This window comes from Parasteatoda tepidariorum, chromosome 5 (genome assembly GCF_982258835.1).
Source record: "Parasteatoda tepidariorum strain Cologne lab strain chromosome 5, Ptep-v5.0, whole genome shotgun sequence".
Taxonomy (NCBI): domain Eukaryota; kingdom Metazoa; phylum Arthropoda; class Arachnida; order Araneae; family Theridiidae; genus Parasteatoda; species Parasteatoda tepidariorum.
The window spans coordinates 87,871,889-88,006,722 of NC_141759.1; the positions used below are offsets into that span (position 1 = coordinate 87,871,889).

Consider the following 134,834-nt stretch of genomic DNA (forward strand, 5'->3'; position numbering starts at 1 on the left):
TTTTTTGAAGTTGAATTTCTAATTTTATTTTACTTTTTTTTAAAAAAACTAAAAAGTCAATTTTTAATATATATCGATAAATGCAGTCCTCGCAGTTCAACCAGTCACTGAAGATAGATGTTTTGTAAATTTTTTTTCTTCTTAAAATTTGAAAATTGTTTTTTTTTCTTTCTGGAAAAATGAAAGATTCATGATTAAAATAATTATATTTCTCAGAAATCGAACATCAAAATCTCTATATCTATAAACATATTGCATTTATTTTTTATTTCTCTACAAGGGCTTGACCATCACAAAACCGGAAGTTTTATTGAGACAATGTTGTCAAGATGTTTCAATTTATTTACATTGATACTATAAATAGCGATTTAAAAATGTTAAAAAAAAAAATTAAGTAAAGGCATATGTTTGTCAATGCCTAATGCTGATTAATGAAAACTATACTGAGCAAAAGCTAATTTTAAGATATGTAAAAAGATATGCAAAAATCGAACATCAAAATCTCTATATCTATAAACATAGTGCATTTATTTTTTATTTCTCTACAAGGGCTTGACCATCACAAAACCGGAAGTTTTATTGAGACAATGTTGTCAAGATGTTTCAATTTATTTACATTGATACTATAAATAGCGATTTAAAAATGTTAAAAAAAAAAAAATTAAGTAAAGGCATATGTTTGTCAATGCCTAATGCTGATTAATGAAAACTATACTGCGCAAAAGCTAATTTTAAGATATGTAAAAAGATATGCAAAAATCAAATATCAAAATCTATAAACATAGTGCATTTATTTTTTATTTCTCTACAAGGGCTTGATTATCACAAAACCGTTAACTTTTATTGAGACAATGTTGTCAAGATGTTTCAATTTATTTATATTGATACGATAACATAGCGATTTAAAAATGAAAAAAAAAAAAAACTAAAACTTTTAAATAAAGACATGCGTTTGTCAATGCCTAATGCTGATTAATAGAAACTATACTGAGCAAAAATTAATAATAAAATATGCAAAAAACAGTATTCATAACATAGTATCACCTTCTGTTAAAATCCTAAAGATAAGAAATAATATTTAAAGAGCAAAGAGAAAATTTGAAAATTACTTTGTATCTTAAGAACCTTCTTTCATAAATTTCTACAAAATGATTCAAAATGTGCTTATGCAACATGGAAGTGTGCACCATTGTTGCCAATTTACTATAACTCACATTAACTCAAGGTGCCCATTTTAGACCCTTGTCCACACTGTCCCCTCTCTCCCCTAGTTTTTTCTCATTTAAGAAACCCAAAGGAAGCTATGTATTAAGTGACATTTGTTAATAAAACACATTCCGTCAATTACCAAAAAAAATTTATAAATAAATTTTTACATAAATGTATAAATTTTACTTAAATTTTTATATAAATTTATAAATTTTTATATAAATTTATAAATTTTTATTTAAATTTTCATATAAATTCATAAATTTTTATTTAAATTTTTATATAAATTTATAAATTTTATTTAAATTTTTACATAAATTTATGAATTTTTATTAAAATTTTTATAAATTTTTATTAAAATTTTTTATATAAAATTATTAAAAATTTTTTATATAAATTTATGAATTTTTATATAAATATATAAATTTATAAATAAATTTAATAAATTCTTTAAATGAATTTTAATGTTTAAATAAAGTTAATAAACAGTTTCATAAAATTTTAAGTAAATTTTTTTGATGCCGTTTATCAACAGATAATTTTATTTTAAAAAAAGCTTATAACTTTAATCCGAAACACTTACGGGACGCGAAGTGACAAAACATACCGTAGATTATAAACTAGGTGATTGCAAGTGGAATTGGCGATGGATTATGCGTAAATGTGGTGGGAGAACGAAATTACATTAACCTAAACAGTGAAATTCGATATTTTTTTTCTCCTCCTCGTCTAGCCATGATGAATAAAAATAACTCATTAATTCATTTTAGTAGAGAATTAAAAAAGAAAATAACCTTTTTATTCTCAGGATCACGTTACAAATAAACTGTATTTATATTTTATTAAGCGCAATAATTTATATTTTATAAAACGATCTAGTTTTTTGATATAGCAGATTTAATTTTTTAATTTTTTTTTACAAGAATTGTGCTTGTGGGGAAATAGAAATAATATATTAATGAACCAATCACAAAAAATAACGTAACATTTTAATACCATGTTTTATTGGAACGCTATTTTGAAGAATTAATTCTATTTAACTTTTATTGTAAGAAAACATAACCTGTTTTAATTTAGTGATTTTCTCTGTTAAATCAATCTTGATAAAAGAATAATGTAAACTTTTTTATGAACATTTTTTTAGAAATTAACAAAGACATATCATTTATTATTAAAAAAAATTGGAGTATTCAAAAATGTTATCACGCTTTGAAGTAAAAATTTCTTGCGAATGAAAAAATCGATAGTTTTAAAATTTCAAAGTAATCGGAAATTTGCTAGTGAAAAAGAAATATGTGAAATAATTTCAAGAAGGGAAAAATGTACAAATGAAGGGATTTTTCTTCGATGACCTATATCGCGTTTGTTTTATTACTAGAAGCATTTATTGTAAAAAAGTATTTATTAAATAACTTTTTTTTCCATGGGATGAGATCTTAAACTTCGTGAAAAATTGATTCAATTCCTTAATATATATAAAAGTCCGTAAATACTTCATTTATTATGGAGGTCATAGATACCTTGATACTCTTTCAGTATAAGAATAATAAATGTAATTAATAGAAAATGCACAATTTTAAAAATATATTTTATTTACATATATTGTGTACAGGTTATTCTGCAACGATCATACGTAGCATAAATTTATAGATTCCTAAATACTGTCATATGAATTAGGTAAATAAAAACATAATTAAAAAAATAACAGAATTAAAAAATAACAGAATTAAAAAAATTTTCAACCTTTAATTAAAAACTTCCTGTTGTCAAGTATTAATAATAATTATAATTTTTAACAACTTTTTTAAACAAAAATTTTTAATTCTCAAACTTAATACTATCCTTCATATGAAAATATCCGAAAATTTGTAAAAGGTCAGATGTATATACTGAGTTTAAATAAATTATATGTTATAGAACTCACATTTAGGACTTAGATCAATTTATTATCAGTTCATAAGAGTGTTTTTTAATAAATAAAGTAGTGATTGTTTGATTTATAATTGTAAGTCCTGAGTGTTTAATGTTAAGTTATGTTTCCTTTGAAATAATTTTTGAACTATGCAAAGCAGGGCGACATTCATTTCAACTTAAAATATATCAACTTAACTTTCAATAACTATAGATAAATGAGAAACAAAAATTAGATAAAAACTTTAAATGAAATACTTTTAGAAAAATACCTTCTAAATAAATTTAAATAAAACGCAATCACTTCGCCTGAGTGATTTTGTAAAGAATTCTAAACTTTTTAATTTTACAAATTAGGTGAAAAGTAAATATTTTACAATAGTGGTAGGGAATTAAGGAAATTCTAAATTAAATGAACATTAAAACATTGAGTGCAAAAAATTTTCAATTCACTTAAAAGTTCACTGGAAAGTTCCCAAGATATGGTGAAATGCGCAAAAAGTAAAGTTAACACTAAGGGGTCCTAACATTGCATTGCTTTCCTGACCAAACTATTGGGATAATATTTCCAGATTGCGGCAACCCCGAAAAATTGGGGATCAAAAATCCGAATACGCAGGAAAAAAATTTCTCAAATTTCTCAAAGTTTTAGTGTCTGATTTCCGAACTTAAAATATATTGTCTGCTATAATTAAACGGCATATTTGAATTCACCCTCTCGATCCATTAAGATTAAGTCCTAGAACGTAAACATCTGATCATTAGATCAAAAGTTAGTTCTAGATTTTTGTTTACTGTTCACTGTACACTAAAACGTGATTTTTTTTCTTTTGAAATTTCGATTTTAATGCCATTACTTCAATCTCCTTCGGGTTGTGCTTACTTTATAAATTTAATCTCAACTATATTTTTCTCTTCACTTTTAAACTGTAAAGACTTTTTCTCTATTTGTAAATTATGAAAAAAATTATTAATCTGATTGCGTAAACAGTTAATTCATTAAAATTGGACATTCTCAATTAATTCCTTTCAATAGTCATTTATATTATTAATAATAATTATTTACACAAAATTATAATGAAGGAAAGTTTGATTAGAAATTTAAAAGTTTTTGCTGCTATAATTAGGGAATTTCTATCGGCAAAATTGAAGTATTTTTTTTTCCGGAGCAAAATGCATTTTTATTTAAACGGGAACAATACTGACTTAATATTTATACGATAAAAGACTCTCTAATCACTAACACCGATGACAGAAGAAATTTTCAATTTTTTCTTTTCCACAAAAAGTTTAAAACTTAAATTGTTGTTCTTTCATTATAAAGCAATCGTATAATATTCTCGTATCATGTAAAACTTTATAACGAAGTTACTAATCTACCGTTTTGCAGTTATAAAATGAAATAATTATTAAATTATACTTGCATTTTAAAATGTAATACTCAATTGTTCAATGAATTTTACGATTATTGTTATAAAACTGCGTATAATGAACATTTCAATTAAAATAATTAGTACAAAATAGCTGCTAAAAATTCTCTTAAACATTTATAAATATTATACATTTATAAATTTCAGATTTTCGCATTATTGCTAGATAATCTCTATGTCGAAAAATATTTAAAGAATTTCATAACAACAGAAAATTAAATAAAATTTAAAGAAAAATTGTAAATGGCTATCGAGCAGAACCATTAAGTTTAATTAATGAATATAGAATTGGAAACTAAGTCTCTGCTGAACAATAAAAAAAATGTTTTTTAATCTTTTAAGTAAATAAACTTTATTATAATAATCATTTCATTATTAAGGATTAAAGGTTATTGTGAAATTATTAATTCTAATTAGTGTATGAGTAGGAAAAGAATTTCACTACTCGAAATACATTTAATGAAAGTTATGAAACTATAGAATATGTAATAATGTGTAATTTTTCTATCTTAGTTCTATTACAACCTTTTAAAAAACGCTAATAAACACAATTTAGTCAACAGATACAAACGATTATGTCGGCGCTATAACAAAAAAAAACTTTATATTTTATTTGATGCAGAAGAATCAAATAAGACCCGCTTAATTAAAATGTCGCACGCATATTTAACTTGTTGAATGTTATGCGATACCGAAAACAAAACAAAAACATAAGCACACAGCTGTTTGTCGATTTGCGAGAACGCTCCTTTAACGCCAATAGAAATTTTCGCCAACCCTTTGCTATCTACGGTATGTTTTGTCAATTAGCTTACGGGACATAAAACTTATGAAAAAAAAATCGACAACGCAATCAGCTATAGGAGTTTTAAATTCAAGAATGTTTACTTACCACGCAGTATAACAGCTGAGGAAGCATAAACAGAAACTTGTAGAGTTAAAATAACTAACTCCGATATTTGTATTTATTTCAAGTAATTCAAATGTAAGGTTTATATGATTCATAAATTATCTATTATTAAATAATTAAACAGTCCTTCTTCGTTTGCATTATTTCGATAATGCAAATGAAGATGGATTTTTCCATTGAACAATACCATATCATTTACTTAATTGCGCAAATTAGAATACTCTGGATTTCTCGAGGTCGTTTTTTGATATGTTAATAACATTCAAATTTACAAAAGAACTGATTTTCATGAAAAAGATTCGTGCAAAAGATTATTACATTTAGCCTAACTGTTTCGTTTGTCACTATAATAAATTATTGGCATGACATTTAAATAAGTAGATATTTTTCAAACATGTATTTAGAGCCGGAATACACTGGCTGGTAGTACATAGTCACTCATCAGATGTGGCAATAAAACAGAAATAAGTTTTGCTATACCATAAATAAGCAACGTTAAATTACTGTAATCTAGGTAAGCTTGTCAAATGTTGCTACAAACTATGTCTGACGCAAACAAAGGAAATAAAGGAGAAAAGTCGCGTGACCTAATACATTTGCGTGAAAATTTTCATTAAACTATACACATGCAAAGTAGATAGTGACTAATAATTTTGAAATACTTATTTTTAATATTGGAATTATATATCTAATAATTAGTGTTTAGAAACTGAATTTAGTAGCCGTTAAGATAGATTAAGGTTCCATAGCGTTAATCTTTCCTTTTGTGATTTTGTTTTTTGTTTACCTGACATACATAAATATTTGTTAATTAAACTACAGGAAAAGTCATTTTCAAATACGTAGAATTTCAATAATAGCGATTTTTGGTAATGATATATTTTTTTTGCGTCTTTGAAAGCAATTTACAGAGAACAATTTTAAAAAGACCACGTTCTATTGATTTTCTTCTAAAGCATGCGTGCAGATGAAATAAATTGCAATTTATGTTATTTTTTTTTAAATCTCTCTTTATAAAATAGATTATTAGTTTTCTTTTCTTAATGGAGTTTCGCTCTTCTTGAATTTCAACTATGCCTTTGGCAGGAAAGTGCATGTTTAAAAAACATGCTAATCTCCTGTCAATAAATTATAATGGTATTATAATGGTAATGTCAATAATATTAAAATTCTTTGAAGTAACAAATTACAGTAGTGATGAAAAGTTCGCTAATTTTGTTTCGAAAATACATTTTCAGCGCGAAGCACTAAAATTGGGACAGATCACGAGTCAGGTTTTGTTGTTGCTGGCTTATAAAACTGCACGCCAAAGTCTTTTAGGCAAACAAGAAGGTAATGACATTTTGATAGTTTTTTTAATACTCATATCAAGATTCGATTTCTTAAAAACTTTGCATAATTTTATTTTTTGTAAACTATTAGATTGAATCCTAAAATATAAAAATAATCTAAAAATGCAGCAGAACATAGAAATTAAGCTTAATTAATATAATAATTACTAATAAGTAATGTAATAAAGTTTAAGTAGTATAATAAAGTTTAATTATTATAATAATTTATAATAATTCATATAATAATAGAATAATTAATATACAATTAATATAATAATACAATAATTAATAATAAGTAATGTAATAAAGTTTGAGTAATATAATAAAGTTTAATTATTATCATAATTTAAAATAATTCATATAATAATACAATAATTAATATATAATTAACATACAATTAATATAATAATACAATAATTAATATGAAATTAATATACAATTAATATAATAATACAATAATTAATATGAAATTAATATACAATTAATATAATAAAGCTGAATAGAAATAATAAATATTAATAAGTAACATAATAATTAGGTTAAATCAATATAATAACTTATAATAAGTAACATAATAATTAGGTTAAATCAGTATAATAACTTATAATAAGTAATACATTAATTAAAGTCAATTAAGATAATAATTATTAATAAATTAATTAATTTTAATTTTCAGAAAAATATAATCAGTTTGATTTAAAGTTGGGGAAAGTTTACAAAACAGGAAATGAAATAATTTCCTTAAAATAAAACTAAATGACCGAAATAATGATTTAAGAAGTAAAACCCTATTTATTAATTAAAAATGCATAATTTAAATTATATTTGCATGCATAAGAGTTAAAAATTAAGGGAGTGACAAAAAATGTACCAAAAAATAATTAATTAATTAATTATTTTGAATTGTAATGAGAATACTTAGAACATATATTAAGCATCAGAACATATTGAGTGGAATAATTTATACTTTGAACGGTGGTAAGATCTCTCCTTTCAAATAATATGTAAACAGATCAAATATGTAAATTAAGTTCAATTAAGGTTATAATTTATATGTTAAAATGTGATGAGGATGCTTTTCTTATAGGACAGCATATTTGGTTTGATTTAAATGGTCAAATGAAAATTTTATACGGTAAGAAGCCAGGGCACAAAAGTAAACTTATTGAATTTTTTAAGGCTACACGGTACCCTTTTTTAAAAAATTTTTTTAAGGCCTGTAATATTAAAAGTAATAATAGATTTTCATTTGTATTATATTATTAAACTGATTTTCAAAAAGAAAAGGGAAATCGACAAACCACAATTTAAAAAATTTAAATTTTTTTAAAAAATTCAAGATTTTTTTAAATTTTTATAACTTTTTTAATTTTCAAAATTTTTCAGTTATTTTAAATAATATAAATATCTTAGATTATTAGGAACAAAAGTTAGTATGGATTTGATGCTCTGATACTTAGTTGAATCTTAATTATTTTTATCGTTACTAAACACGTGGAAAACCCGAAAATTCTAAAAACTCCAACTTCAAATTTTTATTAAAAAAAATGTATACATCTCACACTTAAATCCATACTAACTTTTGGTCTGTATATACATAAAAGTTTCTACAAAAAATTTCAAGGCTTTATCTTTAAAGGGAAAAAAGCCTTAGGGAATCGAAAACAGTGGCATCAACAAAAAAGAAAGTCTGAGAAAATGACATTTAAAGTAAAGAGAACCATAAAACCAAAACTAAAAATGCTTGTACAGTCCTACTTTCTTAATATATTATAAACAAACTTATTGCTGGTCCAAAAACACTAATTTACTTGAATATTAATAGTATTATATTTTTTCACATTTAAAATTTATATGTAAATTTATATGTATCGGCTAAAATACACGTAACATTGGTTTAGACAAACAAAGCAATAGGATTAAAGAAATAGCTAGCATCATTATATAAATATTCAGTCAATCAAGTATAACAAATATTCTGTTACGAATGTATTTATAAATTAAAAAATATTAGTCTTAAAAAAGACTTTTTATAAATAAAAATTTCGTAAAAACACAACTTTAGAACGCATCCATCAAACACCGAACATAAATAAACAACAATGCTTCTAGAAGTGAAAGTGAAATTTGATAACTTTTGGAGAAAGTGAAAATTAATAATCATCGAAATAAAATAAGTCTTTTTTTGAAAAAAAAAGTTTTAAAATTAGATTTAAAAGAAAACGAAACTAACCACGCCCCCTCGCTTGTCAAATTGTGAGTCTGACACAACTCGGAAAAATCCTAATATCTCTAAAACTAATTAGATCTCAGATGCAAAATTTTTCAACTTGCTTCCCAACCACATTAGCCACCCAAAAATGCAAAAATATTTTTTTGCATATTTTTGCGAATTTTAGGGTACTGTGTAGCCTTAAATTGAAGTTAAAATAGTAAGTAAGTTAAATTGAATAAAGTGATAATCTATACTTAAAAATGAGATTAGACTGTTTCTTTCAGAGAAAAAAAAGTATCTGATTTGATTTAAATCGTCAGTAGCAAAAACTTTATTATTGTAAGGAAGCGCAACAGTATTAATGACTTGATGGCCTGTGTGTACGAGCGCCGTATTTAGCCGGCATCCCAGTGGAGACGAGCGAGTACGAGCGTCGCATTTAGCTTGCATCCACGTGACGAACTGTGTGTACATGCGCCGTATATATCCAGCGTCAGCATGGTACCGTTTGATAATCAGCCTAATCTGCTTCAAACTGTTAATGGCTAATTTTCAACTGTAAATTGTCACCATAAAAGTAGTGATATAATTGCGTTTGAACTAGGTGTAGACAGTCTGATTTTAGCGAGCATTTTAGTTTTTTTTTTAAGAAATGCATTCGCATGATTTTTGATTTACAACTTGATATTTACATTATTTTATTATTGTGTTTTAGTAGATACGAATTTCTTGTTCCTCTATAATAATTTTTAATATTTAAAATAGATAGTCTACAAATGTTTATTTATTTAAAAAAAATTAAGGCGAGCTTATCTTTAAGAAAGGTGAAGATTGAAAGAAATTTATCAATATTTGTTTATGTAGAAATATATCAGTGTATGTTTATTAAAATACGTTTTTGTGTCTGCTTTAGTAAATTAAAATATCGTCTGCTCTAATTAATTAGTATATTTTAGGTCACTCCCTCGAGCCATTAAGATTGAGGTAAGATCCGATTATTACATCAAAAGTTATTCAGAGTGGTCCGTTTTTTTGGCACACGTTTCGTATTTCTTTGATAACTTCAACTTCTCACAAACTAATATTTCTCTAACTTTGTTTCCTTGGAAGCCAGAAGAGACCAGGATGTATTTAAAGAACACCAAAGCAACTGAAAAAGAGTTATTTGGAAAATATGTAAGATCTGTTTTAAAAACTTCCCTAATTACAAGCATTCCTGAAATCATTAATTCAAAATCATGCCGAAATACGACACTGAAGATACTTGTGCTTTTTTTCAAGCTTATCGGGTTTTTATATCAAGCTGGAAGTTTTATGCTGTATTATTGGACTTTTCCCACAGTTGTTCACGTAGAAAATAGCTATCCTTTGAATATTGTTAAGCATGCAATTACTTTATGCAGTAATAATCTGTAAGTAATCAATTTTAACTTAATTTATTTGAGTATACCAACAGAGTTGCAGACTGCTCCGAAAAAAGCAAAACAAATTATTTTAAAAAACAATCGAGAACTACAAACTAAAATTTGCCGATTTTCAGTTAATTTTGTCAATTTTTTAAAATGTTCGACATGGCAAAACTGTAATAAAGTGGCATATCTCATAATCTTTTGAATTATTTAGAAATAGCGTTGAATAAAATATCGAATAGTTGAGTAAATATCCTATAAATCGAATTCATTAAACGAAGAATCGTACATTAAAAGACTAACACTTCAAAATATTTATCTGCTGATCGGAGACAGTTGGCAACTCTGTTCCAGTATATAGCGTTCTTAGCACATAACTACTTCTAATTTGAGAATTCCAACAGAGTTACAGACTGCTCCGAAAAAAGCAAAACAAATTATTTTAAGAAACAATCGAGAGCTGCAAACTAAAATTTTCAGATTTTCAGTTAATTTTGTCAGTTTCTTTAAAATGTTTGACATTTAGAAATAGCGTTGAGTAAAATATCGAATAGTTGAGTAAATATCCTATAATTCGAATTCATTAAACCAAGAATCATACATTAAAAGACTAACACTTCAAAATATTTATCTGCTGATCGGAGCAAGTTGGCAACTCTGTTCAAGTATATAGCGTCCTTAGCACATAATGACTGTTAATTCACGTAAACGTAATTAAATCGCAACTTCGGTATATTTTGAAAGAACACCATCTATCTTTATTTACTAACGACTACTACACAAAAGTGTTGCCATGCAGAGACAACTAAGTTCTTTTATTTAATCTCGTACTGGCGTGCAACAATGGCATTTTGTCAGTTTCCGAACAACAAAAAATTGATGTTATCTGGAATGATCCATCTTTTTTCGATACATTATTGAATAATTGACAAATAAATATATAAATGCTCTGCGTGTATTTGAATGTCTTTTTTTTATACAATTTGAAATGTGCTAGACTAAGGGCCTACTGGTCACGAAAATTTTCATGACTTTATACCAAATTCAATATTATTAAGCTGAATAATTTTTAGGACAACATTTCTTCAAGCACAGCAGTTCGTTCGTTGTAGTGGCACTGGGCGTTTTCCCATTCATCCTGAAATTAGACTAAGAAACATACATGACAAAAATAAAGTTTGGGGTGCAAAATGGTGTTCGTGAGAGAGAAAAAAATGGCACTTTGCCATTATTAGGTAATAACAAAAAATAAAAAAGTACATGAAAAAAGGTAAAATTGAAGTACAATGAGAAAATAAACACTAATGAATATTTACAGTTTGGGAATAAATACAAACGGGGGGCGAGTTAAAGGAATGTGAGGAAATGTGTGAGTAAGTGTGGCTCTATTAAAATAGAGACCGGGAAGTCCTGATAATTATCACTCGTGCCGGATTAGCTTATCTCTGATCAGACCCCGAGAGGTCATCTCTTCAACGAAGGAAGTCCTGATAATTATCACTCGTGCCGGATTAGCTTATCTCTGATCAGACCCCGAGAGGTCATCTCTTCAACGAAACTTGGTATTGAAAAAGTAAGATAATTTAAAAAAAGAAAAAAAGAATGGTAAAAAACAGATGAATTGCAAGAGATTTTTGTTTGAGTTGATAGATAGTCTGAGCACGACTATAGTCATTACCTCCTACATCAGAAAGCCTCCACACGGTCTTTTATAAGTAGTCCGCGCAGACTATTTAAAGAGTGAACCAGTTGTGCGCATGAATCCACATTAGTTTTTAAAAGTAATTGAGAGAAATTTATCATATATATTTAAAAATTGCATCTGTAGTGGTTGACAAGTAAATAAGACAAACCATTCATATTCAAAAATTAAACAAATTTTTAGCCATATATTTGCTACCACTATCTTATTTTTACTAGATTTTACATAAATGCTACGCTCGTAAACTTGTTTACCTTCATAGTGGTCTGATCGGAGTACCTACAAAAAATCGTGAGGAGGTTTTCAGTTATAGGAGAGGCGTTGCTACAGCACAGATGAAAGCGTTCTTCGTTTGATAATAATTTTGTTTCAAATTAATTTGTGCATCACTAAATATAAATTTCGCAAAAGTTTTATCGAAACGCAGTTTTGTTCCCAACAATCTTGTGGTAAGTCTTTTAAGGAGATGCTGAAATTTACAGAAATTCAGCAATTATTAGTAATTAATTTTCAACCACTTAATTGAATATTTTGGGGTAGCGGAGGTTAAGTATCAGCACAATCGAATACAATAATATATATATATATATATATATATATATATATATATATATATATATATATATATATATATATATATATATATATATATATATATATATATATGGGTCATTCTCACAAAAACAGTCATTTCCATGTCCCCAGTATATTTTATGTTTGTTTTACAGCTTACGAAAAAAAAAAAATTCAGGGAAAGTGTCCTTCAGAATGCAAGCTAACAAAAGAATAAAAATAAAATTATCAATTTTTATTTTTTATTTATTTTAGGTAATTGAAATATACCAATATGTCATTCCCTCACTTGTCCCCACTGCTGATTTAAAAAAAGAAAAAAATTGTTTCTGAAATAAATTTTTTTTTTTTTTTACAAATTCGTGTTTCTTATTTCAGAATACTGAAATATAGAATTCAGAAAATCAATTTTAAGTTTAATTTCTGATAAAAATATTAACACAGCACTATTTTAAACTTTGTCCCCAGTGTTTCGCGTCATTCCCTCACTACAATGTTCTTGTCACCTGCAATCTTCTTAGAATAAAAATATTTTAATAAAAACTTCAGAAGTTAACAACTGGCATCATAGAACAAAATTGCAGTATGTTTCCATCTTCAACTTAAAGAAGCTTTGCTGTGGAATAAATTTGAATGAATCAAACCAGGTAAAATTTTTTACATTTGTCATTCCCTCATGTCATTTTTTGGAGCAAAATAAAATACAACTTCATCGAGAAAGTGGATAATTATATGTTGCTTTCTTGTATGAATATAATTGTATGTGATTAACTTCAGAAATTAATTAGGCCTAACTGTTATTTTTAAATTTTATTGAATTCGTCATTCCCTCACTAGTGTATAAAGTGAGGGAATGACGCTGAAGTGAGGGAATGATTCAAGATGAGTATATTATCAAATATTTTTTTGTTCAATCGTGCCAGTCAATTTTATTTCCCAATCCTGTAAAAACTATTAAATATATAAGACTAAATTATAATAAATATTAGACATACTTAGTATGTTATCATTTTCAAACTTTAGGTAGATGTAACTTAGATAAAAACATGTATTAAAATAAAATATCATTCCCTCACTATTAGTGTCATTCACTCACTTTTTAAATAGTGAAAATAATTAATTTACTTACTAATTAATTTGAAAAATAAATTAAAAATTAGTAAATTAATTTATTAAATTAATTTATTTATTTATTAAATTAATTAATTAATTATTAATTATTATAAATTAATTAATTACAAATTAATTATTTAAAAAATTAATTAATTTAAATATTAAGTATAATTTATAGGATATATACTTTCTTTATAATGCCATTACATATTTCTATTAATATAAAAAGTTTCAGAGCTTTTTATTCACTTTACTTTTTTGGGATTTTATGAACTGAAAAATGACAGTTTTCGTGAGAATGACATATATATATATATATATATATATATATATATATATATATATATATATATTTATATATATATATATATATATATATATATATATATATATATATATATATATATATATATATATATATATATATATATATATATATATAACGTCGTTGCCGAGTGGAAGGATTAAAACAGGTCATAGGTCGGGAAGGAGGGTACAAAATTTATTTATTAATTATTAGACAAGAGCAGTCATGAGAATGAGTAAAAGTGCACATGAAAAGTTGCACTCCTTGGTTATATGTTAGGGAAAATCTTGCAAAGTAAAATCCGTAGTCCCGTAATGTCTTAATTTAGGGACAGAGGGAACTCTTAGTAGCTGCTATTGGCTTATGAAATAGATCGAACGTTTCCCACACAAAGCAAAGGGAAAAATGTCCTGCTCTTAATTAAATGCATACTTGAGCCAAAAATAGATTTAAGAACAGGATGTGGCTTTTAAAAGTGTGAGAAAGTATTTCGTTTAGAATAATTAATTAGGATGAAGTTTTATAAAAGTAACTAACATAAAAAGATTAATTGAAGCTTTTTATGTTACATCCCCCTTCACCAAAATTGTTTAATTAGAATCCAAAAATTTTGAAATTATCCATTTGCAAAATCTTCCCTATGGTAGAAGTACAAATAAAATAACCAAATTTGTAATGGTAACAATATACAAAAGTAAAATGAATTATAAAACATTTACGTATGTTCTCATGCTAAAAATTTTAACACAATCAAAAATCTGTAGTAGCATTATCAGCAAATTTAAAATTTTCAACAGGTTTTTTTTTTTTTTTTTTTTTTTTGACTTAGCAGTTTTTTTAATTTCAAAAGTATTTTGTTTAAAGATCACATTACAGTTTTTTCACTATAAGAAGTATTTTTTATAATAACAAAATTTAAGTTAACTCTTCAATCATAATAAAAAAATTTATAAACATCTTTTAAAAATGTTGAAAGTAAAACACAAAATACAAAAAGCAGTTTTATAGGAAAAATTTCAATCTGAAATTAGACTTGAGTATTGTTTACCTTGTTTGAAAATAAAATAAAATAAAATTTTAAAAAAATGACGCAGTGGTTGTTATTCTGAAGTCCAAGATTTCAGTATTGTCTTCATTTCACTTTATTTATTATTTACCTTACATATTTATCTCTTTAATAGCTAAATATCCGAAAAAAAAATTTCTTTTTTTCTTTATGTCCAAAATTTGCTTTCTGTAACATATTTTCTTTTCCTTTTCTCTTTTATTTTTCGTTTCTTTCTATTTCCTCTATATTTATTTATACTTTTTCTTTATTGGTATTTTTATTGCAATTATTAACCCGGATTTCAGGAAATATGTAAAGACAAATTGCTTTTATAATCAGAAAAGGTGATCAGTCTTCTCAGATTTTGCATTACAACCTGTTTAACACAATCGTTAATTAAAATCCAAAACAAACTTTCAAATTCAATATGGTATTAAGGTAAATCAGTTTTTAATTTTTGACTGATCTAGCTATTTTCCTTATTTTTAATCTGAAGTGCAAGTTTGGTTAATTTGCAAATTACCTTTTTTTTTTTTTTTTTTTTTCATTTCTATCTTTCTTTCTATTTTCTTTGACATAAATATTTTTTTTTTCTTTTCAAAATTTTAGTTTGGATATTTTTTAAAGTAATTTTTGTGCAGAGATCTTAATTGATAATTTAATTTGTCACAATTGTTAGGGAATTCAAATATTTTTATTTCTATTTTAAACGTGTTTTTGAAGTGTATTTGGTTACTGAATTTTTAAAATTTGTGTTTGATCATTTTCCTATCTGTATGCTGGAATTAAAGTTCAGAAATAAAGAAACGATTTGTTTATGGAAATTACTGAGCTAGAACAGAGCTATGAACTAATTACTAACGTTGGACTAAAGCATTATTGTTTGGTTACTCTTCAATTCAAATTCTTACAACAAGTATTTTATTCATTTTTCCAAACTATTTGTATTAGTTTTAACATTTCTTGATTTAATCTTTGCCACACCGTAATTGCATTCATATATTAAAATTGAATTTCAATAATTATTGCAGTTGCATTACGAAGAGAAAAAAATTTAAATGGCATTTTCATCTTAATCCTAAACACTACAGTAAAACAAAAACATAAATTCAACTAATCAATAAATCATAGAAGCTGTTACACATAAAACAATAAATTTGAAAATGATTTCTCGAAACATTTCCTATGACAATCAATTCACTAAAAATAAAAATTTCAAGAAAAAAAATTTTCAACAGTAAATACGATTAATATATCAAAAGTAGTTTCACTTAGAAACATCAAATATGGGAAAAAATTAAAATCATAATCATTTAAGAAATTGTTTTATGAGAATTGTAAAAAAAAATTTAACTCAAAGGATACGTGAAAAAGTTCGAATTAGTCCAAGATATTTTGAAAACCACAACATCAAACATGAGAGTGCGTTGAAATTCCGTGAACACAATTCCAAAACCAAAGACGTGAGCTGCTAGGAAAAAAATTTGTTTCTTCGTTAAGATGAATTGTAAATTAACACTGAATGGAGAAATTGAAGCTTATTTATCTTTGAGTTCTGAGTAGGTGGGAATGTCGAACATCTAAGGAGACCATCGTAAACCATTCCGGGGTGTGAAAACAATTCATCGACGATAAAATCCAGCTCAGCACTTAAGAGTGGCAAAATCAACGCTTTCTCAAAGGGATAGGGTTTCAATAAAAACATTTTAATTATCAGGAGATCGATGCAGTTTTTCTTTTTAGTCCAAGGAAAGAAATTGAAGTTCAGCTTTCCAGTAGTCTCAGGAACGTAGACAAAATATGCAGCATAGACATGGAAAACGGATGATCGTTTTGTTCCACTGTGCGTTGGTATCATTTATAATAAACAAAAAGTTTTGAAGAGTTTATTTTTTTGATGAAGATACTGGGTGAATTAATTATTGCCATAAGTTGAAGAAGAATTTGACTGCTTATTTACCGAATGTCCATTTGAAACAATGTTTTGAAGTTATTCCATATTTTTGATGTACCCACTTCCGAAAATGATTTATTTAATTTCAAATGAGATATTTAATATCTTTAATGTACCGTACGAACTGTACCCCTTCCCGACCGTTCAATCCTGGCGACTTATAACGTTGTTGCCGAGTGGAAGGATTAAAACAGGTCATAGGTCGGGAAGGAGGGTACAAAATTTATTTATTAATTATTAGACAAGAGCAGTCATGAGAATGAGTAAAAGTGCACATGAAAAGTTGCACTCCTTGGTTATATGTTAGGGAAAATCTTGCAAAGTAAAATCCGTAATATGTCTTAACTTAGGGACAGAGGGAACTCTTAGTAGTTGCTATTGGCTTATGAAATAGATCGAACGTTTCCCACACAAAGCAAAGGGAAAAATGTCCTGCTCTTAATTAAATGCATACTTGAGCCAAAAATAGATTTAAGAACAGGATGTGGCTTTTAAAAGTGTGAGAAAGTATTTCGTTTAGAATAATTAATTAGGATGAAGTTTTATAAAAGTAACTAACATAAAAAGATTAATTGAAGCTTTTTATGTTATATATATATATATATATATATATATATATATATATATATATATATATATATATATATATATATATATATATATATATATATATATATATATATATATATATATATATATATATATATATATATATATATATAAAAGAAAAACAATTAAAACATAAATTTTTTTTTCAAAAATTAAAAAAATTTAAAGAGCCAAAAAAATTTTTTAACTAAACAATATAATCTCGCCGTCAGTTTACACGATTATATCCGAAAATTAGAATGTTTCTTATTATTGTAGCCAAAACACTATATAATCTGGCGAACTAGTTACGAAAACATTTTTGAATCACTTTTGCAAGATATTGGTTAATAAATAGACGTCTGATATAGCTACTTGTTTTATATGTTATTTTTAGTGTTTTATTTTGAATTTTAGTTTCAATTTGTATTTTCTTGCATTATTGTGTTATTATCTAGATTATTTTATTTTCGTACCAAATTATTTTATTTCGTCTCGTTTTTGTGCTCTTCACACTATTGATATAGTTTGCTTTGACATCATTTATACTTTATTAGAAAGCACTTTATTTTGCGTATATAATCGTATGAGCTTACAACGGAATTATGCTTTTATTATTTTGTTTTCTGCCCTTTTTAAATTTTTTAATTCTTAAATTTTTAAAAAATTATTTTCTGTACTTATTTTCTCTTTCTTTTTCTTCAATTTTGTTTTTTGCATTTTACAAAATATTTTCTTCTAAAACATTATTTTAGCTTTAGGCGACAAATATATTGCAATAAGAATAAGAGTGAGTGTGAATTCCATGAATAGGATGAATCATTTTGCCTAAAATATCCGAGGTATTGTGGAAAAGAAGCAAAAATATTCACTGGTGTACATATGCATGATATAATTCTTTCTGATTTTTGTTAAAATTTTGTGCTATTTCTAAAATATTTATTTAAACCATAGTATCTGAAACACATTTGGCCCACCACTCACTTATTACCTATGAATATACTGCTGTTAAAGAGAAACAGTAAACAGTGCGCATGCGTTGCTACGGCGACCACTGCTGTTTGATAATTTTTTAAAATTCCTTTTTTTTTCTTTTTACATTTTATTGTGCATTGATTTGGTGAGTTTATTTTTGGGATATGGGACCATATAAATCCTATAAAATACTGCTCGCGTTGCAAAAAAGAATAAAAGAATTTCATACTTTGAACGATATTCTTTTTCTTGTTTTATTTAAGAATCAATAAGTTCTAATCTACAGTAATTAAAATTTATTCTTATGCAACTTATTCTTACTTAGAATATCCTTCAACTTAGAGAATTTTCTCGAAATGTCTGCGCAGTGAATTGATAGTGAAATGTTTAGAGCAAACAGTACTTGATATATTAGATCTTAAGAACGTCAGCATTAAAATATTTGCTCTTTAAAACATACATGTTAACTAATTATACGCGTATTGGAGGGCAAAATAATCCTAATTTCTTACACTGGCAGTGGGACAAAAACTGTCTCAGTTGTTTTTAACACTAATAAAAACCACTAAATAAGTAACAGTTTTTATCTCTTGACAAGGTTTTAAATCAATTACTTTCTATTTTGAAAAAAAATGAAGATAAAGTGCGGACGAGCATACGATGACCAAAATTGTCTGAGCTTTCTTTGACTGAATTTTTTTCATTGCAAGTTACTTCTGTTCACAGGGTTAAAATGTTCATGCTTAATTGTCTTTGCCTACCACTAGAATAAAAATTTTCTGAAAGTATTGAAATTCTGTTGAAGATCTTATGTTGTGTCATAAATAATCAAAAAATAAACTGGCTATATAGCCTAACATGAAGGGTGCCACATACTCCTGAAATTGTAAAAGGAGATAATTGATTAAAAAACAGAAATCTCTCAAAAGAGAAAATCTCGCAACAAGTTCAAACATATTTTTTCCAGTTTACTTTTGAAGGTTTTTTTCCCACTTTTTATTTTCGCTTATTGTTATTTTCATTTCAAATATATATAATTTAAAACATAAGGTTGCAGTTGAGTTATTATATAGAATAGATAAAAATGAATTTAGTTTCTACTACCTCTTACTTTTTTAGGCGTTAGTGGCAGTCCTACTCATATTGAAGACCATAGCTGGCTATTTCCCCTCGGAAGATTTTATAATTAAAGTGCAAAAAGAACTTATGTTTTATTTAATTTTTTAAAATTTCAGTCTTGGATTATTAGAAATATTCTTAAATAATTTTAGCCACAAATGAAACCAATTTTACACAAAATGAACTAATTTAACCAATTTACACAAAATGAACCACTTCGACCAATTTTACATGAAATGGACCACTTCAACCAATTTTACGCTAAGTGAAATGCGAAACATTTCTGGTAAATACTTGTAGCGTATCTACCACTACAAACACTGCAATTTTTATGGTATATAAGACACGCTAACTCTACTCTTTGTCGAACCATAATGTTGCTCATCACAAAATGTTTTTATACAATGTTTTAATCAATTTTCATGATATATGGTTGTATGGGATATTGGCAACGCCTCCTACAACTGAAAGCCTCCACACGGTTTTTTATTGGTAGTTCGATCAGACCACTGTGAAGGATATCCACTTTCCGAACGAGTCACTTAATACAAAATCTAGTTAAAATAAGAAAGTGGTAGCAAATATATGACTAAAAATTTGTTTTATTTATGAATATTATTGGTTTGCCTTATTCACTTGTCAACAGATTCAATTCTCAAATTTATGAGATAAATTTCTCTCAATTACTTTTATAAAAGGTTTTGGGTTCATGCGCACAACTGGTTCATTTTTTAAATAGTCTGCGCGGACTACTTATAAAAGACCGTGTGGAGGCTTTTTGATGTAGGAGGTGATGATATGGGCCGCTGCGCGGCCCAGGTGCCCCGTTTTTGGATAATAAAAGCTAAGCAAACTCTTTGTCGCGGTCTGTCGGAGTTTAAGAGAAAAAGTTTGATGCGTGATTTGAGATGATGAAGCCGAAATCGTGAAGGAAGTTGGATCCAAATCGACGTAAAAGCACGCTGCTCTTATGTGTAAGTTGAATCGTCATTGATATTCACTGTAATTTGTGTTGATGACTTTGTGATGAGTATTGATGACGTGTGTTTATGCCACGTTTACAAACAATTGAAACTGTAAATATATCTCCGATTTTTCACTTACGGTCTCATTTCTTTATGGTGCTTCTGTGTACGTCACCGTTTCAGGAAAGCATTTCCGACCCCACATTGCTATATGATTTTGAGTCGTCAGGATGCCCCCTACCCCTTTTATAAGTTCTGAAACGCTTAACTGGGACACCCTGTAATTTTTTTGAAAACTTTTAGATGGTAATTAAAATTTTGGGGGAGAAGGGATATAACATAAAAAGCCTTAACCAATATTTTTATGTTATTTCTTTATCTAAATTCTCCTTCTTAATTTATTATTCAAAATTAAACGCTTTCTCCCACTTTATTAGTGACATCCTAATTTTTATTCTATTTTTGGATTAAAGCATGAATGAGTAAAATATGAAAGTTTGGATTAAAACATGAATTAGCATTTTGAATTGTTCCCTTTACTAACAGCCAGAACTATATTATTCCCTCGACCTATTTTATGGACCAATTGTAAATTACTAACGTTTCCCTTTTCGCATGTGACTTGAAAGTTCATTATTTGTAAGATTTTCCCTAGATTTTGAGAGAGAAGTACTTCAAATTTTGGATTATTCGATTTCTTGCTCTCATACAATAATTTCTTAGTAAAAACTCTTATTTTGCTTCGACATGCCCATTAATTTCTCCTCTGCCACGCTGCTATATATTTCTCCTACGTAGCACCATAAATTCGGGTTTTTCTCTATCTATTAGCAACACTATAGTTATTATTCATTTTGTTAGAATGTCTTAAGTAGTAATTTAAGAACTGTTAAAAAATTGCTAATGTTTATTTAGATTCAATGTGTTAGGTTGTCTTAAGTAATAATTTATGGTAGGTATTTTATTTACGTCGCACAAGAACTGCACAGTGGGTAATAATGGTCTGGGAAACATCACTGAAGATGATCCGAAAATAAGCCATTACAAGGCTACTTTCTCAATTTAAACATCGAACTGAAGGGGAAGGATATTTTCTCCAGATACCTGTACCCGCGGTACTGGACTGCGATCGATCACAGGACTTTTGATTCCACAGATTTTACGAGCACGTACATGTACTTAGTGGAGTCAAGGATCGAGCCCCTGTCCGGAGTCCGATTCTCTAACCACTGGGCTACCACGGCCCAGTTATAATTTAAGATGTGTTGAATGGTTTGTCATGCGTTAAGTATTTCAGAACAATTTTGTATATTCATTGAAATAAAAACTTAGTTATGAAGTAACTATTTAGATGTATTTTTGATCCTTTCTAAAATGGCTGTATAAATTTTAAATATAAACGGTGTTATATGGCCGCATAGTGTCATAGCAATTATTAGTGATGAAGCTTGCCTTTTTAGAGCAATAATATATATATATATATATATATATATATTGCGATACTGAAGTTATGGTTTGAGAGGTGCTTGAGGAATTAGTAGAGCACATAAGGGAGCATTACAATTAGTTCTCTATCCTATCTCATGGCAGAGATGGAAGTAATTTCAATACTTCAGTTGCCTACTTTGCTTAAATGTTCCAAAGTCATATTTATGGTGATTTAAAAACAACAATCATGGTGCCAAAATCACGGGCATTTCTTAAAAAATAGTTAAAATGAAATCTAAGTACTTTCGTGCAGGCAACAGTTAGATGGTGAAAAAATTTGGTTAATGCATCGCTTAAAACCAATAAAGGTGTCAGGATTGGAGGAGGGGTGCCCTGCATATGGCTTGGTCACCATTAAAATTTATAAGTTGTATAGATAATTTTGAAAGGTGACCAAGCTGGTGGTCAATAAAGATTTCCTTCTTATGAGGCAACAACATGATGCATTGTTAATATTTTTATGTAAATGAAAACAATAATATGAACTTAACATAAAAATGCAAAAGAGAAATGGTGGCAAAATTTCCTCGAGCTATTAAAAATGAACAAGGTTGCTCTTTATACTTAAAACAAAAAACGCCGATAGTATTTGTGTTTGGTAGGGGATAGGAAGCAAGGTATATGTCACTACAAGAACTATTATATTTATGCATAACCACTTTTTGCATATTTATAGGACATGATTGTCTTGATATTCGATTACCATTCTTACCAAATGTTGCCTACCCTCTGTGTGACAAAACAAACGAGCCTATGAACAAATATCACCTGTGTTATATCAAAAACTTTTCAATGCTATTGTTGCCACTGTTTAAATTTCCTTGCACAAGGCCCCAACCGTTGGAAATAAAAATATTTATGTAGAATTTTTTAATTTTGCTAGCAATTAAAAAGCCAATGATCGATTGTCAGGCATTGTATATTAGTAATCAAAATCATTACAAATCATGCTTATTAAATCACGATTAAAAAGTTTAAGTGCAAAATTTACTATTGCTTTAAGTACTAAAGAAAATATGTTTAAAGCAGAGAAAATTGTGTTTATGCGTCTGTGTGTATAAATATATTGTGCATATAAATTAACTTCGGATATATGAATTTTAAAATTGTGCAATAAGTTAAGTGCTGTTATCTATACACGATCTATATATAAAATTAATATATAAAATTATCTATATATAAAATTAAAATATTTAAAAAAAAACTTCGTTTAAAGAATTTTTTAAACCAAATGAATCAGGGTTCCCACTTTTTTATCAAAGCAAAAATTAAGCACTTTTAAGGACTTTTATCAAAAAAATTAAGGACTTTTTTTGTAGAAATTAAGGACCTTAAAAATTATTATTTATCATCAAATAAAACATCATAGATTAATAATAATAGATTAAAAAAATGGAATAGCTTTTCTTGAACTCAGTCATCCTTTAAAAAATTAAAAAAAAAAAAAACTAAATAAAGAAATCTTTAATACAAATAATCTGTATTTAATTAAGATTAAATTGCATTTAATCACTTCACATAGCTTTTAAGAATATAAAGAAAAACTCAAAGAATTTTGATTAAACATTAAATTTTCTATTTTAAAAATAGAAAGAAATTGTGTAAACAGATAGAAATATATAAATTAAGATGGTTAATAATAAATTAATAAAAATATTATTTTGAGTGACTGATACTAAACCAAGACAAAAAGAAACTAACAAATATAAGTTTATTGAGGTTAAGACAATTATCTTAAACCAAGTAAAACCTAATTATAATAAGCTAAAGAAATATTAAAATCACAAAATATAAAAAATTTAATGATTAAAATCAGAATATATTCAGTACCTAACAATCAGGAAAAAAGAAATAAATAAACTACAGGAAACACTTATTAATTAAAATTAAGAATTAAGAAACAGAAATGATAGTTAAAATAAGTGCTAACATAAATATTGAAACACAGGACAAGGCAGGATGTAATGATCAATTGAAATAAAAATGAAAAAATTCCATATCTAAAAATTGAAAATGAAATGAAATAATTCATTAAGTACAAAATTTATTGTGAATGAAGGGAAAGAAACATCAAAACATAGTGGAATCAGAAACATCATTCATAAAAAAGATGGAATTAGAATTTATCCAATTAAAAAGTATTGTGTCTTGTATAGATATTAAAGGAGCTAAAATAATCGACGATAAAAAAAAAATTTCGTAATAAATTATTGTCTGAAATTATAAAACAATAATTTGTAATGAAAATTAGATGCAAATATGGTTTATATATATATATATATATATATATATATATTACTTATTATAAAATAGGGAATAATGAATAGTGATTTGGTCGAATAGTCAAATATCTGGCCAAATAAAACGGCCCCCTACACAGTGATCAAACAACATTAAAAAAAAAATCCTCAAGAATTTTTATTGTTTATGTAAAATTTTATATCGTGATTGATCGTCAGTCAGACATCGCGATGTATCGCAATTTAACATATGTTTGAAATTAATCAATGAGAGATCTTTAAAGCAATCAAAAATAAATTTATAACAAAAGAAAATGTTAATTCTAAAAAAAATTGATTCTATAACATCAATAGCATTGTTTAATTTTTTCAATTAAAATAAAGATTTAAGACTTTTAGACTTAAGACTGTCTTAAGGATTGACTTGCGTTAAAGTAAAAACAAACACAAGCTTTATTTTAATTTTTTTTGAAATTAAAAACGACTTAGATTTTTTAAAAATAATAATAAAACTGTTACAAAATATTTTACATACATTACAAATTTAAAAAAAAAGAAAATGTCCACTTAAATAAAACATTTTTTAAATTATTTGTTGAAAAAAAAATTTGATTTTGAAACATTGTTAGGCTTTTGTTAATTACTTATTTAAAATAATAAAGTTGTATTGACTAATGGTCAAATGGTTTAAATGTAAGTTTTTTTTATTTATTTATTATTATTTTCCTTTCTGAAAAAAAGAAAAAGTCCACTTAAATAAAACATTTTTTAAATTATTTGCTGAAAAAAAAATTTGATTTTGAAACATTGTTAGGCTTTTGTTAATTACTTATTTAAAATAATAAAGTTGTATTGACTAATGGTCAAATGGTTTAAATGTAAGTTTTTTTTATTCATTTATTATTATTTTCCTTTCTGAAAATGAAATAGACTAAAGATTTAAATGTTTAAAAATAATACTCACTATCTGACAAATTATTAACGAACATGTATTGAAGGAATTTTTAAAAAAATATAGATATATATTCTATATTTAAGAGCACTATTGCTAAATTATTGAAAAGCGTTAAAACATTGCTTAACTTTTTATTTATTTTAAAAAAATTTAGTCATTTTAACTAACAACCAAATTAAAAAAAAAAAAAAAAAAAGAAAGAAAGAACACAAACTCTGTTTCAATTTCCTCAAAAATAAAAGCAAATTAATTAAATGTAGTCTTTGTTCTAATTTTTTAAAACTAAAAGCGACTGAAGATTTATTGGTTTAAAAGCTAATCAAATTATTATACTTAAAAAACTAAACTCAATGGCGCGACAGCCCATAGAGGGCCAAGGCCTACTATGCCCATCTTAGTTTTCTTAACCTTGGGCTCTGAGGTGCAACGTGAATTAAATATATTTTTTAAAAAAAATTACTTTTTATGACAAAATATAAATTACTTAAATACAAAATATATAAAATATTAAATTGTATCACTTTTAAAAAAACCAATAAAGAATCTTTTTTTTTTTTTTAATTCATGATTTCGTTTCAGTAATATACTAAGTTCAAAACGAAAATTTAAGATAACTGCGATTGAGCAACGATCGCCAAGTAACAGTAGGTCTGCTGAAAATAATTGACAACGTTAAATCCAAACAGAAAAAAAGTGACGAAATAATGCGCAACGATCGCTAAGTAGCAGAAGTGTCACTGAAAATAATTTACTTGAAACGTTATATTAAGTTGAAATAAAACGTACAGCGAAAGCAAGATAAGTCCCGCTGAAAATAATCTTTAAGAAACGTAAAATCCCAAGGTCAAAAATGGCGCATAAGGAAACTATGCATCGCGTTCTATATTTCAACGCTGACCCTCACTCGTCGTTATTCCATATCACGAAACGAACATCATCTTCGTAGCTAAAAATGTAATCAACATCTTCGCAGCGAGATGAAATCAAAATAGTCTTCGTCAGTGCGTTGATAGCGTTAGCATAGGCTAGAGCCCCTGAATTAGACAGGCCGACTTATCATCTATATTTGGAGCAAAGAGCTAACATAAGCACTATACTAACATAACGTTAACTTGCGATCTTGTTTGCTCCAATATTGCTTGATAGGTCAGCTCTGATAGTATAGGAGCCTTAGCATAGGCAAGAATCCTCGCACGTTAAATTGTGAGCGTCTTAAATCAGATTCCTGATGCATCACCTAAAATAAAAGTAATTATATCGGCCTGCCGATATGTGCATTACGTCGATAATTCGCGATACATCAATTAGGCAAGAATCCTCGCACGTTAAACCGCGAGCGTCTTAAATCAGATTCCTGATGCATCATCTAAGATAAAAGAAATTATATCGGCCTGCCGATATGTGCATTACGTCGATAATTCGCGATACATCGATTAGGCAAGAATCCTCGCACGTTAAATCGCGAGCGTCTTAAATCAGATTCCTGATGCATCACCTAAAATAAAAGTAATTATATCAGCCTGCCGATATCTGCATTACGTCGATAATTCGCAATACATCGATTAGGCAAGAATCCTCGCACGTTAAACCGCAAGCGTCTTAAATCAGATTCCTGATGCATCACCTAAGATAAAAGTAATTATATCGGCCTGCCGATGTGTACATTAAGTCGATAATTCTCGATACATCGATTTAAAAATGTCTAAGAGTAGCGCTCTTTAAAATTGCCGCATCATTTTAAAAAATAATGTCAAAGCCAAACGAAATAAAAACAAAAAATCGTTCTCAATTTTTACAAGAAAAATTTAACGTTGAAAATTACACTTTAAGTGCTTCCCATCGCCGGATTTTTAGAAAAAATGACGAAAAAGAAGCTCTTTAAAATATGCTAACAAAATAAATAAAAAAAACACAATTAATCAAAAAAGCAAAAGAGAAACAGAAAATTTTCCTAAATTTTTAAGACAAAACTTGCAACGTAGAAAATCAATTTTCTATTTTACTGGTTATCTAATTATCTGTATAACTTTAAAAGAAAAAGTGGAGATAAAATATATCAGAAACGCTGTTAAAATGCCGCGCTATAAAATAAAAAAAAAACAGCAAAAGTGAAAACAGAAAGTAAACATTTCACTCTTTAAAAAAAAAAAAAGTGTCGATGAGAAAACGACGAAAATGACTTTCCTGATTAAAATTATACTTTGCCGCATATTCGTAATATCCCTAATATTAAAAAAATGGAGTCATTTATAAAATTCAATTTCAGAAGAAAATCTGATACAATGAAAAAAATCCACTTTGCCTTGCGATCATCACTAGATGCTGATCCATTCCTTATATTTTTCATCAAGTGTCCATAAATTATAAAAAACACACTTTCCTGGCATTTCTAACATTTCACATTTGAATGAAGTATCAAAGCTACCACGTGTGCTATCAGAAGAATGACTTTCTCGAACCTATGGATGTAGAAGTTCAATGCAGGTCTTCAGCTGATAAAGTACCTCTAAGTACTGTCTAAAAATAAGTCAAGACCTCTACCCACCTGCAGTATCACGCTCCCCTCTCCTTACACTAAATTTTTTTCTTTCAGAGTGATCCAGAAAGAAATATTTTAATGAAAAAATTAATAAAAGAAAAAAAAAAACAATAAGGACGTGTTTTCTTCCACTTGCTTGTAACCCCTACCCTCACACGCATTCAAAATATTCTACCCTCAATGCAGGGTCTCATTCTAGGCGAAAGGCGTACTTTTTAATTGTGGATATTTTCCCAAGATAAAAAAATTATTCCAACCAACTAGCTATACTAGAAATTAAGGACTTTTAAGGAACTTGAATCAAAATTAAGAACTTTTAAGGGCCCTTAATTTTCAAAATGAAAACTAAGCAGTTTTTAAGGACTTTTAAGGACCGTGGGAACCCTGTGAATGCAGTTAGGTTGTAAATTTCTTGCAGTGATAGAATAATTAAAAAAAAGTTTGGATGGTAGCTCTTGAATCAACTTTGATCATCTATAGCTAATACAAAAAGATCAGACAAATAAAGTAGCATCGACAAATTTTACTGTCGGTTGAAGTGCATATGTTTTTGCTGATTTTGCTGCTTTTTTAGAGGTGATGTTATGTATACAGTCTCACAATTAAATAATCAGACATACATTTAAATAAAAAATTAAAAGTTTATTCGCTACGTACTTTTTACAAATAAAAATTTTATTTACCAAGACAATGTTGAGGAACTTATAAAAAATATATCCTTTTCTTTCTCAAAGACATGAGTGCCAAATATGAGTGACTGAAGTTATTTTTTGACCAATAACCACTGTATAGCGCTGTTTACTAGAATTTACAGAAATTTAAAACTCTATGATTTCAAAATTTATCTTCTCATCAGTAATCAAAATTTATCTTCTCATCAGTAATCAAAATATTAAGTATTGTAATATATAAGTTATATATTACAATACTTAATTATTTTTTCTGAAAAGAATATTTTTTCTCATTCTTTTGTAGTTTACTTTTTACAGCAAACAAAACAAAAAATAACAGCTAACCATGTATATCTTCTCATACCAAATCCTGAAAAATACAGTATACTTACTTTTCCTTAAAACTATCCATATCTCTATAAATTTCCCTTTTTAAAAAATAATATTAATGTAACTTTCATCAGCAATTCAAAATATCAACGAAAAAAAAGGAAAAGAAAAGGTGCTATGCTAGCATAGCACCAGCATAAAATGCTATGCATAAAATGCTATGCTAGCTCCAGATGATTCAGCAATACAAAGTTTATTTGCACGAGCAAAGATTTTGTAGTTCAGTCAATCCTATTGTTTTAATGCAGTGTGACACCATCTTTTAGTCATTTTGCTAAGATCATGAAAAATAAAAATGCTTTTACTAAAAAGTTATTTTCATTTTAAATCAAAAATGTTTGTTATGCGTTTTTTAAGAAAAAAAAAATGTGAATTTTTAAAAAAAAATTAATTTAAAAAACAAATTAAAGGTATTAAGTAAGGTTTGGAATTCAGTTCACTGAATTTTTCTAAAGACAGATTTCAGTCCTCAGTGCTGAAAAGTGGCACCCATGCTCAAAGATGGTCATTTTTTTTCATACACATAAAACGAGACAATTTTCACGATTAATCACTACAACAAGTGTTAATAATTTACTAAAATACAAGACAGACTTTACAATTTATACACAAACACATGCGGTATCCGTTTTAATGATCCCAAATGTGATTAGAGGTAGTTTTCATGTACGAAACAAATACACAGGTAAAAAACATTGCATGTGATAGTTATAGATAACTGTTATAAAAAATACACTTATCTTTTCACAAAAGTAGGAAAATACTTTGCAATTAATACACAAGACAGTTTCCACAACAAGAAACTTATACACAAATATAAAATTTTTCAGAGGCATATTAACGAGCACATTGTATTCAATAACAACGTCATAGGGAAATAATGTTATCGAAGAATTTTATCTTTTCTCTTATGAGAAAATTTTATCACAAACATAAGTTTTCTGTTTAATACACAAATATGAAATTTGTCCATTGTAATGTTAATTCTATTGATATCTTTTTTTTCCAAAATTGGGGGAAAACTTTTTTTACAGATAGTAATTGAAGATAATTTTCAAATTTAAATATAGCTACATCAAAAAACTGTTGGACATTGACAATTTTGGGAACCTCTATGAAAAATGTTTTTCTTTTAATCACAGAAATAAAAAAAAAATATTTGGCAGATAAAATATGAGAAAATTTTCACAATTAGATAATATAAAATTTTAACAAATATAAATTTTTCTGTGGCTACGTTCATATAAAAAAGTTTTTTCTAACTATTACTGGAGATAAATAGTAAAATATACAAAAAATTGTAAATATAATGTATTAAGTATAATATATATGGCTAATAATACATAATAGATGTAATATATATATGATAAAAATATTTAATATAATATAAATTGACAATTTTCACATTCTACACGGATAGAAGAAGACACTTCTAGGCGGATATAAGAAAATCATCTCAGGCACTGTATTGATAATAATTAAACTGAAATTATTTTTCCACATTGATGGAATTTTTTTGTAATACAAGAGATGATTTACAAAGTTATAAACATGTAAAAAAAATATCTGTAACAATGCTGAATGACCTTCATGTATTGTATAACTTCAGGTATATTTTTTTCTTTTTCACAAAAGTAATAAAATAGTTTACAGATGATGCATGGAACAGTTATCTCTATCACATTTTAAATATTTACACACAAATACAAAAAAAAAAAAATGATATGTCAGTGTTAGTGATCTCACAAAAAATATTAATACTTTTTTTTGAGAGAGAGGAAACAAAATTTTTTTTCCCTTACATAATAGCTCTTACACAGAAAGGCAAAATAAGACTATGACAGTGTTGATGAAAATAACTTAATTTTTTTATGCGTAGGTGAAAGACTTTTTCACAAGTAACACATGAGGTAGTCTTCACATTGAAACACACATGCACTTAGGAGTAGTTACAGGCAATGTTGAATAATAAATTTAATCACACTGCAAACAGTTTTGCCTTTTTTTAATCACAGAAGTATATTTTTAGCTGACCATAACTTATTTGGACAGTTTTTACAGTTACATGGACGGACAAATAATTTTCAGCAGGCAGTGTTCAAGGTTGGGCTATAAAAAATATTTAATTTCTGCTACAGGTAATCCCAAAGCCAGGTTAAATAATTTTCCAAATTAAATGTATTTAAAAATTTTCTCAGAGTTGAAGGCTCAGGATGTTCTGAGGGTGGAGCAGTACATTCCCACCATCCTTCTTGATATCCTTCACGAACATGATCCAACAACACTTTACGTCGCCTTTCACAGTATCTAGTAACAAGAGACACATAATAAACACAACACATACTAAAACAATTCAAAACATACTAAATTCACATAAAAATATGTTAATGTATTCATAACAAGTAATTAAATATTTTTCTGTATCCAGGGAAGTGAAGAATATATACAATACAAAACAACAATTGTATACAAGTTATTGCATACAAGTTATTGTTTACAAGGTATTCACCATTACCACACAACATTCAGTTGATATTTTATTTATAGGAAAATATATATTTTAACCCTTTTGTAAAATGAATTAGTTTGGCTAACTAAGCAATTAATTAAAATAAAAATCATGAGCTGACTGAAACATATTTAAGTTAACCTAATATTTACATTCAAATTTTATAGAATCAAAGCGAAAAAAAAAAAAGTGTCAGCAAAAGATTAGACTCACCAAAACATTTTTATTTTTAATTGAAAAATATAAATTACTCAATTGCAAAAAATATTTTTAATAGTAGACTCATCATCAAGGTTAGTGCATATTTTTTCACAAGTTTAAGTTAGAAATTTATAGTTGAATAAATTCATTTTAATTTTAAAACACAAATTAAAAATTATTTAATTGTAGTTAGTATTAATAATAGTACATACATTATACATGTTATGTTAGTATGAATTTCTTCTCATAAGTAACTGTTAAACAATAATAGAGGAATAAATTCATTTTAATTTTAAAATACACCATATAAGTTTTGTCAAGTGCAATTATTAAAGGTAGAAAGTTTATTAATAGAAAAGTCATAAAAATAATATGTACTATTTTTTATAGATTTATGTTATTAGATATAAATATAAAGTATACTTTTACATTACTTAGTAGTTAAACAAATAATTTAAAATATGAACGATTACTCTTTTTGAATTTTATTTAAAATGTGATCCCATGCAGCATGAAGGGGCAAATAAACGTTAAAAATACGTTCGTTCGGTATAAGGTTTTGGACTTAACGTTAAAATTACGTCAATTTCACGTGATGATTTTCACCATTTCTTCATTCGTTAAAACGTATGCGTTAAAATGACGGTATTTTAACGCTATCAATTTTCCCTTTAAATATTTCGTTAAAAATGAGTACTAAAAATACGTTATATTAACGTGTACATTTTACCCATTTTTTTACCGATTTTTAAAAACGTTTTATTAACGAAAAAGTTACGCTTTGTTGCATAGTTATGTTTACGTTAATTTTTTGGGATTATAAACGTAAATTCAATGGTAAAAATGTTTCTAAAAAAGAATGTGAGTGCCCAAGAAGGATATTATTTTACGTCTCTCTTAAATTTGAATAAACTGAACAGTGTAGATTTTTATTACAATTTGTATTCTATTTTTAAATACTTATAATTATTTTTGTTTATTTAAACTGGAGATAAATATTTGTTTGTTGATAATATTGAGTCTGCTCATTGTCAATAACTGACAAGGAAACTATGAGTTTTAATTCTTATGAAACTAAACTAAGATGAAATTAAAGAATTTCCAAAATACTGAATAAAGTAAAAATTTGTTACAACTTGTCATGTAACGAACATAATAACGTAAAAACACATGATTTAAATCTTCTTTGTCAGGTACAAGAGTCGTGGTGTAGTGGTTAGAGCGTTCGCCTCAAAGGTACGTTGTTGTAGGTTCGGTCCTACTCGGAACTTCGGTGGAATGTTGAGTTCCGGATCTTGCAATTTTTTTATTCAAAGATCATAAATTAAAAGACTATATATTTTTTTAATTATGTAAAAATTAATTCTCTTTTTTTTATATTGAAATTATCGCTCTCCATATGAGTTTTTAAAAAATAATTATAATAAATTACAAAGAAATTTATCTACTTTTAAATTCCATGTTCTTATTGCAATGAAAGAAGCATTTACTTTATTTTAAAATAATGATTTAATGTTTTTTTGTATCGCCTAAAAAATGTATCAATCTTGTTTCTTTAAAGTAGTATATATATTCATTACTGAAAGAGAAAAAAAGCATACGTATCAAAAGACAGATAAAAAGGAATTCTCATAATTAGTTTTCGTAATAAAATTTAGTGTAGGAAGTTTTAAAATATTTGTTTTTATTAAAAAACGTTTTACAACACAACAACATTTTTACAAATTTATTGAATTTTGCTTTGAATCTTGAATTTTATAATCTAGAAATTATTTAAATATAAAATCTCAATTGCAATGAGTAAATTATTTATGAAAATCATATATAGTAAAAAATAATATAAATTTATAAAATATAAAAAATAATATAAAATAGCATAAAATATAAATAATAATTGTAAGTTTTGTTGTAATGTCAGAAAATTTTTTTTTTTATCGGAGCAAGTAATGATAATTCTTTATTTCTTCGCAGAATATTATTTATGAGTGAGTTTTTGTGTATGTGAAATTAAAGTACTTTTAAAAATAGTTTGAGCGTTAGTTCGGTTTCTTTTTCCTAACTGTCAGTTTTAGTTTGCATTGAATAGCCTGTTTTTTTTGTTGTTTTTTTTTCCATATCGGGCAATAATGTTACATAACAGGGAATTTACCTATGGACACAATGCTTGGAGGGTTTTAAATAGTTAATGCAGTTAAATAAATTGTTTTTTAATTATTTAGATCCTATAAAGAAAAAAGAAAAAAATTTAAGTTAGGGAAAGAGAAAGTTCCTCAAAAATTTTAGTTGAGACCTAAATTTTGCAATGCTAATACATAGACCCTAAAAAAACAAACCCACCTTTAAAAAAAAAAAAAAAAGAAAAGGATTTAAATATTTGTCTTTTTGCATTTTGACATTAGTGCGACAATTTTTTTCTATGTTCTTTGACCAAGATTTTTTCGTTTAAACTTAGTTCCGACTTAATAGGGGTTTTAAGGGCCATTCTAGTCCTTGACGGGGGCGGTGCTCGATTCTCGACACCACCGAGTACATGCGATATATGTGCTATTAAAATCTGTGGAATCGAGAGGCCTGTGGTCGGTCGCATTGCTGTGCCAAATGTACAGGGATCTGGAGAAAATTTCCTACCCCTTCAGATTTAAGTCTAAATGGATGATAAGCCTAATGTACAGCTCTAGAGCGACGCAACTAAAACTCCTACCTTCATTAGTTCGTTGACAAATTATCTGTTTACACTGTGTTATCTGGGAATACAATTTCAACAAAATCTTTTAAATATATACATACATTGCTTTTAAAAGGAAGGCAAATATCAGCAAGCGAAAAAACAGATTCATAAAAATTTCCTTTTTTTATATCTAAAACACTGAAGAGGGGAAACGGAACGTTCAACGAAAATGGATCCTTCCAGCTAAAATTAAATATAAAATTTTTAATATATTATATGAAAATAACTTGATCCACGGGGAATGTTAACAACTCAACGCCCTTTTTTACCCTTTTTGTTATAATAAAGTTTTCAAATCCATTATATTACCTCTTTTTTTTCTTTTTTTCAATTGAAATCGTGATTTAAAATGTGCTTTTTATTTAAATGTGTATTTTTTTATGTAATAAATATTTTAGGAATTTTTTCAAACTATTATTTTTAACACGGTCATCACCAACAACTAAAAATGATACCTAAATCATGAGACCATGCATTTATGCATGCCAATTAATGTATGTAAAATCTTTACCCACGCAGGCGAGAAAAACAAAAAATAAGCACGAAATTTGAGAAATAATGTGTAATCACGATATAATAATTAAAATTAACCAGAGATAAATAAATGTACATGTTGATCCCATATTATGTTATTCGATAAAACTTTTATATTGGTGGATGTAGTTAGATTAAATCTTTTTGATTTGATGGAAGACCTAACGTAGAATGTATTCTACAATATCTTTCTTACTCTCATTTCAGATGAAATAGAAATCCTACAATTTATGGTTCATTGATCAGCCTATCTGATGCACAAAAAAATCAATGTACATTGTTAGTTTTACAGTTTTAAAATATAACATAGTTAATGTCTCATTTAGTTAAATTACTATAGTACGATCCTCTAACTATCAAATCTTCGATTGGAAATGAAGTTACTGGTTAGAGGAAGCAAAAAAGTGTAAAGTTTTAGAATGAATAATCACGTATTTTAAATAATCTTGTATGTCTTCCGGAGCAGTTATCTTAATTTATAATATTTATTCATGTTTTTCTTTTATAATAAATTATTGTTATAAAAATTTTACATTTCCAGAGCATAAAACAGCAATTTTTATGAATTCATAAAAATTATAAAAAGCATTAAAATTGGGGTTTTTTATGTACAAGCTATTCAAATAATATTATACTAGTTAAAATAAAATACTATTATATCTCTGAAATGATAATAACACTACATAACAAATAGTAATACTTTTTTAAAAATGTAAAATAGTAATAATTTTTTAAAAATGCTCGACAGTTTTATTTAACTTTATTAAAAATATTATATGAAAATTATTCTACAATGTAGCATTTTATTCCAGGTTTAATTAGAATAATAATAAGAAAAATAAGATGAAAAATCAAAAATAGACGAGAAATAAATTGATTCACAATATAGATTCAAAAGTAATGTTCCACATTGCTTCCAGTTATTTGAGTTTTTGTTTTACAAATGCATTAAATGATACTGAGTTTCAACTTTTCACTCCTTTTCCGTGGGCACAATTTCTACACAAGGACTGCTACCCCTACACTAGACAACGCTTATTTACATTTGTTGCACGCGTGATATAGCTATTCTATAGTGTATTTACATACGCCGAATTCAATGGTAAGTTCTTTTATTCCTTACTTTAATTATTACTATTTAGAATGTTAATTCATTATAATGCTTCACTATCAAAGAAAGTAAATTATTGTAGTTAATTCTGCTTGAAATAAACACAAATATTCTAAGCCTATCATTTGCGAAGTTTAACAAACTATGACAAAACGTAACGATTTTGGAAAAAAGCAAGAGAATTTGTTGATTCTCATTTACTGAGCATAAAATGTAAAGAGATGAAATACAGACCCTTATATACGATTGTTATGCAGTTGAGATATTTTTAATAAAATCATGAATATTTTAAAATTATTCTGATGGCACCTAAGCTTAATGAAGGAATATTAATCTGAAATAAGTTAAACTAGTTGCGATCTTATGTAAAGAAAATTTCCGTTTTAAAGCTTTAATTATCAAAATTATTAAATTAATGCTGCATTATTTTATTCACCTGGCAAATTTTGTTGCTATAATAAATAACAATTAACCAAAAGTAACAATTATAAGCATTATTCTGAAGATAATACTTAAATGTTATTAATCATGGTTGACTTCACACACAAAAATATGAGTAGAGGGGATATTTTCCATCTGTGATTTGTTGTACTGTACCTACTATTGTGGATTTCAAACTTGCATACATTTAAAAAAGAAAACATGTAGAGGTTTGCCAGGGGGTAGTGGCTACAAGATATACCCTTAGTTTCTACCCATGTTTTGTTTTCAGTGTGATGATAGCCACTGGAAGTTACCAAGACTTGTTGATTATTCTGCCACAGGTGATGATAAACAAATTTTCCAGAGTAGAAAAGAATTTTAGCTAGATTTATAATGTAAATTTTTCAGTTTCACTAATTTTAGGGGATATTTCCGTATCTTAATCTGTCGCACAAACTACTATAGCCAAGCTACCAAATAGATATAAACTTGAAGTTTAAAAAAAAACAAAAAAAAACATAAATGTTTGCCAGATGGTTACAAGTTATATCTTTCGAGTTGGTCCCTTTCTGTGATTTTTTTTCTTTCTTTCAGTTTCTCCGATACCAGAAGTTGCCAACACGTGCCGATTATTCTGCCGTTGTTCATTTATCCCCTGATTTAATGAATCAAATAAAAGGGGATGTTTCCCTATTTGAACTAGTTTGTGCCAACTAAAAATGTTGAAGCAAAAAAATAAAAATAAGATTTTGTACTTTGCAAAAATTTAAAAAGAAGTATGTAGTAGAAGTTTTCCTGAGGGTTGCTACAACTTATATTCTTTGAGTTATTCCCATTCTGAGATATTTAATTTTTCGTGGATCGCTGGAAGTTTATGAATATTTAGCCATAGGTAACAACATAGAAATACTCATTAAACTTTTAATCCCCTATTAGGGTTACTTCTGTATTGTGAGCAGTTATGCCAACTGCTAACTTTTTAAAAGAATATGTAAAGGTGTGCAAAATGTAGCTACGAGTTATACTCTTCAAGTTGATCTCCGTCCGTTAATTTTTTTTAGTTCCTCCTGGTTGCTGCATGGAAGTTGCTTAGAAGATATAGTGATTATTCACCGGCAGATCATGATACGGGCATTTTTATTTCTGTTTTGCCTACTCAGTACGAGATGGTATTTTTATTAGCAAATAAGACGAGACAAGTTTTATGTGTGAAACAGTCCTGTCATATTGTTATTAATTTGAGCTGTCTTATCTACTTACCTACTATTGTCTTATAAAGTATAAAAACTATTAGTTGTTGCATTTTTAAAACAGTTGAGTAGTAGCAGTTGTGATTCATGGCAGTTTCTTTTAACTTTACCTTTTTAAAGAACCGAGGGTTAAACACGCTTGATTGGTATAAATTTTACAAGAGTATAGCAGATGGTTCTTTAGCCAAAATGTCGTGGAAGTATCGTCTTAACAAGCTATTGCAAGAGAAAATCTCACATGGACAAAATAGTCTTTTGACTATTTATTTTGCAACATGATATCTTTAAAAAAAAATAATAAAAAATCACCCAGTTGAACATTTACTGGAAATTTTTCTTCTTATTTTTGAAACAGTATTTGAAATTTATCAGCTAACACGATAAGGAAAATAATTGCACTAATTTTCAATATTAAATTATCTTTAGAATTATTCTTATTCAAGCTTTTATTTAAATTTACATTGCTGTTTAAAACTTTTTTAATTCTTTTATAGTTACTGTATTCTAAAAACATGCCTAGGCAGGGGTCTGTCTAGGCCGAATTTACTACCGTTTAGCGGTACCTTCACAAAATCAACTTTAGGAAAAACAGTTTCACCAAATACTTTTTCTTATAATTTTATTTTCGTATTCCTTAAGAAACGATAAATCCATATTTTTGTGTTGATTTTTTAATATAGTTTTTAATTTTTCACAAATTATATCTAAATTTTCACAAAATAGGTACCTCTCAGAAAAACGTAGACAGACCCCTTGTAGGTGAAAAAGTTCAATTGAAATTTTTATTGCTAGATTTTTCTTTTAAACAATTTTTGTCTTGGTTTTTACTTAGCTTTTTACATTTCTAAAAAACTTTGTTTTTATTAAGTGTATGACACAGTAATTAAGAAAGTTTCTAATGACTTTATTCTTATCTGGAAAATATGATAATTGGAAAGCTGAGATGTAAAGCTTTAAAATTTTATTTTGAGAATTAAAATAGATTTTTCTGTTTTACATTTGTATATAATCTTTTGTTTTTGTTAGTAACACAGCATTTTAATAACATATTTCTAATAGATTATATTTTAGTTAATGTTGCTTTATGGATACTGCTTTGCAGAAAATATTATTCTTAGCGTAGAAGCTTTGTTGTAACAATTATGATATTTTTTTTCTTTCTATTTTACTTTATAACTTTAGTTTTTTTATAAGTATTTCTTGTTTAATTTTTTGTATTCCCTTTAGCCCATTCCACTAATATAGATAAGCATGGAGTAATTTCCAATTATAAATAAGCTTATTTATTCGTAAAAAATATTTATTAATGAATTTTTTTTTAAAAAAAATATTGCTATAGAAATATATTCTGCATTTCACCATTTTTTTAGCTAACATTCTGCCAAACCATTACTCCTTACCTCGCTAGTTCTGAATAATAAATATGCCCGTATAAACAAAACAAAATATGTTTGAATAATTTCTATGTTTTTAAACATATTAACTGAATGAATTTTCTTTTTCATAATCTATTGATGTACTTCTGAGGAAGGTCTTTGGAAAGGATCTGACTTTGAGTATGAAGCTCCATCAAGTCTCATTTGAAGGTTCCTGAATTAAGTATGTCTAAAGAAATAACTGTATTTGAATTGTTTCCTTTTTTCTTGTACTTAAAAATGGGTAAAAAAAATTTCTTGAAATTATAAACATGAACAAATCAACTGTTAAAAATTATTTCAAATAACTTTTACTGATATTAAAAATAGTAATTAAAAATTGTTTACATAGGCTGCCCATGCTTCAATAACAACAAATAAAAGTACTCAAAAACTTGTCTCTTAAAATGAATTATCATATATTGTAAATATATTTTACATGTACTGTAGAATCCTAATGATTTGATGCACAATCATCAGCATTTGCACTATATTTATAATAAAAGTTTCTGGTGTAAGATTCACCGTTAGTATCAAGTAGAATGGTAAACTGTTACTGTTTTTACCTCCACTATATTTGCTGTTCCAATGTTTTATTTCACTGGCACTTAAAAAATATGTGCTTTATCTGCATTAAATTAGTCTTTTTATTCATAGTCTTTGATAAGTTTAAACAAATTCTGAAACTTCTATTTTGCTTTTATGAATTCTCCAGCGATCATACATGATGAATCATTTAAAGGCTGAGGCTACTCAAACCAAACATTCAAATGAATTATAAAAGGAATTAACAACATCAATTGGAAATTCTCGGGGAATTAAGATTTATACAAATTGCTTAGTATTTCAAATCTCCGTGGCAGAATCGCAACGGCACGGCGACATTGTTGCAGAATTTTACATAGTTCTTGCATAGAGATTTTCATAGCTGCCAACCCTTCTGCATTTTGCAGAAGCTATCCGCATATTTACTTATTTTAGCTATTTTTTTCTGCTTTTACGCTCAGAAGATAAGATCTTCTGCATTTTACCCGGTCGCCCGATAGCTAGTATTTTGTTTAAGTCAGACTGTATTGACTATACCCCACAGCAATGCTGAATGCGAAAGGTTGTTTTCTGTGGTAAAAAAACTAGGACTCAATTCTGCTCATCAATGTCTGATGAGCAGTCTGCTCGAAAAACTTTTAATAATTAAGTCTAAAGAAGAAATACATTGTTTTGAAAGAATTTTTAGTTAAAGCAAAAGGTGCTACTAAAGGATCTTTGCAAAAAAAAATTTTTTTTGATGTAATTCTTTCTCCATAATTTCCATTGAGTTTATATATAGTGCATACTATTATAGTGTAATTAAACTAATTTTAATGTGTCTTAAAATTTTATATATTTCCCTTTAATCAAGAATTAATAAATGAATATAGTACCTTCAAGTAGCTGGTCAAAATTTTTAAAAAATTTTTTTACCTTTTCTTGTTTTAAAAAAAAGGGGAGTATTTTTTTAAAAATAAATTTATTAGTAATTAGTATGCAGTTGCGAACCTTCTGCATTTTTCTTGTCTATCATCAGCATTTTTATAACTAGAGGTTTGCAGCTATGGATTTTTCTCTTGAAAAGAAGAAAATATTACATTTCCTTTTTACAGAAATATTTGAACATGCAATATTTGAATCATGCATTTTGATAATCAGTTTTTGGCACACTCAATTTTCACTGATATCATAAATCGACGTAACGTTTCGATGATATTTTCGGCAGTTATTGATACTGATTTTCATTTGGTTCTTAACCATCTTGATATATTTAAACAATATGGAAAACTCGAATCGTGCATTTGAGTATCTATTTTTTTAAGGCTATCTATTTATTTTTTTGAAATTCTATCTAATTTTTGGAAGTTATAGATGTTGATTTCTCCTTAGTTTTTAAATCTAATATTTTTTATACGATATTATTTATTACAACCTAATTTCAAAGTGTAACACGCTTTTGAGCAGTCCAATTTACATAATTACATCATATATTTTTTTTGGGGGGGGGGGGAGGCAATTACTACTATGGATTTCATGATATTCAATATTTTTTTATTGTTATGATTATTTGCAAAATGTGAAGAAGCAAATAAAGTGTGTGTTTTCCCACCAACAAAATATGAGAATATCACCCATAATATTAAAAAGAAATATTTCATGCTAAATTAAGAAAATCAGTATTATTTTTTTTTTTGTTAACACAGAGTATTTGCCATTTTAAATTAGCAACATGTGTTTGTTTGTATTAAATGTATTTTGCAATTAGATATTAGTGCTGGAGAGTTTAGTCGCAGATAGCTCAAAAACATTCTGCCACAAGATTTCAAATTATCCTTGTTTCAATTTTTAAAAAAGCCAATTGTATATATGTTTATATTTATTTATTTATTTGTGTACTTCTGCAGTTTTCTACAATTCCGCATATGAGAAATTGAACTTTCAATATTGTTAACTTTAATCAATGATTTTATATCTATGACTATACCTATGATATTTTCTATTTATATGACATATCTGTCTATGATACTTTATTTTTATAAAGTATCATAGTATCACATTATGGGTGATATTCTCATATTTTGTTGGTGGGAAAACACACACTTTATTTGCTTCTTCGCATTTTGTAAATAATCATCACAATAAAAAAATATTAATAATCACTTTTATTTTTATAAAGTTTTTTTTTTCAATAACTTCTGCACTATATTATAATGCTTACATTAAATGAAAAAATTTTTGATTTCATACTGTTTGAAAACATCTTTTATCTAAATATCTTATTTTTACCAAGTGAATGTTTTTGTGTTTATTATTTGGTGTTAAAGTATTAATGATTAAAATGTTTTAAAACACGATTCATTGTGTATATCAAGGTTGCAAAAAATGCTTACTTTTTTCTAAAAGAGTTAGCCTGACTAGTCTTCATTAATTTATTATAATTTCTTGCATTTTACTGTATACATTTAGCATACTTATGTTCAAACTTTTTATTTTAACAAAAACTATTAAGTAAAATTTATGTTAAATGTCTAATATTGCAGAAAACTTATATATCTCGTAAGTTAAGTAGTTCATGCAATGGTAATTATCACTACTACAAACTATATGAATTACAGTTTGACAAAAAAATATATATTTGTTTTCACATCTTTAAATAAGTTAAAACTTTTTTTGATATATCTGCTCTATACTTGTTCAAAAAAATTTTTAATTTAATTTTTTTGCAAGGGTGTGGAAAGTTGGTAATTTTGTTTTGCTCATATATATATATGCAGCATTAAGAACGATAATTTCTAATTAGTTCCAAGAATAAAATTATTATTTTGTTAAACAATTTTAAGTTTAAAGCTGTTCCTCCGAATTGTTTCTATAGTCCAAAATTGCTATACTGCATTACTCCAAACATTCTGTCATGTTGCTACAATTAACTAACACCATTGTGTTCCTTTCATTTTATCACATTTTTCGAAGAAATATTTATTAAAATATTTCTCCAAAAACTGTGTTTTGTGTGTAAATTTTTTTTTTAAATTTTTTTATCCTGTCCTTTTAAAGTGGTTTAAACAAATAAGGTATTTACTGCCCCCAAGCAACCTGATAGTAACACACTAGGGTCAAGGAACACAGAACCTATTTTTCCCACCCTGGAAGCTAATGCCCCACCATTACTAAGAATTCCGTTGTGGAAATGAATTTCTAAATCTCCAAACAGCTTTCTAATGTATTTTGGAGTAAAGTGTTAAGTTTTAGCAGTGATTTTCCAGAAATTAAAGAACTTTTAAATTAACCATTTTTTGTTTAAAAAAGCTTTAACAGAGGCAATTGTAAAATGTAATTCTTCACTTGAACTAAATAATATATAGTTTAATAAATTACTGAATTTGTTAAAATTACTCCTTTTGTATATTAAAGATACTGTTTGTGTTAAAAGGCATAGTATTTTTACTGTTTTAATAAATGAGAAATTAAAAATTACATAACTGAAACTAATGGAATTGTGTTTCTGAACTACAAAGTTCTTGCAAAATATTCCGAAGAGGAATGAAAATTGCAGCTAAGGAGCAAGAAAAAAATGAGAGAGGAAAATAAAATTCTGATGATAAGTAAATAAACAGAAAGTCGTGGCAAGTACTGTGGTTATGAGAAAAAGTCATTTCAAATAGGGGTGTTTTGTGAATAGTTTTGTCTTGATTTTAGATCAGCGGGGGTAAACCAATTGACACCTTTATTTCTCCATTGTTCCCCCATTAGAAATGTGCCCTTACTTGTTACCATAGCAGCCGACAACACCAGACTAAAAGCCTGGAGGAGTTCTCCTCCGAGCCACACAAAAATTAATTTTTTGTTTTGTTTATAACTTCCTGTTGGCTTCAATGTAAGATTTAGCTAGGATAAAAAATAAAAAAAATTGTTAAATACTATTCTAATTCAGATTTGTGCTGTATATGTATGTAATTTTGTCGTGTAATATGTGAGTAAAATTTGTAAAATAGATTTTCTTATATCTAAATATTTGGATGTACTCAATCGATATATATTTAGTAGAAATTCCATGAAAATAATAAACAGTTTTAATTTTTTTTTTTTTTTACATTTTATTTAACTCTGTATTTTATCTAGTCAGTATTGCTTCGTTTTAGAAATCTACTGTTGGTTGAAACATTTTAATATTATTGTCCGGCATATTTTTTTTTCATATGCTAAAATAGTTATTTGTTTTCCAGGTACATTGCAGTGAAGAGGTGATACTAACAGCAGGGTGGAAGAAGTTATGAATAGATATATTTCAGATCTGTGGCGATGTGTTATAATTGTAAATCTGTATATTGTATGATAGTTGTAAAATAAATAAAACTTAATAAATCTTATTTGATTTAATGTTTTTTTCTGTATTTAAAATTATTAAGTTAACTGCTCATCTGGATTAAAAATTGTAATTTTTACGAACATACGACTTAGAAAAATTTTAATTTTTGTAAGTAAACAAATCAAATGGTAAATTTGGTTAATATATATATTTTTTTACTTCATGTGTGTGTTAAAGTAAATTTTAGTTAAATTTTTCAAGCTAAAAACTAAAAAATAAAATAATGAACCCAAAAGCATTCCAGAAGAGTAGATAATTTCAAGCAAGCAATTTGGAAACATGGATTTAAGGAGAGCAGTAGACTTCTTAATTATTAATTTGAACTAAAAAAAAAATATTTTTTCCATAGGGGTTTGGAAAATCATGTAAGTATTGAGTAATTTTTTCTCCTACCAATTCTTTATATTACAAACTTTTAGGCATGAAAAATTTTAAAAATTCCTGAGAGACATGAAACTTCGTAAATAAACTAGTATGTTGCTGTGAAGAGGTAGTAAGATTTGCATTCCTTATTCGTTGAGTTATAATTTGAATTGTAAAAATTTACAAAAAGTATGAGATTAAAAACAAAAAGCTTTTTCTAGGATTCTTAAAAAAAAGCATTAATATCGGCTGTTTTGCGTTATTTTAGTTTTAGTTTGATAAGAATTAAAAGTTTAAATGCTATATTTTTTAGTGCAGCGTAAACATTAAAATACGGAATGGTTTCTTCCCTTCTTAGTTAAAAAAATTAAAATTACGTTAAAATTGAAATTAATTTAGTTAAATTTACACGAAAAGTTTATTAATTCACCTAACTCAAAATAAGGGTTAAAAATATTGATAATAATACGTAAATTGTACGGATTAAATCCGTTTGTATTTTGGTTAAAATAACGTTAAATGTGCGTTATTTTAATAAAAATAAGCGTTAAAAACACGTAAATATTCATGGTGAAAAAGACGGATCTTATAAAACTGAAAATTCACGTTAAAAACTTAGTTAAAATAGCGTAAAAAATACGATAAAAAAGAAACAAACTTCGTTAAATTAACGTCAAAGATTGGTATCAAAATTCACCATAGTCAAACTAGAGGCAAAAAAGCGTCAATTTTGCGTTAAAAATAACCCAAATTTTAACGTTTATTTAACGGATTCGAGACTACCACTTGAAACGTAAATAAAACGTTCGGTGGAAACGTTTTTTTGCTTTTAACCTTGTGGCATTATAACGTTATTTTCACGTAATTAATACTTATCTCTGCTGCATGGGATATATCAAAGCACATTTTAGGTTGTAAACTGTTCAATGACAATCTTTCATATTTTATGTGAAATTTGAAGGCAAGTATGAAGATTTATGAAAGGGAAAAAAATTAAAAGTAAACGTCAAGACAATTTTCATGTAAGGAACTATGTCCTAAACAATATTTCCTGCAATATTTTCTTGCACTTAAATAAAATGTAGTCAGTTTTTTTAAAAATAGAATATTTTTTAAGTAGTTTTAAAATTTAGCAATTTCAGTATCATAAAAAAATATTTTTCCCTAAAATGGAAAAAAAAAAAGTTTTAAAAAAGAAAGTGAAATGAAATTTTATTTTAATTTTTTTTATCTTAATTTTTTACTATTTATGTTTTAAGTTAAATAAAGCTTTGCTTTAAGTTTTGACACTCAAACAATGGCTTATTTTAATTTTTCATGTCAAAAAACTTTTGAAAGACACACTGAAAAACAATGTTTAAAAATATATCGTGTTTGTCTCGAACTTTTTGCACAATGTCTAAGACATTTTCTTTTGTTACATCTCTTTCCAAGTATTTAGACAACAACTCTGTTGCTCTCTCCAAATCTGTTTGGTTGTGCTGACAGGGAAAAAAAGTGCAATTTAGAATTCTCTTATAATTTAAGAGAAATTGACTTGTATACAAGCATTTTGGTAGCATTAAAATAAAAAATAAACACATCAGATTTGAAAAAACTAAGAATAAAAATATTATTATTATTAAACCTTTTACAAGTGTTTTTTTTTTCAAATAAGGATTTTTTGATAACAATTCAAAGAGATTTTCAGCAAATTAAGTCAGATGGTTTTTGGTATAGAATGTGAATAAATCAGTACAATAAAAATTCAATACCAAAAAAACAAAAACAAATTCCAAGCAAGCTTTACCTATATTTTTTTCTATAGGCAAGGTTAGGTACAGGTTTCACAGGGCAAAATGATTTGTGCCACTTCCTCAAACAGCAAAAAGTCTTTCTTTCACATTTCGTAGAATTTATGCATACCTGTCATTCAAAAGTTTAGTTTTTATATAAATATATCCAAATTCTCAGCAATTTCCTTTTAAAAAAATTAATAAAATTTTTTTTAAAGCAATTTTGACTGGGTGCTCAGCTGATTTGGACCCTGGGACAATCGTCCCTGTCTTTCTTCCCTCGAGTAAGGTTGTTTGTAAATTTATAACTTATCTGAGAAAAAAAGACTTGACTACTATTTTCCTTCTATTGTTAATGCTATGAAAACTAAAATAGAATTTCAAAAAACTGATAAAATAAAACTTATTTTTGAATATTTTTTGCAATATGTAGCTTTCCATATGAAGATGTCAAACATATAAAAACCTCAATTTTGAATTTTCTGTCGCTTACGTCGATTTTTCAATTGCACAGCAGCAGACACCTATGCAAAAATTGCTGTCTAAGTAAACACTTAAACAAAATAAGCTAGCCTACACAATTTTTTTACATTATTACAAAAGTTCTTTCCAATTAATTTACAGCTAGAAGGTGAGAGGCTGCAGATTGATCAATGGAAAGTAACAGATCGTGTGACACAACTTGCAGTAAAACAAAAAAAATCTACTAATCCAATAAAATAAAATGTATGAATCCAGATAAATGCATGAATTTAGTGAAATAAAAATCCAGTATCAGGTTTTATGAAGTAAATCTGTAGCACAACTTCATAAATCAAAAGCTGCCTACAACTCAAGACAATTGTAAAAATAAGGCTTGCCCAAATATATGTATAACGAAATCTGAATTAGTAAATTTAAGGTCAATAAGGCTAAAAGGTAAAAATAAGAATTGCCCAAATAACGAAATCTGAATTAGTAAATTTAAGGTCGATAAAAATTAGACATAAGTGTACATTGTGCAAACTTCATTTTTAACAAACAAACATTTTCAGGGTTCTCATTCAATTTCTGGAAAAAAATTTCTTGACTTTTCCAAGTAAATCAGGAAAATTTCAATAAAAAATTTTATCTCATTTTTTATTTATTTGGTATCAGCTTTTTAATCTCTATGTTAGCAACCTATACATATGTGAACAAAGGTTATTTGATGCACACAAAAATTATGCTTAAAAAAATGTAATTAAACAGAAACAAATTAAGCAGTTAAAATTAAATTCTAACTAACTCAATAAATACAATCAGTTTAACTAAACCACACCAGTTAAATTATTTTACTGTTTATTTTTAATACAAATAGTCTTATCCAAAGATATATATAGCAAAATTTGAATTCACGATCATAAGATAGATACGAATTACACACAAAGATGTATGTTGCTTAAATTTAGGCTAAAACAAATGAAATAAAATACTTAAAATGGAAGATGGAATAGAATCTAAGTTAAAATATCCAAATAACTAAACAGAAAAATTAATACAGATTAAATTAATTTGAAAATCAGTACAATTCACTATGTTCATTTATTTCAAGTTGCACAGTTTTAGGAAGAAAAAAAAAAGATTACGCTGCGTATGCAGATCAGATTATTACGTCAAATATATTGCCGAGTATCCTACAACAATTCTATTTTATTCTGAAAGGATCATTCAGGAATTCTTTCAAATATCTTTTGCAGACAAATTTCTGCATTACTGCAGAGTTTTTTTGCAAACAAATTACTGTGCTATCCCTACAGAAATGGTTCTTTCTGGAAGGTAGGTACTTTATTTGCTTTGCACTAGAGCTGCAGAATGGGCTATTGGAGATGGTCTGGGAAACATCCCAAAGGATGATCCAAAGACATGTCATCACAGTTTTGATCTTCACCAGAGGGAACGACATGCCCACTTTGGTAGCTCGCCGACCTACATGTGAAGTAGAGCACTTTACGAACAGTTTAATAAGGATCGATACCGCACATCCTTGCAGTTTGTGATGTTCTACTGGGAAACTTCTACTTCTCTTCCTATAACCTTAACTTGTGTTTCAGTGGCTATGTTATCTATGTGCTATGCTACAGCAGACCCTGTCTCACCAGAACTTAATTTTTAAAAAAATCTGAGATGAAAAATAATCTGCAAATGCTATAACAAAATCACTTTTATGTTCTTGCTGACTGTGCAATGATAACAGCCAACATGACATATGAATAACTATAATAATAATTAATAAAATAAATCTTTTTATAGTTGTTTTTCAATGTGACATTGAAGCCTGAATGTTTTTTTTTGTGCTACTTTTACTCTCTCTATGCAATATGTGACATGTTTATGTTACATTTTCATCCTGCTGATACCTTTTACCACCCTTTTAAATTTGTTGGTCAGATTTTTGCTTAAAATATTATTGCTTCAATTTATTAAGGTTATTAATGCTCACAACATTTTGAAATTTTTACATGATTTGTCCCAACATTAAGTATTTTAGCACATTGGTTCAGAATGAACAATTAAGAAAAAAAAAGCTGAATTTCAGAATACCTTAAAAATAGTACAAATGTACAAAATATAACAATTTTAAAAACAACAAGGAAAGGTGTTAAAAGTATAATAAAAAAGAAAACTTACTTCAAATATAGCAAATTGATTACTTTTATTGGAGAAATGTGCAAAGACATAAGTGAACATGAGCGTTTGACGACACATGCACAATACATCTACAGCTGTTTTAAGAAACTTTACCTCTATCCAAGACAACTGCTGTCGCATCATTTCCTCCATTTTAACTTTAGTCCAAGTATAAAGCTGAAAAGACAGAAATAGCATGAAATAAAAAGGCAATATTAAAGAAAACATTAAAAATAAAAAAGAAATATATAAATACCAAGTGTTCAAATTTTAAGCTTTGCTCATGGTTAAGATAACGTTCATAGTAGAACTGACATCTTTGAAGAGCAACATTAGCCTTTTTTTCAGCGGTATTACCTATTTTGTTTTTTTGCTTATCATAACGATTACACGAGTGCCTAAACAGTAAAAAATACATTTTAAAATATATATAAATAAATGCAATTGGAAAGAGAAAATTATATAAAAAAAAGGAAAGTAACTACAGTCAGTGCTAAAATAGCTAAAAGCCTAAATTTAAAACAAATATAAAAAAAATAATGTATACAGTCGGACCTATACTCAACGAAGTTGCTAAATTAATGAAAATAAGTTCGTTATATGGAAAATTCGTTAAATAGAAAATCATCTTTTGAAATACATTAACGACACAAAACAGGTTTCAAATTCACAAACACTAGACATAATTAAAATAGCAATGGATACATCTTTATATTGTAAAGTAGTATCTACTATTTATTTCATAAATCTTAATCACAAAAGAAATCTGCATGGAAAGCAAGAATAAAGCAAAACATCATCTAGTGTTACACAATCATGCTATAAAAATTTTCAACTAAAAAAAGCCAAGTTTACGCATAAAATTATAGCTGCATTTATTATCAAGAAATTTTAAATAATACATTACCACATGCTTTCTATAGTTTAATTGCTATTGATAAAATCCGTTAATTTTCGTTTATGTTAGAGTTTTTCGTTTGAAATGCGAAAAAAAAGTCAAAGTGATTTGACTGCTTTCTCTAAAAGTTAAGTGGCTTTGAAATTCAATTCCAGGTTATTTCCCCCATAAAATGCCTTAACAAGTTTAAAATGTTCTGAAATATTTTGGGAAATATGGAAAGCGGATCTCAAAGAAAAGTTCGTTGAATAGAAAATTCACCTCGATATTTGGAAGTTATTTTACGAAGAAATTTCCAAAATGTTCTTGGCTCCTTGAAAACATTTGCAAAATGGAAGTTCGTTATATAGAAGTCTGACTGAATATAATTCTTCAACGGTTTTGAACAAATAAAAAAACAAAAATTTCTTAGCTAAAAATCTTAGGTTCAGAAATTAAAGCAAAAAATTCAAAAATAATTACTAAAAACAAAATAATTTTTTTTTAAAATTCTATTTCCATTTGAAACTCACACAGTTAATATGTAGCAAAGCTCATTTAAATTGGCACTCAAGCTAGAAGGAAAACAAAAATGTCATTTAAAAAAACAATTTTTTTTCTTCAAAAATATTTTTATCATGAAAACACAGTGAATTCTTGACAAAATCAAGACTCCAGGCTAAACTAACAAAATTGAGAAGAGTTTTTAACTATAAATTAATAAATAAGTTGTTTTATTCAATATTTCTTTTAAAGGTAACAATGTAAAAATATGAAAGATCAATATCAAAAACATCAGTAAAAAATAAGAATTGTAATTAAATTTATTGCATGGACATTAAATTGCTTATAGCAAACCCTGGCAATATAAATTAAAAAAAAAGTATGTAGGATTGCTCCAACAAACTTTGAAATGCACTCTATAACAAAAAAATCGATGCACCAAGAAGGAGCTGTCCGATTTAAACGAAAATTGGTGGATAGGAAGACAATGTACAGAATAGTAAATGATTAAAATTTCAGAACAATTGAATAATTTATTGCAGAGTTACAGTAACAAGTTCAATAAGGTGTTGACCCGCCTCTAGCTTGGATACAAGCTGCCACACGGCGTGGCATAGACCTATAAAGCTCTCGGATGGTCTTGTGCGGTATTTCCTGCCAAATTCAATCCAATTGTCGAACGTGGTCATCAACATTCCGTGCCAGATGCAATCGCCTTCCCATCATATCCTTGACATGCTCAATGGGAGAGAGATCTGGTAGGCCAAGGAAGAGTTTGACAAGCTTGCAGACAGTTCATAACAACACATGCCGTATGTGGTCTGGCATTGTCCCGCTGAAAAACCAGCCCAGGGCTCTGCAAAAGGAACGGTAGCAAAACAGGTCCTAGGATGTCGTCGACGCACCGCTGTGTAGTAAGTGTACCTCTAATGACGACCAAAGGGGTCCGACTGTCAAAGGAAATGGCACCCCAGACCATAATGCCTTGTTGAGGGCCGGTGTGGCGTGCAATAGTGAAGGCAGGATCCCCCCTCTGCGCCTCCAAACAGGTCTTCGATGATCGTCAGGACACAGTTGGAAGCGGGATTCGTCGCTAAAGACTATACGTCCCCAGTCGGCTTCATTCCAGCCATATCTGTTCAAAACATTCATGCATACAAAATTTCAAAGCAATCGGATGATTGCTTCTTGATGCGTCAATTTTTTTGTTATAGAGTATAGTTTAAAAAAAAATTTTGAAAAAAAGAAGAAAAAAATTTAATAATTCAAAGACAAATAAAAGCTGAACGGAAAAATAATAACACTTGACAAAAATAAACTAGTTGAGGATACTTTTGAACAACAAAAAAAATAAAATTGCCCAACTGCAAAGTGTTCTTTCCCTTCTTTTTTGATGAAATTCTATACTAGATAAAGAAATTTATACCCAAATTGAGTCGTCAAATACATAGAGCATTGCCCCAACAGCCCATTGTGGGCTAAGAGATTTTAGAGAATAAGGTACAGCAGTTTCGTGATCAGTGGCAAGATAATGGTTAGCCAGGTAGCAAAATTTACAGAGTGAATCTGCAACATTATCTTCCTAAATCCAATGAGACTATATGTTGTTAATGAGACTATATGTTGTAATTATACAATGAGACTATATGTTGTGTAACCTGATCAGGACAGAGAAAAGGAGAAACACGGGTGACAAAGAACTCTAATAAAGATAATTAAATTTTCCTTGAAAAAAAGAGAATTAGTATTTAATGCAATGTTACATTTGAACATGCAATGTATAAGATATTAGAAAATAAGTCATTTATTTATTCTGCTAAAAAAGGAGCTTAGCTTACCAAGACAATTCAACTTTCCAATATTTAAGGCAAAGCCAACAGAAACGATGTTGGCAGTTCTTATTGTTGCAAATAACATAGTTGCAGCCACCATTTTTTTGAATAGATGCATTACATTTTGGACATTCCTGCAAAAATCAAACTCGTATAAAAATTGTATATTTCAGAAGCCTGTTTCTTAACAGGTCGCTTTTTTTTAAAAAATAAGAAAAAGTAAAGCATTCAAAACTTTTAGATAAAATTTTATACAAATGAAAAGAAGAAGAAAATTATTTTAAATACTAAAAAGGTAATGACCTTAAATACACTACACATCAATATTTTGTTGTTGTAATAATATTTAGTTATATCATATCGGTGAATATTAAAATTTAAAAGCTTTAAACAAAACATTACTATTTTTTGACCTTCTAGTAAGTTTTCAAAATTTGAAAAAAAAAACGAATTTTGAATTGCACAAAATTAGTTAACCTTTGTATTCCTATTAATCCAAGTGAGTGATGCTACATCTTTGTCACGCTCTGTCTTCCATCTTTGCAATAAATTACAACTAACGGGATGCCAACGTTCTCCACAAGCAAAACTAGAAATGAATTAACAATAAATAAGACATAACTCTACAAAATGGGTTAAACATTAAAGATACTTATAACCAAGTCAAAGGACCAAGTCAAGGTGATTTTATTGGCTGTTCGGATTGAATCACTATCCCCAGATCGCCAACCAGTGGTGTGAACAGCGCCTTATTGTCAAAGTTTTAATGTACTCAAGTTTAGTAATAATTTAAAATCTATCTGGCACTGATTAAATCACACAAACCACCGTAAATATGAGTTTTAATTATTTACATTTTACATAACTGTGTGAATAAAATCGTAATAGCAATAAGTAAACATTATTAAAGCTTTAATTATTATTTACAAAGAGAGAAAATGCATATATTAGAAAGTCAATAAAATAAACTGTTACCAAAGAGTGTGCAGACATTCACAAGTCACAGGCTGAACATCCACATGTTGCACGGCAATAGCAAAGTTACAACCTGGCTGTGGGCACCATCTTAACAGTTTATTACACTAAAAATTTAAAACAAAATGAATTCATTGTGCTAATAAACAAATTGTAATGTTAATAAATAAATTCCTGCTGATTTATTCTTTTATAAAACAATATCCAGCAGCTCCCTCTCCTATCATCCACGTTTTACGTTATTGATTCCATTATATTTATTCTACTTCGATGTTTTTATTTCCATGAACTTGATTAGGAGAAAATTAAAGAATAATTTAAATCATTGAATATTTAACGGAAGCTTTAAAGGTGATAAGTTCTAAAACAAACAGCAAGGAGGCATAATGTAAACTAAAAGCATAAAGCATAATGTACCATAAAATATTTTTTGGACGAAATGTTTACTAGTTATCTGAAAAAACTAAAGAATGTCATGCAGAGGCAAAAACTAAAAATTTTGCTATTTATCGACCAATGTCCAGCTCACCCACTGGTTACTAATTTTTTGGAAAATGTAAAAGTTCACTTTTTCCTGCAAACTGCACAAGTGATCTTCAGTCATTAGATTTGGCCGTGATAAGGAATCTAAAATTGCAGTATGGAGAGTAGTTAGTTGAACTCACTATTCGAAGCATTGCAGAGCCTAATCCCAAGGAAATAAGTGTTCTCCAAACAATGAATATGATTTCGTTGGCATGGTCTCAGGTAACAAAGACAACAATAAAGCTCAGCGTCAATCCTCACATCAAACAACCGTAAATAATTTTTTCTGTAAACGTAACGTGAAATGATCAAAGTGGGGAAAAAAAAACAAACAAATTTGGAGTACTCAAAAAAAAAAAAGAAACATTAATAGATAAATAAAATAAATGTAACATACATTCAAATTGCTTACTGTATTTTTTCTTCTTTTTTATGGTTATTTGTTTGTTTTGCTTTGTCTAATTTAGAAATTTATGTAAATCAACAGGTTTAAGATTAAAATTAACTTAAAACAGAGTTAGTTACGAGTTTTGAAAGAAAAAATCGATTATACGACGCTATCGTTTATGCGACGTTTTTCAGTGGTCCCTTCAGCGTCATATAAACGATGCTCCACCGTATATATTTTGGACATTAACACAACACTGACTTTACTATAACATATGAATATGTACCATAAAATATTTTTTAAACAAAACAGTCTTGTACTTACATAACAGTTTGATCATCAACAAGAATATCACAACCATGAGCGGGACAACTAACTATCTAAAAAATTATAAAAAGTTTTTACAATTTTAAAAATAACAAAAAAGAAAAATATTAAAATTTAATTCCATTATTTGTTTTACAAAAACTTAAACCACTTTAAACTATTAATCAAATAACATTTAAATGAAAGCAATTATATCAATAAAACATATATCTAAAGGACATAACATATGTCTACAGGACATTTTGGAACAACACCCAATTTCAGTCAAATTTTTATTGCAAAAAACTATTTTTTATACATATTATTATATTATATTATTATGTAATAAATAATTCAAGTTTATGATGAAGTATCAAGAGAATATGTCTAAAGAAATCATTCATTCTCCATACCTGAAATCAGTGGTTTGTATGATTTAATTAGGCTTGAATAAATCCCATTTTTACATATTTCTCATTTTAATTTCTACTGTAGATCTAAAAAGCTTGTTAATGGTTAGAACAATTGTCATTAGGAGCCTGCTACATTAACAGTAAAAAATGTTTTAAGTGGAAAAAAAAATCAATTATATTTTAAGTATGTTTTAAAATAATTTAACATCAAAGCTTCAAAACATTTTTTTATATCACTAGAGGGCTCCGCCCCCTGCTCGCTGACGCTCGCCAACCCCCGGAGAATTGCTTCGCAATTCTTGCTTGGTTTGCTTCGCAAAACCAAGAATGCTTTGATTTCATATATTTCAATATTAAACTGAATATTAACTGTTATCATCGAAAAGAATTAATTTTCTTAAATGCAGAATAAGCAGTGTGTCAATATCAATGTCACTTTTTTTCGTTGACTACAGTTCCTTCTATGTCCTATTTGTTCTCTAAATGAGCCAAAATTGTCAGAAATTAACATCAATGTGCAGGTATAATCTTAATATGAAACTTGTTTAAAAAAAATGATAATCACAATAATACAGACTTTGTCCCAAAGAAATGAATATATTTTTAACACATTTAATTCAATATATATATATATATATATATATATGCAAACACTATAATATTTTTCAATAAGCAATATTGTTAAGAACAGGGTAATTTTTAAAAAAATATTTTAATAATATTCAGCAAAATAACTATAAATGAAAACATTAATTTTGCGGAATTAAAATAAACAATGCACCAATAGCATTTTCTTTACGCTAAATACATTTATAAATTTGACATTATATATATATGTTATAATATTTCTCTATATACAATATTGTTAATGACAGGATCATCTTTAATAAATATTAAGGTTCGCATAAGTCTAATTTTATTATTTCAGAGAATAGTTTAACTTTTATAAAAAAAGGTGGCAACATTCAGAGATGTAAATAGAACGCTTCGCAAACGCATATATTTCACTGTTATTATTTTTCATTAAATACTTTTATAAAATATCTCTTCGCTTATTTACTGTATTGCATATTAATTAAATTCCTTGTCATTCAACTTTATCTTAAACAAATCGAATTAAGATTTAAAACCAGATTAAACTTACGAATTAACGTTTTAGAAAACAAATAATCAGATTAATCAATATATCAATACGAAATAAGTTGAGATGTTGTAAAACTGAAGAATGAAATTCTAACTATTTTGTGATTGGTTGCATCTCTGAAAAAGAAAATTCAGACTTGTAAATCGCTTTTTTAAGCTTGCCGTTTTCAGACATGTGATTGGCTGTTGTGAACGGCGGTTATTCTTCATTATTAACTGCAAAATCGTGCTTTAAAACTAAAATAAATAAAAATTTAAAATTATGTAAAAGATTTGAATGCCCTAAATGTCTTCCCTGAAAGATTCTGAATGAATTGATTCCTTAATCTTAGATTTTCATCACGTAGTTAAAAAGTTTTTCAGGGGACAAAATTAACTGCAAAAACTTTTTTTTAGAATAGAGAGAAAAATAAAGAAAAAAAAAAGCATCTCATTCAGAAATTTATTTCTGAGCTTCATTTTAACACATCTTAAAATAACAATAATAAATAACACAGAAATTATTTATAATAAACATTTTTTATTAACTAAAGTTTAAAGAAATATTAAAATTTGAATTTTTTACCTGACTCATTCCTTGATCCATAATCTGGTTTGTAAGGTATTCACTCCAACATTCTGTGCAAAACCGATGACCACAAGCTATGTCAGTCATCATCTATAAATTTAAAACATTTTCCATACTTAATAATAAAAAAAAAGATCAAGATATTCAAATGCTGTAAAGCAAATTTAAAATTATAGATAAATGACAGCAAAAACTATTTTTAATAAAATTAATACATTAATGAAGATTAACAAAAATCTAAACTTGAAAGATTTAAAATTCTCAACAGCTTTCCTTTATTAGAGAATCTTTCTTTTGAAATTCGTTTGTTTCTCATTCACATTGGTTAATCTGTGTTTTATGCTTTTCTAGTCATTTACACTAGAAAAATAAAAATGTTTAAGCAGTTATTGTGAAGTAACAAAACACAGTGATTAATATTATTCATAACTGACATGGTCAGACCTGAAAACAGACCAAGAAAAAACACCAAATCCATAACTTGCCTGGCTCAGCATCTTAGTCTATAAAATACCTCTCTAAACATTTCTTCAAATGCACATTAGAAATCCTAAATATGTATTTATAATTTTTGAAAAAAATATTTTTCACAAAAAAGTACTCAAACTTTAAATTAAAAACAAAACAAAAAATCATCTAATATTCTTGCTTTCATAATCTTGAAAAGCAAAAGAGTTTTAAAAATTGTGTTGCTCTTGCCTTAGCATTTAGATTAAAATTTTAATTTTTTATTATGCACAGTGAAAGGGATGAACTTTTTTTTTAAAACATAAATAAGCAACACACAAAGGTAATAAAAAAGAATAATCTTACTTTTTTACCAAAAAGACAAAGAAACTAGCCTTCATGGAGGACTTTTTGATGCACCAAACAGGCATTTGAGTTACACGGGAAGGAAAACTTCCCACACTTAGCCCAATGGCAAGGGGATTTTAACCCTTTGATTCATCTACCACTGGAAACATTTTATTCCAGCACAATGAAAGTGTATTATTTTTCAATTTTCAGAATAATCAATATGCACAGCACAATTTCTAAGAAAATAATAATAATCATTTTAAAGATCAGGGTATAATATATTACTTACAGTGGAAGCCATATTCATCATACATATTTCACATTCAAATGTTTGCAGTTTTAATCGGGAATCCTAAATTTTTAATAACAGAAACAGCAAATTATAAGATAAGCTTAAACAATGTGATTTTCAATAATTTAAAAATACACATATTATAATTATTTTTAACAAAAGCAATTTCAAATGAACAAAAATTTATTTATCTTTTGCTGACAGCTGTTATTCAGTTATTTTGTTTAGACTCTGTTATTCTGGTAAACCTATTGAATGAGAATAAAAGGCTTTAACACCAGAAGCAGGGTATACAAAAGGTTAATAAGTTTCAAAATTCCAGTCTTTGAAGATTTTTTTCCTTCAAAAGAAATGTCATGAAGAAAACATAATCCATTCAGCTTTTTGTGCAAAAAAGGACAATTTCAAACAAAATTTAAAAAAAAAAAAAAAAAAAAAAAAAAAAAAAAAAAAAAAAAAAAAAAAAATGCAAATTTTTTGATTTCTATTATGTTAGACAATATGATCCAATTTAATATGCTTCCTTTTTCTTGTTCCAGCTTTTTTATTTTATTTTTTCTTGAGCAAATCAGGCACTTAAAATAAGATCTTAAAAGGAAAGGAATATTATCCAGCCTGCTATATTAGAAATGATATATTTAAATGAAATAAACAGAGTAAAATATTTAACATATTATATAGTGTATATCATTTTCTTATTAACCATACTCTCAAAATTGTTATTTAGTAAAAATATATTTTTTATTGGGTTGATAGTATTATAATTTTTTTTTCCTTAGTTCATTTTACTTAATCTAAAAAAGACATACTACACAGTTTATTGCATCAAAAATGACAAATTCAAATGAAATTACTCACAAATTTCAAGTTTAACAAAGCCTGCAATCAGAACACATTAAATAGGGTTATGTATGAGACAAAAATCTAAACTTTCATTAATAAGTTATATTTAGTAATTGCATTTGAGGCAAAATAAATCATGCAAGTCTTGATGAATTTTACTGTTACAAGTTAATATAAGGGGCCGTTCAAAAAGTACGTACATCCCGAAGGGGGGGGATTTGCTATTATGTACGGTTTTGTACGATGGGGAGGGGGGGAGGTATTATACAAAGTACGTACTTTATAAACATACACCAAATTTAAATTTGACTTTATCCTACACACTCCTTAAGTAAATATTTAATTTTATTTAAAACATAATTATTTTAATTTTTATGAAAAAGGGGGGTAGACTAATAAAATGTACGTACTCTAAGGGGGGGGGGAGTAAGACCTTATGTACGGTAATGTACGAAGGGGGGGGGAGGGGTTTGAAATTTCTCCATTTTTGTGTACGTACTTTTTGAACGGCCCCTAAGACTCCATTTAAAAAAAAAAGAAAAAAAAAAAAAAAAAAAAAACTGGTGACACATGACTCAAATACATAGGCCGTTGTTTCAGTAGCAATGTTTGGGGTTTTGTATAATTTATTACAGTAGTAATTGGTTTACACATTCACCAAGAAATTCACTATGATAAACACATACCCTAATATGAGAATGGTAGCTTAAGCGGAAAAATAATGAGGAAAAAAAAACATCATTTACCACATTTTAATCGAAAAAATACACTTCATATGCTAATATAAATTTTCTATTGAAAAATAACAAATCAAAAATCTCCCCCCAAAAGTTTGATATTGCTTTTGCAGTCAGAAAAATCAGAACAATAATTTTTACATTTAATTTTATAAGAAAAGATATGTTTAAGAAATTGAGGTGAAGTGATTTTTGACTCAAAGCAGGTCTCAATTAGCTATAATATAAGACAAAAATCTAAATTTGTATTGCTCTGTTAAATCTGTTTAATATGTGTCAGAATAAACCAATACAGTAAAGCAACCCAGCAAAAACATAAGTTCTGGCCATCTTCGAAATTACTGACGGTACTGATTGAAAAGTGAAGGTGCAAATTACTGTCAGCTGGGTTGATTGCTGGGCCACCCTATGAACTTTTGCCAACATTGTAGGAAGTGTTGGGCCTGTACATTACAAACAGCCGCATCCCGTCAGTCTGAATCTACCCAATGGGCCACCAAGTTAAAGTTGTCTGCTGCCGCCAGTGAAGCGGTCGAGCGAGTAATTGTAACTGTGAATTTATTGTTTAGAAAAAGAAGCACGTTGGATTCTTATAATTTTCAAAAAAGGTAAGGTTTTATTTTTTTCTATTACATTGAAGTTATTATTTTAATCATTTTTGATTTACTATTGTTCAAATATGTTTACGACGTGCAGATTTCGGTTTACAAAGAACCGCGTTTGAAGTGCTGTTTTGGCGCTATGTTTTAGATTGGCAATCATCTTTATTCAATTAATACATCATAATTAACACCTTTCTAAGATAGAATAATAAAAAATATTAAATTTAATTCAATGAAAATGTACAGACAAATGTTTTATCAACACCAAGATCGCCGCCAAATTTTTAGCGACAATCGAGCAGTAGCACGCCAAAAACAAATATAAATTCTGTTGTATGATGACTCTTAAAGTGCAATTCATAATATGTTGTAGCATATGATATAAATCAGGTTTATCTAAGTATATTATGAAAATAGGTTTGTATAATAATCAAGAATTTTCATTAAAACTTATTTCTTTATGTTAAATAATATTTAGATTTTAGTTAACTAATTGCTGTTAGTAATATTAAAAATTGTTTCTGTTATATGTATTTCATTTTAATGAAATTTTTGAGCTAAATTCAAGTGTAAAAATAGGTAAAGGTTTAATAATTTATACTAAATAGTTTAAATTAAGATGAAAAATTTATTTGTACATGTTAATATAAATAATTGCGAAGAATCGTGCTGTGAATTCTTAAACAACCTAAAAAAAATATAGATTATGGAAAGTTTTTTAGCACGCAGTTGCTCATACTTAATTGTATATTGGCTAACCCCACTTATACAAAAAAAAAATATTACAAAATTCTTTTATATTTTGAAATCAATGTTAAGTTACTTCATAATTTTTGTTAAGAGTTAAGTGAATAATGTTTTTATTGTGAATTTCAAGTTAATATTCATATAAAATAATGCCCGATTTTTATAGGGATTACAAAAATATATAAAAGTTCAATACAATATGAAAACAAAATTCATACTCAATAAAAATAACAAACAACTCTTTTTCTATTAGTTTTAAAAATGTTAGAAAACCTGTTAGCGCTCTCCATGAATTTCTATAGGTTTTCTTATTTCTTGCTGTGTTTATTATTAATTTAATGAACTCGCACTCGTATTGGTAACATGCGATCAAAATTTCTACTTTTCGACTAGTTAGAGTACTAAAATCTACAGGAGCTCTGTACTTGTTGACAATTTAAATTACAATCATTTCCTGACCGCTATAGACAGAATATAATACCATTTTATTTACAAGTACAACTTCTTAAAAGGATGTTTGACCACTTTCGAAGTAGCCGAGGTGCTTCAAATTTAACTTGTATTCTATTGAGAAAACAAGTTATAACTGCTTCCAAATCACTGAAAGCTAAATTTATAATAATTTTTTGCAGAGAATCTTTCAGTGGAAATAAAAGTTTTTCAATTAACTCCTTGAAATATTTTCAATGCTAACCTTATATTTTGTGATCCTAGAGCCGAACTTAGAAAATTTTGTTGTTTTATTGTTGACAATTCTGTTAAGAAAATTTCCTGACCTACAAGTTATTTTTCTCATTCTAATTTCTGAAAAATATTATTCTAATTTTCATTCAAACGTTTTGCTGAAAGTTAAGCGAAATTTTTTTTACTGTATATCTCAAGTTAATATTCACATGAAAGTAAGACCTTTTTTTTTCTTTTACCTCTTTAAATGTTAGAAAACCTGTGCCAGTCCTCCATGAATTTCTGTAAGTTTTATTACTTAATGTATTTATTATTTATTGAATTATCTCGCTTTCATGTTTATAACAATGGTAACTTGCAATTGAAATTTCTACTATTTTCCAACTGAGTGAAGTACTGCGTCTCTGTTCTCATCAACTTCACTTTCCAAGTAGCTGAAGTGCTCCAAATTCAACTCTTATTCCATTAACAACTTACATCTTATCACTTAAAGGAATTTTTTTTTTCTTAAACTAAATATCAAATCCTTATATTGAGCTTTGTATGGAAGTGCTAGACTAATATAATTATTAATAATAGTTTATTAGACACAATATGCTTTAATATTAGATTCCATTGAACACTAATTTAAACGTAAATTTACGAGTAGTTTGAAACACGGCTTAACGAAAAAATCTAGCCACTTTTTTTTATTGATAATTTTCTTATTTTATTTTCATAATCTGTTTTGGCTTGAGCAAAATAGTTGTTGTTTGCCTGTCAGTCTGACCACAGCAAAGTGAGGGTTTAAACGCACATATTTTAAATTATTGTACTAGGGGGCGAACCACATGGAAACGACAAAAATTTGATTATAATCAATTTGAAAAGTTTTTTTCAAAATAAATTAAATTTCAAAAATGACTTTTATGTGAAACTGTTCTATTTTACATAAATTAAATTGAGAAAAGCAACTATTACCAACCAATTCCCCTGATACAAATTTTTAAATTTATTAATAGTTAAAATGATTTATCAATTAACTTATTTTTTTTCATCATCTGCAGATTCTTTGATGTGCATAAATAATTTAATATTATTTTGAGAAGTAATATTTTAATTATTATTATTTGAATTATGATTTTAAAGAAGGATTAAGGACATTTTAATGTATTAAGCGAATTCATTTATAAAGTACAGTGAATTCTCACTTATGCACCAGTCTTTGGGACCAAGAGAAAAAGCGTATAAGATTTAAAAAACAGTAAGTTCATGCAAATAAGAAAAGCTTCAGATTCAGCAGAAGCTAAATTTACAATAATTTTTTGCCGAGAATCTATTAGTGGGAATAAAAAAATAAATTTCAATTAACTCTTAGGAAGATTTTCAATGCTAACCTTATATTTTGTGTTTTTTTTTTATTGTTGACAATTCTGTTAATAAAATTTCCTGGTCGAAAAGTTATTTTTCTCATTCTAAATTTCCTGGCCTACAAGTTATTTTTCTCATTCTAATTTCTAAAAAATATTTTAATTTTTATTTAATCTTTCTGGGTGTCCATTGGGTAATACTTTTTAAATTTCTGCTAAGAGTTTACCGTAAAATATTTTTACTGTATACAAGGTAATATTTACATAAAAATATGACCTTTTTTTTCCTTTTAGCTTTTCAACCTGTGCCAGTCCACCATGAATTTTAGTAAGTTTTTTAACTTTTATCATATGCAGAATCTTGGATGTACATAATTAATTTAATATTAGGTACTTTGAGAAGTAGTATTTTAATTATTATTACTTGAATTATGATTTTAAAGAAGAATTAGGGACATTTTAATGTATAAAGCAAATTTATTTATAAAGTGCAGTGAATTCTCCCTTATGCATCAGTTTTTGGGACCAAGAGAAAAAGTGTATAAGATTTTAAAAACAGTAAGTTCATGCACATAAGAAAAGCTTCAGATTCAGCGAAAGCTAAATTTACAATAATTTTTTGTGGAGAATCTTTAAGTGGAAATAAAAAAATAAATTTCAATTAACTCTTTGGAAGATTTTAAACGCTGACCTTATATTTTGTGATCCTAGAGGCGAACTTAGAAAATTTTGTTGTTTTATTGATGACGATTCTGTTAATAAAATTTCGTAGCCTGCAAGTTATTTTTCTCATTCAAATTTCTAAAAAATATTATTCTAATTTTTACTTAATCTTTCTGGGTGTCCGTTGTATAATGTTTTTTAAATTTCTGCTAAAAGTTTACTGAAAAAATTTTTACTGTATATCTCAAGTTAATATTTACATAAAAATAAGACCCTTTTTTTTCCCTTTTAGCTCTTCAAATGTTGGTAAACCTGTGCCAGTCCACCATGAATTTCTGTAAGTTTTATTACTTTTATCATCTGCAGAATCTTTGATGTGCATAAATAATTTATTATTTTGAGAAGTATTATTTTAATTATTATTATTTGAATTATGATTTTAAAGAAGGATTAGGGACATTTTAATGTATTAAGCGAATTCATTTATAAAATACAGTGAATTCTCATTATGCTTCAGTCTTTGGGACCAAGAGAAAAAGTCCATAAGATTTTAAAAACAGTAAGTTCATACAAATAAGAAAAGCTAGATAGAAAAGTTTCAATAGCTGAATAAAACTACAAATAGTCGTGAATAGCGGCTAAACCTTCTAATTGTTTTTAATGATTTCGAGTAATGTTTTTGTCATCTCTGTTTTCGCGTAAACTGAGTAATAGTAATCGCTATAGCTTTACATTCCTTGACCAAAAACTAACGTTTTAATTGGTGGTGGGAAAGACACTGCTAGATAAATTTTGAAAGCATATGGGTGGTATATATGGTGGTTTCAATGTGGGTGGTGTGATAGATAAGACACCTTATTTAAATTCATATAAAAAAATGTCTTCCTAGAAACAATAAAGGTGAAAAAAATCCCATAGGGAAGAAAAATGAACTGTATTACTAGATCCAGTAACTTATTTCCTTTTATCTGTAACGAAGATTGTTTATTTGCTTTAAACTGAAAACTTTTTCTAAAAAATGGGATTATTTTTTTCTATTTAAACAAAAAATAAAATCAAAATTTTAGACTTTTAAAAAAAAATTGTGTGCTGAATTGAAATATTTATTTTCTGAATGATGCATAAAGAATTATAATTATTATTATTTTCCTATATAATGATCAAGGGCCTTTGAAAACCTTTGTATATATGCAAAAGGCACATAAAAGAGGTGGCGCAGAAGTGATTGGTCACTGTATGTAGTTTTATATTTTAATAATGGTTATTAATTTTCATTTTAATCGTTCACTTCCCTATTCAATGAAAAAAAGTGTTATATTTATAAATTTTATTGATGTATATAAAATATTTTTTTAAAAATTTTATTAAGTACAGTAAGATTTTGATTGTGAAAACACAATCATATTTAAAAACCTACCTTGTTAACATAGCTTAAAAACGTGTAGGTTAAAGAGGAAAAAAAAAAGTAACGACAAAGTACTGATTTGAAGCATCTTGAAACTAACCTGTACAATATTGAATGCCTTCTAAGACATTATTTGGTAGAAAAAAATTTTGCGATAAGAACAATTTTTTAGTCCAAGCAAATAAAATGCCCCGTAAAAGTTAAAAAAATTCTTAATAAAATGTGTAAGTAAATTTAATTTATGGTAACTAAGAAATAATGTTAATAACACCTACATTTCACTTATTTATCTATTCTTCAATAGTACAAAATATTTTTATTTGGCAAAAATATATACACCTACCTTTTTAAAAACAAAAAAGTTTTCTTGAAACAGAAGTTTAAAATGTAAACACATTAGGAATCTCTAAACTAACATTTAAGTGCGACAGAAGCAAAAAGATTATAGAAATCTTACGATTTTATGAGTTAAACGAGATGAAAAACATCAGAACCAGTTTAATTGCATATTGAAATGTTGAAGTTTTTAAAGATTCTTTTTTAACTTTCCGCCCTATAAACGGGTTGTGGTTGTGTGACGTGGGCGACCCTGCTTCACCACAGGTGCCCACTGGGTAATGAGAAGAAAGTAGTAGTTCTGGCATTCCTGTGGCCAATGGGACAACCCCCCAATGCCTGCAATTTTAAAAAAAAAAGGGAAAAAAGTCTATAATAAGGAAACGCCCATTGTAACGCTCCTGTCCTTGGGCAATCAAACAGGTTTAAATGTTTTCAGTCTAATTTTTCTCTGAATTATTCATTAGATTTAAATAAGTTTTGTTTCTTTTTATTTGTGGCCCATAATGTGTGTATCCTATTACAGAGTTTATTTGCTAGAATTCGAAAAGTATATGTTGAAAGTGGTTAATGTGCAACTCCTGCTATTCTAATCTACAGAAAATGACAACTAATTTTTCTGTATCAAATAAAAATGCAGTGTACCTCCTCGAGAAGGGCCAACCGTCCTCACTGCCCTTTGACGACACTGTCTGATAATATTCCTTTTAAAAAATTTAATGTGTAAATGATGATTACACACTTTTAAAATTATTCGTGTTAATAAGTTTGATTCAGATACCATTACAAATATTTACTTTGTTAATTCTCAACTGGTTAAATTTTTAAAAGATTTTTTTAGTATCAATAAGTTTATTAAAAGATTTTTTAAAAAAATTTGAAATGAATATTTTTTTTTAAAAATATGTACCTTTCAATATTTATTTTTAATTAATCGTTTATTAGTTAATAGTTTAAATTATGGAAAAAGCCTTCAAGTTTAACAATATTTTTTTCTATTGCACAATGTTTTCTATTGCACAATGATTTTCTATTAGCATGTTTTTTTCTTTGTAAACTACAAATTTTTCTCATTTTGATAATGGGTGAGAACTACTTTTTGAAATATACATGTAAAATAGTAGGTATAGGATGGTAATTTTACAGTCGTTAAGAATCGAATTCAGCTGTTACATAATAGTACACATTTTGTTAACTATTTACGGTGTTAATTAAAAGCCCTTTAAAAACTCGGTGTACCCTTTTTTTTTTAGGAAGCACCTTTCCCTTTTTTATTCCTAGGCATAGTAATGGAGTATTTAACAAATATTTTTTGTTAAAAGAAGGAACTAAATTAATAAAAAAATTTGAAGAAAAGAAATTTCATAATGAAAATGAAAAGTTTACATAAATATTAATAACATTGTTTACATCTCTGAAGAAATTTGAAGAAAAGAAATTTCATCAGAGATGTAAACAATGTTATTAATATTTATGTAAACTTTTCATTTTTTGTCTTACATCTATACCAGTTATATAAAGACATTACGGAAATCGTGACATTGGTCAAATCTGTCGTTATTCTTATCTAGTTCTTGTGTTTTTTATATGAGGAAAATATTAATTTCACAAAGCATCACCATTAAAGTAATTTAAGAATTTATTGATTTATAAAGTTATTACAGAATTGTAAAATTATCTGCCTTTTTAACTAGCAAATTTTGAGCAACCTTTTTTCATATGGTTTCAATTCTGGTTTCAATTCAATACATATTATTGTTTTGATGCCTATTTTAATATGAAAAATGTTGTAAATTTTGAAATTTTTTTTTGTCAAGGGTATACAATTAAAATTTAATCATAAAAGTAAAGCGAAAAAGAAATACTATTGATACATTCGTGCATGTAAGTAATATATATTTAAAAGTAATTTTTCTTCTATACCTTTCCTTGAAACAATAATTTACATTAGAATATCATAATTGTTTTAAATATTAAATGCAATAAAATTGAGCACCATAAAATTAATGAAGAAAAAACTGCATGTTTTTTAAAATTAAATATTTTCTGAGAAAAGGTGAGCACAAAATTAAACACCCTGAATAACTTTTCATTTTACAGTTAGATTTTCATGTACTAGTTGTCAATCTTAATGGGTTCGTGAGTCAATATTCAATAATTTCATTCAGAAAGGAATTTTATGTTCAAAATCTTTCTAAATTATAAGACAGGTGTATGTTTTGCATGGTGTTACTAATTTGATGAGTCAAAATTTATCAATGAAATGATAAAAGCAAAAACTTTTCGATAGAAATTTTAGTTTTAAAAGCTCATTTTCACAAAAATACTTATGTTTTTAAAATATACGATTTGCATAATTTTTATTTTATTATCCTCTCTTTCAGGAGAACTCTTCTGTGCTATTCCAAGTGATTCTATGTAGACAAAGATATGATTTCTCTGTTGTTTTTATTATTTTTAAAATTAAATTGAAATTTGTGTAATATTTGTATTGATTAAGGTTATGTCTTTGTATTTATATGTCTTTGTATAATAAAATGTTTGCAAGAGACAATGTTGATTATTCATTTAACTAATTTCAGGGTACATTCAATTCATTACATGACTGGCTACATTAGTACATTTTTGTCCAATACACCTATTTTTTGTTAAATTTGCTGCAAGACTAAATATAATCAGTAAAACATGAATTCATGATCAGTATCGCACTAAATGATCATCTCTGGACAGCCTCTTAATATTATCGGCTGTAGGTTGTATTTATTTTTGTATAGGGTACAATAGTATCACTAGATTCCTTAAGAACACAGCTTTTATTTTAAAACATATATATACTGACTACAAGCTATTATAGACATATATATTGACTTCAAGTTGAAACTTGAAAAATTACTTGTGAGATACAGAATTTTCATAATTCTGGACAGCAGTTTTATTATTCTGCTTTTAAGTAGAATATCACTGTAAAGAAAAGATTATTACATATGTTTACCTAGTTTAAAAATGTATTGATAAGTGGAAGCATAGATTGTGCACAGCAAATCTTTAGGACTAAGGGGTTGAACTGTGTAAAAAATATTCTTTGCATAAAACAATTTAAATGAAAAAATTAACCTAGAAATATTTTCTTAGTTCATATATTAATAATTTATTCAGAAATGTATTAGATAGCTAGATATTTATTTAGCTAATTGAATTAAATAAAAATTAGGTTTGTGGGTTTTAATTACTCCTGTAACTAGGTCAATGACCTCTCGTAAACCTCTATAAACTAAAGGGATGCTGCTGGGTGTATATAAATTGCTGGCCCTCAATTATTGATTCATTGATTACCCTCTACTGGAAAATGTCGGGCAATCACTCACCCAGCGCGTTTTAGACAGTAACTGCTGGGTTAGGTACTACCGGCCATCGATAGGCCGGTATTGTTGGCTCGACAGAAGGCCAGCCATTCACTTTAGTACAGTTGAAAGTGACTTTTGCCGGCACAGACCCGTCGCTTTAGCTGGTGGCAAACAGCAGTTTTGTGGAGCTGGACCTACAGATTTGTTTTTGCTGGGAATCCTTATTTTTATTTTACATATCTGCTTATTGATAAAAAGCATATACTGTTCTAAAAAATGAATTAAATATAAAATAATAATAAAAAAATTAATGAAAATTTAACCTGTTATTTAGGTTGCATTAAACATATTTTGAGTTCAATGGCTCTAAAAATTCACAACTGTTAACTGAAACTGTTATCAAACTCATTTACTTAATTGTTTCCAGGCAAAAATTATTGAAATCTCTGTCTGTCTGAAAACAGCAAAATAAATAAATTTACTTACAAATTTAAAAAAAAAAAAAAAAATTTGAAAACACTTTTTAATGTAAAATTGGCACAATTAGTCAAAAAATGTACGAGATTGTAAATGAAACTATTGAGCTTATGCATCAAATACTGTTTAAATGATTATAATGAAGGCAAATTAAAATGTTTGAAGAGAATACCCTTATAAATGTCATATTTTTTAAATTCATTCATGACAGAAATGTTTACCTTAGATGAATCTAATGGTTCTTTAAAGGGATCAATTACGTGAGCTTCTTTAAATAAAGTCTCTTGATCGCCATCATAATACCTATAAAATATGTTTATGATATTAACAAAACTCATTTTGATTTGATTAACAGGATTAATTTTTTATTTGGAAATCTCAAATTTGTTTCAGAGTAAGAAAGTTACTAACATGGAGCTTTCTTTTAAAACTTAAATGAGTTCATTTAGAAATTTGGATATAAAGTCCATCCAATTTTGTAGAACACCTAATTTTTTCAAATTCACGAAAGTTTGTTTAAAATAAAGCATAAAACACAGTGCTTAGCAAGTAAATGATTGGAAATAACTTGAGCATTTAAGAATGCTCCAAGTTTGATTTAAAAAAACCAAGATGAGATTTGTGGAATGAAACTTGTTAAAATAATTTTAAAAAAATAGTAAACATGTGTTATGTGAGCATGGTATTAAAAAAATAAATAAAGGAGTGAAGTTGAACATTTTAATTAATAAAGTTATAAAGAAAGATTAAGACTATTAATCACATTGGGTGATTGGGTATTGGAACAATGGGTAAAATGCCAAAATCAGAATTCTCGCAATTTGGTGGATTTGCGCTGCCAAATCCACAGCGAGTGCCTTAAATTGGATTCGACGTACCTGCAAAACCTTCTGGACTCACTTCTTAATCGAATTCAAGCGATTATCAAATCCAGAGGCAGTGTTATATGTTATTATATAATGTTTTTTATAATTTCTCTAAGGGTGACTAATTTTTTGTCTGGTGTGCTTATAACCTTTAATTAAATAAAAAAGTCTTAATCATATATTACAATTCTGATTTTATTTTTCTGTTATAAATAATTCAACTATTAAATTATAAAAAATTAAGCAAACATAAAAGCGAAACTGATGCCCTTCATAACTTTCTAAAAGTTGAGTTAATATAAAATTTTATAAAATTACTTAAATATAAAGAAAATAAGAACATAAATTAGTAGGCACAATAGATTAATATGTTGGTAGTTTCTTGAAGGTTGAAATATATTCATACAAAATATTAAAAAAAATTTTAGTAGGTACATGCATGATAATCTTTTAAAACAGAATTAAGTATTGCATAACACTTACTGAAAGACAATCTGACGTACTTATTTAATATTTTATTTTCTGAATGAAAAATAAGTTGAAACAAACCTTTCAAAGAGTTTTTGTTTGTCCCATTCAAAGTGGTTTAATAAAATTCTGGTGATCGTAGGAGGAATCTATAAAAAAATTGCAGTGATAAATAAATATTCAAATATATAAATAATTATTCAAATAATAAAGTTATAACAGATCATTTTTGTATATTTTCTCATCATTTAATTGAACTATTTTTTTCTTAGTTCATATTATTTAGACCTAATTCTTTTCACAGTTTGTTTATTGATGGTTGTAGTAATGTCAACAATAACAAGCATCCTAAAATCAGGTGAAATATAAAAAACTTCAAGTGTATCCCTCCGCTTATGTAATGTTTATGAGATGATAAGTGAACAGGCTTGATAACCTAGGAAGTTTTATTATTGTGATTTGTGTTTAGATTTAAACCCAAATTTACCAATCATAAGAGTTTTCTGTAATTTAAAAGTTCTAAAAGGACGTGAACTGTAAATAAATGTGAGAAAATTAATATCACAACATAAATAAAAGCAAATGTTTGCCAAGTTTTGAGTGTTATCCCCTTATTAGCTATATGTGCGTAAAATATCACCATATGTTATTTTTTTTTGGTAGCACGCTTGCAGAGTCCTCTAAATTTGTTCACTTAATCAAAAGTTTAATTGAAAGAATGTATAATATTATAAATACTACAGGTATAATAATATTGAATGGCTTGCTTTTTCAAACTTAGGAGAAAAAAATAAATCAGAAGTAATAAGCTGGAAGTCTTATGACAAGTTTTAGCCCCCCTAGCGGCACCCATCATTGCATCAAAAATCTTTTTCAAATTTCTTGATAAGAACAAGTTTTGGCAACAGTGAGACAGCAAAATGGGGGATATTTCCATATTGTGATCTGTCGCGCCAACTATAATCGCCAAGGTGCCAAATAGATTTTGAACTTGCAAATTTTTTTTAAAAAAAACATGTAGATGTTTGCTTGGGGTTGGCTACGATTTATACAATTTGAGTAGGTCCCTTTCTGTGATGTTTCCTTTTTAGTTTCTAGCGGGCTGCTGCCCGGAAGTTGCCACAACTTGGCGATTATTCTACCACAGATCACGATACGGAAATCTCCCCGCAAAATGCTTAAAAGATGTATTTTTTTCTTTATCATTTTTCTAAAAAAAAAGTTGCAAAATTAGGTAAAACTCATAGTCATCTTGTAGTCTACTCATAGTGTACTCAGGGGTCTGTCTGTGTCTAGGTTTTTCTGAAAGGTACCTATTTTGTGAAAATTTTGGCATAATTTGTGAAAAATTAAAAATTACATTAAAAAGTCAATACAAAAACATGGTGAAAATATAGATTTATCATTTCTTAAGGGATACAAAAATAAAATTTTAAGAAAAAGTATTTTGTGAAACTACCGTTTTTCCTAAAGTTGAATTTGTGAAACTACCGTTTTTCCTAAAATTGAATTTGTGAAGGTACCGCTAAACGGTAGTAAATTCGGCCTGGACAGATCCCTGGTACTAGACATATTTCTTTAGAATCAATTCTAAGAACAAGAACTGGCAGTTTCTCTTTGCGCCCAGGTGATTTTGGAAACGTGATCAATAATTGAAGTTTCATAGCATAATCAGCTGTTACTTTTCAGGAGGAATAAAATAAAATAAATTAATAGGGAGCTAATAATTAGTAACTAGGATCTGCGGCGATAGTTTTTTCTTGTCAGTACAATCACCAGGAAAACAATTGTTCATTTTCAGTTTACGCTAAAGATTTGTGGTATAAAATTGCAAACACTTTTTTGGACATCCTTAGTCTTTTTTTATTATATTCGTTCTCGATAGTTATATTCGAATTTTTGGGGTCGAAGGTTTAGTACACATTTTTCTTTCCACAAGAATAACATCTGAATTAAAAAAAAATTGCGTATACAAAAATTTTACCTGGAAGACAGTATTAACTTCTAGTATACATTCAATCATATGTTGTATTATTTGCTCAGTTGATAAAACAACATACAGAAACTTTTCAGATTCGTCTTCATGCTCAGATGTCGAATCATTATCTGAGCCAATATCACAGAACTCATTAAAATTAGAGTCCATGTTATAAAAATTTAAATGATAATTCGACGCGACAAACCTTTGGACTGTTATTTGGATTTTGTGCATATGACACTTATTAAAGCTTTATGTTTGGCTAATGAAACCCAGCTTTTAGCTTCCCTAAAATTGATCAGTTTTCTGAGCCATTCTCACTAACTGCGGTTCACGCAAGTTCGATCGCCGTTGAAGCAGATTAAAGGAGTCTAATTGGTGAAATATATTCCCCCGTGGAAAACTCACCAATCAGGCTCTCTTTTTCTCTTGACGGCGATACAAAAATCTAATAGCGAAGCCATTAAATTTATTTAAATCATTGAAAAATTTCAGCTTGATCTTTTCGTTCGAAAACTATGTCTTTTTGAGAACATGCTTCATGTTTGTAAAATGTCATTTTTATATCAAGCACAAGTACTGTATTATGTTCTTTTTTGAAGGTACCTTTCATTCAGGCCTCAAAATACTGTATTTAGTCTCCTTTGTATTTGTAGAGAATGGTAAAACTTTATGCGATTGATGTGTAAACGTTTTCTAAGCACTATACAAGAAACGAATAAAATAAAAATAAAAATAAAATTTAATAATAATAATATTTTTTAAGTCGAAATCTTAATTGTATTTCTAAATTTGATTGTTATTGTAATGAAGAGGGTTTTTCAAAATTTATTGATAATGATTATGGACATGTTATTACCGGCAATTTGGAGATTGTGGGTGATTAAGATTTAATCAGCATTTTAAGTAAGGGTTCTAAATTTAGAACCAGAGTTAAAATGAAAAAAGAAGATTTTATTTTATCCATTAAAAAAGATCTAGATTTTTTTATTGCAAAAATTTCCAGAAAATATCATTGGCCCGTTGAAGGTTTTTTCTGAGTGGAAAGCTAAAATTATTGAAAGGGTTAAATTTAATTTATTTAATACCAGTTTTAGTTCATTTCCTAAAGGTACTTATATTGATTATGATTTGTCTAGAAAAGTTAAAAGTCTTAAGGATAAATTCATTGTTACTGTGGTAGATAAGGCTTCAAATAATTTCTGCATTATGTGTAAATATTTTTTTAAAAAATTGATTATTGGGGAATATAATGCAAATAATACTTATTTAAAATTAAAAGAAGATAAAAAAAAGTCATTGAAAAAAGAATTATTGCATTTAGTAAAAAATTAAAATTTAAGTTAAATAGGATTACATTTCCATATTTATTTCCAATTGTTAAATTTCATAAAAATCCGATTAAATTTAGGTTTATAGCATGTGGTACAAATAGTTATAATTCTGATATTAGTAAAAGGTTTTTTATTTTTCTAAAAATTATTTTGCTTAAAATTAAAAAAGAGAAAAATATTGTTATTGATAGTAATGTTGAAGTTTTGGATTTTATTAATAATAATGACATTTCCAGCATTAACACTTTTGATTTTGAAAATTTGTATACAAGCATATCACATGGACAGATTACTGAGATTTGTGAAGGTATTTATTTGATGAAAAAATTGATAAGTTTAACTGGTTAGATTTATGCAAGTTTAATCTTTTTGAGAATGTTCTTTTTAATGGTTTAGATTTTTATAAGCAAATTATTGGAATTCCACAAGGTAATTCCTTTTCTGGGGCTTTTGCCAACATTTTTTTGCATTTTTTTGAGGCTAAATTTCTTGAACATAAAGAACTTAATGCTTTCCGATACATTGATGATTTGATTTTGTTTAATTGTGATGATTATAATTTTATTTATAGTATTTATCCTGGTGATTTGGTCCTGAAAAAACTAATGAAAATTGTTTTAATATTGAATTTTTAGATTTTAAAATTGATATTGTTAACAGTTTTATTAAAATTGGTGTGTTTGATAAAAGAAAAGCTTTTAATTTTAATGTTATTTTTTTCTGCAACTTTAAAACTAATTTGTGTAGTAAAATATTCAAAAATCTTGTTTTTTCACAATTAGTTAGGATCAAGAAAATTTGCAATAATGTTGAAAGTTTTCGGGAAGCTGTGGATAATTTTTTAAATAATTTGAGTAAAAATGATTTTCCTTTTAATTTTTGTAATGTTAATTTTTTAATTAATAAAATGATTGATGGTTTCTAAGTTTTTATATAATTTTTTCTTTTAACAGGGCGCAATTCTAGTCTTAACTGAGCAGCCCCAGTTAAGCAATCTATTAATTTGTCTACGTATTTCTTTCTCCTGACCTTTTCCATTTCATTTTAAACTTCTTCTGCGCATTATAATAGGGGGCGTTGGTTTTTCAGCTTTTAGTGTTTTCTTTTCCTCTACTTGCTTTTGAAGTTGATGCTTGACCTGTGACTTAGTGAGTTTTTCTGATGATTTTGAATGATTTTCTTTTCTTAATTTGTTAATTATTTTGAATGTATCTTGTTTTTCCTGGACCTCTATACAAAACCATCGGGGTACTGAGGGAGATTTTTTAAGCATTTGCTTCTCCCTCAAATAGAAAAGGTTTTGTTTTTAATGGCTACCGAGGCCGGTACCCCCTGAAGACGTCGGCTTCGGTGGCCATATTTTTATTTCATTCGTTTCTTGTATTGATCTTTTTTCTGAAATTTCTGCTGCTTCTTAGCGCGTTATTTTCAAAGAAGTTTTATCCTTTTCGAATTTAATTATTTGTGTTTTCTTTCTGCATTTTCTTAGCACTAGTAACATTGTGTTTTAACGTGGCAATAATCTTTGCACTTAAAAACCTTCCTCCCCCAAAATAAAATTGTTTTATACACCAATGCATGATAAATCAACGGATCAAACAAATCTATATACGTTATTCTACTCTGGAAGTTATGCTTTTATGTGATGGAGAAGGGAGAAGTAGTTTTATAGTTATAGAATTCGAATCAATCTTACTGGAAGACCGTGCGCACTTGCAAACAAAATTCTGGTGGCCAAGACTGTACATGAAGGCAGCTATTGCTCAACACAGTGCAGTCGCAAGGCGTAGTACTATATAAGAATAAAAAACATTATTTTTTACATCAAATTTTCTGTGATTAAGATCTAAAGAAAAATAAAACACTGTTGGAAATCAAAATTTTATTAAATTGTTGCATTTAGATAATAGCCATTAATCTAGATATTTTTTGTTCTTGTAATTTTTATTGTTTTAAACAATTACAAAGTACGATAACAGAAATTAAACACAATGTAATAAATTGAGTATATTAATAATGTAAATAAAATATAAAAAATTATAAATTAAAGAAGACACAACAGCCCACTTTTTCAAATATTCTCTGTTTTTTTATATATATAAACTGGTAGCAAAATTTATGCTTTAATAATTCATTCATTTGATGCTATATATAAATATTTGAAAAAAGGAATAATAAAAATAGCACATATAAAAGCCTTGATAATAAATCGAGTACAATTGTTAGTGTTGACGAAAAGTGAACGAATTTCCCTTACAAATGATAATTCAATAGTTAGTTCTTTTTCACTGCAAAAGATTCTTTTAAGAAATTGTAGAAGTTGACAGCTATGCAGAAGGTAAAAATAAATTTTAAGCAAATGAAAATTTTTACGACACAATTTCATTCTTTCATACAAGATAACATATGATCAAAGCGAATATCCATTTTTTTACAGATATAAAAGTTACAGTAGATGCTTAACGACGAAATCGGAAGAGTATAGACACAACTACAAAGGATTCTATCTAATAGCAGCAAATATTATGCATTATTATTTTTTTCTTGAATAAATAATTTCGAATTGAAAATAAAATGACCACCAATATTTATAAATAAATTGTATTTATAAATAAATTGCATTTATAGATTAATAATATTAAACGTTAATGAAATTTGATTCATTTCTACAGGATGTTTCACAATCACAGTTCTAATCATAAGAGATTTTCAAAATTTTTGGTCTAGAATATAATAAAAAAAAACGTTCTCATAAGAGGCCGCAAATAAATATTTAAGATAGGAAAAAAAGGAAGAAAAAACCTTAATAAAAGTTAAGAAATATTTATTGAAGATAATGGTTTAAAAAAAAAATATGAAAACCAGTTTGATTGCAGGAAAAACGAGTAGGTATTTCCATTAATAACTTTCTCAAATGTGTTTTGCTTCCTCTCCGGAAGTAATACAGGTTTTGATGTTTTGAGTTTCTAATGGGAAAGAACGCCAGTTCACTATAGAACGACTTTTTTTTTTAGATTGATACAAAATGAGTGCCTCCATTTCAGTTATTAGATTGTCAAATTTTGATCGTATCAGTTTATGACCCGAAATCAGGTTATTTTTTTCAAACATAATTCCAAAAGTTCAAATCAAGATAGTGTTTACCATGCATCCTGAATTTAAAAATATTTCTTTTTTTTTCACAATCACTAAAGTAAACATGTTGCTAAGAAAAGAAATTTAAATAAATAAATATATACAAAAATAAATAAATAAAATAAAAACGTGAATGTTGAAGTTTTTCTTGAAGTCTTCCTCTTTGGCAAGTTTAAATAGCATCTTTTAGTTAGTTGTCCTTTTTGATTCTTTTCTTGATAGGGTAATAAAGCACTAAGCAAAGAGACTCGAAGAAATCAAACACTGAAACTAAACTCAATCCTAGCCACATTCCCATGTATCCTCCGATGTAGCTGAAAAGTTCCACCTCCTGTAAAATACAAGAAAAATAATTCGCTGGCGATGATTCCATTACCATTTTGTGAGGTATTATGCACAGTTACTCATTGCCCTTATTATTTAACTGACGGTGAATGCAATGAAAAATTAAAAGAACGCAAACTCATGTTTTGCCGATGTTCTTTTTCGAAGGCGGGCTACTTATCGTTATGTTTTTCCTTGTTGTCTTGAATAGTCTACTTTTTCCAGAACAAGCTGGAATGAAATGATTTTCTTACCGGTTTTTTGCCCAGATTTTACTGCTTTGAACTGGTCATGTAGATTTTTGTTTTCTATAGTAACTTTCGAGGACGAGCCATGTAGGTTACGGATTTCTTTATTGTATCTTCCGAGGAAGGACCATATAGATTCCCATTTTTCCATTGTAACCTTCTAGAATGGGCCAAGTAGATTTCCATTGTAACTTCCTAGGACGGGCTACGTAGATTACGTACGTGGTTACTTAATTTTGTTCAATTTTTTGAACCCTGCTGAAGCTTTTCATTTTATGTATATTGTTATTATTTTTCTTTCTGGTACCATTACTTATAATCCTATCAGAGTAGCAATGATCTAAATTTCTTTTTGTTTAAGTGATAGCAAAAATTGAAAAACATACATTTATATTAAATTATTTGTATTTATAAAAATTAATTTCACCTTAAAGTGAACATATTTGAGTGCAAAAATTATTTTAGGAACGATTTTTTAATGCTCAAGAGAAGATGAAGAAGCTAATTACTAAAAGTTTTTAAGCATACTTGACAACTTTTTTGGGTTTTACGAGAGAGTTTAGTTTTATATTAAATGTGGTAGTAAAACTTTCTGCTCTCATGCTTGATTCCTGTTTCAACAAATTTGATTTGATGTGCTTTGAATTACCTTTACATTTAATTAGTTTAAACATACATGAAGAGGACTAACTAGAGTGTTTCAACTGATGGCGAAAAGTTAATAAAGTATTAGCCTACAATTTCACTCCAATAGTTAGTTTACTAGCAGAGGGCAAAAGCTTTTTTGAAACTCGTAAAAGTTGGCAGTAATGTTTATATCTTAAATCATCAACTCTTTTATTTATTAAGATTCGCACGGTCCTTTAAAAAGTGATATCAACATAGTAATAAAAAAGTTATAAATTTATTTTTATTAGCTTTCACTTAAAAATTAAGTGCATTAATTCCCTGATTTCGCAATTAAATATATTTATTTGTAAATGTAAAGCGTAGTGGCGAATACCAATTTATAAATTTTTTTTTTCTTACTTTAGCTACCACTTTTTAAATTTTTTAGATACAGTACGATTCTTGTCTTGGGTTACTCGGGAAGCTCGAGTTGATTTTATCTATAATATATTCATATACATATGGACCAATACAACATACACAGAGATGCCAACTGCTCCGGACACGCCAAAATAATTAAAGAAACAGTAAGTAACTACAAGTAAATTTTGCAATTATTTAAATATTTTAGCTTACTTTTTAAAAGGTACAGCATGACATAAGTACTATACAGTGGTGAATTATATAAGTCTACGAATTATTCAGAAATAGTGGTAGATAAAAATCTACTAAATTGAATTTATTACATCATGAATCATAATTGATAAACTACCACTTTAAAATATATATTTGCTGTCCGGAGCAAGTTGGCATCTCACATACATTTGTTATAATGGAAATAATGTCTGTTATTGGCAGACTAATAACTTTTTTTTTTCTCGCCGGAAAAAAACTCTAGAGACGTTATTCTATTTTAAATTATAAGAAACAAAGCAAATCTCGAAAGGGCTTATCATGCTTTGTAACTGGACAATTCGAATATGGGATGTTTTTCAATCACCACCTTAAATATATAACATTAGAAGCTTTGTTAAAAATTATATAAAGTACATTATGGGTCTTAAATTGTCCAAAACTTTATCAACATCTGACAAATTACCATTGAGGAAAAGAAGGATTGAAAGCAGACACAAATTTTTGATTGATGGTAAAAATTAAGAGGAGTAGAAATGTAATTATAGAAATTAGTTTCAATTATCTGGAAATTCAACAGCTTCAATTTCTGGCAATTACACTGGTTTTGGTTTTTTTACTATCTCACTTCTGTAAATAGCGATAGATTTCCAAGCATATATTCCCTTCATTAGATATTAGCTATGAACCCTAATGTGCACCTAAAACTAAACTTTTTGGCGTTATAGTTCGTGGTGTGCCAGGGTCTTCTGTCCCTCTTCCAGCTTTCTTGATCTTGGGTTCTGAGATGCAGAAGCAGACTCTAGCCCAAAAGGGTTTAGTCCCCAAGTTGGTACTCATTTTATAGACCCAGAAAAAGAGTGAAAGGATGAGTCAACCTTGACCGGTCGGAGGATAGAGCCCCATATCTGTGTCACGGAAGCGTGAAACCCTACAACCTTGCCATTGGGCGTGATTTAATTTATGACAAAAATTCTAAAAAAAAAAAGGAATTAAGAATGGTAATTATGGAACACCATGTATATGAGCTTCCCCCTCTGCTTATGCAGAATTAAAATTTAATATGCTTATTAATAATAAACTATTTTTGTTTTCACTGATTAGAGTTTACTACTAAAATGAAATTGTTATTGGCTTAAAATAAGCCTTTCAATTTCAATTATCTAAAACTTACCCTATACTTTGGCTCATAAATGCGTTCTGTTAATCTGAAGTTTCGAAAAAAAACTTGGAGGGAAATGAATCCACTTCTGAAAAATATAGCAAAACTTAATATTGTAAACAAACATAAAGAATTTTTCAATCTAATGATATAGTCAATATAATGATTCAATCTAATTTTTCAATCTAGTGATTCAGTCTAATGATATGCACAATCGGATTGCACAGTTGTGCAATCTAAGTTTGTCAGAATGAAGTTATACAATCGGATAGAAAGAAATGAATTTATACAATTGAAATGAAATTATACTATTGGATTGCACTGTTGTGCAATCCGATTGTATAATTTCATTTCACAATTGGATTATTCAACTTGGAATTCATGGAATTTCACTTTTTTTTAATATTCTTTTAAAGGAATATACTGTTTTTTTAAAGGCCTGGATAAGTATTTGTTTCAATCAAAATTCTTATTTCAGTACTTTTTACACTATTATTTTTTTGGTAACATTTCGGCGTTTTTTCAGCGTTTGTGTAGTCTCTTTGATGTTAATCAACAGTGTTTCTTCCTCGCTCTTTCAATTGTCGGTATTGATCATGCATTTATTGGGAATATTAAATAAAATTTCGTTTGATAACGCTGGGTAGCATAAATTTCTTTTTTTATTTATAACATCACTTCTTTTGTACATGAAATTTTAGAACGGATCTTTGATATTTTCGCGTTGATGATTTTAGATATGTAATCAGTTTTCTACACAAGGTCAGTTTTTTTCAGCAATTTAATAATGTATTCCTAACCAGGGGCCTTACCATGAACTACCGGGAATGGAATGAAGATTCCCGGCTGGAAGTGAAACTGGGAAAGTTTGGTTCCATGAATGCTCAATACCGTACCATGAACACTCCCTTGGAATCAGACATTCCACGATAACTCGCTCTCAGGGCGTGGCTAAAATTGTTAAAATCACACAATGATTGGTTAAAATCACACAATTTACTTTAGATTTTCTTTTTGAGTTTGGCAGCATTAGCATGAGTAAAACGAAACGAGCTTCTGCTATTTAGATAATATTTTTGACTACTTATTGTTTTATTTTTATAATGTTTTTTGTTTTCATTAGACTAAAAGAACATGAACTGCGAACACTTTGAAATATTCTTCAATTTATTATACATATAGTTTTATTAATTAAAAACTATCATATTTATCATGTATAATTCATAAAATAAATCCTTTTTTCATAATAAATATTTCTGATATATCCCTTAATACGTTTCATTATTTATTTTAAAAAGTACAACTCTTAAAATAATGATCATATTTTAATGAATTAAGATTCAAAATTTCGTGGCTGAGAACTGCAAGTAGATAGATTACTAATTATACTAGTTTTTAAATCTAAACTAATTTCCAGAAAGAATTCAAATTTTATCAGACAAAACAATTAACGCTTACCTTGATCACTTTGAAAATAATTTAATTTCAGAAAAGTTCATTAGTTTTCAATTAAAATTGTAACAATATGAATGACTAAAAAGTTACTACTTTGCTTATTACTTTGGTTTATTTGTTACATTATAAAAGTGACTGTTTTTACTGATAGTTAAATAAATATGTTCACAAGAAATTAATTTCTAGATCTGCGTAAATTTTTTTTCGTGATTTGCAAAATCATTTTACGTATGAAATACTTAAAAATTATAGTTCAGGGAACTACTTCCGCAGCTTTATTTTAATGGAAGAATGAGAATAAAAATTTTTAAAATGAGTAAGAGAAGAAATAAATACAAATTTCATAAATATTTTTTGAAATGTTTTTATTCTTTTTCGTATTTCTTATTATAAATAAATTGTTTACTTTATAATACATCATGCCTGTAAAAAATTCTTTTAAATGTGCTGCCATTGGTGTATAGTATAAAGAACTATCGTTCGAAAGGAAGTTAAATATTGTTGAATTAAAAGTTCATCGAAAGAAAATTAAAAAAAGAAATTATTGGAACTTCAGAAAAAGGTATTGGGCAAGTAATACATCCCGTAATAATAACATAGAAATAGTAACAATTATTATATAATGAGAGCATAATTATTTTTAGTTTGCCGTAATTTCTTAGTTAACTCTGAAAGTATCTTTTCGTTCACACGGACTAATGAAACAAAACATTTTTCTTTTAATTATCGTCTTGAAAATGGCTCGGGCACGTTTATCTTTTAGAAATTTTGTTATCTTCTCTTATGAAATAGAAAAAAATTAAGACATTCATCGACGAAATATCGTATTTAGTCCTTAAAAATTCATCATTCCCTCCTTGGAACGACGATTCCAGGTGCCGGAGACTGGTTGGAATGAAACCGATTCCAATTCCAGCCAAGAAACTCTTTCCAAGGTGTTCGTGGTAGGGAAAAATAATTCCCGTTGGAACGTGACGTCATTCCCAGATGGAATTTCATTCCATGGAGCTAATGGTAGGGTTCTAGGATGTTTTAAAATTGGCTTGAATGACTATTGTCTTCACTTCTCCGCTACATAAAAAGTGGTAGGAAAAAGCGATAATACATTTCAGCTTATGATGCAATACGTTAAGTTCGCATATTTTTTTTCTTAAGTGTTATTTTTAAAGGAATGGACAATTCTTAATGTATATAGATCTACACGTTTTTATAAACTTGTACACTCAGTCAAAAATAAATAAAAAATATCATTTTGAAAAAAAAAATATGTAGCTTGTGACAAAAATGGGATCCATCCTTTTAAAAAGACGGTCGAAAAACTTCAATCGCTAGTTTTAGTTTATAAAAAAAAATAGTGATATAAACATCTAAATCTAAACAACTTCTAAACCATACAGCATTAAAGCATTCAGATCAGGGGTTTCCAACTTACATGAGGCCGGGGGCCACAATTAAAAACACTGGGTCAAAACTTTATCAAAATTTTATGTAAGAGTCTTTTATGTTTGAAGGCACATTAAATATTACTGTCAGATTTTTATCAAGTTGTACAAAACAAAAGTATTGAATTACAAACTAAAATAAGTAGATTTTTAAAAATACTTAGTTGTTACTAATAATATTTTTGAAAATATTAAATAAATAATAATAATTCGGGCTACAATAACTTTAATGTGCACCTATGTATTAAACAATTAATGTGCAACAGATATCTAATTGTTAAGATATAAAACTTTAAAAAGGTTGGTATTAAAATTCACGTAGTACCACACAAAATGTTCAATGAGAAAATTGAGTTTTGTCGGCTGCAACCACGAGAGAATAAATATTTACATTTAAGATTTACAAATGTGTGTGTGTGTAAATATTTTCGTCCAAAATGAGTGGTTTCAAAAAGTTAAATAGGAGAATTTCTTCAAGAAAATTTATGATACAGACGCATGCTGAATTATATTCACAAAATACTGAAAAATGAAATAAAAAAGAGCAACATACATGATTATTTTTGTATTTGAATAAATATTTTCTTGGATGCAAAACCCGAGAAATAAATTTGTTTGCACCGTTGGAATGTTAAATTTCATAGAAACGAAGAAATTAGGTTTCTATTAACGAGAAAAGTATTTTAAACCCATATAGATTTTTTACGAAAATTGTCCGCAAAAGAATGACAACTAATATATTTTAGTTCGCGGGCCATAAAAAAAGGCTTCGCAGGCCGGATGCGACCCAGGGCCACCGGTTGGAAACCCCTGATTTAGATGAAGCTAACCCTATCTAAAGCATCTTCATGATGTGGAGTTGTTAGAAATTATGGTATGAAATTATTTTTTTTTTAATTTTTTTTTTTTGCATCCGTAAACATTTTTGTTATCATAAAATTATTCCTTTCTTACTTACCTGCAAGCTTCATCCTCTTTGTCACACTGAAAACAGAAAGAATGGTGTTGAAGTACGAAATTTGTAAAAAAGGAAGTCGAAAAATTAAGGGAGAAAAGTAAAGTTGAAAAGTAAAGAGAGAGGAAAGTCAAAAAGTAAAATTGTTAAGTAAAGAGAGTAAAGCCGAGAAGTATAGAGAAGAAAATTTTTTTTCATTAGCCTATTTAAGAAAATGTCAATCCTCAGACTAAAAATATATGAACTCAAATCAAACTTAAATTATTTTCCGAGGTACAACCAAAGCTCTCGCAAGTTTTGAAAAAGGTTGAAAATTGATTTTAATGCTTTTAATTCTTTACAGAATATTTTTTCTCGACCCAGCTGGTTTTAGAAAGATTCAATTCTGCCCATTTTTCGTACTTGAAATTGAGACCAGTTAAAAATAAATGGAATCAAAATTAAGCTTGAATCTGATGACTCGTTTTCGAGATACAGTGAACTCTCACTTATGCAGCGGCGTAAGGGGCCAAGAGAAAAAGGCGCATAAGTGAAAGAGGCGCATAAATGAAAATCTTCAAAATTCTAAAACGCAACGTAAATTGCAGTGACAATATGAATAAATATGTTTCTAAAAATTTAATGTTAATATTTATACTGTTTTGGTATTTACTATAATTATACAAAGAAAAAATTTAACATACCTTAAGACAATTTATTTTCTTACAAAATAATCTTAATACATGTTTGTATTTGTTTTTGCCGACGTTATTCAAAAACAGTTTTTTCCAGTTCATATAAATGGGATAAGGGGGAGTTTCAGAAGCAAAATTAAATTGTAAATAGTCAGGAATAGTGTCTAAAGCTTTCAATACTGCTGTGTGATTTAGAGGAACTTTAACATCTCGTCAGTATCATCCACCACGTTCTCATCATTCACAAGTTTTAATTAGATATAAATGAACAATTCTTCACAAAAAATTTGAGTTTTATGGGAGGGGTGAAACATCACATGATAAATTTCTAAGAAAAGTACTTGACGTCATAATATGCTGCACAATAAGTTGTTCAAATATTTCCCTCACTAAACAGATAACCTCCTTTTATGTACTCATAATGTCCATCTGATTGCAAATAAGTGATCGCGGTCTCTTTCAGCTTTCGTATTCCAGGTGTCTTAGTTTTCTCGAAAACAGCATGGGAGTAAAACTAACCTCTGGACAAGAGGAATGGTCATTTTCTAAAAGATGAATGAGCTTTCATTGTTGTTGGTGTAACAGATAAGACACCCTATTCAAAATTTTACAAAGAATGCCTTTCCAGAAACAGCAAAAATGAAAAGGTCACAGGGGGAAGCAAATTCAATAGGATCTAACAACATATATTTCTTTTTATCTGTAACAAGGATTGCTCATTTGCTTCATTTTTAATTTAAAGCATTTTTTTTTAAAGAAAAAGTATTTAAAGGATTAAAAAATTAAAATACTAGCCTAAAATTTCGGTGCATAAGTGAAAAATTTATTTTTAGAGCGACGCATAAACAAAGGATGTTTATTATTATTTTCCTATCTAATGTACTGGGACCTATAAAAATCGTCGTATAAATGAAAAAGGTGCATAAAAGAGGTGGTGCATAAGTGAGAGATCACTGTATATAAAACCAAGCTCTAACATGCTTTTAAAAAAATTGGTAATTTGATTTTCATGCGCCTAATTTAAAGAGATTCTTTTTGAAATAATTTTTCCAACATTTATAGCTGATTTAAAGGGGGACCCCTACCTGAATATTTCAAAAATTCGAATTTTTTTTGTGCATTTTTCGAATCTTTGTACCCTTCCTAATGTCTGTCTAAAACGATTTCTCGGTACCAAACTTCATTTGGAAGTTATACCGGAAAATAGAGAGTCGTCGCTAAGCAGGTAGAAAGGCCCGTTCGGCCGGATTAGGAGGGGCGACATTCTTTTTGTGTCTCATCCGTTCGGTTGACTGTATATGGAAACTTATTGTAGGCATTTCATTTATCGACCATTATATATATGAAATTAAACGTTTTCCCCTACCATAAGTCAAAACTTTAAACGCGTTTTTCTCAACACGCTGTTTTTTGACCTGGCTTAACGTTTTTCTCATGATCGATACAACGAAATAAGCTGTTCTTTATTTTAAATTACGTTAAAATATATTCTTTATAAGGTAGCATAGGATTTTTTTGATATTTTAATATATTTCGATTTTATATTAGTATTTTAATGAATAATTTTTTAATGAAAAACTTGACTTTTTATTTAAGTTGCAGCCATTTTGGTAATTTTGCGAATATCAAGAAACCGCTATGCTACTCTTTAGATAACGTCTTTATGTTTCAGAAAATCTAAACAAAATCATTTTCCTATGTTTCAGGACTTCTAAATCCATAAGGCCAATGAGGTGCTACTTTTTGATGACCAGTCACACACGGAGCTGCCACCAACTTATTTTTTATTATTTTGTAAAAGAAAATTTTTTAAAATAGACTTAAATTATAGCTAAATAGCATAAAAAACAAGGAGTCTCTGCATTGTTCCTATTACTTAAAAAAAATTCAAGAAAAACGTTAATATTTTACCATCTCAGGGTGGGGTCCCCCCTTAAGAAAATGACGATTTCACATTCATTAGTAACTTCAACTGAAAGAAATAAAAAATAAATAAAATTAAAATTTAAATTTCCTAATGGTTTGGTAAAGTTGTCAGGTACGAAATCAAACATTGAGTATATTCATTTCACTTCTTATTGAATTTGATTGGAATAGATATAAAATAACGGGAAGGAATATTTTTTAGGTTGTTGCAAAGTAGTTCCTATCCGAATTGCACGAAGAGTAAAGTTGCAGAGGAATTTTATTATCGCCAAGTTCAATGTGATCAACTGACAAAACGATAAAAAACCAACACGCTCTTTTCTGTATGGCATATCGGGCACTGGCTGTTGAAATTACATGATGTCTATATATATATTTCTTTTACACGGCGACAAGAAAAAGCCTCATTACAACTCCCCGAATGGCAACGCTAGAAAATCGACCAATGATTGCCGCTAAAACTGACACATGTTAAATCTAGCTGAGGTGGCTCAACATATAGCGCTTTTAAAAACGGAAACTGAAATAACCAGAGAGAGCATTCTCACCAAATGTGATCTCTTCTGAAATTCACCCTATCAGCTGCGGCAATCTCATACTATTAAGCAAGGCAGAAGTGAGTAGTCTTTGTCGATAGATCGCTATTTTAGTATTTTGTCGAAAGCTCTTTTTTTTCACGAATTTATATATTACGAGTTTACTAGACAATTTTTGATTTATATCACGAATTATACTATAGCACATTTCTAATAGGTTTAACGAATTACATGTCATTTATTTGAATTCAAATTTATTTTAATGACTTAGTATTTACTAAAAAGATGTAATTTTTTTTATATTTTTTTTATAAAAAAGTTGTTATATGGATTTGAATGATTGTTTTGAATTCTCAGAATTTTGTGCAATTGCAATGTACCTAAGTTAGAAGTGAGCGAAGCGATCTTGGTTTGCGAAGCAAACCATATAAGATTGCGTAGCAATTTTCGGGGGTTAGCGAGCGTGAGCGAGCAGGGGGCGCAGCCCACTAGTTTTCATAATTTTCCTTACCACGTGATGAAGGAACTGTAGCTCGTCGTATTTCACTTCATATGTTTCCTCGCTAGAAAAAAAAGCTCAGTGAATTTTTTTTTAAATAAATAAATAACAGTATAAATAGCAAACTTAAGTGCCACTCTATAAAATAATTTGCTGAAAACATAGCAGTTGGCAGTGGAGCAAACCATTTCATTTCTTTTTAAAGCAACCACAATGACTCACTGCTGACTACAACGACTGCTTGCAAATTGTTAACACATCATGATGGATGGGATAGGGGCCGTTTCGCGGCCCAGTTACCCAGTTAGAGACTCAGGACTAGACTATAAAATATTTCAATTTATTTTTTCAAAAAAAAAAAAAAAAAAAAAGAGGAAGAAGAAGAAGAAGAAAAAATAATTTTATGAAAATAGTCATGTTCTGATATAAACCTAAATACAAGTTTCAAAAATTAAAACTGATTTAAAAAATTTAAACTCTCGGTAACCCTACATTTCTGTGATCTATTCCACGGGGCTCCAGGGTTCAGCGGAACGCCATTTGTGAACCATTGCTCTATAGCAGGGTTGGCGAACCTTTTATACACCAACGAGCCATTTTTTCTAAAAAATTGTTTAATGAAATCACAGACGTGCGGTCAAATAATTTTGACTTCATGATTATTGGGAAAATAATAATACTAACTACTATCAACTTAAAACTCTTTATTTACATTGAAAAGAAAATACATTTTGTAATGTCTCAGTTATACGCGTAATTCAACTTAAAGTAGCATCAGTGGGACTTCTGTTATTGCAGATTAAATGACAAATAACTTATAGGTTGTAAGATATTAGTTTAAGCAAGACTGTTGATTTTTTTGCTAGTTATTCACTGTTAGCTTGTTTTTTTATGGTTATTAATTGTTTTTTAGCATTAATTGTTAATTTTTTTATTAATAATTGTTTATTATTTTGTTTTTTGTGTATTTTAATTTAATTGTTACAAAGCTTCATAGTGTGTGACATTTGTGTAATAACAATTTATAGTGCAATAACAATTGTGATCGGTGACGTGCCTAAAATATTGTGTAGCGTGCCATAAATGGCACGCGTGCCATTGGTTCGCCTTCCCTGCTCTATAGGATAATAATTTCAGGGTGTCAATTTGTAAAGGTAGTTTTTCATACATTTTCTATACTATCCACTCAAAAAATATTTGTAATCATCTACACAGTAAAATATTAAGGTGCGTTCCATTTTTGTTTTCACTTTTTATCACACTGTAAGTGGGTCATACGTTTTTGAAATTTGTGCGAGTTATTCGAAAGTTTAAAAAGTAGTAGCAAAACTGCTTCGTTTCCGCTCTATTTTTTTAAAGAAATCATCCTTTCGTGATAACTAAAAATAAAAAATGATACAGTACATTTGTAATCAGCATATATGGCAACGTTACTTTTTAAAAGCAACGAGTAAATGTACAAGTATTTTTAAAAAAAGTAACGAGTAAAAACTTCTTATTTTAAAAAGTAACAATTATAATTTTATAATATAATCTTATAATATAATTTTAAAATTAAATACAATTTTAATATCAAACTTCTAATAGATTTGCACGAAAAAGAAATTTTATCTATTGATTTTAATTTTTAGTTTATTATTTTTATTTATGTAAATTACCATTGATTTAAAATTGTTTTACTCTATAGAAACGCGTTTTAAAAGCACAAACATAAAAAAAGCCAACACAGGTTTCAGATAGCTTTGTGATTTTTAAATACGGTGATATGATCTTTCAGATCTCGGGGTTTCATTCATTACAAAACGCCTTCAACATAAAATATATTTAATAACAAGAAGGATGATGATGATGGTACAGTGGCATGGAGGAAACTGATTAGAAACTAACGATTTTACATTGCTGCGCAGAGCGCCATCTATTGAGTATTAGAAATAATTAATATGGAGAAATAAATAATATTAACACTTCCCCCCGATGAACTCTTAGTTCATAACAATTTAGTCATTTCATATATTAATCAAAGTTATTTTTCTCAAATGTAAGGTACCAATATTTAAAATATAATATAATCTTACCTTTTTACAATATGAGCCCTTCTTAATTATATAAAGATTATAATGCAATAATATTAATTGAATTCTTAAAATAATATGTTTCATGAGCATTAGTTCAAACCTTTAACAAATAAATGAAATTATTTAAATTTGAGTAAATATCAATTGATGAAATTAAATTATCATATCATGAATAATAAATCAAGCAATTTTCACAACACAAATTCTTTCACATGCAAAATATTTCAATTTTAAACAAACAAACATTTAAACAAGAAAATATATATGTATGCATGTTTTCTTTAAATCAAAAAGTTCAAATAATATCTTAAGATAAACTTAATTTGTAAGTTAAATGAATATCTTAAGTAATATTGTAAAATAAAATGTTCAAATAATAATAAATGTGAATTTAAAGTTTAAATAGAATGTTCATATTAATTTAATTGTTCACTTCTAAATTATATAATAAATTTATAGGACGTTTTATTATTGACGTATCTGTTTTCAAAGCACTTGCTCTTATTTTGTTATCACGTCCTTGAAATGTTTCCACAATTTTTCCAAGTTTCCACATTATTCCTTTTGAGGAATAAAACTCACTCACTTCAGAACTGCTCAAAATAGTCCACATTTTTTTCAATTCAAACTCTGCTCGTTTGAACGTCTGAGCATTGTCTGAATAAATTACAGAACACAGTCCTCTTCTGGAAATGAAGCGACGAAAAGCAAGTAAAAATGCTTCAGTTGTTAAACTGGAAACAATTTCCAGGTGTATCGCTCGTGTAACTGCACAGGTGCATAGCATGATGTAAAACTTACTGTCAGAATCTTTCACAAATAAGGGTCCAGCAAAATCCAGGCCAGTAACTGAAAATGGAGGTGACTGTTCTATTCTGTCTTTAGGAAGAGGAGCCATGATTTCTCTTCCTGATCGAACATTGAATCTTTTACATAAGACGCATCTTCCAATTATTGACTTAATAAATTGCCGACCTTTCGGAATCCAGAATTTCTCTCGTACCTGTGTTAATGTGTCTGAAATACCAGAGTGTAGGGTCTTTTCGTGTGCTTCTTTCACTATCAGTTCTGTAAATTTAGTTTTTGATGGTAATAGTATAGGATGTTTTTCATAATAGTTCAAATTGGAGTGCTGTAGTCTTCCACCCACAAGTAGAATCCCTTTGTCAGAAATGAACGGATTTAAGTCTCTGATTTTTGAGCACTTCTGTAAATGTTGTCCTTCCTTTAAGCAATCTATATCCTTACTGTAGTTCTTTGCTTGTACGTGTCTCAACCAAAGGTTTTCAGCTTCTTCTAATTCTTCTGCAGTTAAAACATTTTTGATTCTATCTTCTTTCTTCGCTCTCAAATTCGTTATAAATCTTCTAATCCAGGCTGTTATTCGGTAAACCTTTTTAATAGAACTAAATTTGTGGATATCGAAAATTGAATCGTGAACATTATTTTCACTTCCATAATTAACTGCAATAAATTTTGATCTCTTTTCTCCATCTACATCTGCTCTTCTAAAATTTTCTTCGTTTTTCGGCCATTTTTCTTCGCTTAATGTCAACCATGTTGGTCCATTAAAAATAATTGCACTTGAGAGCAAATCATTAGCACTGCATCCTCTTGATATGATATCAGCTGGATTATCATTTCCCTTTATGTACTTCCAATTAGTAGGATCTGTTAAAGTTTGGATCTCACTTACTCTGTTTGAAATAAATGTCTTCCACTGATTTGCATTTCCTCGAATCCAACTAAGGGCTATGGTTGAGTCAGAATATAGTATATAGTTGTTATTTATTTGAAACACCTTCCTAAAAGTATCCAATAATCTGGAACCTATAAGAGTGGCCATCAGTTCCAATCTTGGTAGACTCAACTTCTTCAATGGTGCAACGCGTGCCTTTGAAGTAACAAAGCTTACGTAAAAATTTTGATTTCTTTCATATCGAATATATGCAATCGCTCCATACGCCTTCTCACTTGCGTCACAAAATATAATTATCTTATAATTCCCTACTTCAGAACAGCTATCTTCTTCATGAAAATAATATCTTGGTAGTGAAAGTTCCTTTAATACATTTACTTCCTTATACCATTTTTCCCATTTCAGTCTTAAAATGTCTCCGAATTCCTCATCCCATTCTAAGCCTTGTTCCCATATTTCTTGAAGAAGAATTTTAATTCTAATCGTGAATGCTGTTATATATCCCATTGGATCAAATAATTTCGATGATATGCGTAATACGCTTCTTTTAGTATTTTTCACATTTTCCAAAGAGTCAATTAAAGAACTTAAATCTAAATTAAATTCATCCCTTAAAGTATTCCAAATTAATCCTAAAACTTTTAAAGGTACTGTTTCTTCACTAGGATATTTTTCAAATTTTGTGTCTTGCCATTTTTGGCATAACGCCTTAGAATTACTCTTCCACTTCCTAAGATTTATTGATGCATCCTTTAATATTAATTTAGTGTCCCTGGATAATAGTAGTCCATCTTCAATCGTATTTGTACCAGTAATAAGATCGTCGACATACAAATTTTCATTAAAAACCTTACATGCCAAAGGATGAGATTCTTCATAATTTTTGATATGATACTTTATTGTTCCAGCCAGTAAAAATGTTGATGATTTTACTCCGAAAGTTACGGTTCTATTGCGAAAAACCTCAATTTTCTTGGGAGGGAATTGCTCTGACCAAAGAAATCTAAGATAGTCCCTATCATGTTCATCAATTAACAATTGTAGGAAAGCCTTTTCACAATCAGCAATTATTCCTATTTTAATCTCGCGAAATTTTAATAGTAAAATTAAAAGATTAGGGTTTAGATTGGGACCCGATAATAAGTTATCATTTAGAGAGTAGCAATTTTTTTCTTTATCCGAAGCATCAAAAACTATCCGTAACTTTGTAGTTTGTTTATCATTTCTAATTACTGGATGGTGAGGTAAGTAATAAACCATATTTGGAACTATTGATTTATCATTAACAGGTTCTTTTATTCCTTCCGATAATTGTTCTTTAAAAATACTAGCATAATTATCATGCAAAGAAGGATTCTTATTAAAACGCGATGTTAAACTACTTAACCTTCTTTTAGACAAATTAAAATTGTCAGAAATGTTTACCTCATCTTTAAATGGTAATTTAACTACGTATCTGCCATCCTGAAATTTTATATTTTGTTCAAACTGTTTTAAAGTTTCTTGCTCTAAAGGTGTATTCTGAATTTTATCATTTATGCCTAAGCTTTCAATATCCCAAAATTTCCGTAACTGTAAATTTATATCATCACAAGAATTATTTTCATTAGTTAATTCTTCACAATTAAATTTTTCCTTACAATAACATAAATTTTCAATGATGGAGTCATTTTTTAAATCTGAATGAGTAATCCCAGTTACGCTTCCGCCGAGTAATGTTTCGACATAAAACAAATCTTTAGTCAACTCCTTTATGTACCCAGTGTGGAGTTTCCAATAATAATCTGCTCCAATTAATATATCAATGGAATTTATTCCTTTCGAAAGACATAAATCAGTAAGCGCAAAATCCTCAAGCAGCAACTTTATTTTATTATTATGCGGTGGGAAAGAAGCACGTGTTATGGTACTTGAAACCAATAATTCGAACTCTGACCTTCGAGTAGGATATTTTTTATTGCTTATACTCGCCTTTACTATATCAAATGTTTTTTCTTGCGGTTCACGGCTTCCAAAAGTATAAACTAATAAATTTTCCTTTCTTATTATCGGGAGATTAAGCTTTTGAGCTAATTCTCTAGTAATGAATGACCTCATCGATGCGGAATCAAATAAAATATTTATCTCCTGCGTTTTGTCTGCCAAATGTAAATTCGCAACACATGTTTGTAAAATCACTGATTGAAATTCCCCCTTTTGTCCCTCTTCGACATGAAAAACGCTGGCTACGACTGTATTTTTCTCTGCGGTTTCTTGCGAACTTTCGTTTTGAGTTTTCGGAATTCCAAAACAAATTATTTCGTGATGAGATTTACTATTACATTTTTTACAAGGACTAATTTTACTCCTACATTGTGAACTTAAATGTGATTTACGGAAACATTTAAAGCAACGACCTTCGCGCATTAATCTATCTCTTTTTTCAGAAACCGACATTTTTTCACAAATAAATGAATCATGTTCTGATTTACAAAATACACAATTAAATTTTACATTAGTAGCCAATGCTGAAGCTGTGGGAATATTCGATCTGAATTGTTTTTCTTTTGTTTTTCAAATCATCGTATGAATCCATAATTTAAATCAATTGCACTCACCTTTAATCAAATTCTTAGCTCCAGGTTGGTGCGCCAATATTAAATACGGTGATATGATCTTTCAGATCTCGGGGTTTCATTCATTACAAAACGCCTTCAACATAAAATATATTTAATAACAAGAAGGATGATGATGATGGTACAGTGGCATGGAGGAAACTGATTAGAAACTAACGATTTTACATTGCTGCGCAGAGCGCCATCTATTGAGTATTAGAAATAATTAATATGGAGAAATAAATAATATTAACACTTTGGGGCGCCAATTTTAAATACGGTGATATGATCTTTCAGATCTCGGGGTTTCATTCATTACAAAACGCCTTCAACATAAAATATATTTAATAACAAGAAGGATGATGATGATGGTACAGTGGCATGGAGGAAACTGATTAGAAACTAACGATTTTACATTGCTGCGCAGAGCGCCATCTATTGAGTATTAGAAATAATTAATATGGAGAAATAAATAATATTAACAGTGATCTTTGAGCTAGTAAAAAATAATTGAATGTGCAGTATAAGTTGAAACAGAAGGTATTTAAACGCGAAGTTAGCTGTGAATGCATATATATTGCACATTAATTTTATAAATCAAAAAAAAAAACATAAGCGTTTTTTTTAATTGAATTTTTTTTTAGAAAGCTTACCGAGTTTTAGAAAAAAGTAACGATTTCATTCGACATTTTCGTTACAAATACTTGTACTTTTTCCCTAAAAAAGTAACGAAAGTACAAGTAAAAGTACTAAATTTAAAATGTAACGAAGTACAAGTAAAATTACGTACTTTTTACTTGTACCGGCGGTACAAGTAACGAAAGTAAGAGTACTGCCATGTATGGTAATCAGTACTACAAGTGTTTGTCATAATCATTTTTTATAATTGAAGAGGTTGCTATAGTGACAAGTTTGCTTCAACTTTTATGAAATCTTGCCTACCACTTTTAACAATTTTAATCAATAACAGCAGTAATATATATTTTTTTGCAAAAGTTCTTCCGTAAAAATGTGTAAAATTTTTAAGGTCAGTGGAATAAAACTGGGCTGTCATAATAAGGAATTTTTTTTAAAGGGATCGCAATACTAAGAAACAACTACAAGCCTGCCAACTATTATGCTTTTTGCAAAATATTCTGCAGAGTGGAAGACATGGCTATGATTACTTGCAATTAAAGGAACAGTTTGATGCAGAAGGTTTGATGCAAAAATGTCAATTTGTGAGAAAGTATTTCTTATTATTGTATTGCCTCAAGCCTTCCCAAAGGAATGTGACAATTTACTTTCATTTCGCTAATCAGAAAACAAAAAGATCTTAAAAGTAATGAACAATTCTTTTGACTTACTGGCATGCAGGATGACACATTGAATTACAATGCTCCAAAATTTCCTTTGTCATAGTTGTTTCATCTGCAAGTATTATATCAAAATTGAGGATTAAGTACTGTGAGTACAAGCAAGAATTGATTAATGATAAAATATGAGTAAATTTTCATGCACTAACTAAAAAAATAATAAATTTAAAACTTTAGTAAGGTTTTTTCTTCAAATTTAGTAGTAATTAAAAATGTAGAAACTTGTACTTTAAAAGGAACATTAATTAGGCAAAAAATCAAACGTACCCTTTTCACATAGTTCTTCCATGTGCGAATACGTAATTTGATCATCTACGCATAATCCTGCAGAACGAATTTTGTCCAATTTACAATATTCAATACATTCCTATATAAAAAAAAAATAAGTTAACGAAGCTAAACATTTCGTAAAATATGATCCCTAAAAGCTTAATTTTAAAATACAGAATAAATGTGATTGTTACAGGCCCAAAATTTATAGCCATCTCTCTACGGATTTATTTCTAAAAAAAATTAAACTTAAGCTTGTGAATCCTCCCACTTTCATTTGAGCATAAAAATTGTAGAGCTAATCATGGTAAATCTGCAACGTAAAGGGATTCTTATTTATTATTAAGAAATGCATCAATTGCTGTTTATACCTCCTATAAACGCATTCAAAATATCTAAAAATATATCGACAAAAATTAATTAAATAAAATAAATAAAGAATGGATAACTTAATATTTTCCACAAGAAAAACTTTTTTTTGACTTTGACGTCAAAATATTTTTCCCGCATCATTAATTAATGTAAATAAAGATTCACGTAAATGATTTTGGTTTCATTTAGTAGGGGATTAGAGTGTTAGTCATTAAAACCACGTAAATAAAGATTCACGTAAATGATTTTGGTTTCATTTAGTAGGGGATTAGAGTGTTAGTCATTAAAACCACGTAAATAAAGATTCACGTAAATGATTTTGGTTTCATTTAGTAGGGGATTAGAGTGATAGTCATTAAAACCACTTAAATGATTTTGGTTTCATTTGGTAGGGGATTAGAGTATTAGTCATCAAAGCCACGTAAATAAAGATTCACGTAAATGATTTTGGTTTCATTTAGTAGGGGATTAGAGTGTTAGTCATTAAAACCTGGAATATGCTTAATATATCTTAACTTGCAAAACTACAATTAAAATAATTATGCAACGAGCAATTTGAAATTGAAGAAAAATTCTGTATTTACCACTTCTGTTAGAGGTCCTGTACCATTGTTTCTTTTCCACATTTCAATATAGTCAGTACAGTTGGTACTGTAAGGATATGGCATTCTTAGAACTTGAGTCTAAACGCAATAATTAAATAATTAAGTATTACGATGAGTTTGCATGTAAAAAAAAAAAGAAACCTAATTGGTTGATCTATACATTCTTACTTTATTCATTTCTTGAAGTATATTAAATCGCAATTTCAAGCATAATGTTTACTGTATTTTAGATACTGTATTACTTTTTTCTGATGAAATTACGTCAATACAATTTTGTAATTCGCACTTTTCGAAAGTTATATGAGCATTATATATTTGTCTCTTTTTGCATTCGTAATAAATATCCTTGGTTTTACGCAATTTATGTAAAATTATTTTAAGCATCATAGCCGGGATAGCCTGGTTGATAGGGCACTGGACCCATGTCTAAGAGGTCGTGGGTTCGATCCTTGCCGGCCGAAGACTCCCCGAGTAGTAAATGGCGACTGAATCTCACTAAATCTGTCGAGTTTCAAAGTCTATCCATATTTCCATAATAAATCAATACCTCTGGGGCACTGAATTGGAGATAGATCGTTCTCTGATTCAGGTCAAAATTACGATCTGTGGAGGAATGAATGGATGTATGAATGGGTCCGCCTTATAAACGGGTGTGACGTATGGGTGTGGCAGAAGTCGAATTCTTGACCATAGATGGTGCCACTGGAAAACAAAAACAATCGCACCCTCTCTACCTAAATGGCATACGTCAACAAGCATCATTCAAATCGGCCCTAGCAGCAAAATTAATTATTCAGCCAATATAGCCTCCCTGTTGACCCTATATAGGCCATTCTAGGACCAATATTAAAAATTCTAGGCATCCTAAAATTGTTTCCTCGGTGCAAGTTCTTATAGTGCCAATTTTGAGCTAACATATGGGAGCTAAGGTAAAATTGTTGCTATGGGATGTTAATTAGTTTAAGCAATAATAAAATTAAATTTAAAATAAATCTAAAAACGGACAATGTAGCTTTAAATGACTTTCTTACAGCCATAAATCGTATAATTTTAATGTTTTATATTTTTGAAAATGAAATCTGAGGAAGTTTTAAAAATTATTAAACATTATTTCTACTAATTTAGTGTTGACGAAATATCACGAGTATCGTCAAAAGTATTTTAAGCACAAAAGAAAAAGAAAACACAAATCAAAAATTTAGCCAAAATTACAAGATGGCGAGGAAGGAGAACTCTTCAGTTGTAAATGCAGGGCTGTTGACTGCTACGCTTCTCTTAAAATATTTTTATGAGTGGTAAAGAATTAAAAACTAAAACCTTCCGATTTTCCGGTAAAGTAACCAAAATTTTAAACGTCTCAACACTGGAGATCTGGAGTAATATTCGATTCATATTGAATTTTAAATCATTTAAACTAGTTCATCATTCGTAATAGTGTTTAAAATAACTCAAAATCAAATTTACAATACGTAAAATAATACCAGGCCTGCTAATTTTCTACGCTTTTTGAAAAAATTTCTTTTAGCATTAGCTAAGTTTATCCTTTAATGTAGTATTCTTTTTCTTATAAATTTGATTTAAAGTTATTTTTTACATTCACTGCTTATAAATGTGAATGATATGAAAGCTTATAATAAAAAGTCACGTTGTTCCAACCCACTCGTGTTGAGGTTTTTAAAATGTTGGCGAAATTACCAAAAATTCTGTTAACTTTAGTTTTTAATTGTATACTACTTAATAAAATATTTTAGCAAAAAGCGTAGTAGTTGGCAGCCCTGTAATACACTAATACATAAACTTAACGCCGGCCAGGTGGCCGAGTGGTTAGCGTGTCTGACTGCGGAGCCAATGGCTGCGGGTTCGAATCCCGCTCTGGGCATGGATGTTTCTCTCTCTGTGTTGTCTTCTGTTGTGTGAATGAGTGAATGTGGCCCACCCTATGAACGGGTTTGTGGCAGTATGGCGTGGGTAACGCTGCTCGCCTCCGTAACTTTGGTTCACAGGTGCCCACTGGGTAACGCTAAATGAGTAACAATTCCGGCATCTTCTATGGCGAAGAACGAAAAGTTCAGTGCCTGCCGTTATTAAAAAAAAAAAAAAAAAAAAAAAACTTAACTACCGCTAGAATAATTTTTCACGAAAAGCGTAAAAAGCCACCACACGGATTTTTTTATAAGTAGTCCGTGCAGACTATTTAAAAAATGAACCAGTTGTGCGCTTAAACCCGAATTCTATTTTAAAAGTAAGTGAGAGAAATTTTTCTTACATAGTATTTGATAATTTGATTTGTAGTGGTTGAAAAGCAAATAAGACAAACCAATCACATTCATAAATTTAAAAAAAAATTAGAGATATATTTGCTACCACTTTTTTATATTTACTAGATTTTATGTTAAATGGCTCTTTCCTGAACTGTTTACCTTCATAGTGGTCTGATTGGATTACCTATAATAAACCGTGTGGAGGCTTTCAGTTAAAGGAGGCGTTGAAAAAGCCCTGTAATTGTGAAAGATATGTTATTCCCGTGCATTTTCAAATGATTGAAAACCAGCTTTCATATTATGTAACAATCCTTGAATGGGTAATTTAAAATACGGGCTTTAACCTTATCACACAACTCTACTCAAGGGGATCTTCCGATCCCAATCATGATTTTCACTTCAAAACTCAAGATTTACTTCTTTAAGGACTTGATTTGTTGTTACAACATACTACAACTTCAATGATATTTAGGACCTCCTAGAATACGGCAAAACAGATTCGATGAATCGGTTAGTGGTGCTTCGCGCCAAACGCCGAGATAACCCCAATATCCAGCATCCGGGCTTTAAGTTATAAAATATGGATACAATTTACAAGAGGAATAATTTTCAATTCAAGCTTAGATTTAATAAATTAGTAAAGAAGGTGAGCATTATTAATTACCTTTGAAACATATGCTTTGTATGCATATCCTCCTTTGAGAATTGCACCTTCCTTAAAAGGGTTAACGAGACGTTTTCGGTTATGGACTGTGGCATATATAATTACTGGATCACTATAAAAGAAGTACTCATAGGAGAAAGTGAGTAGTAAAAAATCAATACCTGTAAGAAAGAAATTATTTCATGATTATTTGGTGCATATTTATAAAATATTCATAGAAGTTAAGACTAGAAAAAAAATAACTGGGAAGGTGTTTGTTAAAACTAGATTATGGCTGGGTGGCGCAGTTGGTTTGCCGTCGACCTTCTTAGCCCAAGTCTGCGGGTTCGATCCCCGGCCCAGACATCGAATTTTCGAGATGCAGAAAGCCATGGCGGCCATGTCGTATGATTATGCGGCATGTAAAAGATCCCTGGAGTGCCTTATTGGCTCTTGGCATTTCCGGCAAAATTAAATTCCTAGTGCACTTTGGCATCCAAATAGAGTCTCGGTGCTGCCATCTAGTGCGGCAGAAACTAGACGTCCAAATTAGCATGACCAACGGTATCTCACCCGTTGTGGTGGTCTTGAAAGAATGGATACCGCCTCTGGACAACGCACTAGGTCTGCTCATCGGCAAGACCGATTGTGCAGCTCATTGGAAATAAAAAAAAAATAAAAAATCTAGATTATAAATTCATTGCAAAATTTTTTCGTTAAGTTGAGAATTACGACTGCTTGATTAAGTTTAAAATAACGAGAAATAACATACTATATCATGTAATACAAAACGAGCAATCACCTTTACAAAATACTTCTTTAGGTATAATTATAAAAATATTTTAATTTTATTAAAAAAATTTAGGCTGAAAATACTGAATAGACTATAAACTTAAAAAATGATGGTGAAAAGTATTAGGGTTGAATTCCCGTGTTAACCCTTTGACGCAGAATTTATCTTTAAACATATTCTTCATACTCTTTTTCATTATTTTGTATTAATTGAGATGAGGAGAAAAAATATTAAATTTAGGAATTTAATATGTTATTACGAAATACATAGCTGCCAAGATTTTATTTTCAAGCTACAAGATTTTATTTTCAGATTTAAAGTGCTTGCGAAATTCATATTATTTCACTAAACTTTTTAAATTATAATAATAATTTTAAATCAGTTTGACCACCACTACATTTAAGTATTTACAACAAATATATAAAAGCATATTATTCCTTACGATATCGAATTTCAACCTGATTAAAATATAAATATATTTCTGAGGAAGATAGTTTTTCGGTAATTGTTTTACTACCACTTGGAAAATTCATTCTCGAAAAGAGTGAATGTTGGCAGGTATGGAAATATAGCATGAGACGCCAGTGGCTTTTAAAAATCAAGGTAAAATCTTTTCAAACAAAGTTTTCATTTTTTTTTTAAAATTTGCAGATACTTTGACGTATAAGTTATTCGTTATTGAAATTTCTTTAATTTACAAAACACCGACCAGGTGGCTGAGTGGTTATCGTGTCTGACTGCGGAGTCATTGGTCGCGGATTCGAATCCTGCTCAGGGCATGGATGTTTCTTTCTCTCTCTGTGTTCTATGTGCTTTCTCCTTTGTGTGAATGTGACGCGCCCTATAAACGGGTTTGTGACTGTGTGACGTGGGCGACGCTGCTCCACCACCGTGGCTTCGCCACAGATGCCCACTGAGAAACGAGAAGAGAGTAGCAGTTCTAGCATTTCTGTGGCCAATGGGACAAACCCCAAGTGCCTGCCATTAAAAAAAAAATTACAAAATCAAATACTGATCCAATTTCTGAACATGAACAAAAAAAAATATTTTTCGATCTTTTTTTTTAATATTTTATATTTTAGATAATCTAAATAATTCTTTTAGTACCGATTAGAGTGTTTTCAATAATTAAAAATACAAAGATATATTTTTACTTGTAAATAAAGTGCCAGAAAAAAATATACTCAAAAGAGACACCAGTGCCTCCCATCTGCGTCAAATTATTGAAAACTGCTATGAAATTATAAAATATCAATGTAAATTTAATTACGAGTATAAAAAGGTTTTAATTTCATAAAGGTTTCCATCTGAAAACTCCAAATCGCTCACAATAGTAAAAATAAACAAATATATACTCACGAAAAGAATTAGGGTAGAAATCATTTTTGGAGTCAGGTTCGTTTACTTGGGAATCAATTGTGTAACAAAAAGTTGGTTTGGAATCTGATGTTACGAATGGAAAACTGCGAATACTACAAGAAAAATTGCACAAAGTTATGCAATGATAAAAAGTGATGCAGATAGTAAGAAGTACAGCTAATTTATTAACGTTTTTTTAAATTTTTTTTATCTGTACAGTGTGCAAAAAAGTGGACCATCCTGATTAACTTTTAATCTAATGATCGAATCTTCACGTTCGAAAGACTTAATCTTAATGGTTCTAGAGGGCAATTCAGATTTTTGACCCCCACCAAACATAGTAGCCGCAATCTTCTTAAATATGATTCCAATAATTTGGCCAGGAGACCGGTTCAAAATTTGGACTCGTTTTTGCTAATTTTATTTCTGGCGTATTTCGATGCATCTTCAGAACTTCTTAAAGCGTTTACATAATAAATAATTCCACGAAAAAGTGCCGGCCAGTTGGCCGAGCGGTAAGCGTGCCTGACTGCGGAGTCAGTGGCTGCGGGTTCGATTCCCGCTCTGGGCATGGATGTTTCTCTCTCTCTCTCTCTTTGTGGTCTATGTCCTTTCTATTATGTGTGTGTAATTGTGTGAATATGACCCGCCCTATAAACGGGTTGTGGCTGTGTGACGTGGGCGACGCTGCTCCACCTTCGTGGCTTCGCCACAATTGCCCACTGGGTAACGAGAAGAGGGTAGCAGTTCTGGCACTTTCTGAGGCCAATGGACAATAGTTCCAAGTGCCAGCCATTAACCCTTTCGCGCCGACTGTCACAAATACGTGCCAGCATAAAACCGTATAATTCAGGATAGAGAGATAAAACTGGCAATCAAAGTAATTCCTTAGCAGTTTATTTGTGGGCGGAGTTATAATTGTTTGATTTATTTAATTCACCATTACTTTGTTCAAAATAAAAGTAGTTAGTTATATATATTAGTTATATAACATTGATTATATATATGATTAAACTAACAATAATTAAAATAAAAGCTAAGTAAGTCTGTCAAATTAGCAACGACTACATTTAAGTTACCGTTTTTTATTTATTTACATCCTGATTCTGATTTTGTGCGAATACTTTTCTGAATCAGCCGTCCCCAAGGAGTTTAAAAAAAAAAGAACTTTTAGTAAATATTTATTATTTTTTATTATTTTATTTAATAGAAGTCGAAAATATTTTGAATCAGTTTTTATGATTTTAAAGAGTGTAATTTTGCACGACAAAATACAAAATTTGTGTAAGTTGAACGAAAGATCAAAAAGAAAATAGCTGATTTTGGCTCCTACTGCTCTCACTTGAACATTTTACTGTGTGTTCCATGTCTTGAAACGATTCTTTAACATCGATCATCAAGGTAAGTAGCGATAATTGACATTAAGAAATATGTTAGATAGCAACAAATGGTACCAGCAAATAATAATAATTAAGTGTTTAAGTGTTAATAATTAAAGTTAAGTGTTAATAATTAAGTGTTAATAATTAAAATAATAACACAACAACAACAAAAGCAATCTTCTGCAACAAAATGGAAAAGATTATTCGAACTTGTATGATTGGGAGTTATTGGGATTGAGGTAGTGTAATAAAAAAAGCTGAGATCAATGCTGCTTTGATTTCACGTTTGACGATAAGAAATTTTATATTTAATACTTTATGATAAACAGAACCCATTTCTGTAGATTGAATTCTAATTGCGTGATTCCAATTTTTCTTTTTTGAAAAAAAGGGACACTAGGCGCAAATGGTTAAACATTTTATAATGAACCTGAACTACTTCAGTTCTGAAAAATGCTGTTGCCGTCGGCTATTAAGGCAAAGGGTGTGCCATTATTTTGGTTTTCAGTGGCACCATCTATGGCCAAGAATTCGACTTCTGCCACACCCATACGTCACACCAGTTTATAGAGTGGACCTATTCATACATCCATACATTCATCCACCGATCGTAATTTTGACCTAAACCAGAGAACGACCAATCTCCACTTCAGTACCTCCAGAGATATAATTTGTAATGGGAACATGGAGGACTTTGCGCCCAGACAGATTTAACTTGCCCCAGACACCATTTACTACACAGGGAATCTTCGGCCAGTTGGATTCTAACTCCTGTTCTGACGAACGCAAGTCTATCACCGTGCCAACCCGGTCAATTTCTAAAAAATAAGTTTAATTATGAAACACTTGTGTTAATATATTATGATAAACAGAATTATCTCATTTCTGTGAAATAAACTTTTGCAGTTTACCTGCTGGACACTTATTTTGCACTAATGGGAAAAGTGCCTTTAGGAAAAATGCGGTTGCAGGTTTGCATACAAATTAAATAAAAAGTTTCTTGAGAACTAATTTTGTTAAAAAATGCGACAACTTTTTGATTTCAGAACAAGAAATATGTCACAAGATAAATAATTTTATACAACTAGCAGGCTTTGTTTGATAATATTCAATTTTTTTAATTGTAAGGGAGGAGAATGAGAGATTCGAGTTACTAGTTAGTAACATTTTTAAAAAGAGACATCATTCCAAAAAAATGAAGCAATGGCATCTAAACGGTTATTTATAGAATACTTGTAGTTCTACTTCTTTATTTCGAAAAAAAAGGGAATTTTCCTTTAAAATGGGTTAATATATTATAATAAACAGAATGATCTCATTTTTGCGAAATAAAGTTTAATTATGAAACACTTGTGAATCAACTTTGCACCTAACATTATTAGGATTTATTTCGCAGAAGACAGCTAATTCTTCTAACCATAAAATGTTAGTAACATAAATATATATATTTAAATCGAGAGGAAAGTGGGTTCGTAAAAACTTAATTTTTTCCAAAATAAATTACTAAAAAAATGTGCGGAGTCCTATACTTTATTATAAACAAAGACATACATAGAGATTTTAAATTAAAGACCATCACTGAAATTTTAATGACACTTAACTCACAATTTTATAAAAATGCTCAGCCTCAAACTACAACAATATTTTAAGAGCTGAAATACTAATTAAAGATTTCAAAATCAGACCCCTAGCCCATTTTTTCACTGGCGATGCTATTTTATCAGATAAATTCAATTAATCTTTCACTATTTTTATAATCCTTTTATTGGCGCTTAAAATTTTTAATCCTTTAATTGGCACTATAAATTTAAATTATAATACTGCAAGCGATTGGAGCTGCAGTCTGTTCATAACTCTGACTTCTTATTGGTGCTGGGATTCAGCCAATGGCGTTGCAATCGCAGCAAATAGTTCGAAATTATTCTTATTCCTTTTTAAATCATGATTGTATTACCCGTACTATTCCTTTTTTTCTTGTTTTTAAAACTCATGATGAAAATTATTTCACGACTTGAAAAGGTAAAAGACCTCTTCGGGGCCTGAAAGCTTTGGGCGATAATATGACTATGAGCGGTTTCGTGTTATTTTGTCTCAGTCACTGGCACATCACCGATGAAAGATAGAAGTGTCTGATTCGCATACAAGTTCTCTCTACGACCAAATATCTAGTCAAATCAAAAACGGGTTGAAATTCCGTCGCAACGGATGAATCTTTGTGCTGTCTTACTCTTAATTGTGTTATCTGTCCTTGCAATTGTCTTATGCTTATAAGCCTTAATTCAGCACACACGCGCCTGCAGAAGCAGGTTGTATCAATAAGGAGAGAGTCCTATTTCCTCCTGATTTACTTACGAACCTGCAAGGCAGATCTTTACTATCAGCAATCTTCGTGCAATTATTTATAATTTCTTCTGTAGGAGCCATATCGACCACTTCACTCCAAGAACTACTAGTGAGCAAATCTTCGAGGGCTGTCCCTATATTAGGAACCTAAATATAAATAAGAAGAGATAGAATTTATCAGCACTTGTAGTGAAGTTTTATGAACGATACTTCAAAGTCTGAAGACTTGATTACACAGGTGGTTTAGTAAAGGGGCAAAATTTGGAAAATGTTTTTCCCAATACACTATATTCCTCTCTTATAACATGGGAAAATCGGTTTTGATATGCGAAGAAGAATATAGGTTAAATACGACTTTCTACATGCAGATGCGTGTCAATGGGTAAAAGTTCATTTCTTCCTTTTAGCAAAATTTTCTTAGTCTGCAGCGAAATTTTTACCCTCTAATGTTTGAAGTTTTTTGCGATATACCTACAAGTAGTTACAGTTAGCTTTTATGAGCAATAGTGCTTTTTTGAGATAGTTGCGGATTTTGCATTTTTTGAAACTTTCAATGGTTATATCTGCTAACCGCACATATAACCCAACAAAATGCAGTATCTCAAAAACCCCATGGAAAAGGATACATGCTAATAACTAGGTAGCAGTTTATTAACATGGCAAAAAAAAGTTCTGGGTGTTGTTGCTTCTTTAGATAAAAGGCTTCAAATAAACTGAAATTTATATTTTAAACCATTGCCTGTGACGTCCGAACTCAGTTTAGACAACGCAAATGAGCCAGTTTTGGAATGGCCGAACTGAGTTCAGGATACAGAATACGCGCTTAACGTCACGTTGCTTCCAGTGTATCATTAATAGTTTGTTCTCCATAAGGTGCAATACCAAAGAAAATAAATCGTTTGTAAAGTGAAGCAATAACAAATTGTTATTTTTCATAGAGTAGCAATTTTTGATTAGTTCATTGGTTTCAACATACATATAAAAAAACTATCATTAGAAAAAGGAAAATACCTTAGAAAAACCATTAAGAAAAATATTGTTAAACATTCAACTTACAGCTGCATAAGTTTCGTTTTCAAAGCAAAAGTTCGGATATTCAGAACAAAATGAGTTTTTATCATTATAAAATAAACAGGCACTCGTGTTTTTTTCACAGTAAATATTTCTGCGTACTCTAAAAAATTAAGGAAGAAAAGAAAAAAATATTTTAGTATTGACATTTGACATCATGACATTACAGACATATTATGGGTATTGACATATGTATTAACCCTTTGCACTCGGATGACCTCACAGAGGAACCATCAACAGTCCCCATTTTAAAATTAAGAAATTTTATACTTTAATAACTAGTAACCACATTATTTTAAGAATTTTAAAATTGTAAAATAATACAATATTGTATATTTTTAAATGTTTTTCCTATCCGATGGAGTTTTGTCCCGTAAACTTTGTAAATAGTTGTAAATACTTGTATATATTTTTGAGCATTTATTATCATATATTTTTCCTCTTTCTCTAAGGCTATGTGGCTACTGTGCACCTGAGAATCTCAGGGGTAATACCTCCAGGGCAGGCGAGGCAGTCTGCCACAAAAACCTCTTCTCTGTCTTAAAATTGTTTGTTTAATCTCGCTTCTTCATTTTAATTTTCTCTCAGTAAATGTTACTGAACCCCAACTTTCACCATTCAGTTGCTCTTCGGCGATTTATTATTTATTCTCACTCAGATGAATTAGTTAGAGCCCCTCGCGGGGATGATGCTAAGATAACCACCACATATGAGTATGAATGAGTATTTTTAAATGCTATAGTACTGATATTAGATCAAACCGCTTTTAAAAACACTCCGAGTGCAAAGAGTTAACATTTCTACATCACAAATATTTTTTACTGACATTTCGAAAAATGTTCGGATATTCAGAACAAAATGAGTTTTTATCATTATAAAATAAACAGGCACTCATGTTTCTTTCACAATAAATATATTTACGTGCTCTAAGAAATTAAGAAAATATATTTTTGTATTGACATTTAAGTAAATTACTACAGCAAAGAATAAATAAATAAAAATTTAGTTTAACTACTACTATTATTAAATGTTTTATTGCTGTATTATGTTATCCTTATACAGGGATGTCACGGGCGGTTAAAAATGTAATAAGTGGAGATTAACAAAATTTAAAATTATATTGAAATGGGTAAAATTATGCACTATCATTGATAGTTTATTTTCCTAGTCCTAGTGTTTTGATTTTATTGGGCACCTGGGCCGCGAAGCGGCCCCTATCCCATTCATCTGGAATTTTATAACAGTTTTGGTTGAGCAATGATGTGAGCAGGCAATGGAGTTGCTTTTATGAATGTTTCAAGCTCTTTGCTTGAATAACTAAAAAGGAATCAAAAATAAATTGAGCAGCTTGCTCTAAACTGTGTTTGTTTGATTTTGGAGTTGTTCAGAATTGTATCAGCATGAGTAAACGTTATTTTCAGAAAAGTTGATGAAATTATTTGTTTTGATAGTTATGATATGAGGCGTCGGAGGTGAAATGTGCAGCTATTGGTCTGTAGTTTTTATCTTTGATATAATTTTCAAATTTAAAGATTTCATTAAAATTTGCTGTTTTACATTCTATGGCTTTATCGAAAAAATCTGCATTTAGCTTGTATATATGCTGTGATAGAGTTGGTATTTTGAGATCTGCATGTATATTGGTATTCCGGATGAACCATCTTGCACAGGTTATTTTTCTAAGGATCTTGTTTTGGCATTGGTTTAATTTCTTCAGTAGATGTTGAGGTATCGTTGTCCAGGCAGGTGAGGCATAGGTAAGTATTGGGCGGATCATTGCTGTATATAGTAGCTTCTTTAGTTTAAGTGACATATTCTGATTATATATTAACGGTTGTATGGCTATTATTGCTGCATTTGCTTTATCTATTGTGCTTTTGATGTGATCATTCCAGGTGAGTTTGCTATTGATTATAAGGCCAAGATAATTTGCTTTTTTAACTATTGGTATTGGTATGTTGAACATTTTTGGTTGAAGTTGTGGAAGTATTTTAATTCTTCTTTTTTGTATAATTAATATTTGTGATTTTCCAGCATTTACTGCAGTTTTCCATTTTAAGCACCAGTCTTCTATTTCGTCTATATGGTCTTGTAGTTTTTGTAGAGCATGATTTGGGTTTCTGGATTTAATAATAATACCGGTATCGTCTGCGTAATAGGCTGTTATGCTGTTATAATTGGCTTTGTTTATAGGAAAATCATAAGTGTATAATATGCATATATGGCAACGTTACTTTTAAAAAGTAACGAGTAAAAGTACAAGTATTTTTAAAAAAAGTAACGAGTAAAAAGTAAAAAGTTCTTATTTTAAAAAGTAACGAGTAAAAAGTACAAGTAAAAGTACAAGTACTAAACAAAAAAAGTAACGATTTAAAAGTACATTTTTAGGAAATCGAAAATTCAAAGTAACCTAAAATTTTATTGAATAATATTCTTATGTTCTTTAATGTTTTTGCAAAATTATTGTTATTTATTTAATTATTTTTAATTTTGAAAGTTATGGATATTAATTTATTTTTAAATTCGGAGGAATATTATAATATAGTTTTATAATATAATCGTATAATATAATTTTAAAATCAAATATAATTTTAATATCAAACTTTTTATGGATTTGCACGAAAAAGAAATTTTATCTATTGACTTTAATTTTTAGTTTATTATTTTTGTTTAATTAAATTACCATTGATTTAAAATTGTTTTACTCTTTAGAAACGCGTTTTAAAAACACAAACATAATTAAAAACACAAACATAAACAAAGCAAACACGGGGTTTCAGATAGCTTTGTGATCTTTGAGCTAGTAAAAAATAATTGAATGTGTGTATAAGTTGAAACAGAAGGTATTTAAAAACGAAGTTAGCTGTGAATGCATTCACAGCTTTTTTTTTTATTTATTTATTTATTTATTTTTTTAAGAAAGCTTACCGAGTTTTAGAAAAAAGTAACGATTTCATTCGATATTTCCGTTACAAATACTTTTACTTTTTCCCTAAAAAAGTAACGAAAGTACAAGTAAAAGTACTAAATTTAAAAAGTAACGAAGTACAAGTAAAAGTACGTACTTTTTACTTGTACCGGCGGTACAAGTAACGAAAGTAAAAGTACTGCCATGTATGATAATATGTATAATATCGGTCCCAGAATGCTGCCCTGTGGTACTCCGGCTGTGATGTTTCTCTTTGTGGATTTTTTGTTTTTGATGGTGATTTGAAATGTTCTATTAGAAAGATAGCAGGATAGGAGTTTGATTATGCCGGGTGGAAAATTCAGCTGTATGAGTTTATATATTGTACCAGTGTGCCATACTTTATCAAATGCTTTGGATATGTCAATCATCAGGAAGGCTATTGTTTCTTTATTTATGATTGCTCTGCCAGTATAGTCTATTATTCGGAATAACTGTTTGGTGGTATCTAGTTTTTGTCGGAATCCATACTGTTCGTCGGGGAGGGCTGTAAGAAGTGGTTTTATTCTATTGTAGATGATTTTTTCGTATATTTTTCCAAGTATGTTAAGTAGACTGATTGGGCGATAACTCTCAGGGCAGCTTGGGTTCTTATTTTTCTTGAGAAATAGAATGACTGATGCGTTTTTCCAGATTTGTGGGTAGTAATTATGAGCAAGGCAGACATTAAAAATATGCGTGATTTTGCAGATGTAGTCTGCGAATATTTCGATTTTTTCTGATATTGTGTAAGCTGCGCCTGTTGGTCCATTTATTGGTCTGTCTATTTGAGGAGTTGTTTTCAGTTTCTTGGCCATTTTCCATATAGAGTTGAAGGTAGTGCAGAGGGAGTCGATTTTTGCCTGCCACAGTTGTTTTTTATATTTTTTACTGTGTTTTTTAATCTGGTTATTGAGTTGTTTTATTGCGTCCAGGTGTGCTGGGTCGTAAGTTCTTTGGTACCATTTCCTGTGCGAGTTCCTTAATCTTATTATATTCTTTATTTCAGGTGGTAATCTGTAATGATGAGCAATATACTTGGTTTCTGTGGAAGCGTTTTTAAAAGCATCTGTTATTTTATTCTGGATTTGCTGTATATAGTTTTCTATTGCAGTTTCGTTTTCCAAGGATGGTAGGTCTGTTCCATTAATTGTAAGAGTATTTTGAAAATGGTTCCAGTCAGTTTTATAATTTGGTTTCTCAGATTGTTCTATGGTTTCCCCAACGAGCAGTTGAACTGGCAGATGATCTGATGACAAATGGTTATGAGTGCAGGCGAGCATTGGAACATGCATGTTTGTTATTGCGAAGTCTAGTATGTCCGGACTATGGTTAATCCGATTTGGAATGTAAGTTGGAGTTGTTGGTGCTACTACTGTTAATTGATATTTGCTAATAAGATCTTTCAATTTTGAACCACTGTGATTGAAGTTGTTGCAGCCCCATACTGGATGTTTGGAATTAAAGTCACCTGCAACTATTGTATCTAGGGTGGCTGGAAATAGGAGGTTTATATCATTATCTGTTAATTTATTTTTTGGAGAATTATAAATTCCTGTGATTTTGATGTTCTTGTTTCTGTAGCTTAATAAAATAGAAATTTGCTCATATCCATTATCATTTTTTGAGTTATATTCTGTTGTTAATAAGTTGGTTTTTGCTAGAAGTGCTACGCCGCCCCCTCTGTACCTTCTATCACATCTGTAGACTGTATAGTTGGCTATTTTAAGATTTTGGGTTGCATTTAGATGCGTTTCTGTTATTATGAATATATCAGGATTGTGTTCTATTATAAAGTTTTTTAGTTCATGCTGTTTTTCGATTATACCATTAGCGTTCCAAAAATAAATATTGATGGTTGGTTTCAGTGTTGATCTTAGTATTCTGAATCTATTGCTTCTTGTTCCTCTGAGTAAACTGCTTTTTGGATTTTCTTGAACATGTTAAAGCTTTCGTTGCTTTGTAAAAAGTTCACAAAGAGCTTGAGCTCTTATAGTAGTGATTTTGCTTCCTTGATGATGGTTATGTCTGTTTGTAGATTATTGCTGGTATTTGGTTGATATGCTGATTTTACGATTTTTGCATAGCTGTTTGTGCTGCCAGGAGTAATTCTGTTGTTTTGATTGTTGAAGCTGTTGATCTTGAGAGTCGGATATTTTGGGCACTGTTTGTAGTTGGCCGGGTGTGGTCCACCACAGTTGGCACATGTTGCTGGAGTATCTTTGGTTTTCTGACAGAGATGAGTTAGGTGCTCCTGACCGCACTTCAAACATTTAGGTGTATGTCTGCAGCTGGCCTGGACGTGGTTATATTGTTGACATCTATGACACTGTGTGAGTCCTCGGCGCCCTTTGTAACTCGTTACTGAGACAACAAGATCCATGAATCGGGTTAGGTAGAAGATATCTTTATTTTGTTCCGTTTTGTCTAATGTGATAATATGTAGAGGTAATTTTGTCCTGCCTTGCTCAGTAAATTTTGTCATCTGCGTAACTTTTTTCGGAGTGAATCCATATAATATGAGGTTTTGTTTCACTTGTTCTTCTGTAATTTCTACCGGAATACTTTTAATGACAACTTTGATTGTCTTTTCTTCATTTAATTGGAAAGTATGGTATTTTATCTGTAAGTCATCTAGTATATCTATGGCACGACGTCTCATATCAATTTCGAAAAAATGTAATTTTAAATATTCTCCTGTGTGTTTACCTTCAAAACTGGTTATTTGCTGGTCTTGAAGCTTCTTCTTTAGGTTTAGCCATTGTACGCTGTTATCTTTTATTATTATCGGTGGAATCCTGGGTTTGCTTGCTCTCTGGTATTGAAAATCTGTTGTTTCTTCCATTGCTTCTTCAATGACGTCATTAGGCTGGTTCAGTTGGTTTCTCCTAGGTTCGGATGTAGCGGGCGGTTCCCCATGCTGGCATTCCTTAGAGGTGGTCGCTATTGATGTCTGCCGTATGATGGCTCCATCTTGAGCTGCTGTGGTGTTGGCTTGTTGTTTTTGAATTGGAATAAAATTTTTTGCATTGGGAAATTTTTTGTTCGTGGGTTCATCTTCCTCCGAACTGGTTGATCTGGTTCTTTTTGTAACTGCTTGTTGTTTTCCTTCGTCACTGATTGTTTTTTGTTGGTTGTTATTCGTATTGGCTTTTGTTGATGATTTCCTTCGATTTTTGTTTTTCTTTACTGGAGTGGCTATGGATATCATGGGATTGCTTGGGATTATTATTTCTGACTCTGCATTCAGTTTGTTGATTTTTTGTAGATGTCTATTTTCTTTTTTTAATTCATCATTTTCAGCTTGGATCTTATCCATACTTTCCTGCAGTGTGGTCATCTTAGTTTCAAAAACTGTTTTGATGTCATTTATTTGCTGAGATAGAGTTTTGTTGAGTTCGGTTTGTTGTTGAAGTTGTTGCTTTAGTATATCCATAGTGTCCATTACCCAGCTGGGAACAGCACTTTCACTGATTTGAATTGTATTAGACATTATAGTGTTATTGTAAGTACAGAAATAATTATAAAGTTTATAAAATAAATTTATCTGCACTTACTTGGAATAAATGCAGCTACCGCTGCTCGAAAATTATAACCTGTAAATAAAATTGTAGTTCGGCATACACTTTATGCTGACAAGAAAACAAAATTGTCTTAGTGCAACTCGCACTATGAAGCTCTGTTTGGTGCCGTGACCATAAAAGTTTCAAAATGCACAAATGTTTGCAAATAAACACAAATAATCAGCTTTTGTAGTCATAATTCACACTATTAATTTATTTCAAGTTTTCGTGAGACGCCCACTATAATTGATGACGTAAGCACTATTGAAACTGAAATTTGCAATCCAAATCGTAAACACAAATTGTAGAAGTTAGCGTGATACGCCCCAATGGTAGTAGTAAACAAATAAGTCTGTTTTCAAATAGGCATCACATTTTGTGGCACAAAACTTTGTCACTGCAATATCTGGACACAACAGTCGTTGTTGTAGATCAAATATAACTTTACCAATTCCCTAAGAAAGAAATCATCGGCTTTCCAGAATCTCGCATCAAAACATCAAGACGATTATCTCGACTTCCTGATCGTTCAACGGTCGTATCGACATTCTTCGCTCATCGACCGACATCTGTCAACGTCATGTAATCTGATAGTTTATTTTAATATGAATAATTTAAAATGTAAATCCGATTACATTTAAATTAGTGGTAGTTACGATTGAATAATTAAAGAGTTAACAAATAAGTAAAAGTTAATTGAGCTTCTACCACTTTTTACATTTTTAGTTCCGTGTTAGATTCCCTGCTTATTTGTTTCATTCATATTCACAAAAGCATTAAAATTGTTTTTAACCCTGTCGAAGGCAGTGGGAAGTATACTTACCAACCACCACTTTTAATTTAGGTTTCCATTTGTTAATAACTTCAGCTTTCTTAAGTGCGTTTGAATAAAATTGGTAACCATTTGTTAGTTTAAAAAAATGTATAAAAGTTATAAAATACATAATTCCTTTTGAAGTTTGCAGCATTTATAAAATTTATTTTATAAGTAAAGAAAAATAAAAGTCAATAAGTTCCTAATAGGTCGTGTTAAATATATTTGCCACCAAAAAATGGCATTTTTCTAAACTAAATGAGTTTTTTTTTACATCAATTACTATTCTTAAAACAATTTCAATTCCAAAAATAATTTAATTTACCTGTACTAGAAATAAATGACACATTTAAAGGGTTAATCGACGTTTACATTTTATTTTCTGAAAGAGAGTGCACTGTTTAATCGGTTTATAAGGAGTAGAAGTGAAAAAAAAAAAAACTGGCGGTAAAACACTTTCAATTATTACTGATTTTCAGGTGGCTCTTACTATTTATTTATCATAAACTATTCAGCACTATTTACTTTTTTGGGGGAAAATACACTCCAACATTCTTCAAATAAGTGATAACTCTATGACAAATGGTCCCGTTGTAAAGTTTATGAAAAACTTAATACCAATATTTCTTTAGCAATTATAACACATACTGTCTATATAATTCACCACTTTATATTATTTATTACACGCTTTTCATTTTTAAAAGCAAGCAAATATTGTCAACTATTTGCAAAATTTGCTTTCTAGTTATTTACCGTTTTTTAAATTATTTTGGCGTGTCCCGAGCAGTTGGCATCTCTGTACTAACATAACTAATAATAACACATACTTGCCAACTTTCACTGTTTCCGAGAATGGATTTTTAGAGTGGTTGTAAAACATTAAATGAAAAACAATCTGACTCAAAAATATATTTATATTTTGATCCCGTTGAAATTCGCTTGCGCAACATCATCATCAACATTTATCTGGGCGCCTGCAGTTGCTAGCGGCCTTTTTCCCTCGCTAGCGCAAGGATTATTATGCTTTCATATATTTATTATAATTATTTATATGTAGTGGTGGTCAAACTCATTTATACTTATCATTATAATTCAAAAAGTTAATTGGAATAACCTGAGTATTGCTACCACTATAAATATGAAAATAAAATCTTCCGCAAAATCCGGAAGAGTTGGCAGGTATGGTAATATGAGGCGTCGAGTGTAAAGTGAGCGGCTATTGGTCAGTATTTTATATCTTTTTTTGAAGTTTTCGAAGTTAAATATCTGGTTAAAGTTACATTTTTTGACCTTGTCGAAGAAATCCGCATTTAATTTATGAATATATTGTGATAGGATCGGAATCCTGAGGTCTTTGTGAATATTTGCTTTTCTGATGAACCATCTGGCACAGGTGATTTTTCTTAGTATTTTGTTTTGGAATTGAATGAGCTTTTGTATGAGGTATTCTGGTATGGTTGTCCAGACAGGTGAGGCATATGTGAGAATTGCTTTGATCATCGATGTATAGAGCTGTTTTCTTAGTCTTAATGACATATTCTGGTTGTAGATGAGTGGTTGCATTACTATTGTTGCTATATTTGGTTTATCTATTATATTTTTGATATGGTTGTTCCAGGTGAGTTTGCTTTTTTGACTATGGGTATTTTCAACACCAGGCTGAAAGTCCATATATATCAAGACGGAAAGGAGTAAAAATTGCTAAGAAATTTCATTGTTAGTTTTTTTTTCGGGAAGCATAAATTATCCATCGTTACCAAAATTTTCTTAACGGGTACATTACTTAAATGGGACTGCTTCTTCCCCAAGAAAAAGTTAATAACATTGAAAAACGTTATTGTTAAGAATAGATTTATTCCTTCCGAAAACTATCTATTATTTCATTGGTACTTCTACCAGTTTTTTTTCTATTCCGTCTCACTTTCAGGCCTGATCTGAAGTTCAGGTTCAGCACTTTTTTAAAATTTGAAGTGGTGGGATGCAGAAGGTAACGGCCGAATGGTATGAATAATTATGCTTTTTTTGTTTTAACGTACCTGTTGTTGACGTATGCCTGTTAAGGCGGAGGGGTGCGATTGTTCTTGTTATCTAGTGTCGCCATCTATGGCCAAGAATTTGACTTCTGCCACACTCATACGTCACACCCGTTTATAGGACGGATCCATTCATACATCCATTCATTTATCCACAGATCGTAATTTTGATCTGAGTCAGAGAACGATCAATCTCCAATTCAGTACCCCCAGAGGTATTGATTTGTTATGGGATCATGGAAGACTTTTTGACTCGACAAAGACAACGTGTACGAGTCTTCAGCCAGCGGGGTTCAAACCCTCGAACTCTCGGACATAGACACAGCGCCCTACAGACCATGCTATCCCAGCCCCAACGTACCTATTAGTATTGCTTTAACAGTTGCTTACCTATTATTGCTGCAAAATGTAACAGCGGGTTGAACTATATCAAATGGGCTTCTTATATCGATGTTTACCACTGTTGGATATAACCAGTAATATTCCATAAATGTCAAAGTCTGATACAGAAATCCGAGTAAACAAAGTATAAATATTAGAGATTTCCACAATCTTTCCTTCCAGCTGGAGGTCGTGAAAATTTCAGGGAAACTTGTAATGAGAGATTTCTTAAAAATGAATTTCAAATGTTTGAGAAATGTGAGTTTTTTTCTTGTAGAAATTCCTTCTTTACTGCTTGATATTTCCTTCTAAGAAAGTTCAGATATATGAGTAAGACAAAATACAACTTGAATAAAGCACAAATAAAAGTACTGAACACAAAATAAAAAGCGAACAACCCTGAATAACTTTTGATTTAATGATCTGATTTTTACGTTCTAGGACTCAATCTTAACACGTTGAATGCCATGGGAGTCACCGGTGACCGGCACTGAGTTTGTTCGTAGGGTCACAGGGGTCACCGGTGACCGGCGAAGCCAAGATTATTAGAAACACATAATTCGAGTAAATTTTGAATTTTTTAATATCATTATCATTACTAAAATGGTTTGAAGAAATTAATCAAGAACTCACAAAAATAGTTTTATTTATATGTACAGAGATGCCAAATTGCTCCGGACAGCGAATAAATATTTTCAAGTGCTAGTTTATTAATTGTGATTCTTGGTTTAATAAATTCAGTAGATTTTTATCCACCACTATTTCTAAACAATTCGTAGGCTTATAATATTCACCGTTTTTTATCAATTGATTCATGTTAACCCGTTTTATCCTGAATTTATATATTGAAATGATATAAAAAGTGGTTTTATAGAAAAAGTGGTATGATATTTAATCGAAATTAATTGGTTTTTTTACTGTTAGGGCATTCAAAAAGTCTTTGATAGATCAAGAAGTACTTGCTCCTTATAATTCTAGATCTAATCAGAAATAACTAAATCATTCTGGTATCTGAGAATCTTTTAATTCACCTAGATAAATGAAAATACTGAAAAAAGTTTCCCACCACAATGAATGTCTTTGAAATAAGGAACTGTCCTAAATATATGACGCTGGGCGTTAACCGGTTAATGCTAAACCTTTTAAAAAACTAACAAAATCGGTCTAATAGTATATACAAATTTAGTTTGCAGTTATTTACCGTTTGGCTAGACGGGCAGGCTATGTAAAATCAGTGTAGCATTCAACGTGTTCATAAATGTTAGTGTGACTTCAAATATGTTAGTTGATTAGAGCAGACGAAATTTCAAGTTCCGAAATCAGACACGAAAACGTATTTTCTATGAATAAACATACATTTTTTTTCAACTCATTCAAGTATTTGAACCCCCAAAATATAAGGGGTTGCCGCAATCTGAGAAATATGGTTCCAACTGTTTGGTCAGGTTGGCTGTACAGTTTGAACCTTTTAATGTTAATTTTATTTCATTTCATCTTACCTCATCTCGAGAACTTTTTAAGCGAATTAATACTTTTTGCACATAATTATAAAATTCCTTTATCCAAAGATAACCCCATGTAAAAATGATTTTAGTAAATATTTATGATTTTTATTTATTTTTTATTTAATATTAGTAGAAAGAATTTCAATTACAAGGAATACATCAATAATATTTCAATAAGGAATTATTTTAAGGAATTTAATTTTATATGGCAAAATACCAAATTTGAGTGAAATTGGTCAAATAATTCTTGTGAAATCGAACTTTAGAAAAGACGTATTTTAAAAATTAGACATCTCAGGAACCTTTCGGCCGATTTAATTCAAATTTCATATTTTTCAATATAAAACTACTTTCTTTAAAGTAATGTAAAATTTTTTATAACTTACCATTCGAACCCTTTTTGACTAATACTAAATAAAGTAATAAAAAAAGATAAATATTTACTAAAAGTTATTCTTTGCATGGAGTTATCTATGGTTAGACGAATTTTAGCAGTGCGAGTAAAATTTTTTCAATTATCTCAAAATGTTTACGAGATATGGTGAAGTACAAAAAAGTAAAATTAACAAAGACGTCCATACTTTGGACCGCTCTCCTGGCCAAACTGTTGGAACCATATTTCCCAGATTGTTGATACCCCAATACTTTGGGGGTCAGAATTCTGAATCCATCAATAAAAGGTATTTTGATTTAGATATAGTACACGTTTGTGTCTGATTTCGTAAACTAAAATATCGTCTGCACTAATTAAAAGTACATTTGAAGTCACACCCTCAACTATTAAGATTGAGTCCTAGAACGTGAAGATCCGATAATCAAAATCAAAAGTTATTTAGGATGGTCCGTTTTTTATTTTGCGCATTGTACATAAATTGAGATATTATACCATTTCCTTTGTTGGATACAATATCATATTATATTGATAAAATATATTCCTAGTTCTTAAAAATTGATCATTAAACTTTTCTTGATCACCACTAAGACTTGGAAACTTATGGCGTGTATACAAGTCTGTTATATATTCAGAAACGCCAACTTGCTCCGAACGGAGTATAAATATTTTTGAGTGGTAGTCTTTTGATGTATTATGATTCTTGGATTAGTAAACTCAATTTATAGGATTTTTATTCACTGCTCTTTCTAAATAATTCAAAAGCTTGCCCCGTGGTAAGCCCCCACACGGTTTTTTATAGGTAGTCCGATCAGACCACTGTGAGGGATATCCGCTTTCCAAACGAGTTATTTAATACAAAATCTAGTTAAAATAAGAAAGTGGTAGCAAATATATTACTAAAAATTTGTTTTATTTATGAATATTATTGATTTGCCTCATTCACTTGTCCACCACTACAGATTCAATTCTCAAATATATATAATAAATTTCTCTCAATAATTTTTTATAAAAGGTTTTGTGTTCATGCGCATTACAGGTTCACTTTTTAAATAGTCTGCGCGGACTACTTATAAAAGACCGTGTGGAGGCTTTTTGTTAAAATTAATCCGAGTTGAGACCTTTAAAAAGTTGGCAAAACTATCCGAAAATTTGCAAATTTTGGTTTGTAATTTTCTACTGTTTTTCAAAATAATTTTTCGAATCCGGAGTAATTGGCATCTCTGCGTGCTACATGAATATTGTCTAAACTGTGGTGTTTGCGAAATTAGGAAAACATTAAAACATTTTTGGTGGACCTTTGAGAGCCCTACAGCATTATAGCTTTCCCTTTCATTTAAATACACCTCATCAGCATTTATTAGAAAATTTATTGTTTCTCATAAGGGCTGGTTTGAGTGTTCATTACAAAGCTATATCTTATAAGTTCTAATAGGCATTACTTCGAAGCATAATAGTAAACTTTTTTTATATTGAATTGCATAGCAACGATTTAAAAGATTATAAATTCGGCCAGAAATAAGTTGCGATCTATACAGTTTGGAAATAGTTTCGACATTTCGCCTCAATATAAATACTATTAATGCAAACAATGTAATTTTAAATACTAAAGCAGGTGGCCCGTACCAGAAAAATTCAAAAAGTTGTGGCAAATCAGCCACAAGTCTTTTGGTAATTTTAAAGGTTAAAAGTTCACTTTAATTTCAGGAATCAAGTTAGCATTTTTTATCGTTTAAATATATTTTTAGTTTACAACTATGATTTGGTAGACGGGACTCAGTAAAATAAATTTTTTTTCATAAAATTTCTTTACTACTTTTTATATTTTTACCTGTTGTGGCCACCCTGTAACATGGCTGAAAGCCTATATATACCAAGCCGGAAAAGAGCAAAAACTGGTACGAAAGACGTTTCAATCTAACATTTTTTCGAGAAAAAATAAATTTTTGTAACTACCTAGAATTTTTTCTCAATTATTACATATATATAAAACTGCTTTTTTCCTAAGAAGAAGTAGATAATGGTGAATACTTTGAAGAAGAGAATAGTGTTAATTCTCCCGAAAACTAGTTAAAACTGAAATGGTTTTACTCCCAGCTTTTCCTCTTTTCCGTCTCGCTTTCACCGATGCCCTGTAAAGTTATTTTCTGTAACGCATGTTTCATCTCTTAAAAAAAAAAGCTATGTCAAAATGTTAACAGAAATGTCTATTTACTCCTTTTCGTGGAAATAGTTTTTGTAGTGATAGAAAAATTTAAGATGATTCTTGGGTTAGTAAATTTGATTTAAAGTTAATAAACCCACTACTACGCAGTTAATTTATTCAAAAGTTCATATTACATGCATTTTGTCAAATTTAAGATGATTCTTGGGTTAGTAAATTTGATTTAAAGTTAATAAACCCACTACTACGCAGTTAATTTATTCAAATGTTCATATTACATGCATTTTGTCATCGCGGAGATGCCGTTACGCTACGCTTTTAAAAAAATACTGTTTTCTAGTAGTATCTAAATACTAGTGTTTTTAGTATGGTTTTCGGTATTGTAATTTTTTTTTTAAAATCATTCAAACGTTTCTATAAACGAAACTTAATGCAGCTATTGAGCAGTAAAAACTTTTAAAATGTTGGCGGAATTGTGCAAAACTCTGTCAGCATTAGTCGCAACTTTATTAAATCTTATGCTGAAAACGATGCAATTGGTATTCCTGTACCTATTATTTCATGGTATGCTTTTTTGTGTGTTTTGCTTATTGGAGAAAGGAAACAAAACTACGCAAGTTTTATTTTCTATATTCTCTATCATTTTATAAAATCTTTAGCCGAAAGTAGAGCAGTTGGCTTTTTCGCGTTTAAAACACCAAGATACTAAATAACAGTTTAAATTAAGTGCCTACTTTATGATTCTTCGAAGAAATATCTGAGAGGGAAGAACTTCGATTTCTTATGAACCACAAATCTGAATCCATGAGAACAAGTAGCTGCAAAAGATGACACAATATTATATTATAACTGAGAAATTGTAAGTTTGTTTGTGGAGGATTTTCGTCTGTGTTTATGGTTTATCAATTAGATTTAAACCTTTCGTTACGACTGTCCACTCCGCTGAAGAGACGCCAATGAATGGTGCACCACCCTGCGAAAGGTGCACATTGCGTGTCTCTAAGCTAGTGTCCAGACTTTCTTATTAAATGTTAAATAACAATTTATTTTAGGATTTTTCAAGACTTACAAAACATATTAAGCGCAATTAAAATTTAAATGCTTTTAGTGTTGTTAATGGTCACCAAACAGTATCATGCTACCGTCGGCTAAATATGGTGCAAGTTCAACGTTTGAATGCCGGCTAAATGCAGTATCCGTACTCACAAGTCATCGTTTGGGTCCTGGTTAACACTAGGTTTACGGATGTTTCTTATATACCTATCTCTACGAACACGCGTCAATTTGACGCATGAACGAATGCATATAACAGCACTTACAGAGAAGCCAACTTGCTCCAGACGACAAATATATATTTTAAAGTGGTAGTTTATCAATTGTGATTCTTGGTTTAATAAATTCAATTCAGTAGATTTTTATCCATCACTATTTCTAATTCATAGGCATATATGATTCACCACTTTATATTTACAAAATTTACTTAGTAGTTATTTACCGTTTTTTTTCCCGTAAATATTTTGGCGTGTCCGGAGCAGTTGTCATCTCTGCACTTATCAAGCAATGTAATTATATACTATAAGAAAAAAAAAGAAAATATGAGATATATATAAAATATTCTAGTACTTTAGATTTCAATACTCGAGCTAAGCAACTGAAACCTTTAGAATCTGGCATCAATTGACATTCTGCGTTTGTTCTTTCTATTATTGCTTATCACTTGTTTCATTTGAGATAACGATATCGGATAACGGATCGAAGTATTGTCTGTACATTTCTATTTATTATTGATGTGAGGTTTGCATGTTTACTCAAAATTTTGTCAAAATTACGATGGCGTCAAATTGACTCAAATCCGTAGAGATAGGTATACCACAAAGAGAATTTCAATATTTCAACGCTTTTGAAGAAAATAGACTTCAATATATGTTTACCCCGATCAATGGATAAAAGTCAATACAAGAGGTAAAATAAAAATGGAAACGGGTTTTGAAACTTTCCTTATAAAATTCGAAACGCGTCAAAATGACGCGTCTCGTAAACTTAGTGTTAAACTGCAATTCTAAAAACCATACGGCACTCGCAACGAAAGGATTAATTTAGTTGTTAACTGGAGAAACATTCCGTGTGTTTTAGTTTTCTCTGTACATGTTCGAACTATTTTTAAATAGCAATAATTAAAGTTAATCTAACTCAAATTTTTAAGCTACCATGATCTTAAAATTTTTTTATAGCTGTTACAAAAAGGAAACAAATCTCGATTATTTAATACCTTTTTCGTTACCACCACTATAAGTTATTTTGTGAAAAAAAGATATTTATGTGGAAACCCTGACATAAATAATCCATACCGGTATTATTATTAAATCCAGAAACCCAAATCATGCTCTTCAAAAACTACAAGACCATATAGACGAAATAGAAGACTGGTGCTTAAAATGGAAAACTGCAGTAAATGCTGGAAAATCACAAATATTAATTATACAATAAAGAAGAATTAAAATACTTCCACAACTTCAACCAAAAATGTTCAACATACCAATACCAATAGTTAAAAAAGCAAATTATCTTGGCCTTATAATCAATAGCAAACTCACCTGGAATGATCACATCAAAAGCACAATAGATAAAGCAAATGCAGCAATAATAGCCATACAACCATTAATATATAATCAGAATATGTCACTTAAACTAAAGAAGCTACTATATACAGCAATGATCCGCCCAATACTTACCTATGCCTCACCTGCCTGGACAACGATACCTCAACATCTACTGAAGAAATTAAACCAATGCCAAAACAAGATCCTTAGAAAAATAACCTGTGCAAGATGGTTCATCCGGAATACCAATATACATGCAGACCTCAAAATACCAACTCTATCACAGCATATATACAAGCTAAACGCAGATTTTTTTCGATAAAGCCATAGAATGTAAAACAGCAAATTTTAATGAAATCTTTAAATTTGAAAATTATATCAAAGATAAAAACTACAGACCAATAGCTGCACATTTCACCTCCGACGCCTCATATCATAACTATCAAAACAAATAATTTCATCAACCTTTCTGAAAATAACGTTTACTCATGCTGATACAATTCTGAACAACTCCAAAATCAAACAAACACAGTTTAGAGCAAGCTGCTCAATTTATTTTTGATTCCTTTTTAGTTATTCAAGCAAAGAGCTTGAAACATTCATAAAAGCAACTCCATTGCCTGCTTACCTCATTGCTCAACCAAAACTGTTCAAAAATTCCAGATGAATGGGATAGGGGCCGCTTCGCGGCCCAGGTGCCCAGTAAAATCTAAACACTAGGACTAGGACATAAATAATCCAATATGGGGCTGCAACAACTTCAATCACAGTGGTTCAAAATTGAAAGATCTTATTAGCAAATATCAATTAACAGTAGTAGCACCAACAACTCCAACTTACATTCCAAATCGGATTAACCATAGTCCGGACATACTAGACTTCGCAGTAACAAACATGCATGTTCCTATGCTCGCCTGCGCTCATAACCATTTGTCATCAGATCATCTGCCAGTTCAACTGCTCGTTGGGGAAACCATAGAACAATCTGAGAAACCAAATTATAAAACTGACTGGAACCATTTTCAAAATACTCTTACAATCAATGGAACAGACCTACCATCCTTGGAAAACGAAACTGCAATAGAAAACTATATACAGCAAATCCAGAATGAAATAACAGATGCTTTTAAAAACGCTTCCACAGAAACCAAGTATATTGCCCATCATTACAGATTACCACCTGAAATAAAGAATATAATAAGATTAAGGAACTCGCACAGGAAATGGTACCAAAGAACTTATGACCCAGCACACCTGGACGCAATAAAACAACTTAATAACCAGATTAAAAAACACAGTAAAAAATATAAAAAACAACTGTGGCAGGCAAAAATCGCCTCCCTCTGCACTACCAACAACTCTATTTGGAAAATGGCCAAGAAACTGAAAACAACTCCTCAAATAGACAGACCAATAAATGGACCATCAGGCGCAGCTTACACAATATCAGAAAAAATCGAAATATTCGCAGATTCACTTCAAAATCAATTTTCACCAAATATCAACTCTGACCAAAATCATCACAATATCATCACAGAAGAAGTTAATAATTTTCAAACTGAACACCTCATCCCAGAAACAATAAATTCAACCAATAATCAAGAAGTTAGCTGCATCATACAAAAACTGAAAAACAATAAAGCTCCAGGTGAGGACGGGATAAAGAATAAGATGATAAAACTATTACCAAACAACTACATCTGCAAAATCACGCATATTTTTAATGTCTGCCTTGCTCATAATTACTACCCACAAATCTGGAAAAACGCATCAGTCATTCTATTTCTCAAGAAAAATAAGAACCCAAGCTGCCCTGAGAGTTATCGCCCAATCAGTCTACTTAACATACTTGGAAAAATATACGAAAAAATCATCTACAATAGAATAAAACCACTTCTTATAGCCCTCCCCGACGAACAGTATGGATTCCGACAAAAACTAGATACCACCAAACAGTTACTCCGAATAATAGACTATACTGGCAGAGCAATCATAAATAAAGAAACAATAGCCTTCCTGATGATCGACATATCCAAAGCATTTGATAAAGTATGGCACACTGGTACAATATATAAACTCATACAGGTGAATTTTCCACCCGGCATAATCAAACTCCTATCCTGCTATCTTTCTAATAGAACATTTCAAATCACCATCAAAAACAAAAAATCTACAAAGAGAAACATCACAGCCGGAGTACCACAGGGCAGCATTCTGGGACCGATATTATACATATTATACACTTATGATTTTCCTATAAACAAAGCCGATTATAACAGCATAACAGCCTATTACGCAGACGATACCGGTATTATTATTAAATCCAGAAACCCAAATCATGCTCTTCAAAAACTACAAGACCATATAGACGAAATAGAAGACTGGTGCTTAAAATGGAAAACTGCAGTAAATGCTGGAAAATCACAAATATTAATTATACAAAAAAGAAGAATTAAAATACTTCCACAACTTCAACCAAAAATGTTCAACATATCAATACCAATAGTTAAAAAAGCAAATTATCTTGGCCTTATAATCAATAGCAAACTCACCTGGAATGATCACATCAAAAGCACAATAGATAAAGCAAATGCAGCAATAATAGCCGTACAACCATTAATATATAATCAGAATATGTCACTTAAACTAAAGAAGCTACTATATACAGCAATGATCCGCCCAATACTTACCTATGCCTCACCTGCCTGGACAACGATACCTCAACATCTACTGAAGAAATTAAACCAATGCCAAAACAAGATCCTTAGAAAATTAACCTGTGCAAGATGGTTCATCCGGAATACCAATATACACGCAGACCTCAAAATACCAACTCTATCATAGCATATATACAAGCTAAACGCAGATTTTTTCGATAAAGCCATAGAATGTAAAACAGCAAATTTTAATGAAATCTTTAAATTTGAAAATTATATCAAAGATAAAAACTACAGACCAATAGCTGCACATTTCACCTCCGACGCCTCATATCATAACTATAAAAACAAATAATTTCATCAACCTTTCTGAAAATAACGTTTATTCATGCTGATACAATTCTGAACAACTCCAAAATCAAACAAACACAGTTTAGAGCAAGCTGCTCAATTTATTTTTGATTCCTTTTTAGTTATTCAAGCAAAGAGCTTGAAATATTCATAAAAGCAACTCCATTGCCTGCTTACCTCATTGCTCAACCAAAACTGTTCTAAAATTCCAGATGAATGGCATAGGGGCCGCTTTGCGGCCCAGGTGCCCAATAGAATCAAAACACTAGGACTAGACATAAATAACTAAATATGAACCATTTGGGATAGTCCTACCTCTCCTCAATGATTAAATTGGTAGAGAAATAATAATAAAGAGCTAGTTATGGCAATTTATGTCATTACATAGAAATTTCGCAGCATATTTTTTTTAAGTACATTGGTCATCAAAACCATCAATCAATTTATTTAATGGAAAATATAATGGTAATTTCTACCCTTTTAAATATTAACAAAATAAGGAGAGCGATTTTCATTAAAAAAGAAGTTTGCATTTATACTCAGTCCTCTTGAACATCTAAGCGTTAAAGTAGTAACTTAAAAACAGGAATTCCTTGTTAGTGTTAATCCATTAAGCGTCACTTTCAAAAAGATGCATAAAATTTAATACCAATAGAAAAAAATCTGCAGAAAATGACCCTAAGTTGATAGCTAAGTTATCTGGCCACTAAAATGAAACATTCTATCCAACTCTTTTATTTATTTAAAATTTAATTTCAATTAATTGGTATAATAATTCGCTCCAGTATTCAGTCAATTTATGAATCTCACAGTCTTTAATTTTTTATTTAAAACCCTTTTAGTTTTTTTTTGAAAACTTGATTCGGAAGGCAATAGAACTTCTGAAACTTGACTTTTGCAAATAAAAAAGAAAGAAAAACAAACTTATGTACTATATAACCTTATCTAAAAAACCATACTATACGACTTTAGCTACCATAATACATTTTTTTTTTACGAAAAATGAAAAAAGTTGGAAGCCCGCAATTATTACACAAAGAAAAAAATTTCCACTCCTAATGAAATAAGAAAAAGGTATCTAATGCTTGCGTTTGAAGTTCAATTTTCCCATGGTGGACTAGACCACTCTGTCAAAGCTGATGGCAAGGGCACTTCCTGGAGCATGTCAAAGTCAAGGGTTCAAGGAAAAGTCAATTTTGTTTTTCTTATTTATTGGTTTGAGAGCTTTATCTCGGTATAGTAATTGCATAAATGCAATTACTGGTTCCTTGGGGTATTCATCCACTTTTTCTTCGAGGTTAATATCTTCCTTACCTGTACTATGCATGATTCTTTATCGCCTTACGAGATCATCGGCAACAAAACCAATTATTATTTTTTTTGAAATGCCGGATGCTATTTAGGCAAAGTATGAAATAATCGTCCTGATGAGGTTATTATGTAAATGATTTGCATGTTACTGTGAATGACCGAAATCGGTGGTTGTTGACTTTCACCGGTGAATGTTGACAATCAAATTAGTCGCTTTGGTGAATGTCCGAAATATTTATTACATCCGATTTGGTATTAATTTATTCGTGGATATAATTGCATTTATTCGATATTTTAATACTTACTCACGATAGATTAGAACAAACATCAGTGTTTGGAGTATCGGACAAATATATACCGGGCAATGGCACTTGACTTTAAAAAAACATCAGTGTTGGGTATACCGGGCAAATGTATACCGGGCAGTTGCACTTGACCTTAAAAAAACATTAGTGTAGGGTATACCGGGCAAATGTATACCGGGCAGCGGCACTTGATCTTAAAAAAACATCAGTGTAGGGTATACCGGGCAGTGGTAATTGACCTTAAAAAAACATCAGTGTAGGGTATACAGGGCAAATGTATACCGGGCAGCGGCACTTGATCTTAAAAAAACATCAGTGTAGGATATACCGGGCAAATGTATACCGGGCAATGGCAAACCAGACCTAGTATGACTACACCTTTGGTAAATTTCCGAAATATATACTAGGTCTAGTGCCACTTTGCTATAGCCTAAATATTTAAAAAAAATTAAACAAAGCGTTTGAATCAATTTTAAACTGATAAAGAAATTATTGCTTTAAAATTAAAAAAATAATAATAATAAGAACTGCGCCAGATAAGATTAATTGAAGTAGTTGCTATATACAGCTCATGTGCGGAAAAAAATTTTAAAAAAATTGCCAGGTGCATATAAAAGTGGATGAATATCCTAAGTTACCGAGATCGAAACAGATCTTAGAGTATTTGATGATGGTGAAACAACAACGGCAATTCGTAAGCAGCAATTTCGTAACCATCGAGCCGAATATGAAATAGGATCCATTAGAGAAAGATCTGGTAGTGTTGTTGTCGTAGGCCATTTAGGCACTGGAGGTGCGATTGTTCTCGTTTTCCAGTGGCGCCATCTATGTTCGGGACTTTTGCCACACCCAGGCGTGTGTTATATCTTATTTTTGAATAGAGAAAAAAAGTATATTTAAGGAATCAAGAATGATTTTTCTAAAAAATAATTGCGTTGTGAGAACATTTAACTTTAACTAACAAAATTTACCAGATATAACAAGTAGAAGTAATTTAAGTTAATTTAAAATTATTAGCACATTTACTATTACTGCACTAATAATCTTGATGAGCTGGAAGATAAAAGTAAATTAAATTTAAAGGATTCACATCCAACAACATAATTAATCTAGACTAAATATTTTTATTTAAAAAACTTAATCATAAGTCAAATTAGTTTACAATTTAAAAATGAGTTGCTTTACTGCTATATGACTTACACTTCAGTTAGACAGATTATTTAAAAATAATCATTTTTCTTTAGTTAACATCATATCAAAATAAAATAATAATAAAAGAAATTACGGGCACATAAAAATATAAAAAAAAGGTAAAGGACTTATCCTAAAAGCGCGCGTGGCCGGCCACCCCGCATCATCCCTCAGATCACGTTCAACCTCAGTCGTCAGCAGCAGGAATGTCTAAAAAACGAATTGCCGCTCTTTTCTCCCGCTCATGTATTCATCCGCACCAAAGGGTGGCGCTACTATCGTTTTGACTATTTACACCTGTGAATGAATCCATTCTCAAGTAGGGGTGAAGGAAAAATATTGGAAGGTGTTGAAGGATAGGGGTGTAAGTGAAAATCAGATGGGGTTGTTGATTAAAGTAAAAAATGAAAAATGAGATTATTTATAAAAAAATGAGATTATTTAAATTAAAACGCGGTGCCCAAAAAAGAATTAAATAAAATTTTCCCATAAATAACTAACAAAAATAACTTAAACATACCATCATAACATTCCATCCCGGTAAGGAGAAAAAAAAAATCAAATTTTCTTTTTTTTTTTTTTTTTTGATTATTACTTATTTGAACTAAACCTAAACATAAATGATTCAATGGAATATCATGACGGTATGTATTTGAGAATCGAGTTGTTTAAAGGCTTAAAAGTGACAGGGGTATCTTTGGTACCTTGAACCAATCAACACAGTTCAACATAATTCAAAGCTTCTCAATAGACCTTCTGCAGTAAGTCCAGAGGAAAGATTTCGTTGTTACCCGTGATGTGTATTCTTGTGTGTGTTAGGAGTTTTTCCTTCAGAAGCCTCCCATCTGTATACTATATCCTCTACCACATTCCATGTCTTAGCTAGCTGATCACATGCCACTTTTTGATACTTGTATTCTCATTTTAATAGTACTCTCACTTGGATAGAACTCTCATTCATGACTGTCACTTTTCGACACGATATAACTTAGCAGAAAATCATCCACCGACCAGGAACGGCAAAGGGCCCTTTTGCTGCCCCAGGCAGTAACGTTTCTTGCGTAGTAACCATCGTTGCTTATGGAGTGTACGTTGCTTATGGAGACTAACGTGATTTTAGTTCTGTTTCTCTGATGAGACATTTTGTACTTCCAAACACACACTTTGAACACAGTGAAATGTCCAACAGTTACATATTGTCAAATACGCTTAACAGTCTATTTAGTTGAAACGTCTTAGCAGGTAATGTCCAACAGTTACATATTGTCAAATACGCTTAACAGTCTATTTAGTTGAAACGTCTTAGCAGGTAATTATAAATCCATAGTTGCACTTCCTACCATCTATATCCCCAAACAACTCAATTCTCAAAATCACATAAACATTGAAAAATTTAAATGACCAAAAAGAAATTTATAATTTACTCTCTTGCCAAGGATTTTAGAAAAAAAAACTTATACAATTCATGTCAAAATTGATCATAACTTTTGTGAGTTTCACTCACAGAATAAAAACTTGACAAAATATCCTTAGATATATTTGCGACAATAATACATAGAAAACATACATAAAATTTTATATAAAAGTTAGAAATATCATAGAAATATAAAAACAAAGTCACATTTACTTTCTATGTCTGAGATTATAGTTATGGGTGTTATTTTTATTAGTTGTCGTTTTATTAGAATTATCAGTGTCTTGTTTGTTTGCATTTGTATCACAAAGGTTAGGGAATACAATTTTTTCTGGTATTTTCGCTAAGCGATCTACGTGTACCACCTGTCTCCTATTGGTGTCACAAACATCCTTAATTTCAAAATTTACAGGTGATTTTTGACTTTTAACCCTAAACGGACCTTTATTGGGCTTAGCAAATATTTTTGTTAACCCTTGTGACAGTTGAGGGGTGCACACATATACAATATCGCCCACCTGGATATCCTTTATTTTGCTGATTTTGTCCCGCCGTTCTTCTTGTTTGGAAGCAGACACTTCTAAGCTTTCTTTGGCACATTGAAATGAATTTTTCAACCTTAGTGACAAATCATATGCATATTCATGGTGGTCAGCATAAGTAAATTTCGCATCATTGGTTAAGATATCCTTAGGGAGTTCTATTTCACGATCATACAGTAAGGATGCTGGGGAATAGCCTGTAGAAGAATGGATAGCACTACGATGAGCCATTAGGGCGAAAGGTAAGTGTCTATCCCAGTCATTATGTGTTTTATTGAGAAGGTGGCTGAGTGAATTAATTAGCGTCCCATTTAAGCGCTCGACTACACCATCACTCTGTGGGTGGTAGCTGGTAGTGGAATGTTTTTTAATGCCTAGATAGTCATATACCTGAACTATTGCCTTCGATAAAAAGCTGGATCCACGATCGGAAATGATTTTAGATGGGACACCATGACGAGAAATAAATTCTTCCAAACTACGTGCCACTGTGTCAGATTTTATATCGGAAGTCGCAAATGCCTCCGGGTAACGGGTGAAATAATCACTCATTACTAAGATAAATCTATTGCCCGAGTAAGTTGTAGGGAGAGGGCCTAAAGCATCGATTGCTATACATTCTATAGGTTTAGTTGTAACTGGTATTCTCTGCAAAGGGGCTAACCTGTTAGGTTTGTGGGCTTTTTTTTCAATGCAAGAATTGCAAGTTTTTACATGGTTCAAAATATGTTTGTACATTTGGGGCCAATAAAAGGACGATTTTACTCGTTTCAAGGTTTTTGTAAATCCTTGGTGAGCAGTAGTGGGTGAATTATGACATAAATTTAACACTTCTGTTACTAAGGTTAAGGGAAGAACTAATTTATCAATGCTACTTTGACTTTTTCCATTTTTAGGGGTACAACATAGGGTATCATCTTTAAGGAAGTAAATTACTGGCATCTCTGACAAAATATTACTTCCAGTTTCTATTAATTTAAGAATTTTAATACAATGTGGATCTTGTTTTTGATGGATCTTCAATCTTTCTAACAATGCTGGGGAAAATTGAGTGCTAACAATATTATTAGTATTTTCTACATATCGAGATAAGTAATCTGCGGTCAGATTGGATTTTCCTGGTTTGTGAATAATTTTATAGTCAAACTGTTGTAAGGTCATCACCCACCTCGCAATTCTAGATGTAGGGTCTTTTACATTTAAAGCGTAGGACAAACTAGCTTGGTCACAGTATACCGTGAAATGTTTTCCATATAAATACTGTTTAAAATGGGTAACACCAAAAACGACACCTAACATTTCTTTCTCAACTGTCGAATAGTTTATTTCGGGATTTTTAAGTTTTCTACTGGCATATGCGACGGGATGGAAAAATTGATGTTCATCTTCCTGACACAGAACGGCGCCTAACGCATATTTAGATGCGTCAGTAAATATTGTAAATGGTTTCTCGAAATTTGGCAAACTTAAACAAGGTTGTTGTGTTAAAACAGTTTTTAATTTATCAAACGCGGATTGTGTTTCCGGAGTCCATTGAAATTTACAATTCTTTTTAGTCAGTTTAGTTAACGGCAATGCAATTTTTGCATAGTTTTCTATAAATCTGCGGTAAAAACCGGTAACTCCAATGAAGGACCTAACCTGATCAGAGTTTTTGGGAGTTTTAAATTTTTCTACTGCACTAATATTGTCTTTATCAGGAAAAACTTTACCTTCGGTTACTAAGAAGCCTAAATATTTTATTTTTGTTTTTAGAAATGAGCATTTTGACGGTTTTAGTTTCAATTTGTGCTGGCGAAGGCGTTCAAAGACTAGTTGCAATTTTTTGTAATGTTCTTCTTCTGTTTTCGAGGCTATTATAATGTCATCCAAATATACGGCTATTTGCAAGGGTTTTAAACCTGATAAAATTAAAGACATTAATCGTTGGAAGCTGTTTGGGGAGTTTTTTAACCCAAAGGGTACCCTATTCCATTCGTAGAGACCGTGCTCGGTGGCAAAAGCGGTCTTATATCTGTCGCTAGGATGAATTTTCATTTGAAAAAACCCACTGCATAAATCTAATGAGCTAAATAACGTTGCGTCAGCCAGATTATCCACCAAATCGGTAATGCAGGGTATGGGAAACGAATCGGGTAAGGTTTTTAAATTTAATTTCCTGAAATCGGTGCATAAGCGGTATGATTGATCTTTTTTCTTCACTAAAACCACGGGGGCTGCATATGGTGAATCACTTGGGCTAATTATACCAATATCAAGCAATTCATTAATTTGTCTATCAAGTTCTTGTTTTAGATGGTGTGGTACTTTATAGTGACGTTGCCTGACAGGAATGTCATCCGACAAATCAACTTTGTGTAACAGCGTTTCACATCCCTCAGATAAATCTGTGACCGAGTGAGCAAAAACATCCTTGTAAACTTTTAAAAATTCCAACAGTCTATCCCTTTGTTCAGCATCTAAATGATCAAGCTGAAAATTTCCACCCCAACACTCAAAATCCTCTCCAAGTTGAGCTGTGTCAATGCTATTACATTTTTCTTTATTTGATACAAACAAACATTCCATTTTAACAAGAGACGCGTTTTTATTAATATGGATAGGGGTTTCACCTACATTCATGACATTTATAAATAGTTTATCAGAAGCCAAGGAAACAGACCTTGCAATTAAAAGATTGTCTATATTTTTGTTGGGCAAAAGAAGTATTTGTTCAGTATGTTTAATTAATTTGTTTTTAGAACGAACGGGAACTGCTAACTGCGAGAAAGGGGGTACAATTTATTTCTTATTTGCATAAAAAGGAATTCCCTCCTCTGACTTGCAAGCATTACATGTATCATTAGAATTTGCATACATTAGATTCACATTAAGCTCATCATTTTTCAAAATTTTGTTTTTACAATCTAATTTCAGTTTATTTTTACTTAAATAGGGAAAACCCAATATCATATCATAATCTCTAGAAAGTTTAGGTAGGACAAAAAAATCTGCCGAAAATCTACTAATATCGATTTTGAAACTCAAATTTATTGATTTGTTTATGCTTACACGACCTCCATTGAAATTCTGTACCTCCACTCTACAATTCTTTTGTTTACTAGTCAAACTCAATTCGTCTAAAATGTGTTCGGAGATTAAATTTACAGTAGATCCAGTGTCTAAGAGAGCAAAATAATTTAAATTTTTAATATTTACTCCTATAATGGGAAGGTTTTTATAATTGTTAAGGCTGGGGATAAACTCTGGGCTTTCAACCGAAAGTGTACTTCTTTTTATATCTTGATTTAAATTCTGATAATCTTTAAACACCACATCGGGGATACCAACAGAGACAGGTGGTGCAGCGGTCTCTCCCCCAATTAGTTTAACCTTTTATTCTTTTTAAAACAATTATCCAATGAATGTCCGCTATGGTTACAAAATGGAATTCGGCAATGTTTAGCTATGTGGCCTAATTTGTTACACTTAAAGCATTTTTTCTTTGACTGAGCCTGAAGATGATTATTAACATTTCGCGTCCTGTGTGAATTTTCTTTATTTGAATAAATGCTCTGTGCATTTAGTTGAATTTGCATATCATTTAATTTTACAGTAAGCTGTTCAATTTTATCAGTAAGGCTATCTATTTTGTTATCTGGTTTTTCTCCTGCTTTAGCTTGTATAGTAGCTGCTAGCTCTAGCGGTTCAATAACCTTAAAATTTTCTTCGAATGTTAGTGCATGCTTCTTAAATTCATTATAGCTGTTTAAAGCTGTTGAGGCAATTCCTCTCAGTAACTCCACCCTCAGACCCTGTTTAGCAGCTGACAACAAGAGTTGTTGTCGATAATCCTCAAATTCAGTACTATTATTATTCGGTACACAGTTGTATGATATACCTTCTAAGCGGCTAAAAAATTGCCTGGCATTTTCGCACGGCAGTTGATATGCCTGTGTAAGTTTAGTGATATTTGAAGCCATGTTTGACTTCGTCTCAAACCTATCCCTTAAAGAATTAACTATTAAATCAAAATCTTTCGCTTGTTTTAAATTTCGTTGTGTGTTTATAAACTCTTGTGCTTCGCCAGTGAGGCGTAAAGATAGCGCTAAAATTTTATCATTTGCATCCCAGTTGCAGTATTCTGCAATGGAATTGAATTTGTCGAAAAATCTGGAAAAACTAGAATTCCCATCAAAATTAGGGATAACGGGTAAAAATTCTGAGATCGTGTGGCTTTAGACCACAGGAATAATATCAATTCTGTTTGCTGCAGCAGGATCCGAAGACGAAGTGTCTGACCGAGGTTCTGCCATTTTCGATATAAGGCTTAACTAATAAAATTTATAAGAAATTTCCTACACCTGAAACGCGCCAAAAATTACATAAACTTAAAATAAAATCAAAGGCTTTAATATTTGTGACTATATAAAACATAAAATAAAATCCTGATTGATATTACAGATGACGTTTATCTATTCCATTCAATAATTAACCCTATCAATTTATAACACGTGCAATCCATGTTTTCTTGTAAAAACTCAAATATCTCATGAAAATCTTAAAACATTCCTAAAACACAAAATATATAAAACAAGTTGGGATATTGTTTTTAACCCTAAACCTAAAAGTACACGTGATTGACTAAGATTATGAGGAGTTAAGATTCTATTCAATTCTCATAAAATGAACACAATTATACAATTAAATATATATAGCAGTAATAAAAATTAATTTAATCAAGATTTAAGCAATCATTCATATATATACTATATATATTATTAAAAATTATTTTTGGTAATCACAATTAAATTTAGCATTATTAATTTTATATTACTTAAAGTTAACGACCAGCAAGTTAATTTTTTAATCTTAAGCATTAACACGTGGCAGCTGGTCAACGGCACCAATTTGTTAT

General features: G+C 29.4%; 3 protein-coding genes and 3 long non-coding RNA genes across 7 annotated transcripts; 2 read left to right on the plus strand and 4 right to left on the minus strand.

The window, feature by feature from the left end:
• Window positions 1–31,171: 31,171 nt before the first annotated feature.
• On the minus strand, window positions 31,172–49,066 carry LOC147809631 (E3 ubiquitin-protein ligase ariadne-1-like). The gene is made up of 3 exons (XM_087164457.1): window positions 48,895–49,066; window positions 46,260–46,375; window positions 31,172–31,349 (listed from the first exon to the last, which is right to left on the minus strand). Exons 1-3 carry the CDS (start codon window positions 49,045–49,047, stop codon window positions 31,175–31,177), a joined length of 444 nt encoding a protein of 147 aa, XP_087020583.1. The 5' UTR covers window positions 49,048–49,066; the 3' UTR covers window positions 31,172–31,174.
• Window positions 36,036–44,108, plus strand: LOC147809632 (uncharacterized). The gene is made up of 2 exons (XR_015433826.1): window positions 36,036–39,397; window positions 43,965–44,108. It is a non-coding gene; the product is annotated as an uncharacterized LOC147809632 (long non-coding RNA).
• Window positions 49,067–49,069: 3 nt separating the features above from the next.
• On the minus strand, window positions 49,070–72,451 carry LOC107442401 (E3 ubiquitin-protein ligase arih1; the record flags this gene model as incomplete). The annotated part of the gene is made up of 9 exons (XM_087162894.1): window positions 72,021–72,451; window positions 70,118–70,185; window positions 68,924–69,005; window positions 57,513–57,575; window positions 56,423–56,515; window positions 54,320–54,375; window positions 52,585–52,696; window positions 52,114–52,241; window positions 49,070–49,292 (listed from the first exon to the last, which is right to left on the minus strand). Coding segments are annotated over exons 1-9 (1,053 nt in total), but the record flags the coding sequence as incomplete, so codon positions are not given.
• Window positions 59,402–67,435, plus strand: LOC147809633 (uncharacterized). Of its 2 annotated transcripts, XR_015433828.1 has the most exons (4): window positions 59,402–59,703; window positions 62,772–62,805; window positions 63,433–63,477; window positions 67,266–67,435. It is a non-coding gene; the product is annotated as an uncharacterized LOC147809633 (long non-coding RNA). The 2 variants fall into 2 exon arrangements; XR_015433827.1 differs by lacking the exon at window positions 62,772–62,805.
• A 2,959-nt stretch (window positions 72,452–75,410) lies between the features above and the next one.
• Window positions 75,411–83,459, minus strand: LOC139426397 (uncharacterized). Its single transcript, XR_011637668.2, has 3 exons — window positions 83,315–83,459; window positions 79,472–79,547; window positions 75,411–76,814 (listed from the first exon to the last, which is right to left on the minus strand). It is a non-coding gene; the product is annotated as an uncharacterized LOC139426397 (long non-coding RNA).
• A 3,900-nt stretch (window positions 83,460–87,359) lies between these two features.
• LOC147809634 (uncharacterized) lies at window positions 87,360–95,982 on the minus strand. The gene is made up of 5 exons (XM_087162895.1): window positions 95,896–95,982; window positions 94,937–95,036; window positions 94,661–94,724; window positions 89,608–92,110; window positions 87,360–87,377 (listed from the first exon to the last, which is right to left on the minus strand). Exons 1-5 carry the CDS (start codon window positions 95,977–95,979, stop codon window positions 87,360–87,362), a joined length of 2,769 nt encoding a protein of 922 aa, XP_087019021.1. The 5' UTR covers window positions 95,980–95,982.
• Window positions 95,983–134,834: the final 38,852 nt, after the last annotated feature.

What these genes read in the sequence shown, in the direction of transcription:
- LOC147809631 (XM_087164457.1), bottom strand. Translation starts at nt 49,047, where the DNA reads ATGGAGGAAATGATGCGACAGCAGTTGTCTTGGATAGAGGTAAAGTTT. An exon ending in ATCAATTTGCTATATTTGAA is followed by an intron (nt 46,376 to 48,894) that starts GTAAGTTTTCTT and finishes TTTGAATGACAG; the next exon opens with GTATGCATAAATTCTACGAA. An exon ending in GCCTATAGAAAAAAATATAG is followed by an intron (nt 31,350 to 46,259) that starts GTAAAGCTTGCT and finishes TCTTGTTACTAG; the next exon opens with ATACTGTGAAAGGCGACGTA.
- LOC147809634 (XM_087162895.1), bottom strand. Translation starts at nt 95,979, where the DNA reads ATGCCATATCCTTACAGTACCAACTGTACTGACTATATTGAAATGTGG. An exon ending in GGAAGAACTATGTGAAAAGG is followed by an intron (nt 94,725 to 94,936) that starts GTACGTTTGATT and finishes TAATACTTGCAG; the next exon opens with ATGAAACAACTATGACAAAG. An exon ending in ATGTGTCATCCTGCATGCCA is followed by an intron (nt 92,111 to 94,660) that starts GTAAGTCAAAAG and finishes TTTGTCTAAAAG; the next exon opens with AAGGTTAAGTAGTTTAACAT.